This window comes from Dipteris shenzhenensis, chromosome 27, assembly GCF_047967505.1.
Source record: "Dipteris shenzhenensis isolate YYH24624 ecotype China chromosome 27, Dip_SZ_1.0, whole genome shotgun sequence".
NCBI classification, from domain to species: Eukaryota; Viridiplantae; Streptophyta; class Polypodiopsida; order Gleicheniales; family Dipteridaceae; genus Dipteris; species Dipteris shenzhenensis.
This window is the reverse complement of record NC_141622.1, coordinates 43135071-43279249: the sequence shown is the minus strand read 5'-3', so window position 1 is coordinate 43279249 and position 144179 is coordinate 43135071. Positions and strand designations below refer to the sequence as shown.

At 43.0% G+C, this 144179-nt stretch overlaps 3 protein-coding genes across 6 annotated transcripts; 2 read left to right on the top strand and 1 right to left on the bottom strand.

Moving 5' to 3' along the window:
• Positions 1 to 49028: 49028 nt before the first annotated feature.
• Positions 49029 to 102870, top strand: LOC147884338 (alpha/beta-Hydrolases superfamily protein). 4 transcript variants are annotated; one of them, XM_087398682.1, is made up of 7 exons: positions 49029 to 49226; positions 62432 to 62604; positions 62702 to 62751; positions 83454 to 83568; positions 83803 to 83925; positions 84124 to 84337; positions 102352 to 102870. In XM_087398682.1, the coding sequence occupies exons 1-7, from the start codon at positions 49074 to 49076 to the stop codon at positions 102535 to 102537; spliced, it is 1014 nt and encodes a 337-aa protein (XP_087254808.1). In that variant the 5' UTR covers positions 49029 to 49073; the 3' UTR covers positions 102538 to 102870. The 4 variants fall into 4 exon arrangements, with proteins under 4 accessions (XP_087254808.1, XP_087254807.1, XP_087254806.1 ...); XM_087398681.1 differs by having other exon boundaries at positions 62702 to 62754; XM_087398680.1 differs by having other exon boundaries at positions 83451 to 83568; positions 102352 to 102869.
• An 18994-nt stretch (positions 102871 to 121864) lies between these two features.
• Positions 121865 to 124509, top strand: LOC147884337 (uncharacterized). Its single transcript, XM_087399042.1, has 6 exons — positions 121865 to 122610; positions 122771 to 122877; positions 122980 to 123088; positions 123170 to 123331; positions 123420 to 123593; positions 123975 to 124509. Exons 1-6 carry the CDS (start codon positions 122194 to 122196, stop codon positions 124056 to 124058), a joined length of 1053 nt encoding a protein of 350 aa, XP_087255168.1. The 5' UTR covers positions 121865 to 122193; the 3' UTR covers positions 124059 to 124509.
• Positions 124510 to 135238: 10729 nt separating this feature from the next.
• On the bottom strand, positions 135239 to 142392 carry LOC147884336 (uncharacterized). The gene is made up of 5 exons (XM_087399062.1): positions 142054 to 142392; positions 141894 to 141961; positions 141525 to 141715; positions 141286 to 141403; positions 135239 to 135464 (listed from the first exon to the last, which is right to left on the bottom strand). Exons 1-4 carry the CDS (start codon positions 142295 to 142297, stop codon positions 141367 to 141369), a joined length of 540 nt encoding a protein of 179 aa, XP_087255188.1. The 5' UTR covers positions 142298 to 142392; the 3' UTR covers positions 135239 to 135464; positions 141286 to 141366.
• Between the last annotated feature and the right edge of the window lie 1787 nt (positions 142393 to 144179).

The following is a 144179-nucleotide window of genomic DNA, read 5'->3' as shown; positions in this document are numbered from 1 at the left end:
CTACATGGGCATTTCAGATGAAAGTTATCTTTGTGAAATTGTGAACTAGGCGCAGTGAAGTCTAGAGCAGTTGCATTTCAGGGCATAGGTGCTTTGCGGGGCCATCTTATGGAGTTTTGATTATTGAAACAGATGAGACTGCTTCTTTACAAAAAGATTCCAATTTCTTTTGCCCTTGGAGGCAGGGTGGGTTGGACACTTTCAAGTTGTTGATAGAGGCCTCGACCTATGCAAGAATATTTGTCCAACAATAATATGTTAAGAGTGATTGATCACTGCAGCCTAGAAGGAAAAACTAGCTACAGGATGTAAGCTGAAAATATCCATATTGTTGCTTGACAAGACAGTGATTGACTTTATCATAGTGCTCATCAACTACAAGGTGATGTACCTTTGTAAAAGAAGAAAGATTTACCTCTATAAGCTCTAAGAAATGGGTGGGATTCTCTTCATACTATTTTAGGCTAAGCTGAGCCCACCTCTTTATATGACTCACTCTTCCTATTTTCTAAAAACCCATACACAAATAACTCTCACCCCATACCAAGGTATTTATAATTCATACCTATGGTATTTACAATGAGCCATTCCACTCATCCTCTCAATCCCATACAATATCATATAAAATAGAAATAAGTGAGAGCTGCTAGGCTATCACTTGATACTCAAACTCTTATCAAACATAGAGAAAAACAATACCAATGCCAAATTAAAAATATCTTTTTTCGGCGTCACATCTTTCCCCCCCAGCAGATCCTCTCTTGTAATAGAGAGGGTCTGCTGGCCCTCAAGGTGATCGAGCATAGAAGAATGGTGCATCCGGGTATCACCATGCCATCAACATCCTTAAGCTGATAGGTTCCATTCGTGAACTTCTTTCTGACTCGATATGGTCCCTCCCATTGGCCAATAAATTTTTTGTCTAGCCGCTTGTCCAGACGGCTATCAAATCTCATGACCAAATCTCCTTCTGCAATATCTTTCTTCTTGCATAATCTGGTGTCAAAACGGGCCTTGCGCCTTTTTTGAGAAGCTTCCAAGTTTTGTAAGGCCTGTAATCTGCATTCATCCAAGGCTTCTAGCTGGACCAAGCATTGAGCATAGGCATCCTCCTGTCCTTTTGTTCTTGCAACAGTAGTGCGAAGACTATGTATCTCTAATTCAATGGGTAAAATGGCTTCTATTCCATACACTAGTTGGAATGGTTTAAACCCAATAGCTACCTTGTGTGTGGTTCTGTAAGCCCATAAAACTTCTGCCAAGTGCCTATCCCAATGCCTTTTCTTGGTGTTTACAAGCTTTCCCATTGAATTGCATAACAATCCATTTGTTTTCTCAGCCAAGCCATTACATTGGGGATAGTATGGCGTGGACATGCTATGATTTATCTTTAGCTTATGCACCACATCTTCAATTAGTTCATTTCTAAAAGAGGTTCCTCCATCAGTGAGAATTTCCAAAGGACAACCAAAGCGTGAACAAATTTGATCAAAGAGAAATTTTGCAACTGTGCTTGCCTTGCTATTGACTGTGGCCTTGGCCTCTGCCCACCGAGTCGCATAATCTGTGGCCACCAATAAATAATGCTTGTCCTAAGATGAGCGAGGGAGTGATTCCACAAAGTCCAAACCCCACCTCTCAAATGGTCCATATGCTAGAATAGGCTTTAAGGACCCAAGATTCAACTGTCGCCTTCCAAACTTTTGGCATACTTTACAACTTCGACACCATTCATATACATCCTTATGGAGGCGTGGCTAAAAGTAACATGCATTAAGAATTCTCCTAGCTGTGCTCGCTGAAGCAAAATGACCAGAGCATTCATGACACATTTCTAGGATTCTCCTAGTCTCCATGGGATGGACCACCCGACGGAGCACCGTGTCTTTTCCCAATTTATAAAGAATGTCATCAACAATAGTATAGGGACAAGCCTTTCTTACCAATCTTTGCTTCTGTTGTGGAGTTAACCCTCCAGGAAACATGCCTTCTTTCACATATTGCTGAACATCTTGCTGTTCTGGCCATCCAGTGTCTACCAAAGAAACCACCCCCCGGTCTTGTACTACAATGGCTTGAGTAGCTAACTCATCTGCCCTTTGATTTTCTTTTCTATTTATATGAACAAACTTGCAAAAATCAAACTGACTACATAGTGCCATAGCCTTTTGATTAAGCTCCTTCAAATGAGGACTTCTTGTCTTGTAATGCCCTTGCATTTGCTTTATAATAAGCTGAGAATCTCCGCTTACTTCCAATTCTTTAACTTGACTTTGAAGACAACCCTCCAAACCAAGAATCAAAGCATTATACTCAGTTGCATTGTTAGTTGTGATACCTGGAAGCTCTTGTCCTCTTGCCCACACCTCTTGACCTTCAAGATTCATCAAGACTATCCCCCCGGCTCCTTGTTGGCATGAAGGACTAAAAGCCCCATCAAAATACAAAACAAAAGCTGTTGGTGGTGTATCCCTTTCATCTTTAATGTTGTCCTTACATTTCTTTTCTTCTCCTAGTTCCTCCTGTCCTTTGAGCAAATCTGCCATAGTGGACCTAGTGGTATTTTCAGTGACAAAAGAGAAAGAGAACTCTTGAAGCTCTGACAACCATTTTGCAAATCTCCCCCCAGGATTAGGCTTGCAAACTAGATATGCTAATATAGACTGAGAGTTAAGGAAGAAAAATGGTCAAGGTAATAATAGTAGCGAAACTTTCTGCCTGAAAACACCAAAGAGAGGGCTTGCTACTCCATTTCTTCATACCTTGTTTCCACCTCTATAAGCTGTTGGCTGGCATAATAGATGGGTTGCATTCTACCCGCCTCTCCTTTTTGTAGCAATATAGCACCAACTGAATGCAAAGATACACTTGGATTTACATAAAAGTCTTGAGACCAATCAAGGGGCTTCAATATTGGGCCCTTACTCATGGCCTCATTAAGTTGCTGAAAAGACTATTGTTGCTCCACACCCCATTGGAAAAAAACTCCTTTTCTTGTCAACAAGTTCATGGGATGCACCATCTCTGTGAAATCATCACAAAAGCGTTGATAATACTTGCTTTTTCCTAGAATTCTGCGAACACCAGTGACACTCTCAGGACTTGGCAATGCCATGATTGCTTGAACCTTGTCAGGATCCATTTGCAGGCCTTCTTCAGACACAATATGCCCCAACAAGACTACTTTTATTTGAGCCAAATGACACTTGCTAGGATTTAGACACCCTTTTGCTTCATCAATCCTGGCTAAGGCCATCTTTAACTTCTCCATGTGATCTATGCATCGAGAATAAATGCAAAAATCATCCAAAAACACCCTTATGAACTTTCCCAAGTAAGGCTCGAGCACTTGACTCATGAACCTTTGAAATGTAGCTGGTGCATTGGTCAACCCAAAAGGCATCACTCTGTAAGCAAAAACTCCCCAAGGTGTGACAAATGATGTTTTCTTTTGATCTTCCTCCCGAATACGAATTTGAAAGTACCTAGAATACCCATCACATACAGAATACATCTCATGCCCTGCTACTTGGTCTAGTATTTCATCTTTGGAATGGCAAAGGAAAATGATCCCTCTTAGTGCATGCATTCAAAGGACGAAAGTCCACACAAACCCGCCACTTATTTCCTTTCTTTGGTGTGACAACTATAGGAAATATCCATTCTGAATCATCAACAGGAAAGATCAATCATGCCTCAAGTAGTTGTGTTACCTCTTTCTTTAGTGCCTCAGCTTGGATCAGCCCCAATCACCTTAAGCGTTGCACAACTGGCTTGCTTTCTGGCTTCAACTCAATCTTGTGCTCCACAAGAGAGACTGGTTGAACCTGTGAATAGCTTGTTGCAAAGAGACATGGAAAATCATCTAACATATCCAAGTACTGAAGCTTCTCACTACTTGATAGAGAATCACCAAGAAGCTCTTCATTGCGTTGGCGTCGTTTAGTGTGCTCCACATCCTCCACATGAAGTGTCTCTACAGGATCTTCTTGCACCACCACCTTGTTCCTTCCTGACTCATCCCGATCAGCACCAAGACAAAGACCAAAGGCCACTCCTTCCACCTCACCCTCTAAGTTGGACTCCTCGGAGCTACACCCTGTCTCTTCGAATCTTAGTCGCAATGCGAAGTGTCTCCATGTATGTTGTTGGATCTTTACTCATTACTTTTGAGTGAAGACGAGGATCCAAAGCCATAACAAATTTGCTCATCTTTAAGTGCTCCATCCCTGAGAGACTTTGAGGGGCCGATGATGCAGATGCCACAGCTCGCAAAGCTGCCCTTTCATACTTTGTCCATAAAGTTTCATATCGGATTGCCAACGCAGAGACCATCTCACCCTCTCCTTGATAGAACCGGTCCAACTGCAACATCAAAGCATTTGGCGCCTCCACTGTCCCAAATCTCTGCTTTATTGCTGCCACCACTTGGTCCCAGTCCTCCTTGGTAGAGTCTGCTGGCAAGGCCTCATGCCAACTCAAGGCTACACCTTCAAGAAAATCAGGCAAAATCTTCGCCCGATCCTTTATGGACCATCTAGAAAGCCGGCATCCTCGAACAAAATCCTGAAGATAAGACTCCGGGTCTTCCCCTTGGGTCCCTCGAAACACTGGAATCTTCACCATGATGAAACACAAAAAGGAAACACCAAGATCCAAATAATATCCCAAACAAGATCCAAATAAGATCCCACAGAGCCTTAGTATACCAAGATCAACTTATTATGCATACCCACTTGTTGAAAACCCTCCACAATGTGACCCTCAATAAAATCTTCAAAAATAAGTGACCAACCAGCACCATGAAAACATTGTGTATACATGCATTCAAGAATCACCCTTCTCACAATTGGAAGTGCACGTAACAGCTTCAAGATATTGTGCTCTTCATCATTTGCATAGCAAAAGAAGTTGAAAGCATTGAGAATCACCACTCCACTGTTATAGTCAAAAACTACCCAAAGACTTAACTCTTCTTCACACCAAGCTGCCAGTGCATGAAACAATCCCAAATTTATCATTGTGCCTGCTGATGGCGTTGTCGATTCACCAACATATTCAAGAGTGCAAACATAAAGGATATGATCATAATGATCGTACGAATAGCTTGAGCATCACCTTCACAATCTTCAAGTTCTCTTAAACGGGCTGCAATCTCTTCTAACAGAGTTCTTCCCGGCATCTTCTTTATCACATCAGAAACACATGCCTATACTAGGTATAACATGCAATCAAGTACACCCGAGACCATTTAGTAAGGTGGGATGAATCCAATACCAAACGTACCTGGTGTCTCCACCAAAAGATGTGACATGAAGTTGGGGGTAATAAACTTCACGCACCTCTTCACTTCCTGCTGCTTTCGAACTGACTGACAAAAATATTTATCATTGAGAATGGGACATTTAAAAGAAGCTTTTATGCCAAGACACCACACCAGACTTTCCTCCCTCAGATGAGAATGAAGATGGTAACATCCCAAGTGATGTTGTACTCAAGCCTAGGGAGAAGGAAAAGATCAGCAGAGGCCATAATCTCAGCGAGCCGATCTGTGCCAAAGAGAAGAGCGATACGTTGTCTAAAGACGATCTTGTGGCTCAACATGACATGAATTGATATATATCGAGGAGTTTGAAGGGGCTGATTGGGTCAGATGGGTAGATTCCAAGGAGACATTGCACCTCCTTCATAGACACCTTTACACTTAGCTCAAAACACTCTACAAACTATCATTAGACACAGAGGCCCATAACTTTCAATAGAGACATGATATCAGATATTTAAACACACAAAGAGATATGCCTTGAGATGGGCTTCGCGCTGATATAAGTTTCATTGAAAACAGATAGACGGTTGAAGAGATATGGACAGTTTACTGGAAGGGAGTAAAAATTGTCATGAAAACAGACTATCAGACACAGAGACTCATAACATTTTGCAGCAATATATGATTCAAGATCTAGGTACATAGAGACATGTGCCTGACTGTCAGACATAGAGAGTCATAACTTTTTGCATGAGTATTTGATTCAAGATCTGATCGCACTAGCAATTGGAGTTCAAGCTTGGAGATGATTATCTTTTGGGAGTGCATCTCATTCATTTTTTCTTTGTATTGATGGTAGATGGTTGTGTACGCCTCCTTAAGCTTTCTCATTTGCAAGGCGACCTTTGCCTATTATGGAATGTCTTCAATGGTATTGGACCATTGGTTTAAGACTTGTGCTTGTGAAGTGCTGGTCTCTTGAATGGTAGCAAGTTGGTCTTTTAAGATTCTGCATTCCCTTGTAAGGTCATCAATGCTGAAGGCACGTACTGTCAAAGATTATTTCATGTCTTTAAGCTTGTCTTTGCAATCTTGGAGCTCTTCTTCTTTGTGAATTAGAGAGAGTCGAGCTTGTGCCACTACCTCTGTCTGTTGTGCATGTGCGGATGTCAAGGAGTTATAGTAGGTTTGTAGGATTGCCATTGCTTCTACTACCGCAGTCAGCTACGTTTGACTTTGGTGGAGGTTGGAGGTCACATCCCTTACTGCCTTCTCTTGAGCTTGGAGAGCTTGGTTCATGTGCACTTCTTCTACCTCCTTCTCATATATTTGTGCTCGAAGTGCCTTGACCTCTATGGCGATTGGTCTTCAATTTCTGATGTAGTCTGCCTTTCCAATTCTCTTGCATATTCTTCCTTGGCCAAGCTAGTGAATTGTTCTAACATTTGGATCATTTGGCTAGCTTGATGTTGGAGAATGACAGACGATGATGAGGTTTGGCGATATTGCTGATACAAGTGGTGCCCATGTAGCCATCCCGATGATTCTGTAGTACTTGGGGGAGGTTGTTCCAATGGCATTTCAATCCCTTGTGTATAATAGTCATACGGCTTTCATAGGAAGAGCTTGGTATTCTCAGTGTGCAAGGTTCCGAGGCTTTTTGTCACCTACAAATATATTAGGCTTGTTGATTGTAGTATACGTGTAGCTTAGGACCTCGAGTCGTGTTTCGGTGAGAGACGTAGGCTTAAGTGTGGTGACCAAACATAGTGCATGCATGTGTAAAAGGGACATGTATCATCATGGTTGAGGTAATGAAGGCTTTTGCTTTCACTCGGGGTTCTAGGGTTTAGGAGGATTTTAAGGGTTAGGAGGAGGTTCCACAGTTTAGAAGAGGTTCCAAGGTTAGAAAGGGTTCCAGGGTTTAGAAGGAGGTTCCAGGGTTAGAAGGAGTTCCAAGGTTTAGAAGGAGGTTCCAAGGTTAGAAGGAGTTCTAGGGTTAGAAGGGGTTCCAAGGTTTAGAGTAGAGTACATGGTGGAGAACTTGTCTCCCTCATAGATCATGGAGATTAAGGGTTTAGAGGGAGCATAGGAGTGGAAGAGGAAGAAGGTGTAAGAGCATGGGGGAAAGAAGAGAGAGGAGGAAGGAGGAGGAGGAGGAGGAGGAGGAGAAGGGAGGAGGAGAGAGGAGAAGGAGGAGGGAGGAGGAGGAGGAAGAGGGAGGACAAGAAGGGAGGAGGAGGAGGGAGGAGGAGGAGGAGAGGATGGGTTGCAAGGTTGGAGGAGAGGGGAGGAGGAGTTGCAAGGTTAGGACATGCTTTTGGACGTGGTGTGCAAGGAAGCATGGACAGTTGAGACAAATGTTTGGAATACCAAAGTAGACTCAACACAATGCCCCAAAGAGTCTAGGCTTCATTCCATTATGGGGTATTTATACAAGTTGGAGATCTTCTCTCTCTGCATGTAGGAATTGTAACACATTCTCTCTCTACATGTAGAAGTTGTAACACATTCTCTTTCTACATGTAGTTGTATGTAGAAGTTGTAACACATTCTCTTTCTACATGTAGAAGTTGTAACACATTCTCTTTCTACATATAGAAGTTGCATATAGAAGTTGTAACACATTCTCTTTCTACATGTAGAAGTCGTATGTAGAAGTTGTAACACATTCTCTTTCTACACGTAGAAGTTGTATGTAGAAGTTGTAACACATTCTCTTTCTACATGTAGAAGTCGTATGTAGAAGTTGTAACACATTCTCTTTCTACATAAGTCTATGTTAGCACACAGTCAACAACCCTCAACTTTAAGTAGCTCACCATTGTTATGACCTTTGATCACACTTGGGATATCGGTTTGGTCAAAAAACTTCAAAATTGAATGTGACTCTTTCGGCACCTGCAAAAAAAACTCACATGTTATTTCAAAATATTCTAAGTCTTTTTGCATTATTGCATTAAAATACAAATTTCCATCATACCTCAAAGGTAGCCAACCACCAAATCTCGTGTTCTGATTGCACACTGAACTGTCTCGCATCATCAAACCCAATTTCAAGGTCTAGTATTCTATTCATCATTGTCAAACTAACTCTTTCCAATTTTTGACCTTTGACCACCTCACTTTCATCAAGCTTTAGTACAGTCTTCAGAGTACCATTGCATTCTTCCATAGGCATATCATAAAACTTCATCATGGCTTGCAAAACTCTTCGAACATCCATCACAAAGTTATTATTGACTGTCAATTCCAATTCTTTAGTCTCTCCAACCTTTGTTTTCAAAGTTAGTGTACTACATACATGCTAGGGCTCACCGACTAAATCAAGTATGGCCAAATTGAGTGCATGCCTGGCCTTATCAACATCAGTTGGTTTAGGAAGCAGGGCTTTAACTTTTGCTCCCACAGAAAGACATGATGTTTTCAAGCTCTTCAATATGAGCCGATATGCCCTTGTACTTATCCCTGCAGTATCACAAACTCCCTGTGCACTAGTTGCATTAAAATGCTCCACAACTTTGTTCATCAACTCAGATGTTATCTCTGATTTTAGACTTTTGAATTTTGGATGTTGTATAACAGACTCCAACATTTTTTTTGTAAACACTTCACCCATAGCACCGTAGTGTGTATCATGGATAGACATAAGTTCTGAAACACTCCTACAAGCTCTCACTCGACGCTTCCAGTGACCACTTTTCTTAGATATTTCATCCATTGGACGCAATTTCCTCTTATGTAGTCTTGGACCCATTGGAGTATCCTTCATGAATGATAATGTTTTCTCTAACTTCTTGATCTCATCCTTCAGAGCTGTGTTTTGCATCTGTAAGTGAATTGCATTTATAGTGCTCTCTCCCAATTGAGCATCTAATGTTTGAACCTTTACCTGTAATTCTTGATTTTTCTTCTCTATGCCATCATATGCAGACATTTGAACACTTGTAGCTTGCATAGATGATACCAAATGTTGATTCCAAGCCTCCAACATTGTGATCCTTTTGTCTCTTTCATTAAGCAAAGATTGATATTGGCTGTGAAGGCTACTTGCTCCATGACCAATCAACCTTCGACAATATCCTAACAAACCATTCTCACCCTTACATAGGAACTTTATTAAGCTGGTCAATCCATGGAATTGAGGAGTCTGATAAGTTTGTGGATCTATTGGATATATTTTCCCTTCTAGACACAAATCCATATGTGCTTTTCCTTGGTTTCGAACAACTACTAAATCACTTTCACTTGCTAAGGAGGATTCATTCCTCTTTAAAAATGGTGCATTCTCTTTATCTATTTGAAAATGGATATCCACCTTTTTTTAATTCTGAGCAGCTTGCATGATTTCATGCACTTTCCACCTAATATAATATAACATTGACATTAATAAATAATATACAAACATGACATGTTTCAGAAAAGTATCAAACCAAGCAAAAATGAAAACCCCAATTGCATGCAAAATCTAACGATTGAAATCTACAAATTCAAAAAAACATTTACTTATCATCAAATACTATTAAACTATGTGAATGAACAATACCTCACAGGGATCTTTGAAGAAAAAACGTGATCAAACTTGTTCTCCTCAATGGTCCCTCTTGTAATCCAAGATACTGAAATTGATGGATTTTTTTCCAATACTAATTATACGCTTCCAAACAACTCCAAATCTATTTCTAACCATCTTCTATAAAAAAACTCAATAGTAAGAGTGTATCTTTTAAAACAAAAAATCCTTTCTTCCTCTTTAAATCATGCATTAAAAGAAAACAACAAAATTACCAAAACAAACGACAAATTAACTGCTTCTTTAAAGTTGCATCATAAAATCTCATTATTTTCATTGTCTTGCATTGTTCTAAAGGTTTTTTCACCTAAATCTCCATGCAAGTTGCTCTGATAGACCCTGATTTGAGTTGAAAGCTAAAAAACTACATGAATGAACAGTACCTGATTCTTGGAGCAAGATTCTTTGAAAGAAAAATGTGATCAAACTTGTCCCTCCCAGTGGTCCCAAATGTGTTCCAAGATTGATGAAGTTGATGGTTCTTGCTTCAAAACAAATTATATGCTCCCAAACATCTTGAAATCTATTTCAAGCAATATTCTATAGAAAACCATTAATAGTAAGAGTGAAAAAGACGCATTTCTCATGGAATTTCTTACAAAACAAACAAAATTTTCAATGTTTTCAAACCATGAAATAAAACAAAACAAAACAACACAACTACACAAAATGAACTAAGAACTATCTATCTCTTCAAAGTTACATCATTAACAAACAAATCTCGTCATAATCACTGTGTTGCATTGTTCCAAATATCACCTCACTTGAACCTCCATACAAGGTGTCTGGATGGACCTCAAACCTTCACAAATGGTTCGAAATCACGCACCCTTAGAGATTGCAGTAGGGAAAGTAACTAGTATTGAGAGATGGGTAAAAGAAAGATTGATTCTCATGCATCAGCAACTGCAATGCCTGAAAGTCAATCTTCTTTGATCCTTTCTCTAAGATTCTCATCCAGTAGCTCCTTCTAAGCTCCAAACACCTTGCATCATTCATGGCTCACTCAGAACATTGATTGCCTTGTCTTCCTGAATGAAATGATTTCAGATCGTGGGATAATCTCAGATGAGAGAGGAAGTGGCGAGATTTGAAGGACAAGCGCTCAAAATAGAGAAAGAAGAAGGTAGGTTGAATCTCATTCAAAAATCTTGAACGTTTTGAAAGAATGAGAGTGAAATGGGAGGGAAATATAGGTAGAGAAGAGAAGTGACAAGATTTTGGCATGAGAGTCCATCCCATGAGAGGGAGAATAGAGAAAGAAGCCCAACAAGATATTTGAAAAGAGGCCTGAAGCAAAGAAAAATTTGAAATGGTGCTCAGAAATGAGGGGGAAGCAAGAGGAATGAGAGAGAATGAAAGGAGTGTGGTAGTTGGATGGGAGGATTTGGTTTCAAGTCAAATGGTTCAAGTTTGGTTGAGAAACTAGGTTTCTCAATTTGGTTATAGTTAAAAAATGTGATGGGATAGTTGAGGCAGCAAGTGGGTGCTCCACCTCATTGTTTGGGCCATTGAATAAAGAAATAGAGAAGTCAGGCCACTTTCAATATTCTATTTCCCTCCACCAGCCAATATTCTATTGGGTTCTATTCCCGGACTGGATGAATCATCAGAAGAGGACCGTTTAACGATAGCTCGAGCTCGAAAGATAGAACGTTTGTTTTCGAGTAATATTGAACATTTCTGCTAGGTAAGGGAAGAGCCGAAACCAGCCAACCAAGAAGGGGGGTGACCTGCAAGGGCCACCCGAAAGGATCTAAAGCCTCTTCTGCGATCACCTTATTCTTCCATGTCACCAGCCCAAGGGCTCCCTTACAGGACCCTTTTTGAGTCCAAATTTTTTGTAATGTGAGCTTGTTGGAGCTTTCAGCCAATCCATTGGCTTGTGGGTAATATGCTGTGGATTTTTTGTGCAGCATCATGTGCATCTTGGTCATTTTTCTGATGGTTTTGTTAATGAAATGGGTTCCCGTTATCTCTATGCCAACATGGACTTAGGTTGAATAGAATGTGTGTGTAGAGTAGCGGCAAACCTCCACTTGTACTTGCATAAGGCTAGAAATAATCCCTCTTAGAAATCCAACTTGCATGTTCTACATGCAAGTTCTACATACGATTCCTAAATGCAACTTCTACATGCAACTCCTACATGCGAGTTCTACATGCAACTCCTACATGCGAGTTCTACATGCAAGTTCTACATGCGGGTTCTACATGCAACTCCTACATGCGAGTTCTACATGCAACTCCTACATGCAAGTTCTACATGCAACTCCTACATGCGAGTTCTACATGCAACTCCTACATGCAACTCCTACATGCGAGTTCTACATGCAACTTCTATATGCAAGTTCTACATGTAGAGAGAGAATGTGTTACAATTCCTACATGCAGAGAGAGAAGCTCTCCAACTTGTATAAATACCCCATAATGGAATGAAGCCGACACTCTTTGGGGCATTGTGTTGAGTTCTACTTTGGTATTCCAAGCAATTGTCTCAAGTGTCCATGCTTCCTTGCACTCCACATCCAAAAGCATGTCCTAACCTTACAACTCCTCCTCCCCTCTCCTCCAACCTTGTAACCCATCCTCTCCCTCTCCTCCTCCCTCCTCCTCCTCCCTTCTCCTCCACCCTCTTCCTCCTCCTTGTCCCTTCCTCCACCTCTTCCTCCCTTCCTCCTCCTCCTCCCTCCTCCTCCTCCTCCTCTCTCCTTCTCCCTTCTCCTCCTCCCTCCTCCTACTCCTCCTCGTCCTCCTCTCTCCTCTCTCTTCTTTCCCCCATGCTCTTACACCTTCTTCCTCTCCCACTCCTATGCTCCCCCTAAACCCTTAGTTCCTCAACCCTTAATCTTCATGATCTACAAGGGAGATGAGTTCTCCACCATGTACTCTACTCTAGACCTTGGAACCTCTTCTAAACTCTGGAACCTGCTTCTAAACTCTGGAACCTCTCTCTAAACCTTGGAACCTCCTTCTAAACCTTGGACCTCCTTTTAAACCTTGGAACTCCTTCCAACCCTGGAACCTCTTCTAAACCTAGAACCTCCTCCTAACCCTTAAACTCCTCCTAAACCCTGCAACCCCCAATGAAGATGAAAGCCTTCATTACCTCAACCATGATGATACACGTTACTTTTACACATGCATGCACTATATTTTCTTACCACACTTAAGCCTACATCTCTCACCGAAACACGACTCGAGGTCCTAAGCTACACGTATACTACAAAGGACAACCCCAATATATCTGTAGGTGACAAAAAACCTCGGAACCCTGCATACTGAGAATACCTTGCTCTTCCTATGGAAGTCGTGGGAAAGAGCCAACATTTGGCACCACTGCCCGGGAGACTAGCATCTCAAGTAACAAGTAAACATACCAAGGTATGTGTAAAAAATAAACTACTTTGAACTTTCATGAACATATCACTCAAGAGCTAGGAGAGCTAAAATTTTTCCAACTCAAGTAAAAAATAAATTAAAAATTTCCTAGCTGAAACTCTTCATTACCGGTTTAGGAAAATGCATGTTTTCTAGAAAAATATCACCTTAAGGAATAAATTAGACCATGTGATGGTTGTCAGAGTGTAGAGCTTGAAATTCTGAACGTTTCTCCTTTTTGCGGAAGCACATTCTGACACAACCACCAAAAGTTATGGGCAATCAATGATTAAAGGCTCTAAATGCCATAACCCAAAAGAAAAATCAAAACCACCTCCCTAGTCAAACTTGGACAAATTCAAAGGTGAACATGTGTTTGACTAAATCCACAACTCCCCCTCCTTCCCTATAAAAGAGCACCCATCCTTCTCATACTTTTTCTTTCACATCTTGCCTCCATCCTCTTCCCCATTCTGAGCCCTATGCAAGATACTCCTCCCTCTCCATCGACCACCACCCTACTCCCATCCTCACATGGTAAGTTACTTCGAGCCCATCTCGCAGCGATGATAACCTAGCCATCCACCCACCGTCCATTGGTCCTCAACAATCCCGTTACATCGAGAAAGACTTGGAGAGCGTTCAGGTAACCATCTCTTCCTCCCTTTGGATTTCCAACAAAGCTTTCCATTTTCCATCAAAGTTTTCCGTACGTCAAGTTTTTTCTTTTTTCCCCCTCCCTCTCCCCCATCTCCCCCTCCACCCTCCCCTCCATCTCCACCACCCAAATCCCCCCTCCCTCCCTCCATTCCCCCCCCAGCCCCCCTCCATCTCCACCACCCCTTCCCCCCCCCCCCCTCTCCCTCCACCACCACCCTTTCTTCCCCCCCCCCAACCCCCCTCCTCCATCTTCCCTTCCACCCCCCTCCATCTCCACCACCAACCCCGCCTCCTCCATCTCCACCCCCACCCTTTCCCCCCCCTCCACCACCACCCTCTTTCCCCCCCCTCCTCCATCTCCACCTCCCCCCCCACACAACCACCCTTCCCCCCCCCCCTTCCATTTCCACCACCCCCCCCTCCCATCTCCACCCCCACCCTTGCCCCCCCCTCCCTCTCCACCACCACCTCCACCACTCCCTCTCCCCCTTTACCACCCCCCTCCCCCCCCGCCCCCCTCTCTCTCTCTCTCTCTCTCTCTCTCTCTCTCTCTCTCTCTCTCTCTCTCTCCCTCCCCTTCTCTCTCTCTCTACCCTCTGATCATGAGACTCTCCCTAGTCTAAGGGCCTAAGGCCCTTTCTAATTGACAAGGGCTTAAGGCCCTTGAACCTTGGGCCTTGTTGCAAAGGTAGCCTAGCGCGGCCCACGGCAGCACTCGCAGCGCCCACCACCCGCGACGATGCACCAATGATGCCCGTCGGCACCTCACGCTTGCGTCTCTCGCCCGCACCCCACCTCCCCAACGCTCGCACCCTTCACCACCCACTCGCGCTCTCCACCTCCCTGCCACTCTCTGCGCTCCCCCTCCCCTCCACCCTCTGCCTCCGCGCTCCTCCTTCCCCTCCCCTCGACCCTCTGCCTCTGACCCGGCTTCCCCTCCCCTCGACCCTCTACCTCCGCCCCCCCTCCCCCTCCCCTCCACCCTCTCCTTCCCTCTACCCTCCCTACCACCCCCCCCGCCATCGCGTGAAACCACCCCCCCTCCCCACCTCCCCGCCGCCGCACGAACCCCCCCCCCCCCAAATTTTTTTTTAAAATTTTTGTGATCTTTAAAAAAAAAAGATTTATAAAAAAAACCTAACCTAACCTAACCATTGCACTAACTATAGTTAGGTTAGTATTAACCTAGGTTAGGTTAGCTATAACATATGTTAGTTAGATTAACTTTAGGTTAGTTACTTGCAAATAGGTTAGTTTAACTGTTAGTTAGTTCACTAACTGGACCATTAGGCTAGTTGATTGTACTAGGTTAGCTCAACTAAATGTGGTTAGTTAGTTGCAGTCAGCCTAACCAAAACTAGGTTAGGTTAGACTAACTGTTACGCATCTAACTAGATAGTCAGATTAGTTAGACAAATTGGGCTAGTTAGGTCAACTAAACTGGGTCAGTTACTACCCCTCAATTAGACTTAAAGCCCATTCACACCAAACCTTAAGACCAAGCCCCCCCTTCCCAAAAGGCCAATTTTACCCCTACTTCAATGCATCGTATCGTGCCCATTTGGGACCCAAACTTGACCCCATTTGAACCAAGATTTCACACATGGAAACATCACGCTATGGGGTATTTTTCTATCCCATTGCACACTATTTTGGCATCCCTAGAACTCGCTCATTTGCACCCTCGTGTGGGCCTCGTTTCGCACAAATTCATTTGTATCTTTACGTCGTGACCTCCGATTGATGATCCGTCTGTACCGGCACATTTCCCTACACAAGTAGGACAATCTTAGGCACATTATTGACATGACGGTCCCTACACAAACTAACACCACTCTAACCCTCCCAACAAAACATCAACACCCGCACTTGCGGCAGAGACACCCTTTGCAAATCTCGCCCAATCTGCATGTAGCTACGTTCTGGCCAATGCCTCTGACTCCAACACTCGCCAAATCCACATACAACTCCACTGCAATCACCACCCCCGACAATCCTCTACCCCAAATCCCCCCCCGAGATTCAATCGATCCCTTTAACTTCTCCATGCCACAACATGGCTGGATGCCGTTGCGACAATGATGGGGTATCGACCTCAATGCAGAGGCTGACAATTTCTTTAATCGAAGAAATAATAACACTCAAGGCAGGCACCCCTTGGGAAAACTGGAACTTCCCAAATATAATGGTAGGGGAGATCCAGCCCGATTCCTCCAGCATTTTGATGCCACATGCCGAGTAGGTGGAGATCAATCCCATGAAACCAAGGTGGCTTGGTTTCCCATGGCCTTAATTGATGAAGCGTCTGAATGGTACCTAGACCTTCTAGTGGAAGAGTGTGCCACATGGGACCTACTTCAAAAAAAAATTAAATGACGCTTTCAAATGGAGAGGCTACAAGATGATCTCGCTCTCCAACTAAGCAAGATTGAACAAGGCCGTCGAGAAGATGTACGCACGTACCTGGGTAAGATGAAAAGATTAATCGCCAAATGTGACCCACACCCTGATGCAAAGTACCTCACGGCCTGGTTCATTGCAGGACTAAGAAAGAAAATCCGAAAGGATATGAAAAAGATTAGCAGCTATGAAATGTTCAGTGCTGCTCATGCGGTAGCAATTGACATCGAGGATGGCATGACCGACTCAGACACTAGCAGTGATGATGGCAGACCTAGTGCGCAAGATAAGCGCTCGAAAAAGGGCAAATCAAAGTCCACTACCAAAACATCAAATGAAGATTGCCTAGAGGCCATGACCATGAAGCTGAAAGAAGACATGATGCAGGCCATGGAATAAAAACTTCACTTGTCTCAGCCACCAACGTAGACGTATCCATGATGAGAAAATGTCTCGTGTCCACACTACATGGCCAATCATACTGCAAATGAGTGCCCGGTCCTAAGAGCCAGGATCACTGCACAAGCAAATCCACTGCCAAAGTTGTGGTGCCATATTTGCGTCATCGGCGGCCATGATGAAAACAGTTGCATCTTCAACATGCGCAACAGCCCACCTCGACCTCAACAATACCAAGCGGCACCCATGCTAGTGTACAGGCAACTGGCACTTGCACAAGCGCCCCCAGCTCCAAGGCTAAATCCTATTCCCATTCGGACACAAGTCCCACAACTACTCAGGAATCCGAATCCATGACCATATCCAAGAGCACCAAATCTAGCTCCTCAGGCAGTTCCAATACATCAATTACAAGCCGAGGAAGTAGACTCATCATTTGAGTATATAACAGAGTACCTAGTGTACTATGTAGAAGGTGCAGAAGGTCTAATACCAGTTTATGCAAATCAAGTACGTCCCAACACATATCGAGCACAATTTGAGGCTGAGAAACAAGCTCAAGACCCAATCCATGACTTGATACTGTACTTGAGCCTGTGTTCCAACAACAGACTCCACAACATAATGTACCGCCATGTCAACTTGAAGGAGCTGTACTCTCTAGCATCCTGAGTTGCCCTGTGTCAATTCCCATCGGAATCCTCCTACGGAATTGTCCCAATCTCTAGGAGAGTTTCAAAGGATGGATTGAACTCGCAAATCCCTCTCCACCTATGAATGACATTGAAGATATCCCTGTGCAGACGGGTGAGAGAGATGACATATGCAACATTATTGTGCCTTTGATCCATGGCATATAATGAAGTCCAAGCCATAGTGGATGGTGGAGTAGGTGTAAATGCCCTATCAAAGGGGCTCTACGAAGAATGGGGTCTCCCACCAATGGAAAAGGCTAATTTTAACATACGCCTTGCCGATGATTTACGGGCTAAACCCTTGAGAATAGTAAATGGCATGTCCACAAAGATCACGGGAGTCCGCTTTTCCCTTCAATTCACAATCTTGGATCTCCCCAAAAAATCCTATCAAATCTTACTGGGACGTCCTTGGTTACGGGAAGCATCAGTCCTCCATGATTGGGGAACTGATAGACTGACAATCCAGAATCATGACATGGCAGTCAGGGTGAATGTGGGAACAGGAGCTATAAAACCAATTGTGCCTAGAGCATTGGATGACACATCTTCAATGACAATCTCAAGCATATCAGCTCCCTTGCAATAGCATGCCATAGAGGGCGATTCACAAAGCAATGTCAATAACTGGATACAAACATTGGCAACCATCGACAACTGCCATTCATTAGACCCCATCTTCTCACAGATAGATGCTAAGGTGCTACAGGTAGATCCTCCACTCACACATGAAGCACCAACTGATCTAGAGATGCCATTCTTTATGGCTGACCTCGAGTGGGATAATGAACTGGAAGAAGGTACCCATACCAATGATGACTCAGATTTTCCTTGGGACCTTGAAATAGAGGCTGAGAATGCTAAAATTGAAGATCAAACCTTTGATAATGAATTAGCCATTCTGCATGCCCTAATGGCAGTCGAACTTCCAAAAGTTGAACCTCCAAAGTTGAATAACAATAGAAGATCCCGCAAGAAAGCTGGAGGAAATTGCAGAAAAGCCAAGCCCGAACACTTCAATGAATTTGAACGAGTCCAAACAAGGATTGTTGAATTGTACCTTGCAAAGCCAGCTCCCTCAAAATTAGAACCACCGCCTCTTGAATGGTCCCCTGACGGACTGGAAGGAGTATGTGCAGCAAATGAACCCTTACTTGGAAACACCTTACTAGTGGAAAAGTTACCCCACAGTTCCCAACGTAAGAAGTTTTGGAAATATAAGCCACATGTGCGGATGAAGCTCAATCAAGAGACTTCAGAAAAAGAAAGTCAAAAAGAGCCTAACAAATTGGTAAATGCAACTATGCCACCTGGTACACATGGCACATGTCAGGCTAGTTCAACACCATCAGAGGCCAGATCTTCGAGAAGTGCCGGAATACTTCAAGAATTACACAAGTGGCAGTGCGCCAACAGCAATGCCAAGATCACTAAGGGAATCTGAAGTTCAAGAAATCGATAGCATTGGAGAAACTCTAATCTATGAGGGACCGGCAAAAGCATGCACAATAAACCTCACCCTTGAAGGGGAGGAAGAAAAACTGGTTTTCATTGGGAAACAGCTTCAACAAGAAGATGAAACCAAACTAAAGCACTCCTAATGGAATACCATGATTGCCTAGCATGGTCATACAAAGAGATGAAAGGAATTTCACCAGAAGTGGCAGTACACACGATACCTATAAGGGAAGGTGCTCACCCTAAGGTATGTGGGCCTTATCACACAAATCCTAAGTATGGCACCATGGTTTATGATGAGCTGGAAAAACTCCTAGATGCCGGATTCATCTATGAGATAGAGCACATTGATTGGGTTTCACCCATCGTCATTGTGCCGCCACAATTAGGGATCACTATCCCCTACCCTTAACAGAAATAGTGTTGGAAAAGGTGGCAGGCTCCAAAATGTATAGCTTCTTGGATGGCTTCAGTGGGCTATAACCAAGTGCAAATTGCTCCTAAAGACCAATCAAAAATAGCATTTTCTACAGAATGGAGTATTTTGGCATATAGAGTCATGCCATTCGGCCTTTGTAATGCCACGGCCACATTCCAACGAGTCCTGTTCATGGCTTTCAAGTCATTTTTGAATAAGATTTTACAAGTGTTCTTGGATGATTTGTGCATCCATTCAAACAAAAAAGACCACTTCAAAAGTCTTGAAGCAGTACTAATCAAATGCAGGGAGTATGGCATCTCCCTAAATCCAACAAAATGCCAATTCATCGTCACCCATGGAGTTGTTTTGGGACACATCATCTCTCAACATGGGATTGCAACTGACATGGAAAAATTTAAAATCATCATGGAATTGCCTCCTCCTGCAAATTCCAAAGGTGTACAGGTCTTTATGGGACATGGTAGCTATTATAGAAGATTTATATTGTAGTATGCCATGATAGCTGGACGACTTTACAAATTATTAGCGGAATTCTTATGGACAGAATAGTGCGACCAAGCCTTTGAGCTTTTAAAGTGGCGCCTAATCACAGCACCCATCCTTATATCTCCCAATTGGGATATTGATTTTCATCTTCATACTGATGGATCCAAGTATGCAATTGGGAGTGTGCTTTGCCAACCTGGTGAACATAAGAAAGACTACCCATTCTACTTCACCTATTGACAACTCAATGATGCAGAGATCAACTATACCACCATAGAAAGAGAAGCCCTAGCAATGGTGTATAGTGTAAAGAAATTTCGGCACTATCTATTGGCAAATGATTTTGTCCTCTACACCAACCATCAAGCATTGCCTTATCTTGTGAACGGGCTATGTACAACAGGAAGAATAACCAGATGGCTCCTCTTGCTTCAAGAATTCAACTTCAAAATAGTGGTCCGCAAAGGTGCCCAACACTACATTGCCGATCACATGTCTCATGTCAAAGTTGGGAGAAGAAGCCACTGGAGTAGAAGACAACTTACCAGATGCCACACTATTTCAAATAGATGTTGTTCCAGGGTGGTGTGGAAATCATTGGGTACTTAATGACATGAAGACCACCCCCTGAAATGAAAGCAGTAGATGCCAGCAAACTAATTTTAAAGGCTGCACCCTATCAACTCATTACAAGACAATTGTACAAGATGGGCAAGGACCAGATATTAAGAAGATGTGTAATGCCTCATGAGATCATGCCAATCCCGAGTGAAGTCCATGAAGGCATTGCAAGAGGACACTTCCAAGGGAAAGCCACAGGAAGAAAAGTTCTCCTCACAGGCTCCTGGTCGCCAACACTGTGGGCAGATGCCTATGAATATGTAAAAGGTTGTGATGTATGCCAACGGACTACTAAACCACAACACAAAGACTTCATTCCCCTAACAACAGTTGTTGCACAAAAACCATTTGAAAAATGGGGGATTTACTATGTGGGTCCCATACATCCACATGCATGCTACATCATTGTGGCCACTGATTACTTTACAAAATGGGCTGAAGCTAAAGCAGTCAGAAAGGCAGATGCCAAAAGCACATCAAGATTCTTATACGAAAATGTGATCACCCGATTCGGATGCCCCATTGAAATTGTGTCAGAGAGAGGCACACATTTTGTCAATGAGGTAATCCAAGAACTCTTGTCTGGCTTTATGGTAATCCATAGAAAAAGCACACCCTACTACCCCCAAGGGAATGGACACGCCGAATCCACCAACAAAATAATATGCATTATCTCACCAAGGTAGTAGAACCACAGCGTTCTGATTGGGTAGAGAAACTGAATGCAGCCTTATGGGCATATAGAACCACACTCAAGGTCAGTACAGGGAACACACCTTTTCAATTGGTGTATAGCCTTGAAGCTGTGGACCCACTAGAATTTGTAATACCAAGCCTATGCATAGCAGTACAGGAATGCATGGGAGACCATGAATCCTTGAAAGAAAGACTCTATCAGTTGGAGAAGCATACAGGGACAAGATTAGTCACCTATCATGCCATGACAACAGAAAAACGCAAAAGAAAGGCATGGTTTGATAGAAATCTTAAAGCTAAAGACATCAAGGAAGGTGACTTGGTCCTATTATACATTTCCAAAGTACACAAGGGGAAATTGAAGTATCTAGGTCAAGGACCCTACTGAGTACGAAAGATGAATCCCATCAGAGCTGTGCTGCTAGAAACATTGGATGGAGTCCAATTCAACACAACAATAAACGGGAGCCGACTGAAGCACTACTACATCAACACGGAAGCCATCTCCGACAAAAACAAAGATTTGGGAAACCAAGTCTTCCTTAGTTAGGATTAGATTGTATCACGAGCACTCACTTGCATATGTACGTCTTCACCTGTTTTCCAAATTGACAGGCTTCACATACCTTATGCATTTCTGCAACCTTGAATTTAGGCAATCCTGCAACAATATTTTGGGCCTGCATTGATTTAAGTCGCTGTACATTAACATGACCAATGTGTCTATGCCAGATATCAATATCTGCAACTACACCAGTCCCATGTGCAAACATTGTTGCACTCAATTCAGGCATGTCCGCATCCAACGTAAACATCCTACCCTTCTTCTTTCCTTTTGCTATCAAGCGACCGTTATTTTTCATATCCTCAACAAAGCATCCATGAGGATTAAATCTGACATGCAAGCCCTGCTCACAAGCGCTGCTCAACCATTTGACCAACAAAAACCAAGTTCTTGGTGATATTTGGGACATGAAATACATCAGACAGGTATTTCTTTTTCCCATCCTGCATAGACCAAGTAATTTTACCAATCTACACAATAGGATGTGCAGTATCATCACCAGTCTCCACAAATCCTGGTCTTTCCATTTTCCTTGCATCCTGCATCCATTCTGCATGACCTGTCATGTGGTTTGATGCACCTGAGTCAACATACCACACATCATTGCTTTCTTCTGGACTTGTCACAGAATTGGTCATGTGTTGCACCATAAACAGATGCTCATTTCTGTCATCACCCTGTCTACTAGAAGATGCATAATTCCGTTGCTGCAATTTTCCATTCATGATGTCATTCTGCTTTTTATAGCAGTCTTTAGCCATATGACCCATTTTACCACAGTAGTAGCATTCAACATCATCTATATTTCATGTATTTGTAGTAACTTATTTCGATGTGGCCTGACACGTATTGGTACTAACTTAATTCATGTATCCTTTCAACCTGAATTTTTTGTATCTAAAATCTGACTACTTTGTGAGTTCTTTGTATTGCAAGGCTTTGCAGAACCAATCGTGCTGAGGCGTATTGTGTTGGCACGGCTCTTATCCTTTGTCCCTTCACAGTTATTGCTTTGAGTTCCTTGTATTGCATGACCCTACAGATTTGGTGTGCTGAGGCATACACAATAGGTGAATGTGTTGCTTAAGCGGAGATGCTTATAGCAGTGTGTACTAGGGCTCTAAGGCATTCTTAAGCAAGTAGGAGCGATGGCCATAGAGGGCCTCTAGATAGTACAGAGATGCCTTACGCAGAGTAGCACGCCATACCGTGTGTCATGTGACACCTTAGACGGGACTCCCATCACCTTGAGATTCGACATGATGCATGTGGCATACAAAATCGTGGCTCAACAAGTGGTCCATGGTCCCACGATCACGTCAGAATCCAGCCCATCCATCTGCATCTTTGCGAATTGACTAACCTCAGAATCAAGCACTGATGCATAAATCTTGGACATGACATGTCCGATCATAATGGTCCTATAGTTCTCCGGGCTCATGGGATCCCCTGCCTTGTGGATGGGTGAGATAGTGTTAATAGTCTATGTGCATGGGAACAAACAGCTTCATTAAAGAGCTTTGCTAAGATTGGGGCCAGGAGGTTAATCCCATGTGCAATGAATTCAGTGCATAGGCCCTCATGATCTTTTGCTTGGCCATTATGAAGTTTCATCACGACATCCTTCACCCCCCCAATGAAGAGTGTGCAGGATGTGGAGTGGGATATGTGTGAGAGGTCAGGAGCTGGCTGATTTGTGATTTTGTAAAGTGTGTATGCATAAGACCGCCCCTTTAGAATCTCTACCAAAAGTCGTTAGAGTTATTACTAAACAGAATATTCAATAGTTCCTCCTTGTTTTGGCGGAGAAAGTCTAGCGTCTTCCTACGTACCAATCAACGATACTCGAATAGCATCTTTGGTTCGTTCGGGAGGTGGTTGACGAGAGAGAGAGAGAGAGAGAGAGAGAGAGAGAGAGAGAGAGAGAGAGAGAGAGAGAGAGAGAGAGAGAGAGAGAGAGAGAGAGAGATTTATGTGTTCTTTGGCATTGAGAGAGATCTCACGTGATACACAAGCTCTTGCAGTTATTTCTCTTTCTGTCAAAAGGTTTATAATTCCACACATTCGGGCATGCAAGACCTCAAAGGCAGCTTGGGATGTTTTAGAGAGCATGTTTGCAGCAAGAAATGATGCCCGGGTCTCTTTCTTGAAGAGAGAGCTATCTCACACACATATGGATGAGGGTGATTCCATGAATGCTCACCTCACCAAGCTTCAGGATTTGAGGGAACAATTGGTTCCTGATTCAGAGATGATTACACCACTCTGAATTTTGTTCCTGAGTCGTATCTTAGTTTTCATACCTTGCTAAATTTGTCATTGAGGGGGGGTGCCAATCCTCTCTCTTTTCACGAGATGGTAGGACTCTTGTTGTAGGAGGAGCAAACCAAGAAGAACATGGCCACATAGTATGGCGATCATGCCATACTTTCAAAATTCATGCCTAAAGGGAAAGGGCAGCAAAAGCAACATGCTAATCAGCCTACACATCATCATAAAGCTGATTCAGGACAGCCCTCTCATAAGACTAAAGGTGATGCAGAGAAGCCACAGAGGAAGAGTATTTGTCACTACTTCAAGAAGCCCGATTACTCTATTGGTGAATGTAAGAAGTGAATAACAAAGGAAAGGAAAAAGGATTCAGGTATGGCTATCTTGCAATTCAGATTTTCAAGTCGCTGGTTCAAATACTACAGCCACTCTTGAGGATGATTCTTATTCTTTTCTGACTTGCAACTCTGACCCTTTCAAAGGATGCATGCACTTTTAGTGTCAATGAGACATTGAACACATGGTATTTTGATAGTGGTGCATCCAAGCACATCACTTCCAGGAAGAGATTTTTTGCATCTCTGCATGCGCCACCTACTGGAAAGAGGATGACTTGTGCAAAAAATTCTTCTCATTCAGTGTGTACAGTGGGTGATTGTGTGTCGTGGGGTAGTTGAAGATATGCCGATGGAGTCTTCGCTCCTAGCTACTCCTTGTGGGAGCAATGCATAGCACGAGTCATCCACGTGTCATGCAAGTGGCCTCTAGATTGTTGCAATGTGGTTTCAGGCGAGAAAGGGGGAAGAGGACGAGGGGAGGGGAGAGGGAGAAGGAGGGGAGAAGTAGGGAGGAGGAAGGGAAGAAGGAGAAGGGAGTGAAGGGGGACAGGGTGACAACCACAAAGGCACTATGAAGAAACAAGAGAACACCCAAAACACTCTCTTAGAAGAGAAGAGGGAGCTTGTATTCAACTTGGTGCAAACAACAATGGAGACCAAAGTCAACCATTTGGTCTTTTATACATGTCACCTTTTGAAGGGAGGGCCAACCCTTTTCCTTTTTAGCACTCTCCCTCACTTTACAACCAAGGGCTCTTAGGCCCGTAGGGTGCCAAGGCATATTGCTATTCTTACCATCTCTCCCTACTAGCGGAAATAGTGCTTGTGTTAACCATATTAAAACGCTTGGGACAAACTTGGTATTAGGAGGTGGTCCTAACCGGTTCCCAAATAGTACTTGTGTTTGCCTCGCACCTCCTAGGCTTGGGTGATTTGGGGCTCAAACTAAATGAGCACCCTCACACCTTCACCTATTTGGGGTTCGAGAACCCCGTAAGGCTCAAAACCTGGAGTGGCGAGGCTTAACTTCCATAAGACACCCCACGACAACACGTTGCCTGGAATCCATTGCTTCAGAATATTTGGGGAACAAACTCCCTGAGTTTGAGCTATACTCCTTTCATGGCTATTTTCATTGGCGTGGCTATTTTCGTGGATGTGGAGTTGAAAAGTGCAAGGCGCTTGCACTCCTCATGCTTCTTGGACGTGGCCTAGAAGTGTGCATCTCCTTGTTCCAGGCAGTGGTAGCTAGAACATACAACCTATGCCTTGAATCCTTGAATCCTTGGACTTTGCAGTGGACTTTGGGATTTGGGGATCAAACTCCCTAACCTATACTCCTTCCGTGTGCACATTGCTTGTAATCATTGATCTTGGTGTATTTGGGTATCAAACACCCTTGAGTTTGTCTGTTGAAGTAGATCATTCGGCCTGGTCACCTTTACTCACTGATTACCCTACATTTGGCGGCTGTACTCTGTGGATGTTAACCTTTGAAGTAGATCATTTGGCTTGGTCACCTTTACTCACTGATTACCCTTCATTTGGCGGCTGTACTCTATGGATGTTAACATGCCCCCTTTCTTGTTGCTGATCCGTCCTTGGGTCAGTCGTGCTAGAGGAGGTTGGTGGTGTTAGAGGCATTAGATGAGTACTCGGGCAGTGTTCTCCGAGGGAGGGGAGGTTGGGGAGGTTATTGGGTGGGTTGGGCAGGATCTAGGGCAGGCAGTAACTGAATATCTACAGGAGGGGCGGTGGTATTAAAGAGGGTGACTGCATTTTTTGAGAGTGCTCTCAACGGAAGCAAGAACGGAAGAAGGAGAGAGAGAGAGAGAGGGAGACAGAGAGCCACACAAGTTTTGGTGGGTGCAGAACCACCCTAATCCTCTTTTTCATTCATTTATATATGTGTTTAAGTATTGTACATAACTGGGGTAAAGGCACAGTGACCTTTAACCCCCACAACCTCCCACTTAAAGGACAATGTGCCTTTAAGGGAGAACAACCAGTGAGCATACTATCCAATGCCCATCAATGCACGACAATACTCAAACCGCTGACTAGGTAGACTCTTCGTCAGCATATCTACAGGGTTATCATCTGTATGAACCTTGACAAGCTCTATGCGCTTGTCCTCAAGTGCCTCCCTAATGAAATGGTACCTGACCTCAATGTGTTTGGTCTTTGCATGAAAGACCGGATTCCGTGCTAGCTGAATAGCACTCATGGAATCACTATGCAATGTCGGTACACCTGTATGAATCCCCAAATCTCCCACTAGCTGATCAAGCCATATAGCCTCCTTGCAACCCTCTGTGGCTGCAACATACTCAGCTTCTATGGTAGACAAAGCAATGCACTTCTGTGCACTAGACATCCACGACACTGCACCACCTGCAAAGGTGAACACATAACCAGAAGTGGATCTCCTACTATCCACATGCCCTGCATAGTCTGAATCTGTGTACCCAAGTACACGCATGTCTCCTTTACCAAAGCAAATGCACATCTCCTTGGTACCCTTCATGTACCTCATGATGCACTTAACTGCCTCCCAATGCCTCTTTCCTGGATTAGCCATATACCGGCTAACAACTCCCACTGCAAATGCAATGTCTGGTCTAGTAGCTATCATAGCATACATAAGACTCCCAACTGCTGATGCATAAGGAACCTTGGCCATCATGGCCCTTTCCTCATCTGATTTGGGACTATCTGTATGACTCAGTTTCACATATGGAGGCAATGGAGTACTCACTGCCTTCCCCCCCTCCATATTGAAATGCTGCAATACTTTTGTAACATACTCTTTTTGTGAAAGCCAAAGGAGTTTCCTACTCCGATCACGCGTGATGCGCATACCAAGAATATGACCTGAAAGTCCCAAATCCTTCATATCAAAGGCCTCATGCAACTTGGCCTTTAATGCATCTAGCTCATAAGTATTCTTGCTAGCCAATAGCATATCATCCACATATAGTGCCAGGATTATCAAGCTACTATCCTTAGCTCTTTTAGTGTAGAGGTAGTGATCAATTTCACTCCTTCTAAAACCCTGGGACCGAATGAAAGCATCAAACTTCTGATACCATTCTCTAGGCGCTTGCTTAAGACCATAGAGACTCTTCTTTAGCTTGCAAACTAAATGCTCTTTGCCCTTTTCTTCAAAGCCTTCCGGCTGCACCATGTAAATTTCCTCATGCAAATCCCCATGCAAGAAAGCTGTCTTGACATCCATCTGCATCAGCTCCATATCCTCTGATGCCACTAGTCCAAGCATGCATCTAAGTGTGATCATCTTCACAACCGGAGAGAATATCTCATCAAAGTCCACACCCTTCTCTTGCTTGAACCCTTTAGCGACCAAACGGGCCTTGTACCTAGGCATATCATCACCTGTGATCTTCATTTTGTAGACCCATTTACATGGCAATGCTTTCTTTCCATGTGGCAAAGAAACCAAGTCCCAAGTCTTATTCTTCATAAGTGAACTCATCTCTGATTGCATAGCATACTCCCACTTGCGTTGATCCTCACGCATCATAGCCTCTCTGTAGCAAGAAGGCTCCCCGCAATCAGTAAGCATCACATAGTCTACCCCTGGAACAAAGCTATCAGGCGGTCTAGACACTCTAGATGATCTTCTCAAGGGCATTTCAGCTTGCTGTCCCACTTGCATATCAGCCACATTTAGCTCATCATTTCCACCAATAGATGATCCATCATCTACCCTTGATTGTATACCTGTGGGAGTACTTGGTTGTACCATTTCTTGCACATTTGGTGCATGGACAGCTTGCTGTCTATCAACATATGCAGGTGGATTCACATCCTGGAAAGTGATTCTCCTCATTTCCACATCCCTCATGGGTGCCTTATGCATCTTCTTCTCATTGAAGACCACATCATGGCTGCGTATGATCTTCTTTGCTTCTCGATCCCAGAGACAATAGCCCATCTCTCCACTTTCACCATAAACCAGAAAGATGCATTTCCTAGACTTAGGATCTAGCTTCTTTCGAAGCTCTTTTGGCACATGTGCATATGCCTCACACCCAAGTATATGCAAATGAGAGTAAGAGGGCTTCTTGCCACTCCATGCCTCTTCAGGAATACCACCATCCAAACTCTTACTAGGTGATCTATTGATCACATGCACTGCAGTCTTCATTCCCTCAGCCCAAAAACCACCAGAAAGACTTGCATTGGAAAGCATGCATTGCAACCTTTCTTGAATGGTATGGTTCATCTTTTCTGCAACTGGATTTTGCTCTGGAGTATGAGGGGAAGTGAGCTCCCTCTTAATCCCACGTGTATCACAGAAATGCTGAAAGTCATGAGAGAGATACTCTCCACCATTGTCAGTCCGTAGGCATTTAAGCGTTCTACTTGACTGATTCTCAACCAAGGCTAGCCATTTCTGAAATACCTGGAACACATCACTCTTCCGAGCTATAGCATAAGCCCACACTTTCCTAGTTGCATCATCAATGAATGTCACATAGTATTCAGCCCCGCCTAATGACCGTGTAGGCATGGGACCACATACGTCTGAATGCACCAAATCAAGCTTTTGAAACTCTTTCTTTCCCCTTCTTTTATGGGCTGATTTAGTCTGCTTCCCATAGAGACAATGCTCACAAAATTCAAAATCAGAGAAACTCAAATGCGGTACATAACCCAAACGACATAACAGTTTCATTCCATTCTGGCTCATGTGCCCCAACCTGCAATGCCACAAAGAAGTGCTTGGCTGCTCGGTTATTGCAACAACATGATCAAATACCCCTGATACATGTAAGGGATACAAAGTCCCACACTTGGCACCCCTGGCCAAAAGCATAGAGCCCTTCTGAATTTTCCAACTCTGAAAGCCAAAAGTGGTGTGAAAACCAGCATCATCTAGCTGACCCACTGAAATAAGACTCTTGGTTAGCTTAGGCACATGTCTCACATGTTTCAAAACAAATGCAGATCCATTTGCAAAAGAAAACTTTATGTCACCTGCTCCCACTATGTCACATGCATAGTCATTTCCAAGATGCACACAACCTGTCTTTTCACTATCATAAGTGGAGAACCATTCCCTATGGGGAGTAACATGGAATGAAGCACCAGAATCCAAAATCCAATCCTGGGAATATGCATCATCTGAAGTGGTAAGCAACTCTGTAGATAAAGTAGACATGAAGAGAACATCATTGTCACTATCATGTGTGACTGCATTGATCTCCTCGATCTTCACTTTTCCTTTGTCCTCCCTTGGACTCTCTTCCTTTTTATTTGCACCCCAATTCGCATTCTTTTTCTTATCCTTTTGCTCTCTTTTCAGCTTGTAGCAATCCTTTTTCATATGGCCCTTCTTGCCACAGTGGTAACACTCAATGTTTCGTGCCCTGGATTTGCTACGAGACTTCCCTCTTTCTTGGGACTTCCCCCTGAACTGTGATCTGCCCCTTTGCACATTTAAGGCTGCATCCTGCTTGTTGCCATCCATAAACTTTCATCTAATCTCCTCGGCCAACAAGCTACCCACAACATCATCAAATTTCAGTACTCCACCAGGTGCAGAGTTACTGACAGCTGTACGGAAGGTATCCCATGAGGATGGCAATGAACATAAGAGAAATATTGCCTTAGTCTCCGCATCAAAATTCATCTTTTGAGCCTAAAGCTGGCTGAAAATAATATTGAATTCATTCAAGTGAGAAGCAATGGAGACCCCTTCCTTCATCTGCAGCTCAAACAACCTCTTCATGAGGTAAACTTTATTAGAGGCAGTTTCCTTCTCATAAGTGGCACACAGTTTCTTCCACAAATCTTCGGTAGTCTGCTCATTTACTACTGTGAAATAAACTGACTCTGCAAGATGAAGTCTAATAGTAGACTTTGCTAATGCATCCAACTCATTCCAATCATCCTCAGACATATCTGCAGGCTTAGCTTCAATACCTGCCAAGGGTTTAATCTGCTTCTTTTGAATAAGCACATCCCTTATCTGTTCTTTCCACAAAGAAAAGTTTGTCCCATCAAACTTTTTAATGCTGAAAAACTCCTTTTCAGACATGGAAGAGGATGCCATGATGCAAATGAAGCAAAATCCCAAATGCTAGTGCCTGCAAGAGAGAATCACAACAAATACCAGGTGCATCCAAATGTGTATGCCACAATAGACTGAAATATCACCAAAAAAAAAACTCAAAGCTCAAAGCATCAAAAGATGAATCTGACTCATGTGCATATACTATGCATCCATATGAGCAAATCTGACCCAAAAGAAAATGCCAATAAGTGCCAAATGACTCAAGCATAAACACCGTCCACTGGCATATGCATTAATAATATCTCATCCAAGAGAGCATAGCACTATCAATGCATCACCTGCAATGTGTCAAAGCTGTCCCTCAGCTTAAAATAGCATCCATGTGCAAAGCGTCCATAAAAATAGCATCCCACAAGGCAATTTGGGCCTATCAGCGCATCCAATAAGGACCGCAATGCATCCAAATGGCCTATAAATCATCCACTGCAACCCAATGCACACCACGAATGAGCGCACACTACTCAAACTGCAACCAGAGTGATCTGCATAAGGTATGCTCAAGAAATCATAGTCCCACGGTAATGAGCGCTACTGAAAATAGAACCTGAGATGCCTCAAAACATGGGCGCCATTGCATAATCGGAATCAGCAAGAAAATCTGCAAATATCTCTCCTCTGCCAGAACTCCAAAATCCCAACCGATGAGTGAGAAATGGGAGTCAACACTTATCCACTGCCATGTGGCATAAATCTAAGGTTTCAAAACCTTAGTATGAAAAATGCATAACAGAGAGACGAAATCGAATACACAGAGATTTATAACTCTGAAAATCCTTCACCAAATCACGCAAGAACTGATAGGTAGGGGTTTTTGGGCGTCCGAAACGCAATGGGACAGACGGTTTTGGAAACCGTGGTCTCAATCACTGGGTCCAACACACGGACTGAAAAACGTTTTTGGAAACAGAGCTATCTGTAAACTCCACCGGAGTGCGAATGATGAGCAACATAGAAGTTTTAGGACCTCCTGAGTCCACCGAAACTGACAGATCTGCAAATGGTTGCTCCAAACTTGAGTTCCAACACCCGGGCAAAAAACGAGGAACTGACACAGTGAGTCAGAAATCCACTGAAATGATCCCAGATTTAGGAATGAAGGTGTTTCCAGGCTCCTGAAGTAATGTGGACACCAAAAGCAAGCAATAGTTGCCTCTACAAGTCAATACGGAGTCTCTGTCATCGAATGGAATAGGGAAAAGCTCAAAAAACGACTTTTTCTTTGAAAGCTCTTAATAGGCTCTCAAAACCACTTCGCAAAGCCAAAGTGACTTTTCCAAATGTTCCTCCAAGGTCTCTGCACACTCGGATGCAAGTAAAGTCGCCCACAAAGCTTCCCACAGAGCTTCTTCTTCCTACCACAGAGCTGCTGAGCTTCAAGCATTCACGCACGCTCAGCTAGATCACCCAGGCTCTGATACCAGTTGAGAGTGCTCTCAACGGAAGAAGGAGAGAGAGAGAGAGAGGGAGACAGAGAGCCACACAAGTTTTGGTGGGTGCAGAACCACCCTAATCTTCTTTTTCATTCATTTATATATGTGTTTGAGTATTGTACATAACTGGGGTAAAGGCACAGTGACCTTTAACCCCCACATTTTTTCCCTCTTCCTCGATTACTTCCTCAATGTATGCTATGTGAATTGTTTCAAAATTGCTCACCAAGGACTCAAGTGAGTCTTGGAGAGCTTGTAGCACCCTATTAAAGAGGATTATTATTCCGAGGGGTTGGTGGACTGGTAGGCCACAAGGTGTCCTTGAGATTGGACTGCTGAGGCTAGGCCGTAGGTCTGCATCCAATTTATGTCTGCATGTAGACTTTCAGGAGTGTAGACCCATGGCGTGAGTTCCTTGGGCTTTGCGAGTTGCATCACTTCATCGTCCGCAAGATAATTAAGGGACTCAGTGAGATGACATGGCACCAGGCTTGAAAATTAAGAAGAATGGGATGGGTGGATAGGGTTTGGAGATCGGAGGGGCGGAGAAGAGATAGGGAAGTGGGTTGAAGGTCAAGAGAGAAATATGACATGGCTAAGATGGGGCGGGAGTGGTTAGGATTACGGCGAAGTATAGTTTGGATGGCATTAGGAGGAAGTGGAGTAGTGAGGTCTAGATGGAAGATGAGGTTTTGTGTGTGGAGTGCATCAAAGTCCATTTGCAGGGTTTGGGCGATGGTGCATGGTGCAAGTGTGTATGTGGCTAATTGTGCAAACACCTCCCTGTACATCTTGAACTCCCGCTACTCGTGGTCTTGCAAACTTGAATCCTCAGATTGGCTAGTGGCACGCTAGCTTTCTATTGCTTCTTGAAGGGAGACCGTTAGGTTTCTCTCTTGTGCCAGGAGATCTTGTAAGGAGTGGATCTATTGGTCGTGGGACTTCTGTGAGAGGGCATACCACTACTCTACCTGTGCCTGCTACTCTAGTGTTTTGCACAGGGTTGACTCTGCCTTGGCCACCTGGTCCATAAGCATTTGGATGAGGGATTCACTGGTGGTGAGGTCATCCTTGACCTTCATAAGAGCGAGCTCGAGCTCTTCCACCTTGGCCCGGTATTCTTCGGCTCGATGTAGTGCGGCATGGCCCACTGTGACCATTGTCGACTGGCTTTCATGCACAGAGAGTTGGCTTAGATGAGATTGGAGGAGAGTTGTGAGGCTTGCTCCTACCTCCTCTGTAAGATTGTGCAGGCAACTTGGGACAGTGGTGCCATGGCTTCAAAGAGATTCATCTCCATAACGTCTACACATGACAACTGCTCTACCATCATGTGGCTATAGCCTCTCGTTGCCCTATACTGGGGCACGCTGTAAAATTTTATGGCCTTCGTTAGGCCTGCCCATGGTGTGGAAGAGGTGCCAGTGTGGCAAAGGACGTTTTCTCCTGAGGGCTGGTGGAGACTGAGACAAAGGGCATAGTGAGCATTATCGACGTAGTTTTGGCTCTGGTATGGAGGCCGATTTTGATGGTGTCATCGCCTTGGAGGTATTCAATGAGAATTGGCCCTCCTTGCACTTGTTTGCCCTTATCTCGAGGACCTACCTACTATAGGCATAGTTGTTGTTGCATGAATTTGTGCAACTGGCGGTCCTCATATTGGTCAAGCAGCTAACTTGTTTCCGGTTGCACTTGAGTGACCGGAGTGGCACTTGGTGTTGTCCTCGCTCTCTTGGGCCTTATTTGTGTCTCTTCTTGCTCAGTCTGAATGAGACTGGTGGTGGATTTTTTGGCGAGGCCGAAGCCGAAGCCGACTGGTGGATGTTGACTTTCAAATAATAGAGGATTAGCATGTACAACATGGGATTGCCAATGATGTCCCTGTGGGTGCTGAGATCATCTCGCATCTGGCTGTAGTAGTAGTCAGCCCATTTCATCTCTTGGAAGTTCACCATTCTCAGCAAGATATTGGGCACAACGGACTGATGATTCCGTGTACTTCACTTGAGTGAGCCATTGCAAGGCTCTTGCTGGTTGCTCTACTTCGGGCTTGTGGATGGTGGTGAACTAGATGCGGCCCCTGCACTTGGCGGTCATAGTGACAGACCATCTTAAGGGCCTCGAGCTTCTTTTTCTATTTCGAGTATTTCTCCCCGACCACTGGCAGGTTGAACGCTGCCCGCACTGCATTCTAATTAATCTGGTAGTGATGGGGATTGCCTACTACATCATGCAAGACACCAACATTGGTGTTGCTGTCGTATGTCTTGAGGAATTGCGCCAGTAGAGTCATGTCCACGTGGCATGGGAGACAGGCGGCTATCCTACCCAAGCCTACAAAATTGAGTGCCTCCACGACTGTCAGGTCCTGGAGAGCAGCGTATGTTGCTGTAGTGGTGGATGGTGTAGTCGTGGCCCTCGTAGCTAAAGCGCGAGTGGATTACGCAAGCGTCTAGCTCTTGGAGCCACACTTCTCCAAGTGGCGAGTGTGCTTGTGACCGCACGATCTTGTACTCGCCTGTAGTTGGCATCGGGGTGCACTTTCGCGTCTTCAGGGGAGGCGTGCCTGATGTAGCTGGCTCTTCTTGAGTGGCATGCCTAGTGGAAGTTTCTTCGTCCTGTAGGTCTTCCACGGGTATCTTGGTCAGCATGCAAATTGTGGCAGAAGGGGTGCTTTGGGAATCCGATGGGCCAATGGTCTCTAGGTTAGGGCAAGGGCGGAGACCCAGGTCAGCTTCAAAGTCGAAGAAGTCATGTTCGGAATCCATCGCAAACAGGAGTGGAAGTTGAGTGACGAGGGAATCGGTAGATGAAGAAGAGCGAGAGGACATAAACTTGCGGTTGGAATGTAGTGGGAGGGGGAAGGAAACTATCAGATTTTTGGGTAAATTTTGGTAGAGTTCTGGGGCAACAGCTATGGCGACGACCCGATGGGGTAGGCCTACTTTTATAGATTTCCTATCCCCCCGATTGGCGGGATACTGGTATGGCGACGATCAGTGCTGAAACTCTCTGGCGATGGTCGGCACTAAACTTTGATGGCAATAGCCAATGGGATGTGGCCAAGGCTGCAACCGGCATGGTACTCGAATGGTGATGGGGTGGTGAGATTTGGGATGGCAACGAGTGGCAGTGTTTGGCTTTGGCATCGACCGATGGGATATCAGGATTGCAACAATCGACGTCATACTTTTCGGTGACAGTCGACGCTATGCTTGTTTGGAGATGGTCGACAACATACTGGTTTGGCGACGGTCGACGGCGTACTGGTTTAGCGATGGTTGACGGGGTAGTGACTGTGTAAGAGGGAGAAAAGAAAGGAAGAAGTGGGGTGGGGGAATAAGGGTGACGGGTGCCACGTGAAGGTGAGGTCAGCGTGCAAGAGAACGTACACTTGTAAAAATGCAAGAATGGACTCTAATCACTTGGTGCTAATCATGTGTGCATGTGTGGTGTGTTCAGCAAAAACTAGTGGGCTACAGGTGCATCGAGTGAGATGCCTACCGTACTAACTCACCTAGACCTGGACGTGATGATTATGATGCATGTGATGGAGGCAGACGCCGTAATGCAGCATAGTGAGTAAGGAGCCATGTAGACTATGAGTCCATCTTGTTCCTTACCTTGGATGCCAAGGGCACATTTGTGTCAGACTTTGTTGCTGCCGATGGGTTCATCCTCTTGGGGGAAGCGATCCTCGGGACCTACCCTTGCATCCATGAGTAGGACAGCGCCATTACCTTCGAGTTTTCATCCCTAGGGGGAGGTTCTTGTGTAACTCTTCATAGGGTGGAATTTGATTCTTGCAGAGTTTCTCAATTGGTTGTGGCAATACTTGTGTGAAGTCGGACGGCCCGTGGCACCAGTGTGTATTCGGTACCTTGAGGCTGGCCTACTGTGTCTGGTTCATTGGCAAGTTCTTGTGGTGCTGTATCTCAGGAAGACACAGGTTCTTGTGGTGCTACCTTCGATGCCTTCGGGGTTTCCACTGCTGATTTTCTGACCCAGGCGACTTTCTGCCCAAGCAGGGGGTGTTGCTCGAAGTGTTGGCAATGTGTCGCGGTAGATGAGACGGAAGCACTAGGCGCGGCTTTCTCCGGGTAGTAGATGGGTTCGGAGGAAGTTTTCTTGGGGCGACTGGAGCTACCATTGCAGCTTTACCGTTCTCTGGGCGTCGATCGCAATCGAAGTGACATTGAGCATGGTACACTTTGTATTTCGGTATGAATGCCCAGGTTTCTGATCATTTAGCATGTTTTGATGGTTGCTACCAAATATTTGGAATTAGTTTGGAACTTTTAAAAGTGCCACTAGCTAGAGGTTGAAAAGATATTGAGGATTGCGAGAGGAGACTACATTTTATTCCCTTGGAGGCCCTAAAGGTCCCCAAATCTCAAGGTGGACTTTGCCTCCCCAATGTTTGTGTGAGGAGCTTTTCCATGTTGAGCAAGTGGCATCCAAAGATATTTCAATGCCATATGACATTACTAGATGGTTTATTAATAGAGGAAAGGGCTACTAGGTGGGTTCCTAGAAATACTTGAACTGGTATGATAGGTTGACATCGTTGAAGGTTGCAGGTTTTGATCTAGTTTCTACGTTGGTTTCGGCTTGGAAAGCAATCAATTCTCTTTACGTTTGGAAGGGAAAAAAGGGCCTAAGGGGTTATGGTAATTGAAGGGGAATTCGATGGAGTAGAGTGATGACTAAGTTGAGAATATTATCGTGGGTGAGGCAGTCCAAAGGAAGGTGCAATTAGCACATTGCTCTTGGAGCAGTAGGTACTTTTGTGGAAGCTATCCATGCCATTAGGTATCCTGGGTACATCTATGCTGCCTTGGGCTGCTTCCACCTACTGCAAATGTGCAACTGCTGGCTCCTTAGGGTTGCAGTGAGTTGGGAGTGAGGCTTGAAACCTTATTTACACTCTAACTCCTAGCTATAGTAGGCCTCATTGCATGCTATTCACTGCCTAACCATTATTCTCGTCCTTGTCCTGCCTTGTTGCCATTCGACTGCAAAACTGCCATGTGGTAACCCATGGCAATTGGCCAACCATGGTTGTCTGCTGCACAACCACCCTGTTTCTGGGACCTACTAAAACCTTGCCCCTCTGTACACCTTCACATGGGCTGTCTTGATTTGGTGCATGTCCATGCCATCAAATCATTGGTGCCATGTTTTGGCTGCTTGAGAGCTGGTCTATGTTGTCCTCAAAGCTTCCACTTTGGCTAGCCAAATGAAGGTTCTTTGAACCTGTGTCCTAGCTCAGGTTTAGCCCTGTAACAATTTATCCATACATAAGATATTTACAAGCATTTGGGGTTACTTGACATAATGTTGTCCTTTGTTTGGAAATTGGATTTGATATGAGACACATGACCAGCCAATCCTACAATTGCAACAATAATTTAGCAACTAAGAGGTGGAGACCATGGGCTTTTTGTTCACACCTCCTTCGGCATCCAAGTTGCTTGAAAGCTCTCCTACGACAATGGGTATTTGATGGGTGGGTGAAAGATAAAGAGAGAACAAGTGGACCGGCAGGAGCAGGAGCTGTGGTCTTTGAGCAACATTCTTGCCGTTGACCTTTCCATATGTACATTGCGATCACACGCTACCTAATCTTGCTTTGTCGTAGTGGTCATGGTCTGCATTTGTATGACAGGGTGCATTATGTGTTGTCTGCAGTGGCAAGTTACACTTGCATGCGTTGTTTTTGGATAGTTGACTGCCTACATTGGGGTCAGCATGTTCTCTCTAGTGGCCCTTGCATGTTAACGCAAAAGGAGGACAAGCGTAACTTGCCTTGGTCTAGAAGGATGCAGAGGAAAGGGCACTTCTTGAGAACAGTTGAGGGATGGTAGGAAGGCTTACTACAAAGTCCATTGGATACCCTTCTGATTTGATTTTAACTAAATTCGTATAACCTTTTAGTGTTGGCAGAGGTTTTAAGCATTGTAACTAATTCCTAACCCATCAATTATATTGCATGTTCTAACTACAGAGTCAATTAATGGTTAATGGCTGGGGGTAGGGTATTGAGGAAGATTACTAAAGCTTTGTATAGGAGCTTGATTATTGATAAGTCCCTTGTGGTGGCAAGGCTCAATAGAAAATCGAATCTAAGAAGAGGATCCAAATGGTGGAAGAGCAAATTCTATGATATTTGGAGATCTTGTAGTGTTGATAGGGCCAAGTTCTTACTTTGGAACGTGATGCACAATGGCCCCACTTAGAGTGAGTAGGTTAGTGAGACGGACCAATAAAAGCCCTATACATCCATTGTGTAGGTATTCTATAGAGGATGTGAGACATCTGTTCAAAAGAATTTTAGTAAGCTCATCTCCATTAACTTTAAAGGAAAAACCAAATGTGGGAGGAAAGGAAAGTCTTGCTAGTTCCTTATATAGTTTGAAAGATCCCATGAATTCTATTGCTTGGAATACAAAGAGTCTTTTTATATAAAGGTAGTTTATTCTTAGTAATATCATTATTCATTAGAAGTTCAAAAATCCTACTCTTGACCTAAACAGCTTCAATGTATGTGACTTAATTTGCTAGGTGTACAAAGAAATGTAGCACTTTAGAGTGAGTGAAGTTGTTTATGTATGATTTAAGCTCATTTGCAAAAATCTCTTATTGTCCCCATATTTTTTCTCATTGATGCTTGTCTAAAGTTATATTTGTTAAGTATAGTGAGTGATAAGTGAACAAATTTGCAATGTCTCAAATAACCTTATTATGCCCCCTTCTAAAAATAAATATTCAAAAAGCCTTAGGGCCTTCCAAAAAATCTCAGATTTGCTTAAAACTTAACATGGAAAAGTCAACAATATAACATAGTGGGTCTAAAGAGCACGTTTAGGATTTCCATATTTAATATGGACAATGAGTGTGCCATTGTCTTGCAAGAAGCTAAAAGGTAAAGTAGCTCGTAATGAAGTCCAACTAAGAATAAATGAAGGGGGATCTCATAAGATTGTAAATTCTATCTATCTAATCTACGTGGCTTGATCGACATCAAAGATAAAATTTTAATTCTTAAACAATGGTACGGGATGGTCTGTGATTATGATGCAAGAACAAGTCCACACATGTGGGAAAGACATTTAGTGCCTCCATATGAATGACCATTATCCTTAAACTACAAGTTACGAATATCATGTAGACCTAGAGTTCTTAAGCTTCGTGAATATGTAAAGAGGTCATGAAATTGGTCTTAAAGGTTTAAAATGATAAAAGGGTAATGGGAAGGTACAGTATGAGATTTACCAATGCTTGTTCATGAGCATAGCTCACTACATATTGAAAATATGAGAGAAAATTGAAATTTAGAAGACTATGCATATATAACAATTTCTATAGCTGCAAGAACAAATCTCCAATATAGTTTCTTTTATTTCTTCAACGGTCAAACATGCCAAAGAGTGATGTTATTTATGCATGTCTTTTAAGTACCGAAGGTGACAATGGGAAAACCTTTCATGGGAAGCTATGGATGACTTGCAAGTTGGGAGGCACACTCAATTAGTAGTAATCAAGTATGGCTTAATTACCTCTAGTAATCGAGCAATACTCGATTACTAGAGGTAAGCATTTCTCATTAAAGGATATAGACCTCATCTTGGAGTTGGATGAGTATTGGACCCTACGATTCATATGATAAATGGAAATGGGGACAGTAACCCTGCCACAAGACTATTATTTCAAATTTAAGAGTTGTAAGGCTAGTTTGAGAAAGATGTCATATTTCTTATTTGGAATTTACAAAAAATAATAATATTTTCTATGACTTTTCTTTCATCCTTCCATGTAATCATTGCATAATGATGGGTATATATTTCCCTTAGGCAAAGCTCCTTTGTATTCTTTATGTCTCTAAACTACTTACTAAAGATGTCATGTAGACTTCATTCTTTAAGCTTGCTTTCATGCAAGAATAGGTAAAGAGGTCATGAAATTGAGCTTGAAGGTTTAAGATCATGAAAGGGTAATGTGAAGTTACAACATGAAATTTACCATAGCTAGGATTGTTGTTGCAAACATGCAATAATACTTTGTTAGTATCTTCAACATTTGGGGACATTGTCCTATCATGTGAAGAGTTAGCTAGGCCATCCTGTGATAATCATCGTATCACCATAAACATTCATGATTTTGGTAATATTAAAACACTTAATGGAAAAGGAAGTAACTTTTTATTCAAAGTGAGGCATTGCTACCTTATTGATTTAAAAATGCCAATTTTGTCAAAACTAAATGTCACTGAGATGTTATACTAGTTGTGGGGGTTAAAGGTCACTGTGCCTTTACCCCGGTTATGTACAATACTCAAACACATATATAAATGAATGAAAAAGAAGATTAGGGTGGTTCTGCACCCACCAAAACTTGTGTGGCTCTCTGTCTCTCTCTCTGTCTCTCTCCTTCTTCCGTTCTTGCTTCCGTTGAGAGCACTCTCAATTGGTATCAGAGCCCGGGTGATCTAGCTGAGCATGCGTGAATGCTTGAAGCTCAGCAGCTTTGTGGAAGGAAGGAGAAGCTTTGTGGGAAGCTTTGTGGGTGACTTTACTTGCATCCGAGTGTGTAGAGACCTTGGAGGAACCTTTGGAAAAGTCACTTTGGTTTTGCGAAGTGGTTTTGAGAGCCTGTTAAGAGTTTTCAAAGAAAAAGTCGTTTTTTGAGCTTTTCCCTGTTTCGTTCGATGACAGAGACTCCGTATTGACTTGTAGAGGCAACTATTGCTTGCTTTTGGTGTCCACTTCACTTCAGGAGCTTGGAAACACCTTCATTCTTGAATCTGGGATCATTTCATTGGATTTCTGACTCACTGTGTGTCAGTTTCTGCGTTTTTTGCCCGAGTGTTGGAACTCAAGTTTGGAGCAACCATTTGTAGATTTGTCAGTTCCGGTGGACTCAGGAGGTCCTAAAACTTCTATGTTGCTCATCATTCGCACTCCGGTGGAGTTTACAAAACAGCTCTGTTTCCAAAAACGTTTTACAGTCCGTGTGTTGGACCCAGTGATTGAGACCACGGTTTCCAAAACCATCTGTCCCATTGCGTTCCGGATGCCCAAAAACCCCTACCTGTCAGTTCTTATGCAATTCGGTGGAGGATTTTTAGAGTTATAGATCTCTGTTTATTCGATTTCGTCTCTCTGTTATGCATTTTTCATTCTAAGGTTTTGAAACCTTAGATTTATGCCACATGGCAGTGGATAAGTGTTGACTCCCATTTCTCACTCATCGGTTGATTTTGGAGTTATGGCAAAAGAGAGATATTTGCAGAGTTTCTTGCTGATTCCGATTATGCAATGGAGCCCATGTTTTGAGGCATCTCAGGTTCTATTTTCAGTAGCGGTCATTACCATGGGACTATGATTTCTTGAGCATACCTTATGCAGATCACTCTGGTTGCAGTTTGAGCAGTGTGCGCTCATTCGTGGTGTGCATTGGGTTGCAGTGGATGATTTATAGGCCATTTGGATGCATTACGGTCCTTATTAGATGTGCTGATAGGCCCAAATTGCCTTGTGGGATGCTATTTTTTATGGACGCTTTGCACATGGATGCTATTTTATGCTGAGGGACAGCTTTCACACATTGCAGGTGATGCACTGATAGTGCTATGCTCTCTTGGATGAGATATTATTGATGCATATGCCAGTGGACGGTGTTTATGCTTGAGTCATTTGGCACTTATTGGCATTTTCTTTTGGGCCAAATTTGATCATATGGATGCATAGTATATGCACATGAGTCAGATGCATCTTTTGATGCTTTGAGCTTTGAGTTTTGGTGATATTTCACTCTATTGTGGCATACACATTTGGGTGCACCTGGTATTTGGTGTGATTCTCTCTTGCAGGTACTAGCATTTGGGATTTTGTTTCATTTGCATCATGGCATCCTCTTCCATGTCTAAAAATGAGTTTTTCAGCATTAAAAAGTTTGATGGGACAAACTTTTCTTTGAGGAAAGAACAAATAAGGGATGTGCTTATTCAAAAGAAGCAGATTAAACCCTTGGCAGGGATTGAAGCTAAGCCTGCAAATATGTCTGAGGATGATTGGAATGAGTTGGATGCATTAGCAAAGTCTACTATTAGACTTCATCTTGCAGAGTCAGTTTATTTCACAGTAGTAAATGAGCAGACTACAAAAGATTTATGGAAGAAACTGTGTGCCACTTATGAGAAGGAAACTGCCTCTAATAAAGTTTACCTCATGAAGAGGTTGTTTGAGCTGCAGATGAAGGAAGGGGTCTCCATTGCTTCTCACTTGAATGAATTCAATATTATTTTTAGCCAGCTTCAGGCTCAGAAGATGAATTTTGATGTGGAGACTAAGGCAATATTTCTCTTATGTTCATTGCCATCCTCATGGGATACCTTCCGTATAGCTGTTAGTAACTCTGCACCTAGTGGAGTACTGAAATTTGATGATGTTGTGGGTAGCTTGTTGGCCGAGGAGATTAGACGGAAGTCTATGGATGGCAACAAGCAGGATGCAGCCTTAAATGTGCAAAGGGGCAGATCACAGTTCAGGGGGAAGTCCCAAGAAAGAGGGAAGTCACGTAGCAAATCCAGGGCACGGAACATTGAGTGTTACCATTGTGGCAAGAAGGGCCATATGAAAAAGGATTGCTACAAGCTGAAAATTAAGTAAAAGGATAAGAAAAAGTATGCAAATTGGGGTGCAAATCAAAAGGAAGAGAGTCCAAGGGAGGACAAAGGAAAAGTGAAGATCGAGGAGATCAATGCAGTCACACATGATAGTGACAATGACGTTCTCTTCATGTCTAGCTTATCTGCAGAGTTGCTTACCACTTCAGATGATGCATATTCCCATGATTGGATTTTGGATTCTGGTGCTTCATTCCATGTTACTCCCCATAGGGAATGGTTCTCCACTTATGACAGTGGAAAGACAGGTTGTGTGCATCTTGGAAATGACTATGCATGTGACATAGTGGGAGCAGGTGACATAAAGTTTTCTTTTGCAAATGGGTCTACATTTGTTTTGAAACATGTGAGACATGTGCCTAAGCTGACCAAGAGTCTTATTTCAGTGGGTCAGCTAAATGATGCTGGTTTTCACACCACTTTTGGCTTTCAGAGTTGGAAAATTCAGAAGGGCTCTATGCTTTTTTGTCAAGGTTCATACAGATGATAACCCTGCAGATATGCTGACGAAGAGTCTACCTAGTCAGCGGTTTGAGTATTGTCGTGTATTGATGGGCATTGGATAGAAGGCTCATTGGTTGTTCTCCCTTAAAGGCACATTGTCCTTTAAGTGGGAGGTTGTGGGGGTTAAAGGTCACTGTGCCTTTACCCCGGTTATGTACAATACTCAAACACATATATAAATGAATGAAAAAGAAGATTAGGGTGGTTCTGCACCCACCAAAACTTGTGTGGCTCTCTGTCTCTGTCTCTCTCTCTCTCTCTTTCTTCCGTTCTTGCTTCCATTGAGAGCACTCTCACTAGTATACTACAATAGGAATTTGGGTGGAGTCTATAAGGGTTGGTAAATAAGTAAGTGAAAATATAAGTTTTTTCTCTTTTCAATGGCTTTATTGTCCATAATTTTTTCTTGTACTTTTAGTTCAAGAATTCATATCCTTGGTTACGTAAAGGCACTTGATAAAGAGCGGATATGGAGGTCTATGAGGAGATGTCTTGGTAGGGACCCCGTTAAAAAGGGGGATCATATGACCCAAATGATGACACACATTAAAATTGTGTGATAGGGAGTATCCATTTTTAGGATATGGGGAAGTCTTCCATGATCCATCATTCGAATTGAAAAGAGCTTTGCATATTCCTTAAGGTAACTATAGCTACACATGTGAGAGGTATGAGAAACAAGGGATGATTTTCTAGAATTAACTTTTAATACATCAAGCCTTGGGCATATAATTTTTAAACAAAACCAAACATCCATAACAAATATTTTTAAAAATGGAGAAGATGTCCGACCAAACGTCCTTTCCAAGACCAAGGAAAAAGATATGCAAGATGAAATAGACATTGAAAAGATGAAGATAATAGAGTGAATGTCTTCTAGGGATATTGTAGTTGATTTAAGAAGAGCCATTTTGAAATGAATCTTGCAATGGGATATATAAAGCAATATATTTTGAGGCAAACATTGAGAGTTCTACCGACTCTATGTACGTTACTGTCCAATTTAGCAAGCCTTTCCAAGGAGCCAAGGGTGTGTTCTTTCAACATGGTGACTTGTGATGGCCTAAACACATTACATGTCTTTCATAATGATAGACTTGAACTTTTTCATTACATAAATGTCCTTGGGAGCAGTCACAAACCATTCGCATAACTGCATAAAATCATAGGTTGAGGTTTATTAATGCAACTTGCTAACCAAATCAAACCTCTATAAGTGCAAAACAAATTTGCAGATTGAACTGTTCCAGACAATGTGCAATGTTGAAGGAAGCACTAACATGGGCTACAGAACGATAACCAATCTTGGTAGCATAGTCCTATCAGCTTGAAAGCTCCTAAAACCGAAAGAAGACCTTTGTACAAGGTCAAATAAAATAATTGTACATCACATTATTAACGTAACTCATCCTTGTCTTTCTAAACCTGTTATGCTTATACTAAGTCCACAAGGCATAGAAGGGTTTTGTAGGAGTTAGAGGATGAAATGACACAATTGTGGGGGGCCTTGGGTGGAGTTCATCATTAAATATGGTACAAATACATTAAATTTCAAATATAAAGAGGCTATCAAAATGGAGAAGTTTCAAGTAAGGAAGAGAAGAACTTTGGCAAGAGTGCAAGAGTCACTTAAAAATTATACATCTTAATCTTTGTTGTCACATGACATTCAATCACATGATCATTTTCTTTGCCTACTTTAGTCCATATTAAGAAACTATGATATGGACTGTTGTCAGTATTTTCTTTAGTGAAGGACTAGTAGCACTTAAATGTTTATATGTTATTAACAAAATGGATATTTCCATAACACTTTTATTTTTTTTAGTTTATATTCTTCGAAGGACTAAGTGACTTAAATATTTGCAGGTTATTGACAATTCCATGGCTTTTTGTTTATAATCTTTAAAAAAAGGGCTAAATGGTACTAAAATTTTGAACATTATTAACAATAGGAAATTTTCCATAATAGGATGCCACTGCCACTAAAAGATAGAGTGCCTTGGTCAAGGCTGTGATCTAAAAGTCAATTCTCACACTTGAAACTTCATGCAATGAGTTTTTGGCCATACTCATTCTATAACTTGGATGGATTTGCCACGATAGCTGGTCTTGTTTAAAATTGTGTCAAAGAATACAAATCACCTCACCAGAGGATCTATAGCATGTTAGAGCTTTCCACAATGGCGACACCCTGCTCTCACCCTGCTTTGCAAATTGTTTTTCCTCTGGTCTATTTGAAAGGTACAAGAAGAGGTGAGCAAGGACTTTACTCATAGGGAACGAAAAGCAACGACTTGATTTTGTGGGACCTATTCTAAATTTTGATTGACTGACTAACCTTCCTAAACTTCACCTAGGTGAGTGTAAGTGCATGTGGGTGTGGCAATGAGATATTGATCTTACCCTTGTGTTGACTTGGGCTGAGCACCTATGAGCCCTACGAACGAAATGCATGTGGACTTATGGACCTTAATCACCTATTTGGACTGATGCTAAAACTTTATGGACAAATGAATTTCAAATCGACAATGGCAGGGCTATTATTTTCACCTAAGGATGAGCTGGACTTGGTCGCTTCCTATTTTCACCTACAATACCAAATTTCTATTCTTGCCTAGATTGAAATCATGAATGATGGACTCAAGAGTGTTAGGACTTGGAGTACTTGGCTTCTCTCTAGGCTGCTTACTTGCTTAGATCCCTTGTAAAAAATGTGGAGAGCTGCACCCTTGAAGTATGCATGAGTGGCATCATCAGCTCATTGGTGTCGAACTGCTTAGGTTAGGCACCACCATCCTCATCTTAGAAGATTAGTGAGGCAAGGTTGTCCGATGTCTCCTCTCCTATTTGCATTATGTACTATTCCATTCATAAAGCTCCTTAAAAAGGGGATAGCTGAGGGTTCCTTGAAAGGCCTGGTCCTACTTTGGGAAACACTTGTGCATGCAGTTGTTCGCCAATGATATGATTTCTTTCTCAAAAGAAGAGGAAAAGAGTGTCAAGGCTCGAAAGAGTATCTTGGAAGTATTCTGTGTGGCCTCGAGATTGGTATGCATTTGGAAAAAGTCATTTGCCTTGACAGTGAACTAGGGCCCTTGAACTAGGGCCCTCTTCCTACATGGGCACAGGTTATGCCAATCTAGTGGATGGAAAGGGTGTGGTAGTGAGGTATCTAGGTTCCCCTTTGGGGTTGGGGTCCTCTTCCTACATGGATAGAGGTTATGCCAATCCAGTGGATGGAAAGGGGTGTGGTAGTGAGGTATCTAGGCTCCCCATTGGGGATGGGGTTAACCCTTCATTAGCGTTTTGACTAGTTTAAGAATGAATTAAGGCAAAATTGCGCATGTGGTTTGGATGTAGTCTTGGGTGGAATGCCGAGTGTCTAATTGTTAAGCACATCTTAGCCCCAGCTTTGACCTATGTGGCCTCACTATGGAACTTTAAGAAGACCCATTGGCTTGAAGTTTAGAAAATGTTGCATGCATTTCTTTGGATGGAAGAAGGAGGTTGGAGGAGATTACACTTGATTCCTTGGGAAACCATGCAGGACTCCAAGCTGCATGGGGCTGGGCTTGCCTGATGTGCGGTTAAGAAATAACACATTATTAGATACATGGTTTCCTCGTCTGTTTGAATGTCATGCCCCTTGGGTGGAGATTGCTAAGTGGTTCACTGAGAGGGGTTTGGGAAAAGAAGTGGGCACATCGAAACACCTCAGTTGGTACAACAAAATCTATTCTTGGTTCCCTCTTAAGATCAAAGGGTCGAATATTATTGGTGGACTAATTCAGGCCTAGAAAAGGTACAGTTAATTTATTAAATGGAAGGGTAGATCGGGGCTAAGAGGGGATGCATGCTTGCTAGATAATATATGGTAGAGTTGGGCTGTTACGGTGGATAATAAACTCATGGATTTACTTGTGCTTGCCGCCTTCAACGAAAGTTATGCTACTGGAAACAATGATGGAATAGTAGGATTGCCTACTAGCACCAGACCCAGGAACTAGTAGAGGTATTCAAGCTTAGCCAGAATGAACAGTCTCTGATCACTAGGGTGTTGCAATCAATCCCGGAGTCCTGGCCTATGAATTTTTATCACCTCATATCACTGGCAAGTTAATCAATGGGTGTTGGGGATATTGACTTTAGAAAGGCCTCAACTAAGCTCATCTACAAACTGTTGATAGCACAACACTCTCAATTATGGGTATTGAATGCCAAGTGGTAGCTTAGGTTCTTTATAGAAGGTCGCCTGTGCGTGGCTGTATTGCAAAACGAGTGGCTGTTAATCTCCACTGCCCTTTCTGTGCTAAAGCATTTGAGGATTTACAACCTTTGTTGTGAGCATGCCTGATGATGCCAGGCCTTTGGTGTTGCATGCATGATATGACTCAAAGGTCGAGCCTTATGTCCCATTTTTCCCTGGGCTTGAATCGAAAGTGCATGCTCATAGGTGATCCAAGCGGAATGACCTCAACAATGGTAGCGTGCTGGCCCTACCTAAGGGTAACAATTCTACTGGCAGTGTGGACAGGACGTAATCAATAGGTGTTTAACAACAACCCCGGATAGGGTAGAAGTTCCGTGTCATTAGTCAAGGCATTAGAGATGTTGGAAACCTATCTTAGGGTTTTCCTTACTGCTTCGGCAGTGTAGGCTTTGGGTAGTTTGCCCTCTTTCTAGGCCATTTTTGTCTTGTATTTTGGGGGTTTTTGTTTTTGGTTTGCCCCCGCCTCGTCATTAATAAAACTCGGCAATGTTCTCTAAAAAACAAAAAAAACTAACATTGTTACATGTGATAAACTCTCCATTGGTTTGTCCAACTAATAGTGTTACATTTGAAAATTTCCCATTAATTTGTCCAATTTAATCCAAACTAATAGTATTGCATTTCAAATGCTAACACTACATCGAAACAACAAGTAAAAGTCACCTTCTCAAAAGTTTTCCAACAAATATTTAGAAAACAAGCTATTTTGCAAAAGACTCCCTAAAAGACATAGTTTTTTTGCATACGACAATTCAAAAATCCCATTAAAAATCCATATCTTTTACATCTAAATGATTTCCAATTTATCTCTTCTATATCTATAAAAATTATAATTTTAAGCCTACCATTGCATATATCTTGAAATTTTGAATATTTTTCCTTTTTACAGCTCCTCAATCTGAGCTAAGGAGCAAAAGTTATGACCCATTCTTTGTAGGCTCTCCAAGGGTATTCCGCCGGCGGAATAGTGTTGGGGCAAGCTCTTCAAATCATATTCCTCTGTAGAATACACTCAGAGGGTCTATTAAAAAGATGCTATATATTTTTCTTAACTCATCGTGAGAAGCTATAAAGAGGATATTTGCTCAAAATTTCATGATCCAACCAATAGTGAAAGGAAAAGAAAGGATATTTGAAAGTCATGAAATAAGTCGCCATTTGGACATTATATATGTATATTATATAAATGTATTTTTATATCTATCTTTGTTCATCAATATTTCATATTTAGTTACATATTCCTTGAAATAATTGGGAATTTGTTGCTCCCCAAAAATGACTTGAGCCTACATATTTTGACCCCTCCCACCTTTTGTCCACTTGTCGCTCAGGGGTTTTCACTCGAAAATGGAAACCCCCTGTTCAGGGCCAAGTTGCAAGACAGCACGATTTGGAATCGGGGGCAGGCCGTAGGATTTGAACGCAGGCAGTGCTGATTCTGGCAGGCAGGCGCCCTATTGCAAGAGCTGCTCGTGTGCCGCACGTGTTGTGAAGGACCGGGTGAATGTGGGTGAATGCGACGCGGCGAAGGACGACAACGGGCGGTGAACAATATCCGATGAAGCTCCATGGTAGAGTCATCATCCACCAAGTCACCATTGTGGCTTAGCTTGCTGTGGATGTGAAGCAGACGTCGTATCCCATGAGTTGCTCGTGTGCAAGCAGCATGTGTGGTGAAGGACTGGGTGCATGCGAAGCGGCGAAGGACGACGGACCGCGGTGAACAATGTATGATGAAGAGCCCCATGGTAGAGTCATAGTCCACCAAGTCATCCATCCATTGTGGGTTAGCTTGCTCTGTGGCTGTGAAGCAGAGCAGGCAGCCATGATGCTGTGCTGCTCTTCTTCATCTTCTTCATCATCATCTTGTTTCATGGCCAGCTTCCCTGCTTCCCCATTTACATTTCATACAACACGTTCACGGTCCATGCAACCTGCCTTCGCTTCCGTTTCTCCTCGCCCTGTCGTCATCCTCCCGGTTAGTCCCCCAACTTTGCACATTGCATTCTGCTCGCCTCGCAGCATTTCGCATTGCACGCTTTGATTGTCATGCTCTACGTCTTACGCCTTTGTTGCTTTGATTGTCATGCTTGCGATTTGTAACGAAAATAACGAACGACGCACTAGCTTCAGCTCCGCAACCATGGCTTCCTGAAGGGGGCCTCGTGCTTAGAGTATGTTTTCGGCGTTTAGATTGGAACTGTAAATATATTATCCGGTCTCGCATTTCTATAACAAATCACATTCTTCATGCAGCTCCACCTTCTATTTCTATCCACCGTCAGCATTGAGAGTGTGGTCTAGCTGCACGAGCGTACGCTGTTAGCGCGCCTATTTTTCTTGACGATCCACACGGGGAGGGTGGGCAGGATCGCAATTTTAAAGCCGCATGGGCGTAGACGATATTTCCAACAAATTAAAGCGAACAGCAGTAAACGATATTTCCAACAATTTCACATTTCTAGCTATTGTTAGGAAATTCTCATCAAGCGACACCTGGAATTGCTCGGAAGAGCTGTTGGCAGCTGAGATTTCTTATATAAGGCAGCTGAGATTTTTTATATAAGGCCTTGCATGCCCTTGCATGTAGTACGCACGGTGGGCTTGTTAATGCAAGACTGTTCCTATGGACTCAAGGCTGATATTTGGTAGTTTCATGCTGCATGCACTTGCATGCCCATTCATGCTGGCTTAGTACGTGCTTGAAGCACACTATTCTTGTATACTGCAGACTACATTGTTTTTGTGCTTGTAGGACAGGAAGGCTTCTGGAAGTCACCAGAGGCCCTGAGGATGTTATGAGTGTGATGCAAAATCTTGATGGTTGTGTTGGTAGATCTTACAAACGGCTTGGGGGCCTTCATTTGTAACTTAATCTCAGCAGGACGGCATCTTCAACGGGGTAAAATGACTGTGCGAAGTGAACACAGATTGTCTCGCTTGTGGGAGAATCCTCATTTCTAGACTAATTGCTTTGGTTGGTTTAGTTGAGAGATGTGGAGGGAAGTGCTTTGCTGGGTGTTTTTGAACGTGTAGAAAGGACAGAAAGGTATTGTTGGGAGGATTTGCTGTCATATAAAGCTCTAGAGCTTGAGCATTATGGTAGCCTAAGGCAATGGCCGTAGAGGTCTTGCTTGTGGGAGAATCCAAGAATTCTCATTGCTAGACCAATTGCTTTGCTTGGTTTGGTGTGAGAGATGTTGCTTTGTTGGGAGGAAAAGTTTGTGAGCCTCATTCTATCCCCTATTATTGAAAACTTTTGTTTGTGGGCTTATCACTGGCATCACAATATGCTAAGTTTAGACATGGTATGTCATTTGCAATGATTGTTCTTATTTGTTTTGGACTATGCATTAAAGGGATTCACTATTAAAAAACCCTAGTTTGCATTCAATTTAAATACCGTTATAGTCCTTCACAAAATTTCCTTAAATTTATTAAACAGCTCTTTCTGTAAGTACAATTGTGGTAAAGAGAGTAAATTTTCCCATTAAAACCCCTTCTTATGAATGTATGGGCTGCATGAGCTATCTTATATGTTTCTTAGTGATCTCCTCTGTTGGACGATACTGTACTGTGGGGCCAGCTTAAGGTCATGCTGTATCAGACATATAAGCTAACATCTCTCACAAGCTTGTCTGTGCGAACTGATTTAGTGCAAAAGCCTGAAGACTACCCAGCATAAGTGAGAAATTCAATGTGACTTGATCATGTACCTACTATTGAACACACACACATAGACCATTCAGAGTGAACGATTGAGTATGCTAACTACTAGTTTATTGCTTATGGCCCTGGCAATAGGTAGGGGCATAATAGCATACAAGTATGACACCTCATGCTTGAAAACCCAAAAGAAAACTAAAAAAAACTTGAAATCCACTACAATCATAAGCTTTAATTACTGTCTCCACATTGTGTACACATTAAGAGTTGAATGTTGAGCAAACCCTTTGGAATGGAGGGCTTGTTAGAGTAGGAAGACAATGCCCAGATGTCATGTGCATGGATTGGTATCTGACGTGTACTAGGGTACACAAGACTAGCTCAAGTAGCCTGGGGAGGCTTAGGGCTAGGCAGGCTTGATTCTCGGGTTGAGTGGTAAGGGTATGAACTAGTTAAAGGTCTTCGCTATTTTTGGTGCATCGGGCCCGAGGTTCAATTCTCAATGAGCCGATGGGAGCAAGTCTCAGAGCCTATATAAGGGGCTCAGAGGTTCAATTCTCAATGAGCCGATGGGAGCAAGTCTCGTTCTCAGGTGCTAGGTCTCTGATCTTGGATTGAGTCGCGGATGCGCGCCTGCATCTTAGCGTAGCCCAAGGCCCAACATCAGATCCCAGGCCTCTAGGCGCCACCTGGTGGTATGGGACACCAGGCTGGTTAGGATCTGGTTGGGAGTTCGTGCGAGTAGCTCAACTCGTGGCTTGGAGGGGACATCTCTTGATTTGGGATCGCATCCCGTAGATGTCATGGTTGGGTGGTGAGCAACCTGCTCAAATTCCTCACATTTGGCGTGTTATTGTGTTTGCTTGCAGATCAGAGGTTTCAGGAGTGCTGGGGACGTGTTAATTGGTATCATTGCTAACTCCTAAGGTAGGAATCTTTGTTACGAGTAAATTTGGACGTGATTTTCTCCAGGTATGCCTCAATTTCGAAATTCATGTTCATGCCCTGCAAGTGCTTGTTGGTTCACTGTCTAAGGGTTGTGGTTGCCTAGATTGGGAAAGAAGGAAGGAGAGAGAGAGAGAACGGTGAATTCGAGGGAAGCAGGGTGGAGTGGAAGAGAGGCTGAAAGAAGGGTCGCTTGGTAGGGGCGAGCTTTGGAGAGGATCGTTAGTTTGAGAGGATGGCGCAAGGGATGAAGGAGGAGTAGGCTACCAGAGGGAAAGCCAGGAGCTGGGACGGGATGGAAGGCTGCATGCATCCTTCGGGATGAGCACTAGGGAGCGGGTGTTGATGGCGGAAGCAGAAAGATGTGCGCAGCAGATGCCAGTCTCTCGGGACTGGGTTGGACGCAATTTGGGTTGGGAAGGCTTAAAAAAAGCAAAAGCCCTACTAAAGGTAGGGGTGTGCTTTTTGGGAGTGTAGGCTACTATAAGCCACGGATTATGGCGCTCTTGTCTTGGCGGCCATCTCTCACACTCCAGTTGGAAGCCCTGTACGTGCGCGCAGCTAGCTCTTCACCCGCCATCTCCGAGTAGAACCCGTCAGCCTGGGCTGGTTCGCTGCAGTTGTGAGTACGGAACAGCCCCCCTCTCATTGCCTTCCGGCTCGTCAGCTCACTACCCCTCTGCTTCGCCGTTTTTTTCCCTCCTGACGCAATCCCGTGGCAATTCGCTGCTTGCCGCCTACTCTTGGATTCCGTCTCCACTGCTGTCTACCCTTTCCTCACGTTACCCTTTCCTTTTCCTTTGGCCTTCAGAGCTTCCCTTACTCCATTTTCGTCATGGCTGATTCAGTTGACCCCGGGCTCGCTATGGGTGATCAAGATATGAATTACTAGGCAGATGATGACCAGAGCCTCTACGATGATTTGATTACGAAGATTGCCTTCAGTGAATTCACCACTAGTCTCGATGAAAAGTTTGAGCGGGTTAATGCGAATCAAACGGGGTTGACACAGCAACTCCAAGTGATTCAGACTTCACTCTCGCTTTTGACTAGCACTGTTCAAGTGCTTACGCAAGTGGATGCTGTGGCTTCAGTGTTAGGTCCAAATCACTCCGGATCCTTATCCCAGAGATCAGAAATCCAGAACCAAGGAGGTGGTTGACACTTGGTTGCACATGTGGCTGGTACACTTCCAGTTTCACCCTTATCCTGATGAAAAGAAGATGCAGCTTGCAGCAGGGTATATGTCAGGGAAGGCAACTCCGACCAAAGCCTACAACATGGATTGAATTTGAAGAGGTCTTTAGGAAAGAGTTTTTGAAGAGGGAGGAAGATTATGATATCGTAGGCAAGCTCAAGGCCCTCGATATGTCCAAGCTGAATTTGACTTTTGAGGTCTATCTTCAGAGGTTTCGTGATTTGCAGACCAGAGCTACAAAGATGGATCTGTTAAAGTGCGAGGAAGCTTGCTGAAAAAAATGAGATCAAAGAGAGAGAGAAGGAGAGGAGCGAAGAGACACGTTGAGAAGCCAAAAGAGTAACTTACGCTAAAACTGAAAACTGCATACATACATAGGGCGCCTAATGTTAGGGCCTCATTTATTCATACCACTCTTTGTACCTTAACAATTGGTACACATTTATTGTACTACCCTTCATTTATTTGCTGCCCCCTTGCACATTAGATTGACATCATTATTTTAACTCTCACACCCCCCCTTAATGATCAATCTGTTCTCTTTTACATTCATCATGTTTCTGAATTTTTCCAACTTATCTCGAGACAATGCTTTAGTAAGCATGTCTGCTGCTTGATCTTCAGTAGAGCAATAAACCAGCTCTATCTCCTTTGCTTGCACCTTCTCACGAACATAATGATAATGAATTTCAATATGCTTCGTCCTTGCATGGAATACTGGATTTTTAGCAATCTGAATACAGCTTTGATTGTCACAATAAATCACTGTTGCACCTGCCTGTACTTCATGTATTTCAGCCAATAAGCACCTCAGCCACACTGCTTCACAAACGGCACTTTTTGCTGCAATATACTCAGCTTCAGTAGAGGATAAAGCAACCGTGGGCTGCTTCTTACTCTTCCATGAAATAACTCCAGAGCCAAGTGAGAAACAATATCCTGAGGTAGATCTTCTGTCATCAACACTGCTGGCCCAATCAGAATCACAATAACCAGCCAGCAATAAATCACAAGATGCAACAAATTCGAGACCATAATTATAAGTGCCCTTCATGTATCTCAACAACCGCTTTGCTGCCTTCATGTGGCTTTCCTTTGGATCTGCCATATACTGACTTAGAGCACTCACTGCATATGAAATATCCGGCCTCGTGATAGTAGCATAAATGAGACTGCCAACCAGTTTCCTATAACCTGTGCCATCCACTTTCTTTTCATCTACACGTGAGGTTAGCTTCTCATTCAATTCCATGGGGGTGTGCATTATTTTTGAATCAGTCATTTCAAATCTTTCAAGTACATCTTTCACATACTTGGATTGGGTAAGAAACATATTGTTTTCCTGCCTCCAAACTTCAATACCAAGACAGTGATGAAGCTGTCCCAAATCCTTCATGTCAAATTCAATTGACAAGCTCTTCTTTATGCGCTTAATCAATGAGGTGCTGCTTCCTGTGATTACCAAATCATCCACATAGACAATGATCAACAATAAATCTGCATTTTCATGAAAGACATAAAGGTTGGAGTCATTCTTACTCCTCATGAAGCCATTCTTTGTGAGATACTCATCAATCCTTGAGTACCATGCCCTGGGAGCTTGTTTCAAGCCATACAACGCCTTCTTAAGCTTGCACACAAGCCTCTCCTTGCCTTTGATTTCAAAGCCTTGGGGTTGTTGCACATATACCTCCTCTTCAAGAATGCCATTGAGAAAGGCAGACTTGACATCCATTTGTGCGACAGACCACCCATGATGAGTGGCCACTGCCAAAACCAATCGTATGGTTGTCATTTTTGCAACTGGAGCAAATGTCTCCTCATAATCAATCCCTTCTTTTTGCACATAACCTTTAGCAACCAGCCTTGCCTTGTACTTGTCCAAGGTGCCATCTGCCTTGTACTTGATCCTGAAAACCCACTTAGTACCAATGGCCTGCTTCCCATGAGGTAACTCAACAAGTGTCCAAGTGTTATTCTTCATGATAGAAGAGTATTCTTCTTCCATTGCTTCTTTCCATTTGCTGTTTTTGATTGCTTCAGAAAATGAAGTGGGTTCATCATTAGAAAGAACTTTTGCCATCAAAGCAAAGTTCACATGTGACGTACCTTTGTCCTTGATTCTTTGTGATCTTCTCAGCCCATCATTGCCACTTTCAGCCTGCTCCAAAGTACTACTATCTTCAATAGTTTTAATATACCATCTGGGCAATTTCTTCACACTTTGTGGATTGTCTGCATCAACACCATCCATGGGAACCACATTTGGAATATTTGGGACTGGTTCATGCACATCTTGAGGCGGAATGCCTTCATTGATACTTGCTGGCCTGTTTTGAGCTGCCTTGAATCCTTCATCTTTCTTGTCGCCCGTCTCTTCATCAACCTCAAAGAAAATGAGGGGATCTTCATCTTCTTCCACCAAATGAAAATCAGCGCTGTTCTTTGTCTCATCAAACAACACATCACGTGTGATTATAACTTTCTGACTCACAGGGTCATAAAGTTTGTAAGCCTTTGAACATGTTGCATATCCAATAAAGATACACTTAATTGATTTATCATCCAATTTTTGCCTGTTTTGCTTGTGCACATGAGCATATGCCAAGCATCCAAACACACGAAGATGAGACACATTTGGTTTCTTACCATAATAGACTTCCTCAGGAGTCATACCATCAAGCGCTTTTGTTGGAGATCTATTCTGCAAATATATGGCTGTGTGGACAGCCTCTGCCCAAAACTTACGTCCCAATCTTGAATCTTTGAGCATGCATCGTGCTCCTTGCACCCCAGTGCGATTCTTTCTTTGCGCTACTCCATTTTGTTGAGAGCTATAAGCTGTAGTAAGTTGATGAAACATACCACTTTCATTGCATAACAAATCAAACTCATTTGACATGAACTCACCTCCTGTGTTTGTGTGGAGAGTCTTCACTTTCATACTTGTTTCATTTTCCACATAAGATTTCCATTGCTTGAACACATCAAGAGTTTCACCCTTACTTTTGAGAAAATACAGCCAGCACTTGCGTGAATAATCATCAATAAGGGACATAAAATAACGTGATCCACCAAGTGAATTCACTTGAGCCGGTCCCCACAAATCACAGTGTATCAATTCAAGTTTTTGCGTTGCTCTCCATGAGCTTGCTTTTGGAAATGGAGTCCTTGGATGCTTGCCCAAGGCACAAGGCTCACATACACCCGGTATCTCACCAATCTTTGGGATTCCTGTGACCATGCCATTGTCAAATAAATACTTAAGTGCTTTCATATTTAAATGACCATACCTCCTATGCTAAAGCTGAGAGGTTTGCTCCGTTTGAGACATCAATACTTGCTGGTCACTCATAGTAATTAGCTTGTACAACCTGTCATTGCTGCGTATGCCACGAGCAACTTCTTTTCCCTCATTCTTGAGGTCTTTTATGATGAAGTACTCCTTGAAAAACTCAACACTCATGTGCTGATCTGTTATGCAGCCCACAGAAAGCAAATTTCTTGCCAAATTAGGAATCCACAATACATTTTTAAGAGTACCAATCTCACCATTTTTAAGCTTGATAGGTATGTCGCCATATCCGTGAATGTTTTGTGTGGAATCATCACCCAAAAACACTTTGTTACTGCCTTCTTCATCAACATACTGAGAAAACCAATCACCATTGCCGGTCATGTGCGCTGTGGCACCCGAATCGACATACCATTCCCCACGATAGTGGGACTGTTTTGTATGATCAGCCATCAACAAAAACTCATCCTTGCTATTTCTTTCATTATTCTGATTTCCTTCTCCCGCAAAGTTGTTGCTATTTTGCCTTTGCCAATTTGAGAAGCCTCTGCCTCTCCCTCTTGATTGTTGTGCATGCTGTTTTATGCGACATTCACTCTCCACATGACCATCCTTCCCACAATAGTAACACGGGCCTCTTCTTGAAGTGTAGGAGCTGCGTCCTCTTCCACGAAAGTTGCCTCTATATCCTCCTCTTCCTCGAGGGGTAAATTGCCTTCTTTCTTGATAGGAGGAGTTCGAATCTCCCCCTTCTTCATGCCTGCCCTGATTTTGCCTTTCATTGTTTCGATTCCATCCACCTCTTCCACGGCCACGCCATGGTCTTCCTCTCACGGTGAATGCTTCATCTTTGTTCTTGGAACTCTTCGTCCCGCTTCCTTGTCTTCTTAACTCTTCTTGTAGCAAGAGAGCACTCAACTCCTCAAAGTTAGGAGTGGTCTCCCTCACCATTAGGGAAGTCACCAAATGTTGCCATGGTGAATTGCTTTCATTCATAGTAAGCCCATTCATGGTTATGCTTACCATATCCACATCTGTTACAACCTCATCCACTGAGAGCAATTGGTCAGTGATATCTTTCAAACGAGTCAAATAGGCAGTGATTTGCTCATTTGGTTCCTTCTTAAAAGCATGCAACTTTTGTTTAAGGAACAACAACCTTGTTGTGTTTACTGATTCAAATAGAGTTTGAAGAGTTGTCCATGCTTCATCTGGAGCTGTAGCACCACTTATTTGAGGAATGATGCTGTCCTTCACATTCATGTTGATGTAACAAAGAGCTTTTTGAGCTTTTTTATCAAATTTTGCTTGAACTTCAAGTTCTTCTTCATACCTTTTATCCTCAGCCCTCTTTTCTTGAGGTGTCATATTGGGCACCATTACTGGCTTCATCACATCAGGCCTTTCATCTTTGCCTTCTACAATCTCCCACAAGTCTTTCAACTTTAAGAGATTCTTCATCCTAAACTTCCAAATTGGATAGTTTTTGCCATCAAGCTTCCCACTTTCTGGGAGCACAAAATCAACCTTGCTGTCTGCCATTTTGACTGAATTACAGCAAGCAACAAATTAGAATAATCACCCCAAAATATACTTCAAACACGCAGCGGATACCTTATTGTTTTGGGGTCTTTAAATCCTCAATTTTAGAGGTCTTTGGCTGGTCTTTTGGGCTGCAAATCTTCTTCACTTTCATGCCTTCATGGCACTCAATCTTGGGCTGTTCTTGGCTGGTCTTTTTCTTCATTCATTGACACGTGTTGCAAACACATATGGGCTGCCCTCTCTTCGTGGCTTCACCTACCATAGGGCTGCCCCTTTTCTTATGTACTTGTTTCTTGCTTGATCTTCAATCAAGCCATGCGGGCTGTTGCATCTCTTCCCTGGAGTCAAGGGCTTCATTCTTCGTCACTTGTGTGGCGTTTCTACCCATCAAACTTGGGCACTTTCTCGCCATAACAGGGCTGATTGCTTTCTCACCTTCTTGGGGCTGATTCGCACTTCGTTCATGGGCTGGAAATTCAATCCAACATGCCCACGCTGTTCCACAAAACTTGTGGCTTCAAAATTCTTCACAAACAGGGCTGATTTCATCACAAAAGCAGGGCATATCTTTTCTCCATCATCTCGGGGCTATTTGCTTCCATTTTGGGGGTCAAAACCAGGGCTGAAACCCTAATTTCGAGATAGTTCAGATCCATTTACTGATTTCTTCCACTTGGGGCCTGATTTTTCATCACTTTTAGGGTTGGAAACTGCGCAAAACCCTAATTTCGGGATCTTTTACCTCCTTGGGCTGATTCTCTCCACTTTTAGGGTTGATTTCAAATCTATTTCATAGCAAGGACCTTCTCCTTTGTTGCTGAAGCAAAAACCCTCTGATTTGGGGCTTATTTTCATCAATTTTATTGCAGAAACCCTAATTTCGAGATTTTCTTCAAAGCAAAAACCCTCTGATTTGGGGCTTATTTTCATCAATTTTATTGCAGAAACCCTAATTTCGAGATTTTCTTCAAAGTTTTTGAAACTTTTTTTCAGAATTTCTTCTTCAATGTTGGTCGTTTTGCCTCATAGACTGCTGCTGAACAAGGGCGATCTAAAAACGCCTCCATTTTTAAGGTCAAAATGACAAAAAACCCTAATTTCGAGATTTTTCAGATTTCGCCCAAATTTTTTTTCTGACTTTTTCATACTGTTTTTGGTGAATGCTGATGCTGAAGACCTCTCCTACAGGGCAGCTACAATGCGATTTCAAAACGCTTGGTTTTAGGGCTCGAAACCCTAATTTTCGTCACTTTTTGGGTGCAAAATTTCTGCACGTGTTCTTCCCTTGCATCGCTTCACTTGGGCTCCTCCTTTCCTTACTTGTAAACTGAATTTTCTGATCAAATAACAGGCTGAACACGCAAAATCTTCATATCTTCGCTTTCTGGAATCCTCTTTCAACTTTCTTCGCGTCAAACCGTGCGCAATCGCGAGGGGATCGCTTCTATCCAACTCTCATGCACTCTTCCTGCTCTGATACCATGTTAAAGTGCGAGGAAGCTTGCTGAAAAAAATGAGATCAAAGAGAGAGAGAGAAGGAGAGGAGCGAAGAGACACGTTGAGAAGCCAAAAGAGTAACTTACGTTAAAACTGAAAACTGCATACATACATAGGGCGCCTAATGTTAGGGCCTCATTTATTCATACCACTCTTTGTACCTTAACAATTGGTACACATTTATTGTACTACCCTTCATTTATTTGCTGCCCCCTTGCACATTAGATTGACATCATTATTTTAACTCTCACAGGATCCAGTCACCTTGTTAGGTTTCTTTGTGGATGGTTTGCCTGACTCGTACAAGCTACAGATCAAGAATAACAAGTATACTACTTTGCAAGAGGCCATGAACTATGCATGCATCTATGATGATACGATGGCCAGCGTAAAGGAAACCACTATTGACACGAGTGGGAAGAACAAGAGGAAGTTCTTCGAGTCAACAACTGGTACCGGGGAGTCGAAGTCAATCGACAATGCCTCCAAGAAGAACTCGGCTCAGCCGAAGAATGGTTGAGCCCGTTTCCTACGCGATCATGCAAATTGTGCGTCAGAGTTCGCTAGAGTTTGTGTTGTGACAGAAGAAACTGCAACCTTGGATGACGACTATACTTCTTAAGGTTTGGCCTCTGTCATTATTCAGCTATGAAGCCTCTTTTGTAAGTCCCCTCTTGGTTGTGAGGAAACTTTTTGTGAGGGCTCAGACTCTTGGTGGGCCTGTATTTTGACTGATTTGGTGGAGCTATTTTCTTGAGAGGCAAACTCTCTTTTGTTGTTGAGGCTCACTGTTTTGTTAGGGTTAATCCAGGCAGACAGAATGGCATATTGTGTCTACCCCTATCTCCAATTTGAAGGGGGTTTGTTGGGGTGGAAAACCTTTGATAGGTTAGTTCAAGGACAACACGGACATAGTCAAATGGATGTGCAGCAGGTGATGGAGTTGCTTGGATGTCACAGTAGTGGATTTGAGCAAGGAGGCGAATGGTGATTGGATGCACGCAAGAGAGGGAGACTAGTGGCAATGCTAGGGTTTGGGCTTCAAAGAGAGAAAGAAGAAAGAAAGAAAGAAACTATTATTATCGTCCTCTGGGGGCCTGAAATCGACCCATGGGACCCAATGGATCTCCTTCTTTGAAGAGAGAGAGAGAGAGAAGAAGAAGAAGAAGAAGAATATATTATCGTCCTCTGAAGACCAAAACCGGCCTATGGGACCTGAGCAATACAATATCACAAGTACATGAAAGCTCCTCCCGAAGATGGGAGGGTGGAAAGAGAAACCACCTTCTAGGATTCAGGTGGATTCCTATGCTTGAAGAGCTTATACACAAATGTTCCTAAAGCTGAAGGTGACCCTTTATGCAGCAAATCAGCCAGTTTGTTATGTCCCTCAAGGAGGTGATTGAACTCTTCCCTAATGTGTGCATAGTGAGGGCATATCATTACCATGTGTTCTTCTGTTTCAACCATACCTTGATCACATAGTTGGCATATTCTACTCTCCCTTGGCATCTTTTTCCATCCCCCTGTTTCTATTTGCAGCTGGTGTGATCGGGTGCGAAGTGAGGCTAAAGCCCTCCGTTTATGCACTGCTATAGGTGTACATATGTACTTCTGCGTTGTTGTCTCCCTTCCTGTATAAATTGACCAATATTCGGGGTTGATATATGTGCGATAGTACTCAAATTTATCTTTGTTTTCTGCTGTTTGCCATTTCCTGTGTAGTGCATTCAGCAGGTCATAATGAAAAGCCTCTTCATCAATCTCCTCTGAAGAGTAGTTTAAATACTCTTCTACTTCCCACTTCTTGAACCATTTTTTTAGGTCCTGTGCCCATCCGGATGTCAAAATCTTGCCCTTGTTTGTCTTTTGAAGCTTCTGACTTTCTTTCCATGCTCTCTTTGGTAGCCTTTCATTATCCATGCACTTGACCTTTGTGATGTATCTGAGTACTCTCTTCAGAGCATGTAGCTCTATGGGTATACATCCTGTGAGTACCAAAGAGTATGGTGTAGTAGCCTTGATGCCCAAGTGCCTCCTAATGAAAGACTTTTGCATTTTCTCTATCTCATTCCACGTTGATGGAGATATACTCCCACCCCATACCTCTACTCCGTAGAGTACTGTCTGTATCACATATGCCCCAAAGATCATATTTCGTACTTGCCACCTTCTCGTATTGCTATTGTTGCACTCATTTTCAAATTGGAAGTATTTTGCCCATCCTGCATCAAGTCTCCGTTGCACAGAGAGAGAGAGAGAGAGAGAGAGAGAGATTAACGTCCTCGGAAGGCCTCACGGGCCTATGGGACAAAGTACATCAAAAGAAGAAACTCACACAAGCCTCTATGGTGGGCTGAAGCAAAGGGCGTGCTAGGGCCCTTGCTGACTGCTATCCTAAGCTAAAGAGCTCAAGAGCTCAAACTCAAAACTCAAAATTGAAACTCAAAATCCAAAAACCTAGTGCCATGGTGGCTCTCCGGTGGGCTACAAAGATGTCCCGGATCTGTGTCTGTTGAGCTGTCTCTCGCTGTGGTGGAGGGAGCATGGTCTCCTTGACCTCTAAATCCGATGGGCTATGTCAAGAGTGACACCTCATCTCTGGCGGTCTCCTCTGAGAGAGCTGAGATAGACCTCTGAGGAGAGAGACGGCAGGGAGGTCGGAAGTGGAGGGGCTAGATTAGTGAGGAGGTTTAAGTTAGATTAGTCTATGTTAGTTTATGTTAATCAAGTGTTGCTGCTAACCACCTTAAGCAAGGTAACAATTTAATGTGAAATAATGTCAATTTTGAAGTTCTACGATTGATTTGGTATTTTAGCATCTGAATTTTATACGCAGTTCTTAAAAAATGTTGGCTTGGGTACTATTGTCATCGGAGTTGTAGATTGTAAGTTAGGAATTTTAGAAGAAACGGTACGCATTATGATTATGAGCAAGGGCTATACACTGCAAAGTTTTGCAGATGGCAACACTAATGAAATGATTTGGTACAATCAACACTCTGAATAATCTCCAACATCATTATTTCTATTGCAGGGTCTAGGGAATAACTCAACCGATTATGCTGCACTAATATGTTCTCTCAAGGAGAAAGGTTTTGTCACCATGGTTGCCGAAGTATCTCGGCCAGACTGGCTTCGAAATGCTCTGGGATTATTAGATAAAAATTACTGGGCAGGAAGCCTTTCTCCTAGGCCTGTATTGGACTGGTATGTGATGTTTTTTTGACACTATGCTGTGTGATGCACTCTCCTCTTAAAACAATTTCAAGGTGTGGACTTTTCTTACAGCTTTGGTCTGTTGCAGGTATTTTGAGAGGATGAAGAAAGCCATCAGTGCAGCTAAAGAATCAGCAGGTGGTGCGTTATTTGGTCCTTTATAGATTTGCACATCAGATTTCTTGTAGCTTTTGAAGCATACATGTGTGAAATTACATAATTATCCTTCACTAATGAGATACACTGAGAACCTATTAAATCTTCCTGCTGATCATCTGCTGGAGCTGTGTACTTATGCATTGTATTTTGGTTTTTAGTAGTGCAGATTCTCTTTTATTCAATGTATTTTGCAACACTTCAAATTGCTATTGAATGACTTACAGTCCCCCATTTCAATGTATTTGCAACTCTTCAAAGTGCTATTGAATGACTTACAGGCTGACCCCCATTCTTCTAGTTCAAGGAAGCTCTAGGATGCTTGGTGGCCCACTGGCTATCTCTTCATGTGGACTGAAATGGACTATGGGTCCTAATGTGCTTTCTTATACTTACCTCCCCAGGGCCATTTTCTGGAACGGCTTAGATGACGGATAGTGGAAGGACACGTAGCAGCTTGGCCAAGAGAAGGCCACGTGTCTGAAGCTCAACGTTTGACGATTGATTCGATTCTACTATTGACCAGTGATTGACAATGACGATTGACAATTGACATTTTAATCTAAATCTTTTGCAATCCCAAGCCCAAGCCTAAGCATTGGATCTTCACAATTCGTTCATTCCCTGGAAATGGCATCTAATCAGTGAACGTAGCTGCCTCCAGCACTCTATCACAGGTTTTATGCCACCACAGCCTCTTACACCACGGGGCTCCCCCTTGGGCTTGACCCCTCTGCCAGCTTCTGGAGGATTGTTGCAGTGATGCCGTGGCACAGATTCCATCCTCTCCATGGGCTCAGAACTTTGTGTATTAGTGTTTCTATGATTAAGTTGTATTTGTCTTGGGTATTGATGCCTGCTTATTAGGCTCCACCCAGTCAGCCCATTGTATGTAGTTCTTTCTCTCTCATAGACCTTTTGGTCTTTCGAAGACTTTTAACAGACTCTCTAGTAATGTGCTGAATAATTCGAGCTAAGATGCCTTGTGCACTCCTCGACTCTCTGACTCTCAGAGATTAAGTGTTTCCTCTTGGATGTGTACTTTGTCTCATAGTCCCATGAGGGATTCTGTAGACGTTAATACATCTTTCTTTCTTTCTCTCTCTCTCTCTATACATACATACATACATATATGTATGTATATGAGCACGCGTGCGGTGTGTGGTGTGTAAGTGCATGTGCTTGCATGCACGCGTGCGACGCCTCCATGTCACCCAAAAATTGCTCAAGGTGAGCTTGCCACACTGAACGAGGTGTTGCATTAATGTTGGAAACTCTATGGATGTTTCAACTCTATGCCATTGATTTATCTTTTAGGCTGCTTTTCTTGTGTAAACTTTAATCATAAATAGGATCACCCTCATGATATAACAAAAAGAATTTACTCATAGATCTTAATATAAATCTTGATTTTTACCACCTTGAAAAAAGGTGAGCTTGCCACATTGAACTAGGTATTGCATCAATGTTGGACATTCTATGGATGTTTTTACTCTATGCCATTGATCTGCTTTTTACGATGCTTTACTTATGTAAACTTTACTCATCAATATGATCACCTTCATGATTTAAAAAAGGAACTTACTCATAAGCCTTAATATAAATCTTTATTTTCGCCACCTTTGATGCTGAAAATCAATTTGAAAATGTTGTGTCTTCAATCTTGCTAGTGAAGCTTGTGCTTTGGTCAATCATCACGAGGCTATCTCCTAGTAAACTTTGGTCGTGTGAAATGCACCTCAAGTAAGCAAGATTTGACAATCTCAATATGCTCTTGAGCAAGAGTGAATGACTCCTTTTCTCGTTGATGTTGAAGACCTTCACCTTGGTTTTACCATGGTTGAACGGCCAATCGAAAATGTATATAGAGCTGCTAGGTGTTGCTCCAAACCCTCCACTATGTTTGAAATCAGCACTATATACTTGGCATAGAGAAAGATGGGGACAAGTGTCTATGAATGGTGGTTCCTGTCCTCCCAATGTCCCCAAAGAAGCTAGCCCAAAGATGGTGGGAGATAGAGGGCATCATTGTTCGCCTTTCCAAACATAATCTATGTCATGTATATTCTCAGTTCTGCCTATGACATTCTCCTCATATAGGGCCATGATTGCCCAAATGATGTCTTTGCAATGCCAAGATCCCAAACTTTTTGAGATGAGACGAGGCCTTGGCAAATCCTTCTAGAATCATGTGTGAAACTGATTTGGCTAGATGTTCTCATACCTGCGCGCTTAAGATGCTCATTGATGTATATCTCTAACACAGATTTACCTTGGCTATCAAGTGGCCTATCATGATGGCCTGATAATTGCTTGTGTATATAGAGTCGCTTGTCCTGTGAATTGGAATAATTGTTTTGATGCTAGAAAGTGTAAGAAATCCTTTATGGAAGTCTGATTAAAGAGCTTGTTGTAAGTATTTGCCATCCATGAGTAAGGGCTCTGCTGAAGAACTTTGCAATTCTTCTCTTCTTTCTGTAGTTTTGTGATTGCCTCTTTCAAGTGTAGTGTAGTGGAGTGAGTAGTGTTAGTGGGCAAAGGAGGTCAACCATTGATGTCAAGTATGAGGACATCATAGATGGTGTCCCCCCCCCCCCCCCCCAAAAAGAAACAAAAACAAAAAAATACAATTATACATACATATAGAGAGATAGAGAGAGAGAGAGAGAGAGAGAGAGAGAGATTCATGTCCTCGAGAGGCTTCACGGGCCTATGAGATCGTAAGAGTAACTTATGCAAGCCACTGTGGTGTGAGGCAAGAGCTTGCTAGGGCCCTTTCTGAGTGCTATACTATGAAACTCAAGTACTAGAACTAGAACTCAGAAATCCTGAAAGAGTAGGAGATGTGGTCGACCATGTGATCGGGGAGATACATACATACATACAAAGAGAGAGAGAGAGAGATTCATGTCTTCGAGAGGCTTCATGGGCCTATGAGACAAAAGTACAATGTAAGAGTAACTTATGCAAGCCACTGTGGTGTGAGGCAAGGGCTTGCTAGGGCCCTTGCTGAGTGCTATACTATGAAACTCAAGTACTAGAACTAGAACTCAGAAATCCTAAGAGAGTAGGAGATGTGGTCGACCATGTGATCGGGGAGATGCAATCAACTATCAGCTATGATTATGGGGCCATGGCAGCCCTCCTATGGGATATGAATGTCTCGTATTTGTCTCTGTTGGGTCATCTCTGGTTGTGGGGGAGCGTGGCGTTCATGATCTTTGTATTTGATACAGTATCAAGAGTGACACCTCAACTCTGATGATCCCTCTGAGTAAAATGGGGATAGGCTAGACCTCCATTGTACGTGCTGGGGATGAGCATTTTCCGAGCAAAATCTTTCGAGCATCCGAGCAAAGGGAAAAAAAAGCTTCCAACTATATAAAAATATGGCAAAAATAGATCCGAATAAAACATAGTTTTCCTTAGAAATATGCAAAGTATTATAGCAATGCCCATTTTATACAAAAATATTTACATGAATCTTTGAGAATGGTGAGTAACATAATGGGATGACTGTTGAAGAAACCCACATGTAGAGTAGACTTCTTTATGAAAATTCCCTTATGATCCTTCTTACAACTTTTACTTAATAGGAGGTGACATTGAAAACCCTTTCATGAAAGGGTTTATCCAAAGAAACCTCATTGAAGCAAGCCATAAAGGTAGTTTCGCTAGCGAAACCCCTTTGAAGTAGGTCTTCCAAGGTAGTTTCACTAGCGAAACTACCATGGACAACACTTTTAAAAGTGGCATTACTTTCACATCGAATGTCCAAATATAGTCATTCAGCCACTCAAATTGATCGGAAAACCCCATTTGAGAACATCTATGGGGTTATATTTTGGAAAATATTGCATATATAGTATTAAATATTAAATCTATTTTATAAGAGTGATATATAAGCCCAAGTTAATACTTATTTATAGTAATTTAAACTTCTTTAGAAACATATCCATAAATATCTTGTTATTTATGCTATTAAAACACTAGAAAGCTCTTATCATATTGATATAAATGTGTTTAATAAGTGATTATATATATATAATATTACTACATTGAGAGTGATTATGAGGGATGTTCCTTAAAGGAATTATTTTTCAACACTTTTTAAAGGTAATAACAGGGGTACAAAGGATGTCTATGAAGAAGAAAATTTATGTTATGTAAAATTGAATGAGTGACAATTCCGTTAATTTTATGATAAAGGGATCTAGTTCTAGTGAAAATAAAACTATAAAAACCATGTTTCCTAAGGAAATACAAATTTTTAAATCTCTTGAAAAACACGCTCGGATAAACCTGCTCATAGGTTTTTGCTCGTAAAATTGACGCACCCGTACGTGCTTTGGTCAACCTCTAGTCTCCGTGTCTCTGGCTCCACAACTGTGCATCATCTCTTCCCACCAATCCATTTGGCCCTCGTATCAGCTAGCTCATTCTGCTCTACTCCATTATATCCTGGGGCTGACTCGAATGTGTAGAAGTCCGTGACATCACTCTGTGTCTGGTCTAGCTTTGTCCTTTGTGCCATTGTCGCCTCTTGTTGTCTGATTTGTCTTCATCATGGTCTTTGTGTTGTCGCATCTCAATTAGGTAGACGCCAATGCAAACTTGATCATGAAAGTGTATCAACTAAGGGCATATACATAAGAAGTACTCCTCTGTCTCCACCTCCTCCAATGTGCAAAGCATGCAGATCCACTACTCTCTAGGTGTGCTTGTGCCTCTCCCTGTCTCGATCTCTCAACTGGTGGGACGAGACCTCGGTAGTTGCCCAATGGAAATCCTCAATGCATGTGAGACTCGTCTGTCCTCTAGGTATTGGAGTTTGATAATCACTCCATCCTTTGATACTCTCAAGAAGTGATCATGATAGAACTGGTCTTCGTGGAAGCTCTTGGTCTCCCCCCAAGTCCGTGACGCATAGAGTTTGAGTAGATCCAACCGTATGATACTGTTGATCTCATCTTGTGAGATTAGGGGGGACGGGGCATCCCAACTATAATTAAAAGGGGGGAGGCAGTCCATTTGAGAACCCTGACTAGAAGACCTTGTGGAAATTCGTACACACTAGGCTGTGTTAACTCCTCTTTTGGAGCTTCATCACAAGTGGCCTTGTGGGTGCATCGGGCTTGCCAACTCTCCAAGCTGTCTCACATGTCAGGCTCACACCCATTTTGGTGAACAAGGCTTTTGCATCTGCCATAGGAGTGTCTCCTACTGTGAGACCTCAGACTAAAACATTTAGGGCTTTACTATTTCTCCTTTTATCCTCCTCTAGAGCATCTGAAATGAACTCTTTCTTGGGGACAGCCGTACCTTTCTTGACCACATCTCTCCATTCCAAGATTGCACCCTCTCCTTTCTTGATCTTCTGGGTGAATTCAGCATGTTTACCCTGCATAGTGTCTTGCAAAAATGCCAAGTCTTTTCTGAGTTTTTCATTCTCAGATTTCAGTTTGTCTATAATCTTGCATCCTTCTTCTGAAGTTCCCTTTGCCCCCTTGAGCTGCTTCATTTGATGTTCAGCTCCTCGTGTAGGGATGGCTGAAGCTCCCCTTCATCTCCGTGTTAATTGCCTTCAGTTTTACATTCTCATCTTGGAGATTAAGCACCTGAGCTCCCAGGCCCTCAATCTTGGATGTAAGAAGACTGTTCTTCACGTCCATATCTCGCATCATATCCATCTGCATTTTACCAATTTGTTTTGCCCATTTTGCATGCATTTCTTCTTGCCATCCTTGTTGGAAATAGAGGATAGAATCACTCACACCTCACTCCCGTTGGAAATAGAGGATAGAATCACTCACACCTCACTCCCTGACTAGCTCATACAACACTCAGAAAAACTGAAAGAGAGATAGGACAGAAACTCAGATATATTCCTTCACAAAAGTGAGCAAACAAAAGCTCAAGGATGAGCGTGTACAAACAGCCCGAGATGCTGTCAATGGCTGAGACTCTTCCTCTCCCTCTGCGCACTTGCCTGTGTGCAAGGCTGTCTGTGCAGGTGATGAGGAATGAGGGGGGAATGGGGGCTTTTTATAGGAGGGGCTAGGCCCCCTCAAACTGGCCGACCAGGGAGTCTGCTCCCTGCCCTATGCACCGACCTGCCAGCCCACCAACCGACCAGGCTGGTCGGCCTTTGCTGGCTGATCTGGCCAGCTTAGGCCAGGCCTATATAAGGGCTCATGAGCCCTGCTCATGGGCTGCTGTTGCAGTCCCCAACTCCGCCCGTGTGCTGGTCCAGGAGGCGCATTGGATGCGGCGCCATCAACATGCTGCTGCGCGGGTTCCCTGCCAGGTAGGTATGCTGCCTTTTTCCTTCCCCTACCCCCTATGGTCTTCTACCCCCTTGTCCCCTCAAAACGGGGGCTCACAGGTGGGGCAGTGACCTTCTAACACCCCCTCTCAATGACACAACTGTGGGCCGATCCCCATTCGTCGAATGAGGTGTTCCATCTACTCCTTGGGAAGCGCCTTCGTGAAGACATCTGAGATGTTGTCGTTGGTAGGGCAGTATATCAACTCTATGACTTCTTCGTCAATGAGTTCTCGAACAAAGTGGTAATGGACCTCGATGTGCTTGGTCCGTGCATGAAACACGGGGTTGTTGGCGATTGCTATGCAACTCTAGTTGTCGCACATAACCGCAATCGCATCTTCTCGGGCCACATTCATGTCCTCCAAGATCCACTTGAGCCACAATGCTTCACATGCCGCTGTATGCAGCCCTGTACTCCGTCTTTGTAGATGAAAGGGCGACAGTAGGTTGTTTCTTACTCAGCCATGACATAGCTCTTGATGAGAGTAAGAAACAATATCCAGAGGTCTATCTCCGGGTATCAATGTCACTTGCCCAATCACTATCACAGAAACCTCCCAACTCAATGCCTCTGGTATAAGTGATGCCGTAGGTGCAGGTATCTTTCAAGTACCTTAGCACCCTCATACCTGCGTCCCAATGAGCCTTCTTGGGTGTGGCGGAGAACTGACAGAGCAATCCAATTGCGAAGGAAATGTCTGGTCGGGTATTGGTGAGGTTAAGTAAACTCCCCACCAAGCGTCAATATAGTGATGAGTCAACCGGCTGAGATGGATCATGCACACTCAGCTTCAGACCAGTTTCCATGGGAGTCACTGCTGCTTTGCAATTTTCCATCTTAAAGTGTTTGAGCAGTTCCCTGCAATACTTCCTGTGAAATAAAGATATTGCTCTTTCCTTGCTTCACCTCAATCCCAAGAAAGTAGTGAAGTATGCCTAAGTCAGTCATCTCGAACTCCTCCATAAGAAGTCTCTTGACCTGGGCAATCTTCTTCGTATGATCCCCATTAATGATGAGGTCATCCACATATAGAATCAATACGAGCCGCAAATCCCCCTCTGTGTCGAGATAGAGATTTGCCTCTGATGGACTCCGCTGAAGCCCGATCTTCTGAAACAAAACATCTATCCGCTGGTACCAAGCTCTGGGGGCCTATTTTAGCCCGTATAAGGCCTTCTTCAGTTTGCAGACTTTTGATGGGGATCCTGGAATCTGAAATCTTGGTGGCTGTGCCACATATACCTCCTCTAGGTTACCATTCAAAAATGCAGACTTGACGTCCATCTGAAAAATAGGCCAACTGTGATGAGCAGCCAAGGCAATGACTATCCGAATAGTCACCATCCTAGCTGTGGGGCCGAAGGTCTCGTTGAAGTTAAGTCCTTCTGATTGTGCATAGCCTTTCACCACCAATCTTGCTTTGTACTTGTCCAAGCTCCCATCTGACTTGAACTTAAGCTTCTACACCCATTTAGTCCCGATGACCTTCCGCCTGGTTGGTTTGGATACTGAATCCCAAGTGTCATTTTTCAAAATGGCATCCATCTCTGCCTTCATGGCTTCTTGCCATTCTGGTATATCCTTCACTTCCTAGAAGGAATGGGGCTCCTCAAGTTGAGCTACCAAAGCGAAGTTCACGGAGGGAGTCTTCGTGTTTCTTTGAGACCGCCGCGCTCCGGAACCTGCTCTTGGGAATGTCCGTGACCTGTGAGTCTGCTAATGTCTTCAAATACCATTGAGGTAGCTTCTTCTCGGATGGAGGTGCTTTTGATGGAGTTGACTTGGGAGCTGGCTCTGGAATGGCATGCTCCTCCTCCTCCTCCTCGGGGTCTTCAGTCGGCTCCACCTCTTGGATGCTGACTTTGGGTGGGGGTAACGCTGAAAGTTCTGGAACCTCTTTTGCAGACTGTGGCTCGGTCTCTTCAAAGATCACATCCTTGCTGATAAGGATCTTCTTCTTGTCCGGGTCGAATAGGCGGTAGGCCTTGGATTCTTCGCTGTATCCCACAAAGATACAGCTCCGGCTATGGGGATCCAACTCTGTCCACTCATCTTTATGTACATGCACAAATGCTTTAGAACCGAAAACTCTAAGATGAGATATGATGAGCTTCTTACCATAATAAGCTTCATATGGAGTCTTGCCATCAATAGCCTTGGTCTTGGTTCTGTTGAGGATGTGAATGGCAGTGTTCACGGCTTTATCCCAGTAGGCTTTCGAGAGATTCCTCCCTCGCAACATGGTCAACTCTGTCTCTGTGATGGTCCTGTGCTTCCTCTCAGCAACTCCATTCTGCTGAGATGTGCGACCTGTCTCTTAATCATGTGCTTCTTGCAGAATCCATTGAACTCGGTAGAAGTGAACTCTCCCCCTCTGTCGATGCGGAAGACTTTGATTACCTCCCTGCTCTCCTTCTCTACTTGGGCCTTCCAGTCATTGAATTTCTCGAAAGCCTGAGATTTCTTGGCCAGGCAGAATACCCATGTCATGTGACTGAAATCATCAACAAGTAAGAGAGAATACCGCGAACATGCGAATGAATTTGTCGACATTGGGCGGCAGATGTCGGCGTGAACCAACTTGAGCGGCTTCTTGGCCCATGATGAGGCCTCTTGTGGGAACTTGTCCCTGTGTTGCTTGCCTTCCTTGCAAGCCATGCAAACACGATCACTACCTGCGATTGGTGGAAGTCCATCCACCATCTTTGTCTTTTGCATCTCGGAGAGAGTGTCATAGTTGACGTGACCAAACTGCTCAGGCCATAATCTGGATCTTCCATGGTCCTCATGCACCAACAAAGTGTTGAGCCGATATAGCCCATGCTCCTCAACACCTTGAGCCACCACCTGTCCGTTTGCCTTGGATGTGACAGTGACCTTGCCATCGTCGAATAAGACCGACATATTGTGCTTGTCCATTTGACTGACAAACAATAGGTTCTTGCACAAATTCGGTACATACAGTACACCAGAAATCAACTCGCAGTCGTAATGAACGGAATACTACCGACACCCTTCACAGGGCATGACCGGTTATCCCCAGCAGTGACCTTGGAATCAGGATGCGTACCTTCCATGGTTTTAAACCACTCCTTTTTGTTGGACATGTGCTTTGAATCCACTGTCCACATACCAACCTTCCTCTCCTTCACTGACTGCATAAGCGGAGCAGTACTTAGTGATGATGAAGAGAGTGCCGGTCGTGACATTTCCCGATTCGGTCTTTGGCTCCTCCTTGGACTTGGACTCCTTCTTGAGGTCCGCCTTCTTCTTGCGGCACTCTTTAGTAGAATGACCAAGCTTCTCACAGTAGAAGCACTTCATCTGCCTCTTTTTCTCTGCATCCTTGGTCTTGCTTTTGTTCTTGGAGTCTTTGAACTTACCCTTGCCGGGCTTGTCCCTTGCCACCAGAGCGTTCTCGTCCGATTGCGTAAACAATTTTTCCCGAGCCGCTTCCTGCAATAGTAAAGGCCCAAGCTCCTCGAAGGTGAGAGGCTTGGTCCTCTGTCCTGCAATGACCGTAGTCATGAAACTCTTAAAGCTTCGAGGTAGCTTGTGTAAGATCAACAGTGCCAGTTGACTTGAAACTACCTTCTGACCAACTGCCACGAGCTGGTCCCTTACCATCTTGACTTTTGTCATATGGTCATGAACATTGCAGATTGTACAGTTGGTGTTGGAGCATCAGAATTTGAGATGCATTGTCCGTTTCATACAAATCCTTCAGGATAGCCCACGCCTCTACAGACGTCTCGGCTATCTGGATGTGCGGAAGAACAGAGTCCGCCGTGGTCCCAATGATTAATGCTAGGGAGTGGGCATCTCTCTCTTCCCAATTCTCAAGCTCTTCACCATCCACTGGAATGAGAATCTTCCCCTTGTTGTTTAACAAGTCTTCCGGTTTTACCTCCACCCTTGTTGTTATCTTCCACAACTTCCGGGCCAAAAGATGGCTCCGGATTTTCATCTTCCAGATTGGGTAGTTCAACCCGTCTAGCTTCCCTAACTCTCCGAAGTTCGGGATTGTGAATGAGAGGAATCTGGAGGAGGAAGGAAGAGAAGGGGCTGAAGAGGCAACAGTGGAATCTTTGTCCTCCATCCTTGCTGTAATAAAGAACAGTAAACTGAATTTACAGCGGAGAACTTTGACCATGCAGCAAGCCTGAGTGTCGATTGGAGTCGCCTTCTTGCAGAGGTACTCCGATCTAGAGCTGTGAACCCTCAAACTGGCCGACCAGGGAGTCGGCTCCCTGCCCTATGAACCGACCTGCCAGCCCACCAACCGACTAGGCTGGGTCGGCCTTTGCTGGCTGATCTGGCCGGCTTGGGCCAGGCCTATATAAGGGCCCATGAGCCCTGCTCATGGGCTGCTGTTGCAGTCCCCAATGCCGCCCGTGTGCTGGTCCAGGAGGCGCATTGGATGCCGCACCATCAACATGCTGCTGCGCGGGTTCCCTGCTAGGTAGGTATGCTGCCTTTTTCCTTCCCCTACCCCCTATTGTCTTCTGCCCCCTTGTCCCCTCAAATCGGGGGCTCACAGGTGGGGCAGTGACCTTCTAACAATCCCTTCATGTCGTCATTCATTTGAGCACGTAGGTTTGAAAACTCATCCTTATTGTATTCTTCCAATTTCTTTTGTAAGCATTCAATTTCAGCATCTTGTAGCTTACATACCTCTTTGATAGTGGATAGGCATGCTTTGGCATTCCCATCCTCTACTTTCTGCCCTTTGGTCCAAATTATGCTGTAGTTCTTGTCTTTTTCCCCTCTGGTTTTCTGATCGGGTGAGCTTTCCATGGCCCCTTTCTCTGAAAAATTCGAAGATGGGATATCCCACTGATATCACATATTTATATTGCCTCAGGGTGAATGAATGTCGGTCATGTTGGTGCAATATATCCTCTTCCCTTGCTTGCCTCAGGATTTCATTGTAGTGGATGGCTGTTTGGAGGGACTTTTCTTGAAGTTCTTGATTTTCTTGATTTCTGCAGGTCAGGAGCAAGTGTCGAGGTTGGATGAGGTGCTCTTTTGGTGCTGTGGGGGAGGTTCGTGGCTAAGAGAAGCAGCCAATGAGCTGCTGCTGGTGTTGCCATAGGAGAGAGAGAGAGAGAGAGAGGCAGCGTAGGTGAGCAGAGAGGCTAGCAGGAGAGGCAACGTAGGCTAGTGGGTAGAGCAACGTAGGTTAGCGAGAAGGCAGCGTAGACTTGGAAGACCAAAGGGACCCAATACAATGAGCTAAGGGTGGAGTCGCTAAGCATGCATCAACACCTATGACGAATACAAAGGGAAACCCAAAGCCTTGAATATAACGGCGTCGATGCAGAGAGAGAGAGAGAGAGAGAGAGAGAGAGAGAGAGAGAGTTTATTAAAATCTATGAGAGACCGAAGGGTCTATGAGATTGGAAAAACCCAGATACAATGAAAGCTAAGGCATGGGGCGACTAAAAACATGCACCCTTACCTAAGGATGGTGTCTGAGCCAAGAAAATAAATACATTGTGTTGTTGCTTTGCGAGAGAATGTAGCGAACAACGAGGGGACGTCCCTGGCCATTAGCCAACTAATTACTATCCATGAGAGACTGGACATGTGTATGTTGTCGATGGAACCAACTCCACCAATTGGCTGAGGATAGACTAGAGGAGGTCGTGCGACAATGGCGCTGGATCTGGTGATGGCATCGTCGAGGAGAAAATCATTGATGGATCGCTGATGTTGCTCAGTAGCATGATCAGACTGTCGAGGTCCCTCCCTCCTCTATAGTCTCCAAGTGGTAGCTTGGCGTCTAACAAGTGCTACCATCACTCTAGTGGTCTAGCTCCCCACGTCAAAGAGTAGAAAGGAGATGCTTGTAGTCCTCATATCAGTGTCCATCTGAGGTCAAGTGTATCGAGTTGTGCACTCTGGGTCCCTACTATTTCTAGTCCTTTGCTTGTCTTGGCTTGGGTCACCAAAAAAAGTTCGTGATAGGGATTTGACAGTCCCTCTTGTGCTCTCCTCTAGGCTTTCATGAGCTGATCTTTATGTTTTTGGGCCTCAAGGGGAGAAACAGCCACACACTCGCTGATTGAGATCAAGGTGTGCCAAGAACTCTTTGAGTGGGCCCAAACCGCTCCTAAATAGACATTGATGCTGTCTTGCTCACTTTTTCTTCCTATGGGCAGCATCCTACTGCTTAGGAGGGCTCGCCTCTCCTCTACCTACAGAGGAGTACAGAGTATGATGGATTTGGAATTATCTTGGCGTTCAAATAATACCATCTTCACTTAGACCAAGATAATGGTGCATGTAGAATGCCATTTTGGTGGCACGTGGCTGCATTGCCAACTCTATTGATCTTATGTCTCTGATGATACAATGGATCGCCTCTTGTGTCAGGTGTAGATTGGGTGCATCACGGAATACTGATACGAGGGGAGATGATCAATGGGCATGCCGCCTCGACTGTGAAACCATTTGGCAACCCATGCGTACCAACATCGCTCCATCATCCTTTGTCGTTAGCTGCATGGATGATGGGAGACCTTGCTACGGCATTCTTCGCCTACCTACGTCAGCCCCGCCATGCTTCCCAAATCTGTTAAGGGATGAATGTGCGGGTTCTCATTGTGAACTTAGCAAGCATGGTATCGTGGGGAGTACATATCTTTACTCGTGATAGTATCATGATGTGCAAACTCTTTGAATCCGATCCACTTGTCTTTCTATCTAAGATCTACCGCAAAATGTACAATGCTGCTAGTTTGATGAGAAAATCGTAGAGGGGTTTCATGCTGAGATGTTGAAAGTGAGCCTAGAAGAATTGTGTCTAATCTGGCCAATGATGCATTTCCTCTAGTCAGATGGGTTGAGGCTGCTGGTTTCATGCTGAATTTGGGTCCCATGGAAACGCATCCAAAGTACATAGGATGCGGCAACATCACCTGCTCCTATCAGCAGAGTGAAAGACTCATGTTGGAGGTGGGCATTACTAGTATTGATCATCACTTTGGTTTGTCAAGGTTAACCTTCGTGTCCTGATGTCTGTAGAGAGCTGATAGGTGTGTCTGCAAGCAATTTGTTGTATAAAGATCAACATCAAATCATCGGCATAGAGTAGAATGAGAGTGAGGGTCTCTGCTAGCTGAGACATCCTCCGAGGTGTCTAGGATGCTAACTCATCGATATAAAGTCCGAATGTGGTGGGATGTAGAAGACATCCTTGTTTCACCCAATCGTGCTACTCACCTCCCTTGACATCCCTTGTGGAATTTGGGTGGACTCGAGCTACTACCCTCTCATATAATGCCATGACTGCCCCAAGGACATCTTTTACAATGCCAGTCTATAGATTTGTTGTTTCTAATAGAGTCCTACCAATTGCTTCGGTATGCACCAGGGGCTCTTTAGACCTTAGTTTACTGTGGAAGGTTTCCCAGTAGACATTGATTTATTTTTGGAATGAGCTCAAGTTGAGATCTTATCCAGAGCCATCCAAAGAGATTCAGTGAATACTTTTTCCAGGCTTTTGTGAAGGTTTTACGTTCCTTTTATGTTCTTCAGAGAACTGCCAATAGTGAGTTTGCCTTGATCCATACCATAAACATGCATTTGGTTTTACTGAAAGAAAATTTAACCAAAGGGAAAGAGTATGCCATGCACCTATGGTTATGAGCAAATGATCCCAATTCCTACTATATGTTGAAGCTTTTTGTTACGCTCTAGCCGAGGTAGCATGACCTCGGAAGAATCAGTCGACATTTCCCTTAAAGGATCTATATTTGTAATATATATATTTGTTTGCGCTTCATGTAAATGATCGGGAGGGAATTAATGTCAAGGTCCTAGGTGAGGGTTGATAGCACCAGACTAGGTGGATCTAAGGCTAAGGGCCTAATGCAAGGAATGTGCCTAGGGGCAAAGAATTTTAAAGCATCCCAAGAGAGGGGTGAAATGTTGCATTAGGAAGGAGCTATGATGATGACATGTGGCATCTAGATCCATCTAGGGAGATGGGGCTTGTTGAAGCTAGAGATAGAAGAGAATGTGGGATTCACGTATGTTTTTTTAATCTGAATTTCTCTGTCAGCTCTCACACTTCAGCAAGGTTGGCTGGGTGGAACAATAGGTGCTGCTCCCGTGATTTGCAGTAGGAGTTAGATGTAGTGTTTGACATTTGGTATCAGAGCTCAAGGGAAGAGACCAAGGGAAGGTACTAGGAGTGTGGAGCTGAGATCAGAGAACGTAGGCCAGGATAAGAGGCCACGCAAACAGAGATTATGAAAGACTTTGACGGAACGCACTTGTGAAAGGAAGCGTGACAGAGATACGTATCGAGGGATCCCAAGGCTAGGAGTTAGAGAGGGGACGGATTTCGAGCTAACAGACGTGTCTGTTCGGTGGTCATTCCGCACTGCCTCCAGGAGGTTGTTAGGTGAGAAAGACGATCTGGGTGACGGAGAGTCCATGCGGGGATCGGTGATAGCAGACAGCAGGCGTGGAGTGTAGGTGTGGCGACTCGACTACTTGTGACCTGCGATGGACGGACGGGATCGACGTGGTCTACAACGGAACCAGTGATCGTGGTCTACGACGGAACCAGTGATTGTTGACGGGAGGCCTTCGATGGATGAGTGACGCGCGGGCATGATTACGGAGGTTATGCGGAGCCTGTAAAAATATGCTTCGTCATATCTCCCGTTATTTGGCTACGGGTCTGGCTGGCCTGTAATAGTTCTTGATCTGCTTCCCTGGCGCACTTACGGTCAAAGCTCTCCAACGCCACGCAGCCAGCTCGTAAGCTGTGACTGGAGCGACGCTCAAGCAAAGCTCTTGGTTGCAGACTTATCGCAGGAGCGTAGGGGCTTGAACAAAGTGGAGCTGAGACAGATTCCCTCGGACAGAATTAGACCAGGGAGCTTTCTTTGACCTCCATGAATTCCGTGTTTTTTTTTTCTTGATTTAGTCGGTTGATGCTCTGCTTTCATAAACATGATCTCGTAAGTGATTAGTCTGCATGAAGCTTTGATGCTATAGCAGGGACAGATTATGCTTGAGATTATGCCTATGTGCTTCAGGCAGAGTTAGTTTGCAGGAGCTTCCCTAGGATAGGGAAAAGCGCTATCTGAGATATATGCCTGTGTCAAATGCTTAATTAGTGTGAATTTGGGATTGCAGGAATTCCCTAGTATAGGGAATTGTGTCAGAGTGTCGGTACACTGAATTGCGTCAGTTTGTAAATACAGTTTTCTAGCGGTGTTAAAAAAAAAAAACAAAAAAAAACAAAACAAAACACCCATTGAATTGAATGGAAGCAGAAGAAGGGGCTTCCAGGAGGGACCCTGGTGAGTCAGGAGTCCCGACCGACCCAGCAGGTGTCGCGCCCAGTAGCTCACACTTTATCTGGCAGGATTGCATTGCTTGAGGATGCCTTGCAACAGTTATTAGGGCAGCAGTTGTAGGCCAATGCAGGGCAGTCTGAACTTAGGAGAGCGATACACAGTATGTCTGCCAGACCTTCTCAAGAGGAGAAGGGAAAGGCTCCAATGGAATCGGAGTCTAGTGTCCATACGGTCGAGCCTAGGAAGGCTAAAGTGCCAAATATTGCCAATTACAAGCCAGAAAAGTATTTTGGTCGGATGAACGACCGTAGTTCCGATGTCATTGACACCTGGTTACACAAATGGGACGAGGCGTTCGCCATTTGTGAAATCAGAAATGACATCAAGAAGATGCACGAGGCCACCCACATGTTTAGTGAGGCAGCGGATAGGTGGTGGATTAAGCAACAAAAAGATGGTATAGCATCCACTACTTGGGAGGGGTTTAAAAGAGAATTGAGGAAACACTTCTTACCTCCTGACGAAGCATCCCGAGCTTGGGATCAATATAGGAACCTTCGTCAGAGAAATTTGTCAGTGGCTGAATACACTGATAAGTTTCGAGAGAGTGTAATGAAGGTTGATGAACCCCTGCCTCAATCAATCCAAGTGAAAGATTTCATATTTGGATTGAATGATCGGATAAAAATGGAAGTTCGGGCTAAGTACGCGAACACATTAGATGATGCAATAGCCATAGCCCTGAACTATGAAGATGCCAAGGGCAGCAGGCCAAGTGGGTTTGCACAGGTCGGAACCCAGTATGGGTATCCGAAGAAATCTAGGTTTAAGAAGAAATGGATTAGTAGAGGGAGTGGTTCTCAGCCGAGTGGTCAAGCCAAGCAGGCGAAACCAGCTGAAACTCCCAAATCAAGTACCACCATTGGAGTGAAAAGGAAAGTAACCCCAATGGCAGCCCGGGCTTGGTCTAAGTCTCCCTTAAACCCATAACAAAGAGAAAAGGCGAGGAGAGAAGGCTTGTGTTTTGGATGCCTTCAGCCTCATCAGTGGAAGGATTGTCCACGTAACAAAGATCATCGGATGGCTGAGATGGTGATCTCAAAATGTGACGTGGAAATGGAGGGGAAGTCCCAGAGCGGAAGAGATGCAGATTCAGCTAGCGGGATCTTCTTAGAGGTTAGTACCTTGTTTGTTATGTGTGTCTGTTGCTAAGTTAGTAACGAGTGCACCTAATAACATCCTATCTAAGCCCGCAGCAACGGGATATACAGCCTTTAATGATACGGAGTTAATTAAAATGAAAGGGCAAGTGGCCAATCATGATGTCATTGTGTTATTTGACTCGGCGTCAACTCACAATGTGATTAACTCCAAGCTCGTGAAGAGGCTGAAATTAAAGACAAGTCCATCTGACTATGCGTATACAGTCAGGATGGCAGATGGAAGTTCAACTGAAGTATGGGACCAAAGGGTTACCCAGTTGGAGCTTCGTATTCAGGACTATGCTGAGAAGCTTGATTTTGAAATGACCAAGCTTGCTCATGCAGATGTAGCCCTGGGTATGGCGTGGCATTCTAGGAAGAATCCAGCCATTGATTGGAAAAAGCACGTATATCAATTCAAGATGAATGATGTGCTTTATGTCTTGCGAGGTGAAAAAGATATACCTCAGGGACCGTTGGTTCCCGTGATGGAAATCCGAAAAGCTCAAGAAGAGTTTTTATTCCTTTGCACAGCATCGGTAGAGCCGGTTGATGATTCTTCGGCTAACACTGATGTTACGCAAAGTGGTGAGATGGCTAAGCTGGCTAATCTTGTAATAGAGGAGTTCTCTGAATGTTTTAGGGATGAACTACCTTATGGGTTACCTCCAGTGCGGAATGTTCAGCATAAAATTGAACTGATTCCGGGGGCAGAACCTACCTGTAAATAGACCTCCCTATAGAATGAGTTTTACTGAAGAGGCGGAGGTGCGTAGACAACTGGAAGAATACCTCAAGTTGGGGCAGATTCAACCAAGTTTCTCACCTTTTGCTTCACCAGTGGTATTAAAGAAGAAAAAGGATGATACGTTTCGCCTCTATATAGATTACAGAGCATTGAATAATATCACTGCTAAGCACAGGTATCCGATGGCTTGGATTGATGATTTGCTAGATGCATTACATGGAGCCGTGATTTTCAGCAAGATAGATCTTAAGTGTGGCTACGATTAGATCCGGATTAGAGCCGAGGATGTGCATAAAACCACTTTTAGAAGCAGGTTTGGTCATTATGAGTTTTTGGTAATGCCCTTCGGACTTACCAATGCTCCGGCTACATTCGTCATGCTTATGAACGATTTACTACGTCCGTATATCGAAAAGTTTATAGTACATTATATTGACGATATTCTAGTGTTTAGTAAAAGTATTACTGAGCATCGTGAACACCTAAGAATAGTGTTCAGTACTTTAAGGAAAGCCAGTCTTTATGTAAACAAAAAGAAAACTATACTATGTATGGTTAGGCTTGAATATTTAGGATTCATAATTACTCCTGAGGGGGTAGAAATGGATCCGAAGAAAGTGGCTGCGATACTAACTTGGCCAATCCCTCAGAGTCTGACCGCGTTGCGATCATTCTTGGGGTTTGTCCAGTTTTATAGAAGGCATATCAAAGGATATTCCGAAATAGTATCGCCATTGATTGATCTAACCTCAGATAAAGTACCTTTTGTATGGGGACAGAATCAACAAGAAAGTTTTAACACCATAAAACAAGCTATGGTCACAGGACCGGTGTTAAAAATAGTTGATCCCCAGAAACCGTTGTTCCTGGAAACCGATGCAAGTGGCATTGCGGTGGGAGCAGTCCTCCTTCAAGAGGGAAGGCCAGTAGCCTTTGAAAGCAAGAAGCTTTCTCCCTCTCAAAGGAATTGGCCAACTCATGAATTGGAGTTGTATGCTGTTATCCATGCTTTGAAAACATGGCGAGGCATTATTTGTATGGTTCATAGTTTTATGTGAATGTGGATCATGACACTCTGAAACATTTTTGTAAACAGCCTGACTTGAGGGGCCGCCAAGCTAGGTGGGCAGAGCTCATGCAGGAGTTTAATTTAACGATTCGGTACCGAAGAGGAAAAGATAACAAGGTTGCTGATGCGTTGTCTTGCATTATGCACAACTTGAGTTTCACGGTATTAGAGAGTGCTCTAATGACCGAAATTAGAGAAACTCAAAAGGTGGACGAGTTTGTCCAGAGCTTATGGCCTAAAGCTCATGTGTTAAAAACCAGGGAAAATGAAAAGGATGACGTGGCATCCAGAAAAGGCCAAACTTATGCAAGATATACCATAAGGGATGGTATGCTGAAAAGAAATGGCAAGGTTGTAGTACCTAGTCAGAATGATCTCAGGTAGAGAGTCATTCGACAGTGGCATGATAGCCCATGTGCGGGACACCCAGGGGTCGAGAAGACATATGATCTCGTGAAGCGAGATTTCTTTTGGCCAAAGATGAAAAAGCATATTCATGAATATGTGACACGGTGTTTCTCGTGTCAAGTAAGTAAGGTCGAGCGGGTGAAGCCACCCGGACTTTTACAGCCCTTGGAAGTACCACTAAGTAGGTGGGAGAGTATTTCCATGGACTTTATTGTAGGGCTGCCTACAACACAAGGAGGGTATGATTCTATCCTTGTGGTGGTTGATCGTCTAACCAAGATGGCTCACTTCATTCCGACTAGAGAGTCTGTTAGTGCCCCGCAAGTGGCGGATTTGTTCATTAGACATATACTTCGTCTGCATGGATTGCCTAGATCCATAGTGTCAGACGGAGATGTCAGATTTACCGGTCATTTTTGGACAGTGGTATTTGAGACACTAAGGACTGAGTTGGGAATGAGTAGTGGGGATCATCCTGAGACGGATGGTCAGACGGAGAGAGTCAACCAGACTTTAGAGGATATGTTGAGAGCATATGTGTCATTGAGGCAACATACATGGGACAAGTGGTTGCCATTGTTGGAGTTTGCCTACAATGATAGAAAACATTCCTCTACAGGGTTCAGTCCGTTTGAGCTGAACTATGGTTATAGACCAGCAAATCCAACTATAGTTGGAGTACCTCAGAAAGTGCATAGTGCCGCGAACTTTGTGGTTCAGATGCGGGAGATGCTAGCACTTGCGAGAGCTAATATCCGCCAGGCTATGGATAGAGCCAAGGTGTATGCGGATGAAAACCGGTCTATAAGAGTATTTAAGGAAGGAGAAAAAGTTTTTCTCAGAGTTCTTCGCACTCGAAGTCGTTGACTTCAGGAGAGTGTGCTAAGTTATTACCTCGATACTGTGGGCCGTGGTTAATTCTAAAGAGAATAGGCAAGGTAGCCTATAAATTAGAATTACCACAAGGGTGTAAGGTGCACCCGGTTTTTCATGTTTCGCGCTTAAAGAAATTTTTACATACAAGTGACTCACTAATTGAAGGTGTGGTTTTAGAAACTACAGGAAATGTAATTGAAGGGATGCCTTCAACTTAGAAAATGAAGTCATCAACAAGGATACTTAAGTCTAAACATAAAATAAAATTGCGGTATGATGCTCACAGTGTTAATTGCTTCAACCCTTGAAGACGCATGCTAAAGTACATTCACATCTTTATTGCACACGAAGTTGCTTTTTTACCAGAAAATCCTAAGACTTACTGCATTCATCTGTTTATTCGGACTTCGTTTCATCTTATTTTTCAAAATGTCTAGAGCGCTTACATTTTTATGATTCAGATGGCTATCTTTGTGTTTGCTCCCTGGACCTAAGTGCTACAAAATAAGCCCCTAATTGATATTGTTTCTTATTTCCTTTGAATTCAAGTGTAATTCTTCATCGTTGCAAATCTAAAACATCCTGAAGCTATCCAACCATAACACTAGTTGAATCATTTTTGTACGTATTGTAGTGGGTAGATCACCCTTCCTGTCAGAGTGGAATGCATGATGTAAACATTGTGTTTGTACGCACTGCTCTCTGCTAATACTGGAGCGCTGGATGCAGAAGATGTCACAGTGTCTTTGGTTGGCCATTCTGCTGGAGGTTGGCTAGCTCGGGTATACATGTCAGAGTTTGGCATTGATGATATTGCTCTGCTGTTGTCTCTTGGGACTCCGCATTTGTAAGAACGTTGGTTACTCTGTTTTTGTTTTCTGCTTTTGTCTTTTGGAACCACCTTACAGAAACATATTAGCACAAGTTACAGTTTTACAGTGTGATTTTTTGCTTTGAAGCTTGGCTTGGAATTGTGAAGACAACTTTCCTGTTGTATGATGTCTGGATTGACTCACAGTTGACCATTGTCTTATTATTTTCTCACTTGGATTGTTTGCTGAGATTTTGCATCTCTCCACAGACCACCTCCCAAAGGAGTCCCCGGAGTTGTGGATCAGACAAGAGGCCTCCTTGATTATGTCAATGAAAAGTGCCCTGGCACACACTTTGCACCACATGTCAGATATGTTTGTGTAGCAGGCAGGTACTTTCTTTTGCGGATTACTTTAGCCTTGGAATTCATCAATTAGCACCAGATTATCTCACCTTGTTAAATGATATTTAATGGAGAAAACCATACGCAAAGGTATTTCTATTGAGTGAACAAATGGTAATCACACATGCAAAAAGAGTTAGAGTCTTCCTAGACGTGCATTGACTTGAATTTTACTGTGATGCACAGGTATTTGAAAGGTGACCGCTTTCTTCCTGCTCGGGTACCAATGGTCGCTTCAACAGGGATTGGTTCTGTTGTTGCTGCAGATGATAAAAAACTGATGACTGCTTCTGAAAGATGGAATTCAGAGGACACCAATAGGGATCTTACAAATAGTGGCAAAATGAATCCAGGGGTGCCAACTCTCCAAGCGCGTATAGTGGGGCAGGGTTACAAACAGGTATGGTCTGTTGATTTCAATGCCAAATTATTCAAGTGTGAAGGCAGCGGCCTAGGAGTCAACAACATTTTCAAAGCTTTTGGTGGAGGTAAAATCATTTTTTAAAATGAGATTTACATTTTCTGGTCTGAAAAATGAAGGTGATGTTCTGAGTTGTACCTGGGCATTAGAGCGGGCACTAGAGCAAATGAAAAATCCAGTAATTAGCTTCTTTGTGTGCTTTTAGAATCTAGATGCACATACATAGTGAAGCAAAAAAAGCTACTAATATAGTTAGGACCTGTGTTGTTGTGATAATTGCTCTGTTATCACGGCCCTCGGTAATTGCAGACATGGTTCCTTTAAAGCTTGCAGTGTACCTCTTGATGATGAGATCAATTCCAATTATTGATGCAAACTGTTTCGTTCAATGCATTGTTACCTAGTGGTCTTGTCTTCCTATACCCTTCTAATTACTTGAAGCATTGAAATTTTGATGGGGCTAGAAAGAGATTCCGAGATAAAAGACATGTATTAGAAACTGGACGAAACAATAGAAGGATCAGCTATCCGTGAGGCATGACCAAAGGAAAAGCAGACTGCTATGCAGCCCTCTTAGGGACCCAGCTCACTACCCCAGGTGTCCCAAAAGCAGGTGCCAACAGCCAAATTGGAGGGTTTTACAACCAACAGATTCCTCAATTTGTGAAATATAAAAGGAACCCATAGGCCGTGCCTTTCAGAATATCTCCGGCCTTTCAGCGATCAGTCTGGACCCTTCCATGCCCTGCTCCCAAATGGCTTGCAAAATGTAGATGATATCATGCCAGGTGTTGTCAAAGGTGGCTTGAGGACAGATCTGCTGCCCCCCCGCACCAAACTGCAGTGTGCTACCCATATATTCCAGGCCATAATACTAGTGACCATATGCTAAACACAATCCTGATGTGGGAGCTCCAAAGATTATGAGGAAGGCAGAGGGAAGTCCTGAATGTCCTGACTAATGACACTCACACTATCAATCGGGTAAATTGAGGAGATCATCTCAATGGGGAAAGCATGTCCTCCCTCAGTCAACTACACCGCCATGCCCCAAGTGAAGGCCTACTGAATCCTTCGTCTGTTGGCAACAATCATAAGAGGACATTGGCAAATCCTTTGAGCTGCAAGGCAACTCCACAAGAAATGGGCAATCGTCTCGATGACATTCCTTACCTCAACGGGAAGTTCCATCTCTCCCCGTGTGTACCAACCACAGCCTGAACGCTAGTCTAGAGACAGGGCCAATATCTCATGAGGCACTTGCTGCCCCAACCAATGGTACTCCTGTGACTTGCTGCAAGGCAACACATTCAGCTGTAAATGCATGCCAATGCAGGATGTAGAGGAGAAGAAGGGCACCTCCACTATCCTCTCTGCTCTGCCCAACCAAGACAACTTGAACTACTCTCTTGGGTCCCACTGCACCTTTCTCAATGGTTTGCCCTTTAAATGCCACTGTGTGTACCGTCCCCTTATGGTCTACCACCCCAGACGACCAATCACCCTGATCCTCCACCAATTAAGAGACTTTAGGAGGCGATCCTCCACCGGACTCTATTTCAAGGCTCTAACTACAACTGAAGGGATCCTCCTGGCCTATGGTGCACAAAACCGGGTAGGGCAAGTCAACGTCAACATTGTAATCCACGAAGAAGACTCTGAGAGGGACTCTCATCCTAGAAAAGTAGCCAAGCCATTGGGGTGGGTCGATGGTATCCAATGAGAGCGCCTTTGTGAAAATCCATTTGTGAGAATTCTGCCTCTGCCCTCGTGTGAGGCATGTTCCTTAGAAGCCCCTACTCTCTCTCTAGCATGTTACCTACTTGTAGGTGTGGAAACATGTACTGAAATGAGAGAGACACAAAACTTGTGTCCTTTCTGTTGTCAGTGTGTGAAAATGAATGTGGGATTGGGTTGCAACCCCCTCCTGCGCTCCCAACTAACCTTCCCCTTCTCTCTATAAAAAGTATTTGCTCTTACTATTATTGTTTTCCAATAGGTCGAGATACAATTGTTGCCAAAAGGCTGAAGTTACAGCTGCAAATGAGGGGATGTCCCTTCCTATAGGATAGAGATGGAGAGAGGTGGGCTGCTTCTCTTCTCCTTCTCTAACGGATGCCCAAGGCTCTGTGGATTCTTTTGGATATATCGGAGACTGAGGGTTTCTCTGGCTGAAGGCTGGAGCTAAAGGCTACAGGGGCTGGTAAGAGTGAGGGAGGGAGTCATCCATTATATATAGCTTTTGGAATCCCCTCGTGCTCAGCTGGCTGGAGCCCTAATCTTGGCTGACAAGACTGCTGCCTGACCCCTCTGCTAGGATGCGATTTGCTCTGCTCTACTGCTAACCAACTTGACCTTCCACGTGGTAGGTGGGTGCTACTGTAGCTACTTTGCAGGCCCCTGCCTACTGTATGACTGCGTAGCAGCCAATCAATGCTCTGCCGCCTGTACTGCTGTTGTTGACCTGCACTATTTACGTCAGCCACCATATATGCTGACATCATCCATGTGCATTGCACTGCCTTCTGTGCAGCTGTTCTGCCTTACCCTGGAGTTTGTGCTGGCTGCTCTTGGGCTGTGGTGCTGGCATGTGGATAGTCATGGCCATGGGCTAGGAGATGCCCATGACATCCCCTCCTGCTGAAGCTGAAACTAGGGGAGATGCAAATCCTCCTTGTATGCTGCAAAAATCAGTGAAGAAGTCCTTGTTGACACATCGTGCTTCATCGGTGTCAGTTTGAACTTGACTGTATATAAGCATTGGCGGTTGCCTGTATAGCTCTTGAACATATGAAGTAAAATCTGCTCTAGCTAAACCACTTTAATCTTGAGCTCCTCCACTTCTAGTACTGCTGTGAATGCCAGACTACATAAGGCATGAGCCAAGACACATGGTGGAATATTGGATGCATGGTCCATGCATGGGTAACTATAACTTCATGGACAAATCATTGATTACCAAGATTATTGAAAAGGGCCCAAATGTTTGATGTTAGAGCTTTGGACACTCTTTCTGATTTGCTTTAGTCTTTCCTAATTGATGTGGGGATAGAGCCATTGCCCTTCCTTGTATCCACTTGTCGTCTGTGCTTGTTAGCATGGGTCTTGTAAGATTCTTGGGCTTTGGCAATGCGATATTTGACTTTCTCCATGATTCACTCATAAGACTTGTTGATGTGACATCTTCTTGGAGGTCTTGGTGAGAAGGGTCTTGAACTTCTTTCTGAAGGCAGCTTCATAGGGAGTCCTACCCACATTGGTTGAATGGGCATTTTGAGCAGCCCTTATACCAATGGAAGGAACTACTGGGACTGTGTATCTACAAATAACATTCTTCAATACATCGAAGCCCAACTGATTGTAAATCTTTGTTGAACCATTGGACCAAGTATGAGAGTTGCTGGAAAAATTAAGCTTTGTACCAAAGCTATTAAACAAATCCCTCCAAAATGGACTAGTAACCTTTGAGTCTCTGTCGGAATTGCTCTTTTACATGGAATTAACATGAGGAACTTGCGAAATGTGTCCACAATGTGAGAGCCTTCTCACACCTAGAGAGGATAGACGCCACCATCCCTGAAACCTAGAGGAATGGTTTGCACAAAGCTTCAAATCCCCCGAGTTGGTATGGATAGTTCTGTAGGACACAATTTCATTTTCATGTATCGAGCCTGCTTGTGCTTCCCACCCCATGATTCATTTTCATGTATCGAGCCTGCTTGTGCTTCCCACCCCATGAACTACAAAGGGGGGCCAAATGGATCAGAGATAGGAGGAGGATGGGGCGCTGGATATGCTTGAGTGGCAACGAATTAGGGTTGTTGGTAGGCTTGGTAGGGGATGGATCATTGACTGACCCAACCACTCACCTTGAGCTAGGACCAATTGCAGTGATGGCTTTGGGGGATGTCCCCTTCAACAGGTCCTATGGGACCCGGGTAAGTGTTTTTGGCCTTCTAGAGTAGGGAATTAAAAGGTTCCCTTTTCTCATACACAACATGCATCTCTGACATCCACGGCTACGTCCATGTGGACCCCTTTGAGAGTGCAGCATTCGGCAGAGCAAGAAGTGCCGAAGGAGGTCATTACCAGATTCTAGTCTCGTCAATGGACTAGCCTTTGTCCACAAAATATTTACATATTTCTTTGGACGGTGGCCCAATGGGACTAACATGTTTCGAGCAATCGCGACTGGATGGGAGTACCAACATTGTGCAAAGAGAGACTTCAAGATGATACCGCAGTGTCTTTGGAGCTGTCCCGTAACACAAAGGATCTACTAGGGGGTGTCACCGATCGGTACTTCTCCCAAGAAATAAAGAGGTATCTTTTTTAAATTGACTTCGGTCAAAGAAAGTTGACTTCGGTTAACTAGAACAAGTTTTATTTACTTCAACCGTGGGGACGTCCACAAGGGACTAGGATTAGTCCAAGAACTAGAATGCATGCATTTGACTAACCTCTAATGGGCTAAAGTGTTGGAAAATGCTTTTTGAATATGTAGGACCAAGAAGAGTGCAAAAAGGCCCAAAATTTAAAGGGCAAGTGCCAAAAAGTAGGTCCCACAAGAGCCAAAGCACAAGAATAAGTGGCACCCTACTTTATGGAGGGCCCACTAGAGTTCAAAGCTAATAAAAGGCGCCTCACCTGGAGAAAAGTGTTTTCTTTATGGAGAAATGAAGTAAAGGCTAGCTTTTGTAAAAAGTAGCCTATTCTAGACTAAAACGCAGGGTTAGCTTTGGGAAAAGCAGGAAGCTAGGCCTAGTCTATAAAAGAACCCCTGAGCTCTAAGAGAATTGTACTCAATGTCATGCTCCCTCCATGAGCCAGCTGTACAAAGTTATTCTACTGCAATAAAGACCTTCAAGGGGCAGTGACACGTCCCCAACTAGCAGTCGTGAAACCTCTGATCTGCAAGCAAACACAAGAACACACCAAACGTGAGGAATCTGAGCAAGTTGCTCACCATCCAACCATGACATCTATAGGATGTGATCACGAATTAGGAGATGTCCCCTCCGAGCCACGAGTTGAGCTACTGGCACGAACTCCCAACTAGATCCTAACCAACCTGGTGTCCCATACCACCAGGTAGAGCCTAGAGGCCTGGGATCTGCTGTTGGGTGTACGCTAACATCAAGCGCACATCTGCAACTCAATCCGGGATGAGGCCTAGCACCTGGGAATGAGACTTGCTCCCATCAGCTCCCCGAGAACTGAACCTATGGGCCCCTTATATAGACTTGGGTCCAATTAACCAAAATAGCGAAGACCTCTAACTGGTTCGTACCCTTACCACTCAACCCGAGAATCAAGCCAGCCTAGCCCTAAGCCTCCCTAGGCTACCTGAGCTAGTCTTGTCTACCCCATTACACGTCAGATACCAATCCGTGCACATGACATACTTCCCCTCCTTTAAGAAATCACTCCTCAGTTCGCTAAAAAACCTGGGAATGTCCTCTGGAGATTCGGTAATGTCTCCCATGTTGCATCCTCCTCAACACGATCCTCCCACTTGATCTTGTATTCCATGATAGTTCTATTACGAATCTGTCTTTCACGAATTCAAGAATACTCTCAAGCTCGTGTGGAATAAAAATCAAATCTGTAACTTCTACCATTTCTTGAGGAGAAACAAGTTGATCATTTGCACCCAGTAACTCTTTCAGTCTATTGACATGAAACACTGGATGTACTTTAACATCAGGAGGCAATTATAGTTTATATGCAATTGGTCCAATTCATTTAATAATCTTGAAAGGACCACAGTATCTGGGGGATAATTTCGGAACCAATCCAGTACTTAGTCTCTTGGATTCCTTGGGAATACGTAAATATACCATCGTCCCTTCAGAGTACTCTCTAGGTGAACGATGTCTATTAGCATAAAATCTATCCCGATCTTGGGCACTTCTAATAGACTCCTTGGCAAACTGCAACATTTCTTGCATATCTTGCAAGAATGTCCTTGCAGTATCATTTTGAATTCCCTTGAACCCAACCATAACTGGTGACTTAGGTTGAAACCCGTACATAAGCATAAAAGGACTGTAGCCAATACTTGAATGCTTTGCACTGTTATAAGCAAATTCTATCATGGGGAGATAATCTTCCCATGAAGACTGTCTCTTAGAAACATATGCCCAAAGCATATCTTCAACCAATTGGTTGACCTTCTCTGTACTGCCATCAGATTGTGCATGATCTGAGGAACTCATACTTAGAGTAGTTTCAAACTTCTCAAAAACAAGTGTCCAGAAGTTACTTGTAAACTTTGAGTCCCTGTCATTGACTATGTCGGAAGGCAAACCATATAGCTTAAACTAGTGGTCCACAAACTCATGAGCTAATTGAACAGCTAATATGGTCGATCTAGTAGGTAAGAATCTAGCCATCTTTGTGAGATGGTCAACTATGACCCAAATGAAGTCATGACCCTTGTGCATTCTAGGCAAACCGGTAATAAAATCCATGGAAATGCTTTTCCATTTATTACCCGGGATTTGCAATGGCTGTAATAAACCCGCGCTTCCAAGGCGTTTTGCCTAAGTAACCTGACAAATCCAGCAACCTACCACATAGTTTTCAATAAATGCACGCATCTTAGGCCAATAAAAGGTATGTTTTACAAGAGAGAGAGTCTAATGTATACCTGGATGTCCAGCACTAGGAGCATCATCACACTCCCTGAGAATCTTGGATCGAAGATCCGAAACATCTGACACACATATCTTTCCATTCCGGAACAACAAGCCGTTCCTAATCATCCACTGACCTCTCGCCGCCTGTACCGTAGGTGGCACAATCCCTAAGTCCTGGTTAACCATGGATCTCCCATCCTGGATTTCTGCCAATAAGAACTGAAATGACTATCAGTTGCGCAAAGCCCCCTCAAGGATTGAAATAGGTCTGAGGATCTTTCTGTAAATGACATTGCATTTACAAACTTGACTCGACTTAAGGCATCCACCACACTATTCATGGAACCCTTTTGATAACGTATTTCATAATCAAAATCGTGCATTAACTTTGCCCATCTAGCCTTTCGTCCCCTCAATTCAAACCCGTCACACACATACTTGATTGACTAATGATCTGTCAATACAAGAAACTTCGAACCATACAAGTAGTGTCTCCAAACCTTTAGGGCATACACAACTGCATATAGTTCTTTTTCTAGTGTGGGCCAACGATATTGGGTGTCGTCTAGCTTTTTTACTCTCAAAAGCTACAGGTCTGTCCTCTTGGAATAAAGCTGCTCCAATCGCAAAATCACTCGCATTGGCCTCTAGAACATAAGGCCGGGTAGGATCGGGTAATGCAAGAACATAAGACCTTGATAGTTAGCTTGAAGGTTTCAAAAGCATTGAACAGGAGCTTCCTTGATAGTTAGCTTCAAGGTTTCAAAAGCCTTGTTCAATGCATCATTCCAAGAGATTGGCTGGGTAGACGTGCGTCCATGACCTTTTAATATGTTGGTCAAGGGTGCTGTGATGTTCGAATAATCACGCACAGACTTCCGTAGAAAAAGCGTGAATCCTAGGAAAGAACAAAGTTGTTTCATTGTTTGAGGGATGGGCCATTCCAAAACCTTTTGGATACGATCGAGATCAATGCTAATACCTTCAGAAGAAATCTTGTCACCTAAGTAAATGATATTTTTCATAAAGAAGTCACATTTACTCATCTTGGCATAGAGCTTATGCTATCTTAGAATAACTAAGACAATCCGGAGGTGTCCAATGTGATCCTCTAGTGTTCGGCCATATACCAAGATGTCATCTAAGAACACGACAACGAATTGCCCAAAAAATCTCGAAACAAATCGTTCATCATTTGCTAGAAGGTAGCAGGAGCATTGGTCAAACCAAAAGGTAATACGAGAAACTCGTAGTGACCATACCTAGTTTGGAATGCGGTTCTATCTATGTGTTGAGCATAGATACGGATTTGGTGATAACCCGTACACAAATCAATCTTAGTAAAGTACTTTGCTCCAGCCAAACGGTCTATCAAATCATTGGAACAAGTAAGAGGGTATCAATTCTTAATTGTCACTTTATTTAGTCATTTATAATCTACCCACATCCTCCACGATGTTGGAACACTGAAAGGAAAGAGTAGAGTTGACACAAATTCAGAATACTTGCTTATAGAATGAAGAAGAAAGAGGTCCTTAAGTAGGCACCTCATACAAGGTCACTGACATCACTGATGACCTCAAAGCTCCACAATCATCTCCTCAATCTGCTCCTAGATTCACTCAATCATCCTATGTGGCTTTTCCACCACCTAACTGTGCTTGTGGGCACCTAACTGTGCCTCTAGCACTCACACATAGAAACATAAGGTGTGCTTGAGGCATACACCTTGAGATATCCCAACAAACCCCCCCTCAAGGAAATGCCTCAGGCTATGTCAAGGATACATCTAGTCTCATAGTTTCTCATGCCATCTCATGGTGGTCAAGGATAAATCTATGGCTAGGTTCTCATGCTAGCAAGGGTTCCCTTGGGTGTAAGGTAAACAGAAAGGGATACAAACAGACCTTCCAATGGTTATCTCCCTTGCATGTACATGCACACAATGTCTGCAGAGGTACCATGGAACAAAACATACACATGGCCTACATCATAAGGTGACCAGAGGTGTTTACAAAACACACACAACACAATAGTTTATTTTCATTCATCTTGGAGGACTATCCAGGCTGAGTACCTTGACATAAAAAGAAAAGAGATCTGGAGCATACATAGAGATGATTTAAAATGCATAATCTTCATGGGATGCCTCATCTTGTGGAGGCAAATTCACTGTAAGTAGATTTGCATTTTCTGTCTTTGCTTTGTCTCTACAAAACTTCTCACTATGGTTGTTTTTGCCACAGTGCTTGCATGGATTTACTTTGAAGCAGTCCTTTGAAAGGTGATTTGTCTTTCCACAGTGATTGCAAGGAGAATACTTGCCCTTCTGGAATTTCATAACATAAGCAGTGTCATTGCCTTTCCTTAACTCCATATGTCTTTCTTCTTCTTGGAGAGCTGAGATAATGCCTTCAAGGTTTGGATTGGGAAGATTCTTCAAAGTGCTCACAATGTGATCAAAACTTTCAGGCATACTCTTAAGTAGCACTGCCATAGCATCATCAGGGGTGATAGGAGAGTTGATAGAAGCTAACTGAGTCATAAGACTCCGCATATAGTTGACATGAGCAGCTAAAGTAGTATCACTTGCCATCTTTAATTCAAAGAAAGAGATTTTAAGTGATAGTTTAGATATGTGAGAGCTTGCACCAAAAATCAAGTCTAGCTTCTGCCATGCTTCCGATGGAGACTCCAAGTCAGATATATGATGTATGTAATCATCACCCAAAGCTAAAGCAATTATACCATATGCTTTTTCTTCTCTTGCTGGATCCCTTGCCGGTCGTGTCAGAGTTGAAGATTCTCCAGCATTTGAGGCCGTAGAAGAAGCGGTAGGAGTAGGTTTGACAAGTCCCCATAAGTTCTCCCGCATCAATGCAAATTTTACCTTCATTTGCCATGTATGGAAGCCCTTTCCATTGAACTTCTCAAGATTATATAAGGTAGCCATGAGAGGGTCTAACCCAGATATTGGGCAGTGTCTATCTCTCTTACAAGGCAAAAATAACTGAAATGCTTCCAAAGTATAGGCACTTGATGTAGCAAATAGTAGTGACTAGTTTTCAAACAATGATGCTACTTTTTGCACGCTTCATAGGAGTGGATGAAATAAACACTTTCCAATCACAACCAGGTCTAGCAAGTCAAAACAAAACTGAAGCAACACTTGTAGTGAAGTTATTGAAAACTTCAAAAGCTCAGAAATGCTAGAGTAGCATTTTATGTAGCATCATCTTCAAAACTTGTCCAAAACTGTCAAAAATGAAAAGCTTAACTTGGAGGACTTGTAGCTCACTCTTCAAAGCAAGGAAAAGAGGGCTTTCTAAAGCAAAAGAAAGCTCATATACCAGAGAAGGTCCAGCACAGAGGTTGGACGAAATGGTGCGCACTTTTGCCCGGGAGAGTTGCTACAGGCTGAAACTGAGTTTTGACGATTTCTCCCTCGTTACTGAACCAAATGACTTGAAAAATAGCTCAAAATCTTCGTCTTGAGGTCGCCCATCTACTCCTAAGAGGGCTCAGGCAATGGCGGAGCAGGCAGGGAGTATTGAGCAACAGAAGAAATTCGCTGTTTGGAGAATGGCAGCCACCACAGACGTTTTTTCTTCAATTGCTTGCAGGTGGAAGTTCGCCCATACTAGAGGAGTTTCCAGCTCAGAGGGTTTGGGCAATGGTCGTTTGTAGGTGGAGAACCAAGCTCTCAAAGATTTTGGGAAGAAAGAGGAAAATGGAGAAGAAGAAGATGAAGAAGAAGATGATGATGTGGCAAAAATGGGCTCAAGGGGGATCAAATGGCTCTGATACCATGTTGGAACACTGAAAGGAAAGAGTAGAGTTGACACAAATTCAGAATACTTGCTTATAGAATGAAGAAGAAAGAGGTCCTTAAGTAGGCACCTCATACAAGGTCACTGACATCACTGATGACCTCAAAGCTCCACAATCATCTCCTCAATCTGCTCCTAGATTCACTCAATCATCCTATGTGGCTTTTCCACCACCTAACTGTGCTTGTGGGCACCTAACTGTGCCTCTAGCACTCACACATAGAAACATAAGGTGTGCCTGAGGCATACACCTTGAGATATCCCAACACACGAACCATCTATCTTCTTTCTTAAGAGGACAGGTGCACCCCATGGTAATTTACTTGGGCGAATATAGTCCATATTCAGATAATCTTGTAGCTGTGAAGCTAACTCATCCTCCTCAAGCTGGCTCATCCTATAGGGTGGAATACTAATAGGTTGAGCCCCAGGTACTAAATCTATGCGATGATCTACTGTCCGTTCTGGAGGTAAACCCTCTGGGAGTTGAGCAGGGAATACATCCATGAAATCATCTAACAACGTTCTCAATTCACGGTGTTCAAACATGCTTGAATCATTTTTTAAATTAACAGAGACAACAAATGAAGAAAGCGGAATCAAAACACATTGATACACATCATAATGAGAAGTGTTTATTATATTCCGAAGCTGCATCGCAGATACAATAGGTCCTTGAGAAGAGGGAATATTATCACATTGAATACAAAAATGGGCGTCCTTGTCCAAAAAAGAGAGTGTATGCTCTTTCCATCCAATCCGAATATTGTGGGCTTTAAACCACTCTATTGCGATTAACAAGTCCACATGTTCCAAGTGCATGACATAGCACGTAAGAGTAGTTGTGTAGTCTTGAATCGGATAGAAAGTGTGTCGACCTTACGATCCCAAAACTGCTTCCCAGTTGGAAGCTGCATCTCTTAGGTGTGATCGCTAGGTGTCGTGGACAGCCCCATCCTCTACACGAGTTTGTAATTAACCAAATTGTGAGAGCTGTCTGGGTCAAAGAGAATGTGGTCTCTTTGGTCCCTTACTTCTCCATAAACTCGAAAAAGGTCATGGGGGCCAAATAACGAATTATTAAAAGTTACAATTATAAGAAAGTGGGCAGGTAATGACATTTACAGAAATACCTGTCATCGAGACTTGGTTAGCTCCCTTAGCTTTGGTACCTTGTCCCGCATGGAGCTTTGGTCCCAATGCTTGCAATTGGTTCTTGCGCTTGGACAATCACTTCAAGTGTGGCCCCGCTCCTCGCATATAAAGCAACGTCCTTTCTTCAACTTCAAGGTGCGTAGGAAACGGGCTCAACCATTCTTCGTCTGAGTCGAGTTCTTCTTGGAGGCGTTGTCAATTGACTTCAACTCCCCGGTACCAGTTGTTGACTGGAAGAACTTTCTCTTGTTCTTCCGACTCGTGTCGGCAATAGTGGTTCCCTTTGCGCTGGCCATGGTATCATCATAGATGCGCGCATAGTTCATGGCCTCTTGCAAAGTAGTACACTTATTCTCGATCTGTAGCTTGTACGAGTCATGCAAGCCATCCACAAAGAAACCTAACGAGGTGACGGGATCCATCTTTGTAGCTCTGGTCTGCAAATTACGAAACCTCTGAAGATAGGCCTCAAAAGTCAAATTCAGCTTGGACATATCGAGGGCTTTGAGCTTGCCTGCGATATCATAATCTTCCTCCTTCTTCAGAAACTCTTTCCTGAAGACCTCTTCAAATTCAATCCATGTTGCAGGCTTCAGTTGAAGTTCCTTTCACCACAATAAAGCCTTCCCTGACATATACCCTGTTGCAAGCTGCATCTTCTTTTCATCGGGGAAGTGTACTTGCCACTTGTGCAACCAAGTGTCAACCACCTCCTTGGTTTTGGATTTCTGATCTCCGGGGTAAGGATCTGGAGTGATATTTGGACCTAACACTGAAGCCAAAGCATCCACATGAATGAGCGCTTGAATTGTGCTAATCAAAAGCGAGAGCGAAGTCTGAATCCCTTGGAGTTGCTGTGTCAACCCCGCTTGATTGGCATTAACCCTCTCAAACTTTTCATCGAGAGTAGTGGTGAATTCACTGAAGGCAGTCTTCGTAATCAAATCATCGTAGAGGCTCTGGTCATTATTTGCTTGGTAATTCATATCTTGATCACCCATCGCAAGCCCGGGGTCTACGGAATCAGCCATAACTGAAATCGGATCTCTTGAAGAGAGTAGACTAGAGGAGAGAAGCAACATGTGGGCTTGGAGCTAGGAGACTGGAATAGAGTGCAAGCTGGCCACGAGGAGAGGAGATGACGGAAGAAGAGCAAGGCTAGCTGAGGGCAAGAAAGGTTGATCCCGAACTGACGATCAGCCAACCTGATGAACCACAGAACCTCCCCCCCGAATTCTAGCTGACGAAGCTCACGGTGATGGTGTTGTTCCGTACAGTCGTCTGCAGCAAGCTTTACTACGTGACAGGCTCCGATCCGGATAGGGTGGAGGGGTTTCACACTTGCGCAGTGCGCAGTCCACGGGTTGGAGTAATGAAGCGAACCGGCCAGCTTTAAAGTGGGTAAGCCAGGCTTTTGGAAAGCCCTGCTTTTGAAAAGCCCACCCTCCGATTTTGGAGGGGATGGTGCTTTTCTTAGCCTCCAGACCCCCCCAAAAATAGCTCAATCCTAATCGCATCCCTGCTCTAGTCCATCGCGCACCTCTCCGTGCTCTCCATCTTCGTGCCCTTACGTCGACTACGCAACCATCCCGTGCACGGGGTCTTCTAGGGTTCCGCCTCAGCCCTGTGCCTAACTAGCAACTCCTTTCGCACCTCTCCACCCAGACCTCACTGCTCCCTCCTAACTACACCTTTCTCTCCTACTTTCCCAATCCAGAACCACAATCCTTAAACGATGAACCAACAAGCGCTTGCAGGGCATGAACACAAATTTTGAATTTGAGGCATACCTGGAGGAAATCTCGTCCAAATTTACTCGTAACAGAGATTCCTACCTCAGGAGTTGGCTCTGATACCAACTGACACGTCCCCAGCACTCCTGAAACCTTCGATCTACAAGCAAACACAAGAACACACCAAACATGAGGAATCTGAGCAGGCTGCTCACCACTCAACCATGACATCTACAGGATGCAATCCCGAATCAGGAGATGTTCCCTCCAAGCCACGAGCTGAGCTACTGGCACGAACTCCCAACCAGATCCTAACCAGCTTGGTGTCCCATACGGTGCCTAGAGGCTTGGGATCTGCTACTGGACCTTGGGCTACGCTAAGATGCAGGCGCGTCCACGACTCAATCCAAGATTAGACCTAGCACCTGGGAACGAGACTTGCTCCCATCGGCTCCTCAAGAACCGAACCTCTGGGCCCCTTATGTAGACTCGGGCCCAATGTGCCAAAAATAGCGAAGACCTCTAACTAGTTCGTACCCTTGCCACTCAACCTGAGAATCAAGCCTGCCTAGGCCTAAGCCTCCCCAGGCTACCTGAGCTAGTCTTGTGTACCCCAGTACACATCATATACCAATCCGTGCACATGACAGGGAGGAAAGGGCGGGGGGGGGGTGGGGGGGGGGGGGCAGCCCTTCTTTCTGGCGCCTAGTGCGGTGTTCTTTCTCCCTTCTCCTCAACTCCCATCTTCCATCTTGCACTCAGATTGCTGTGAATTGCTCTTCCCTGCTGCGATTCAGATTCCAGCCCGCTTCAGGCACTCTTTCCCACATGTAAATTCACCCAAGTGCTGCGATTTAACCACAAGAGATGAGTTGAAGGTCGTGTCTAAGGTTTCAATGGTATCCGAGCTCAGGTTTGCCACTTTTCTTGGTGGCCATGATCCAAGAAATACTCAGATTCAGTGATTCAGAGATATTCATATCGGAAGAGAGATTTTCGATAGCAAGGTCCAGACAAAGAGTCCCTATTTGATTGTGATCCAGCCCCACATGTTTTGCTAGGCCTTTGGAGCTGCGATTCAATATGTGTTTACTATTTTTGAGTCCCGATTCCTTGGACAATTGATTCAACCATACAACCAAAAGCCACTCCTATCCTTGGTTCATCACCCATCAGGTTGGCTTCCGTTTCAACTGTGACGTGTTTACCTCCTTCTGAGGAGTTGGGCTTTGCAATTGTCTATGGCACATCATGGTTTCGGAACATGGCAGTTCAGCCATAGATGGCCCAGTCAGAGGCGTCCCATAGGACCCAATGATGATCTAGATGAAGAATTTGTTAAGGCCGAAATCAAGGAGTACCAGTCGTTGAAGCAGACACCTCGATTTCAGCACTTGCTGAGATTATGTCCAAGCAAGCTACTTCTTCACCCAAAGAAGCTAACCAAAGGCATTCTCCTACTTCTCTTGCCTCAAAAGAATCCCCTAGACAACACCATTCTTCAAGAAGGCGTTTCCAAAGTTCTTCACCATCAGAAAAGTATTATGCTTCAAGAGAAAGAAGGAATCACAGAAGAGGGAGTAAGAAGCATGGGCAAAGATCCCGAAGTTCTAGCCCACTCTTGTCCAGCAGTTCTGCTCCTTTTTCTTCTTCCTCTTCCTCTTTTCACCACCTCTTTTGAGGACCAAGGCTGATATATTTGCAGCTGATCAAGCATGTTCGAGGCCCCGATACAGCCTTCCCTCAGGTTTAGATAGCAATCGAAAGGTCACAGCAAAAGTAGCTGTAGATAAGCATAGGAGGGAGATGAACCTCCAAGAAGGAGATTGCGTGCATCTCAAGTTTGAGAAAGCCAGGCTTAGAAAGATGAAAGGGAGGGGGGGAAAGGGGGGCGAGATGTAGGGTACCACCCTACATCACTCAATAGTATTGGCCCTAATGGGCCTAATGTGTCGAAGTGCATGATAGTCAATTTCATATGCATGGGGGTTGATTGGATGTGCTGCCTATAAGAGGCTATAGGCTCTCTTTCCTCGATCCATTATGGCTCCATATATTCTCAACCACTCATTGTAGACAGCTGACTAAGAGTTCACATAGAGGTTAGATGACATAAGGACTGGACATCTAGTTCACCTCTTCCTGGAAATTGCCAGTCACCCAATCTGAAAGTCCAAGGCCACCTCGTGAGCAACCACCAAGAAAAGATGGTATCCCATACCACCATGAAACACCTTGAGGATGTGGGGATGAAGCCTAATTGCAAGGGTCATCATTGAGGAATCTGGGCTCCACAATGAGTGATACCCAAAAGGTGAGGGCCAAACCACTTGCATGGCCACAACCCCTACAACTACATCTAGCAGGGATTGTAAATCTGAGCCCAAAGACGCCAATTACATTGGGCCTTAGTGTAAGAAAACAATACAACGTCTGTGCTCAACAGATAACAGGATCTCGTACGCAAGAGAGAAAAACAGATAGTATGGAGAATCAAAAATTTGATTACTGTAAAACTGATACAATAGATGCGCTGCCTCCCAGCCATGCGCTCCTGTGAGAGAAGCTTTGATGGCGTGCTGGAAACAGTAGAGGACGGAGACTGGATGCTAAGGAATCAGGGTTGCTGTAGCCAGTGATGAAATGGGCTTCACGGGCTTGCTCTTATATAGCCACTAGTCGTAGTCAGTTAGACCCAATTGGGAGACCGACCCAGTCCGCCCAAACCGGCCAACTGGAGGTCGGTCCCGAAATAGGCCACCGACCACACGATAGAACCGTGGCACAAAATAGAGCAACTAACCTACGGTATCCGTTTGGCCCACAGCCATCCGGGATCATCTGGGGCTCCAAACGGGCCCCGCAAGTGGGCTGCCCCGAGAAATGCTCTGCCTACCCTCAGTGCGATCAGTCATGGGATGCCTTCCTGCACTTGCATGTAGCCTAGTTGGCAGTGTGCCAACTCCGTCCAGCCATCAGGCCACACATGGCCCCCATCTGGTGTCCAAACCAGGACCTACCGGATAACCGAGCTATTCCAATGCCTTCTCCTCATATGGGGGGCTTACAAGTAGAGTTAGCTGGTTCCCGCGTGATTACATGAGAGTGGAGCATTGATATCTAACACTTAGCACTGATTACCCCTAGTGAATATGCTATCTACATTCTATACCAACTAAAAATCGTACCGGACTTGGTCCCAAAAGCACAGACGCGATGTTGGTTACAACTTACAAGGAAGGACAATGTGTCTATCTCTGCATCATAAAGATAAGACTCAAGTAGATTGGGAAGAAATCTCCAAAGCTCTCGCATAAAAGCTTTCGACTCTTTCCAATATTACTGGTCATCAACGATGTGTCCATGAAGGTGTAGCTACCCATGACATGGACTTTCATCTATATTCCATATGAGTTGGCTCAAGCCTTTTGTAGTTCCGGAAGTGACAGGAGTGCCAGATTTGGAGCAGCCCGAGATTGTCGACAAGGCATAGCTTCATCAGTTCAAGAAAGGTATAAATAGCTGCCAATGCTTGTACGCCATCAAGTTCAAGCATCAAGGCTCCCATGAGCACCATGAGTTGACAAGGAACCCTTTAAATGGGTGATATGCTAGGACCTAACCTCATTTTAGTGCCAGCTCATAGTATGTCCTGAAGGGGACATCACATCCTTCCACCTTAAAAACACCTTACAGTAGGACGAATCACACGATAACGCCCACAAAAATGAGCGGATAGTTTTTAAACTACTCTAGTTCCTCATGGCTGAGAATCTTTGAGAATTCTCAAATAAACAAACTGCCAACCATGAACATGCGAGGCAAACGCTTCTGATTAGCATGGAATTTAGCTCTATCTTGAGCTGTGTGTAAGTTCTCTCTAGCAAACAACAACATCTCATGTTCTTCTTGCAGAAACTCAGAAGCAGCTTGAACCTTGATGTTCTAGAGCCCAATGGTCGTTGAAAACCATACATCATGAATGGACTCAGCTTAGTGGCTCTGAATTCAGGCATTAGGAGATACTCGTTGCAATCAGATTGCTTACAAGAAACATAAGCATGAAGCACGTCTTTGAGTATCTAATGCACTCACTCTGTTTGACCATCTGATTCTGGATGATCAGCTGCTAGTTTTGTGTCCAACTTCTGAATGCTTCACGCCAAAGTGACCCATAAATTTCGGATTGCAATCACTGATGGTGTCTGCTGGCAGCCCATAAAGACTAACTAATTTTTTCCACAACAACTGGGCTAGTCATGGCGCAGTTATTGTAGTCGTCGTTGGAATAAATGTGCCATCTTGGACAGGCAATCTATAACTACCAGACAGCAATTTTAATGATTTAATCATCTCCAATGTTCTTGACATCAAATTAAATCTCATGTCAGGGACACCTATATTTTTAATATGATGGGATCCAGTAGGTGTGTTCTCTAATTTTCGACTGTCAGTAAGATCACAGAGGTATGGAAGTGTAGCATTTGGCTTACATTATATTGGTTCTGGGATGCTATCACAGAGAAACGGAGAACTTCCGGTGATTGATTTGTGAAGTATAAGCCATAAAATTGCCGGGATGTTTCTTGTTATAAAGGCATACGTCCAGTTTCTAAAACGGCTTTATTTGACAGGTTTGTGGACAGGCAGATGTATGGGGCGATGGAGTTGTGCCTGAAATTTCAGCTCACCTTGAAGCTGCAATAAACATTACTTTAGATGGTGTTTATCATTCCCCTGTTGGAGCCAAAGATCCTGAGAGGCCCTGGTATGGTTCTCCTGGAGTTTTGGAGCAGTGGGTACATTACCTCCTGCATTGAGGAGTCATAAATGGTGCATAAGTTTGTACAGAACACAGTCTTATAGATGCTTATATGTAACCATGGTTTGCATCAATGATCATATGGTTGAGGCCGTCACTACTACTATCTGAAGGACTGCGATATGTGCCCTGAGTGGGATCTGTAGGCATCCATTGGTTACTTCATTCATGGGCAATTATCGTTTCTCAATTTAAAAAAAGGAAGCATTCCTTTTTAATATGATGAAGAAATAAATGTTAGTTTCACTTTCAATATATGAAAGACAATGTAAATTCTCTTTATCCTCAAATTTGTTTCCGATATATGAAAAAGAATATGCCTCATTCATGTGCACTTAGAGAGAGAGACATTCTCAATACATGAGAATGAATATCCATCATTCACATGCACTAAGAGAGATATCCATTCTCAATATTATTGATAAGTACTAACTTTCACTATTTATATTGCTCCCGTTTTAGATTATTTATCATTTCATTAAGAAAGAATAAGATTCTTCATCTAATTATTCATTCTCATATATTGGAAATGAATGAGAATGAAGTCTTCTTATTTCTTATAATATTGCAAATGATTAATGAGACTACTTCATCCCTTTTCTTTCTCACCATATGAGGAAGATTTTCTCAGAGAATGATGGTTTTTTATTTTTCAAAGATTTCACTTTTATTGGTAAGTACTAACTTACACTATTTTTATTGCTCCCATTTTTTGTAACATGCTTTTTTTTCCTAGTTATGGTGTAGAATTCTAATGCTACAACTCAACACACACCATTCAGCCATGCAAATGTGGTAGAATGCAGACAAACACAACAAAATTCCAATTTTTTTTGTTTTCATTCAAACCTCTAATGTTGTGGAGGCCTTGCTATGTTTGACAAGGCTCAACAAGAGAATGGAAAAATTGCTTGGACGCACTATATAGAAATGCTTATTCTTACCAATAAAATTGGATGTGACCAACATTGTATTGTGGCTTTGCTAATGATACGGTAGGACGATTGAGCACACCTTGACAACCAACAACCAACAACCAATAGAGAATCATTGCTTAATTTTCTACACTACAAAGATCTTTTAGATAGCATGCCAACGAAAGAAAGACGCACTATGAAAAGTCAAAGTCACCCCACATCTATCATGCACATGAAGAATATCACAATTCAAAGAAGCTAATGAGGAATCCAAAATTTTGCAAGGTGATGGAGCAAAGTAATAGACAGTGATTTCACCTTCATGAATCACAAATTAAGAAGGAGTTGCTTCATAAAGTAATTGCATGCCCCTTGTATTTTCTCGCCTCTTGGAATGCATGTATGCATGCTCACCTTGCTCACATGCCCATGAAACTAACACACAAGTGAAAGTTGCCCTCTAGGTGATAACACCTTTCGTTGGGCCCCCTTATTAAAAGAGGGATAAACGAGGAGAAGAGAGGGCATAGCTAGAGTGAAAATGAAGCAAATGCGCACATGGGACTAGTTGAAGAGAATGAATATATACATGTACCCTTTAGGGTTGAGTTTCCATCCCCTATTCATGCTTTCTACTTTTTAACACTGTACGATTAGTGTGGTATTCATACAATTCATATATTGTGCACAGGATTTGCTATTGAGGTTGTACATTTAACATTTTTCCTCAAGATCAACCACTATGAAGTAGGCCTTCCCTTGAGATGATTCTAGGGTGTGAAGGAGTAAACAATACTCTCTATCACTCTTCCTTAATGGGAATGACGTTCTCTATGTCAATCCAAGATTTTTTTAATATTTGAAAAAAATCCATTTTCAAAGTGGTTTCATAATTATATATGTACCATTGTTTTTGCAATCGTAGTCTTGCCATATAGTATTGCAATTTAATGTCACCAAATAGCACTCTTCCCCTAATGAATTACTCTTTGTGCTTTGTCCTTGAATGGTACACCATTGATTTCTCACACTAATGGCACAATATACTGCTATCATCACTGATGTTTACAATATATTTGATTGTACTCACTGATGTCATAATATATTGCTATAGACTTGGTCTAAAAAATACTTTCTCTTTGCCAGTATTCTTCTTAAGCATAATGCTTCATGATCCCTTCTAGCAAAGCTCTATAATTTCAAATCTTTTGATGTGATAAAGAAATAGTTGGTTGCTTTTTAAAGCCATGAAATTTCCCCTTCGATAAGAAAAACACTTAGCCTTATGTTGATCTTTTTTTATCATAATCTCCACAATAGTCAGTGTCACTTAAGTACTGTATTTGCTACATTTCAATGTGACTACTTAGGCTTCGACATGTATTAAGATAATGTACTAACGACATAACATATATTTACTCTAATGATTATTAGATATATTAATGAATCAATAAGCTATCTATAGCACCTTTCATTAGCTATTGGATTATCTTTATTTTTTCTTACCTTCAAATTTTGTTCGATAGCTACAACTTCACAATCTTTCATTTAAAAATTTCTTAGTAAGTTACCCACATACTAGTGTTGTCTTTGGAACGTTGATTTTGTATCCCTTCAAAATTCTATTCCTATATAATGATATATCATACTAAGATTTTTCAAATCAAATTCTACACATAGATCTTCCCAATTCGGTTACAAAATCTTCATTGCTAAGTCCAACTATTAGATTATCCATACAAAAGTGCAATAGTAATGCCTTCTCCCTACATTAAAGAATGTATGATTTGCTTAGGATTGTGTATATCCTAGATTAGTAAAATACAAATCTATTATATCAACTTCTAGGTGCTCGTTACTTTTAACCATATAGACTATCCTCGAAGACACTAGCCAACATTTGGCTAGACTTTATACTCTCAGAGGTAGATGGGATAGACTCTAGGGAGACTCATATTACACAAGACAAAAGAGGGAGGCTTTTTATCAATATATGGTAGCCATTTCCTTTCCTTCATTTCACAAATAGCAGTATGATATGGCATTATGAGCCACTAAAATGGCTATTTGTTTATCCTCTTGTAGTGGTAATTTCCCATAGAGTGGCTAGCCTAGGGAGATATCCTTGTATTTTTACATTGCATCCTTCCTTGGGGAGTTGTTTTTCCTTAGTGTCCATGTCGCTAAGGAGTTTATTATTAGAATGTTCTTTTCTCTTTTAAAAAAATGCTTTATTTAGGCTACAATTTCTTTTCTTTTTCTTTTAGAACATACCTTATGTTTGATGCATGTATACTTCTTCCTCTAGATATTCATGTAGGAATGAATTTCCCCCTCTTTTTTATACACACTCCATTTGTTAATGGTTGCATGTGGTACCAAAAATTGATTGCATCCAATTTTTCTATTTGAGCATATGTTTTGTCAAATTCGTATCCATACAAAGGTGTAAATCCTTTTGCAATCTAAAATCCCAATAGGGCTCTTCATTGGGAGAATTTCTAGATTTTGGTAGTCTTGCATTGATCTTTATGGAGAAGAGTCTAGAAGTCCCCCCAGGAATAGAAATATCACTATTTTCTTTTGGCTTTCTATTCATGGAGGGATTGGAGTGAACCTATGGAGGTCCAGGTCCCCACTTGCCCTAGATACTTTTTTGATGAGGAGTCCATTCAACATTGTTTATCGGATTACAAATAGGAAAAGATAACCTTGAAGGGATTGCTAGACTTCTAAGTACTTTTGTCCCCTCCCCCTTCTTCATTACCTGGGAATTGGTAGCTTGGGTCTCTTTTTCAAGGCCTCAAATTTTTAATGAAAGGAATGGCTCCTCTTAGAGTCTTTTAGTTTGACAACACTTAGTTGAGACATCCTTTATGGATGATGGTTGCCATTCTCCTCAAAGACTTGCACACGCCATGGTGGAGACTTTTTGGGCGATATTAGTGAGCAATTTAGGATGGCACATATGGAGATCTGGATACATGGTTCCCAGATCCAACCTTCTTACACATTGGCCAGTACTTGGACAGTCGTCGTCACTATACACACTTTGATGGCCATTTGGTTGAACATGTAGGGGTCTTTCCGATGGATTTTGCTAAGATGATTATCTTCCTTAGGGAGTGAAGTGGCTCTCCTTTTTCCTCAAAGTCCACCACAAGTTGAGGTGACATTTTTAGCCCCAAACTTGGTGTTTTGCTAGCTCTTCTTGATGATTAGGTTATTTATCCACTAAGTGTATCATTATATGCATAATGTACTTTTGACATGAGCATTGCTCTTCGCGCTTTATCATGGTTTATAGAAGCCTTTTAATTGAAAAAAGTCCTTGTGCAACATGGTAAGTCACATAATTCCCATGTGCTACCTTTGTACAATGCATTCATTTGTTTGTTCATAGGTTCTTGCCATTTTGTCTTTAATTACATCTTTAATTTAAATCTTTCATTGCATCTTTAATTTGTTGTCATAGTTGGCATGATTTTTGTCATTAAAGAAAAATTTAGAATTTTGACTTCAATTTCTTTACCCTTTTGAATAGATATCAATCGAGGTGATGTTTTACTTTCTATTATTGAACTTATTTGGTTCTTGATCTTGTTCTTGTACTCATATAGGTTCTTCCATCTATAGTCAATTCTCAACATCTCCTTTGTTTCTTCCTAACTTGAAACAATGATCTCCTATGATATCGATGGTGTAATCGTTTTTGCTTCTATGAATGGCATGAATATGGGGATATGCTATGCAATGAAACATTTTCAAGTGTCTAATGTTTGTCTTGTATCTAGCACCAAATCATGGTTTTATAACTACCATTTCAACAAATGATTTTAGTGTTGATTGATTTTTTTGAAAATTAGGACATATTTTGTGCAATTGTCTCCTTATGCCATGATCTCCACAAGAATTCAAAAACTTTTATCATATATATTCACCAAATTTGTATGATCTGTAGTCTTTGATATGTCTTCCTATTTAGCATGGCCTTGAATTCTTCGAGTTTATCAAATATATTTGATAAAGTACATCAAGCAATACTTGATGTAGTCAACTCTAAATGTGAAATAGCATAATGAAGTGCTTATCAATGCTTTTGGTATGTGCCAAACCCCATAGATTATAGTGTTTCAATATAGAGTTCATTTGGCTCTTGTTTCACTCTTTATAAATTTGGTGGTGTTAATTTTCCAAAATAACATGCTTCACGTCTTGAAATATGTATGCTTATATTGTTGTTTTTGAGTTGTGTTAAACTTATGAAGTTGACATGAGCATCTCTTGTGTCAAATTTTTAAAAGCTATGTCAGTTAAGAATTTGTTAAGATTGCATAAATTCTTGGTACCAAACCAATCAATTTAAATAGCCATCCTTCTTTAACTAATTATCAAACAACTTGACCAACTTTTGATTTATTTTATATAGATTTTTAAAAAAATCAAAGATTACTATGTAGTTCTTCTCTCATTTGTCTGGTTAATATTCACTTTCTACTAAATTTAGGAACATTTAAAGCATCATCAATCTATCCTTTCTGTTGCCACTATCCCACAACATTTGCACATTTGCAAGATGTGCAAGGGTATGTAGGGTACCTAGGCTTTTGTCACCTACAGATATCTGGGTATCATCATTGTTGTCATGTAGCTAAGGACCTCGATCATATTCCAGTGAGAGACGTAGGATCAAGTGTGGCAGTAAACATCGCGCATGCTTGCATGAAAGGAACATTCATCAACATGGTTGGGGGAATGAAGGGTTTCACCTCCATTGGGGGTTTTAAGGTTTAGAAGGAGGCTCTAGGGTTCAGAAGGAGGTTGAAGGTTAGAAGGGGGATCAAGTTTAGAAGGGGGATCCAAGGTTCAGAATAGAGTACATGGTGGAGAACTCATCTCCCCCATAGATCTTGGAAGACAAGGGTTAAGGAACTAATCTAAGAGGGTAAGGGTTAAGGGGTAGCGTAGAGAGTGGGTGAGAAAGAAGGTGTAAGAGCAAAGGGGTTGGGAGAGAGAGAGGAGAAGGGAGGAGGAGAGGGGGAGGAGGAGTTGCAAGGTTGGAGGAGGGGGGTGTAACAGATGCAGGTAGGACATGCTTTTGGATGTGAGAGTGCAAGGGAGAATGGACTTGGAGACAATTGCATAGAACACCAAAATAGAATTCAACACATGCCGTGTGTGCTTCATTCCATCATGAGATATTTATACAAGTTGTAGGACTTTCTCTCTCTACATGTAGAACTTGCATCTAGGATGCACATGTAGAAGTTGCATCTAGAACATGCATGTAAAACTTGCATGTAGGATGCACATGTAGATGTTACATCTAGAATATGCATGTAGGAATAACATGTAGAATTTGCTATAGGATGTGCACGTAGAACTTGCATGTAGGGTGCGCATGTAGAAGTTTCTTCTAGAACATGCATGTAGGATACCTAAGAGAGATTATTCCTAGCCTTATGAAAGTACAAGCGGAGCTTTGCCACTACTCTATACACACATTCTGTGCTACTTGAGTCCATGTTGACACATAGTTAACATACCCCTAGATCCATTTTATTACCAGTCCTTGGGTTGTGGTCTATTGTGATCATGGAGTTGGGATGCCATGCGTGTAACCCAACCAGTGGTTGTGGAACTTGTGGCATGCCAGTCTCGATCATGTTGTAATGTCTTCGCACCATACAATGTATGCTCTCGCTTCCATTGGATTATTGCACATCCTCTGAGATGGTCTGCTGCTTGTAGAGCAGCCACAAGTTCTTGGTAAGGCATAGTCGTGCACTATAGTGGGGCATCATCTATTGTGTCATCCATTGCCTCATTGGTCTGCACTAGCAATTGGAGTTCAAGATTTGAGATTGTAGCCTTGTGGAAATGTAGCTCATCATACTTTTCCTTATATTTATGGTAGATCAATGTATATGCACCCTTAAGCTTTTTCATCAGTAAGGTGATCTATTCTTGTTGAGTAATGGATTCATTGGCACTTGACCATTGCTCTAAGACTTGGTCTTGAGTAGTGCTTGCTTGTAAAATGGTGGCAAGTTGTTCTTTGAGTAGAATGCATTCCCTTATGAGCTCCTCAATGCGAAAAGTGTGCCGCTAAAGAACGTTGCATATCTACAAGCTTTTCCTAGAAATCCTGGAGTTCTTATTCTTTTTGGACTAGTGTGAGCCTAGCTTGTACAAGTTTCTCCATCTGCTGAGCATGGATGGAGGTGAAGTGGTGACAGCTATATTTGGCTCTATTGGAGGGTGGAAGTTGTGCCAAGAACTACTCTCTCTTGAGTTTGGAGAGCTTGGTTCGTCCACACTTCTTCAACTTATTTCTAGTTTATTTAGGCCCAAATTGCTGTGACCTCTATCGCAATTCCATAGAATTCATCTTGGATATCTGCTACAATTTGTCGTTCCAATTCTTGAGCATGCTCCTCCTTGGCCAAGCTAGTGAATATTTCTGACATTTGGACTTCCTGGTGGCTTGATGTTGGAGTGGCAAATGGTGATGAGCTTTGTCAAAATTGTTGATACATGAGAAGAAAGTCCTAGTCTCTCATGCCCCATACAAGTGTCCCATAGAGTGGCAAAATTACTATTCTTGCCTTGCTTGCGATGATGAAGGCTCACACTCTAAAAAAGCCTATGCGAAAATTGAACAAGTTTGGCAAGAGGAAGAGCTTCCAAGATCTTATGATGGAGATGTGATATTTAAGCTTCCCTACATAAAATTATCTAGTTCAGTAGTGGCAATAATGGAGCACAAGCTAAATGGTCATATGTGGACAAAGTTAGCCACTTTAAATGTTTCCCTTCAAGGTGTTCGTAGGATTAGCCACTGTATGGGACACTTGGAGTGTGATAATTTAACATGTTCATGGTATGAAAATAATGGCATTTGCAATGACTATCGTTTCAAGGATCCATGAAGAGGATGTGCTCAATGTGCATCTTTGAGATAGGCCCAAGGCAAGGTCCAACAAGGCAAGGCCTAGGAAGATTCGTTTCACAGATGATGAGACAATCATTGGAAATGAAGCCACATTATCAAGAGAAGTAGGGGGTTTGTGCATAGATTGCACACTCGTTAGTGTGGAGGAAGTACCAATACATCAAACCTTGTGGGGGATTAGGAGGACTCATGAATAGAGCTAGGCTTGCCAGGAAGGAATAAAAAATGGTGGAACACTATTGTGGGCTATGCAAAAAGGGCACTTGCATCTTGTTTTTTTCCATGACGGTCCCATGTGGCTAGGACAACAAACCATATTATGTGGTTTTGCAACATGGATGTAATGCACACATGGTCCATAGACAAGAACATTAATCATTGCCCACAAGATGTCACTTATGCTTGGCCAACGGTATAAATTTAGAGAGGGGATACACATGAGGTATGGGTTTTTAACATCTCTAAGCCAGCAACAAAAGGAATCAAATCAAACTGGAAATGAAAGCAAGGGTGACTTAAGAAATGGTCCTTCAATCCAAAGAACATGAGGTTTTCACCATTGAAACTTTTGGATAGGCCCTGAAGTACATGTCTAGATTTCATGGAATTATTGAGAACAAGAAGACATATTTTGCATGCAAGCACCTATACTTTATTGAGGGTTCTTGGCCTCAACCAAAATGAGAACATGTTGATTCACCAATTGATGATAACAGAAAGACATACTTGGGGCTCTAAATCGACAATACATACTTGGGGTTTCCCTAGACTTAAAGCAAGTAACATGGTTGTGGTGAGCTGAGACTTCCACTTGTGGTATTTTGAACAAGCCCTTCAATGGATAGTGTCATTGTCCACTTGGCATATAATGTTTTGTATATATTGACCATATTATCTAGTAGAATGTTCCTCTGTGTCTTGTGCTTCTAATCCTAGCATATCCTCAAAATTGCAATGCTTATGCACACCACTTTTCTTTCGAAGGGCCATATTTTAACTTTGCATGGCCTTAATAGTGCATGCTTGTTTCATTCATTTCAAAAAAATGTGGCTGTTATCTTGATTTATGCACTATTTAAATAGTCCTTGAATGGCAAGCTACATGCAATTTGTATGTTGCGATCATTTTTTAAGGGTGGTGGACAGTTCCTCAACATTATGTCAAATAAAAGTTTCCTACTTGTCAGGGCATGTGGTTGTTCCTATTGTGAGAGTTGTATAGATGGGTTGTATATGGCCCTTGCCCCTAAGCAGACCCATCAAGGGCTATTTTGACAAGGACCATGGTGACCCATCAAGGGCTATTTTGACAAGGACCATGGTGGTATGCTTTTGTGTTGATCAAGTGCACCAATGAAAAATACCACATACATAGAGGGGTCTATTGAAGGAAAGCATCATGAATGCAAGAGTTAAAGCGATGTTTCAATCAAGAGATTGGGAGAGGAGTTTGGGTAATGACCATGCTCCCTTTGCATTATCACATGGAAAGTGTAATTATTATATGGTTTTCTGGAGCATTATAATGATTTAATCCATTGGGGGGTGGGGGAGAGAGAGAGAGAGAGAGAGAGAGAGAGAGAGAGAGAGAGAGAGAGAGAGAGTGTGGGAGAGAATGTGGCTGGGACGACAAACAAGTGGAGAGAGAAGACAGTGGAGAGATAATGTGGCTAGGATGACAAACAATATGATTTTTTGCAAGCAGAGGGAGGGGGGTGGGGTGGGATTAAAAGAGGAGAGATGAGAGAGGAGATAGAGATACAAACAAAAAATTGCTCACCTGTTTAGAAAATTTGGTGGCCATTTTGGGAAATCCACTTCCCAATAGGCAATCTATCCACTAAAATCTACTCAGTCTCGCCATTTGAGCACACTCTTTGCATCTATGCATCATTCAAAGAAACACAAGAAGATAAAAATTCACTCATTTTCATCCATGAATTAATAAATGAGGAATTACACATCAATCAATGAGGGATAACATATTATAAATTTCAATTATAATGCAGCTTCATCAATGCATCACAGAAAAGCATTCAAACAAATATTATACGTTTTGCATCATTGCAATTTTTAAAATGACATTCAACTAAGCATGACACAATTGCATTACTATTAAAAATTTAAAACATAGATTTAGTCAAATATAGTGCTTGACTTAACACGAACCTTAAAAAATAAAACAAGTTGCTTGTGCAGTACATGTGAATAATTTGCACAAGATGAAGTCACAAGGTGATGGAGATGCACACAGGCGCATGTGCATGTGCATGCATGTATGTGAACACACATGCCCAGATGCACACGCACACACAAACACACACACACAGAGGTTACAATCCAACCTCTTAAGATATTGCTAGCACCTTACTCATAGAGTTTGTGCAAATATCAAATGCATAGTGATGCAATTGAATCTGTTGCACAGACCATTGCATCATCAAAACAAGTAAAAGAAACCAATCTAACTTTCCTATAAATCTCACTCATTGGATTGTGGTTGTGGTAAACCCTTACCCCAACTTGCAAATATTCAATTAGTTGACCACTTTAGCAAGCACAATGAACACTAAATCTCTCACCACCTTCCTTAGACTCTTACGACTCGGTTGTAATCCAACTTACCCCAACACACTAGCCTATAGGAGTTATGGACTACAATCTTGCCAAAAGAAACCAATTTATCTTTTTAAAACCAACCCGGGGGATTCACAAGAGGAAACTTATGATATCACGTGAGTGTACAATAGGGGGGTTTTTTTTAATGAGGCATAAGCTTATACATTAGGGGTGGGGGGCCTTTTATTTTTTCCCAATATTAAATTTAAGTTAGGGGGGCCATGCCATATTTAAGAGGGGGGACATAGTATAGGCTACCTTGGATAACTAGTCCAAATAAGTTTGGTTTTGTGTATGGTTTCAAATAGTCATAGGGAAAGTAATCTAAATTTTCTTATTGTGTGATCTAAATGCTTGAGAAAGAACGTAGATTTAAGGAAAGGGGGGACATAATAGAATTTTGGTGGTATCTTATAAGCTTAAATAGGGGTGTTTTATCATCCTACATGGATCTTAAATAGGGGGTTTTCTTGAAGTTCATGCACGCAGGTGACGTCCCCCTTTCATGAAGAGTGAATCCCCCAGGAAAACCAACTATTGGCCACCTCATCCATCACTCCATGTTCACAATTGCATTCATTGGCTTGTAATTTGGTAAACCCTTACCCTAACATGCAAAATGTTGCATAGATATGGGAGCACTCAACCACTTCCACAAGCACAATGAACTCTCTCTCTCTCTCTCTCTCTCTCTCTCTCTCTCTCTCTCTCTCTCTCTCTCTCTCTCTCTCTCTGTGAGATTCTCATCCTTGCCTCCTCACTCCTCCCTCCCCCTCCCATCTTTCCATCCTCTCCTACATTCTCCTCACTCCTCACTCCCTCTCCCATCTTTCCATCCTCTCCTACATTCTCCCTCTGCACCTACAGGACTTGCTACAGCTCCCTCTTCACCTCAAGGTAACAATTCCTCTCTTCCACTTCTATTTCAAGTTTGTTTGGTTTCTTTGTCTTTCTTTCTACCTCTCCACTTGTTTCCCTTCCTCTACTTTCCCTTCCTTTCTCTAAATTCTCTCTTCTCCTTTCCTTTTCTTTCTCTCAAGGAAGAAACGTTACATGAAAAACAATTATGAAAGAGAAGAGTATGAAATCTCTACCTATTGTTTTCGTGCTTTCTCCTTGTTTTTAGGCTTCTCTTTGTCTCCTCAATTCGTTCCTTTGGAATGTTGCTTCTCCAAACTCCTCCTTTCACTAATTAATTTTCTTAAAAATGGTATGTTTCCTCTCTTTTATAGGGCAATAAATGCGAAACACCTTCTCTTCCGAGTGGGATCATTCGGTGCTAGGACACATACTTTCCAAGTAAGAATGTGGTTCCTCTCTTTCCTGTTTTTCTTTTCGTGAATACATTGGCTTGGAGCTAGCGCCTTAAGTGTTAGGTGCAATGATGGGCATAAGAACTCTCCTCTCTTAAACCTCTTTTTTCCATCTCTCTTTTGGTGTCCACCTTACCCTATACGCTATGTACAAGAGCGTCTTGCCGATTGAAAAGCACTTGCGGCTCTCACAAGCTTTTTGTATGTAAAAATTGAGCTGAAAACAAGAATACTATCACCGATGGTGGCCATATTACCACTAATAAATAAGTTGGATACTATTGTTAGTAGTAGGCCTTCCATCACTAGTAATAGGCCTACTACTTCTCGAAACATGCCTTTTATCATTGGTAATAGATCTAGTAATACTAGTAGTATGCCTTTTACCATTAGTAATAGGCATATTACTGCCTGTTATAGGGCCACTATTGATGATAATATTACTCGATTTATCGGATATTTTCGAAATTACCAATGTGACAAGTCATTACATAAATCTTTTGCCATTTGGGACCAAAAATGATGTTTACATCAACTCAAACATGAAAACATTAACGAAATCCATGTTCATGATTGTTCTTTTTTCCATTGATATATGTAGTTCCTTGCCTTCATTTTCCATTTTGAGTGTACGATTTCCCCAATTGTGTACCATTTTTGCACCTTTCAATTAGGGCCTAGCCAAGAACATGGGGTATCCTACTCACTTTTCATCTTGACTACAATGAATGTCACCATGAAGCAAGCCTCACGTACCTTAATACATACATCCTTGAGAATACCCTCTAGTATCTCCCATCTTATTGATCCACCATATCAGTCTTGGAGGGTGATAGTTTCACGTTCTCCAACTTGAGCCATTTTTTGATGATGCTGCTTCTGGAGCCTCCATCAATGAGGACTCCCTTTATCATATGGCTCCTACTCTTGACATAAAAAACTGGAACTTTTGCCTTAGATATGATCTTAGTCACTTCCAAAAAAATTCTCAAAGTGTATGCCATTGATTGCTTGCTTGTTGAGTGATCTTGGAAGAGCTTAGTGTCATGGGAGCAAGTTTCAACACAACCTATTGAAATCAGTACATAATTCACAAAAAATTTATCATGCAAAGACATAACCTATGGTCCTTTGCTTTTGTTAAACTAGTACTCTGGTCATGTGACCCAAATGATTGCGTACGTTACATCATCATGATTAATATTTGTCATGATTGATACTTGTTGTTCCACTGCACTTGGTGCACCAACCTTGTCCCTTTTTTGAGCTCCTCTTATTCCCATCTCTTTGAGAAGCTTTTTTAGCTTCTCTTTTTCTATCTTCATTGTGTCTTTTTTTACAACCAATTCATCTTCTTCTTCTTCATAGTCCACATCTATAAAGACCACCTTTTCCTTTCATTTGGGAATATACATACATATACATACATACATACATACATATGTATGTATGTATACATACATATGTATGTATACATACATATGTATGTATACATACATATACATATACATATACATATGCATATACATATACATATACATATACATATACACATGCAAATACATATGCATATGCATATGCATATCCATATGCATAAGCATATCCATATGCATATGCATATGCATATGATATGCATATACATATACATATACATACGCGTACATACATACATACATACATGCATGCATGTATGCATGCATACATACCTACCTACTTGCCTACACACACACACACACATAGAGAGAGAGATGTATATGTATGTATGTATGTATGTATGGTGAGTCCTAGTCAGTTTTGTGATTTCCATGTTTCTCAGAGACTTTGCACCATTGTTGAGGTTGCTCAACAACCACCACCATGAACAAAGCGTTTTTTTGCTTTTGGCTAGTAGTAGCCAACTAATCAGTGAGCACCCTACTTTTTGTTTCAAAGTCACAAACAAACTCCCTAGCTTTTTACTTAATTCTACTAAGGTTCAATAAACGCATGGTGGTGAAGGCTTTTAAGAAAGCTTTCCTCAATACAGTTAATATCATGAAATAACCATTTGCACATGGTCAAACCACTAAATGGCTTTGTCTCTACGAACATCGTGGAATGTTCAACAAATACTTCTCTATATTGCATTGCAATATTACAATCGTTTGTAGAGAGCTTTGCAAATGAGAACAAGGATTTTCACCCTCTTGTCTCATTAGTTTAAAACCTTTTGATCGTTTCCTTTGGCCTTACCATTACTTGTGGAATTGCTCTTGCATCTGCTCATGGGCACTTTAATGAATCTCCCATTCTCACCTAGTACTCGGATCCCTCCATTTCCTTTGTGGATCAGATGGGGTACTGCTTCTTGGTCCTTTCCATCATGATATGCATGTATTCCCTTTAAAAGGTGGATCCTTATATCTCTTACCTTTTTGCACAGCTTCCTTTTTGTTATCCTCAGAAACATATTCGGTTTTGGACTACTCAAATTGCACACATTCTTCTATGGCTTGGAATTCCTTGTTGTTCAATGACACGCTTCTAATATTTTTGCTATTCACTCCCACCATCCACTCTTCTCTTCCCTATGCCATTGCAGAGTTCTTGCATCCTTCTTTGTGTTTGATATTCATTTTGCATTGGTTTGCATTGCTTGCTATTTGGCCTTTGCCAAGGCATACGGTTTATGTATTCGACCCATAGGTCACCACATTGCATGATTGCCAAATCAATGAATTCATGCATCTAGTTGCCCTTCCACACTTTGATGTAGGCTCAAAACTCAAGCTTAAATCCAGGGTGAAAGGCATAGTGAAAGAGTAACATGGTAGCTTTTCTAGTTGAGGAGCTACCTGACTTTTGATGCCTATTTGCTCATGAAACTTCTACACTAGCAATTTCACTTCTTGCATACTAGCATTGAGTCGAAATTGCTTATCTTTTGGAGGTGTTTGATAACATCACCTTACTTCCTCCTATCTTGCTCCTTCATTAATATTGGGGTTTCTTTGCCATTCTTGTAGACTCTATCCCACCATCTTCCTTCATTGGCACATCTAGTGTAGAGCTTCCCCAATTATAAGATCACCAAAAATGTTGCCAAAAGTATGGTGCTAACATGTAGATTCATTCAATTAGATGTGCATTTGAATTGCTTATGCTTTGAGATCTGTGAAAGATAGTATGCATGTTTCTAGATTGCCTAAGAGCTCTTGCTATTTAAAGAGTGCATTCAACATGCATCACAAACCCTCATATGGCATAATATCATTCGTATTTTAGACACTATAGTATAAGCCTATATGAACTCAAAGAAGCGATAGAAAGTGCATCAACTACTTAGAGGCTTCACTAATATTTGGCCAAAAGAGGTGTTCCATTCATTACTTGATCATTTTGAAAAGGAAATACAACCAGCATTGTCATACGCAACACACTCGTATCCTTGTTTGTACTCACATTATCGATAGCTATTCACACAATCGCACGCTAAGTATAATGCCTATGCCCCAACACTTATACAATCATCAACAGTCTCCCAATCATCCGAACCCATAGAACTACTAGAACTAGGAGACGAATACAAATTTGAACCAGCAAAACCCTTTACAAAGGGGTAACAATGACCACTCATCCTTTTTTAATTCTCTCTTTGAATTGCTTGGTAGGGACTCCCAAAATTGGAATTCCACCTTTGATTAAGTCCAACCAGAGTTGAAGATTCCTTCTGATAGGAATTCATCTCAAAACTATCGGTGTGTACTCCACACTAGGCATTCTACCTTTCCTTAAGTCCAACCACACTTGAAGATTCCTTTTGAGAGGAATTCTTGTTGACACTATTGGTATGACTTTCGGTCGCCTCCCACTTGCTGCATTATCTTCATCGCTTTTAGATCTTCATTATTATTCCATTCACATGACTTGGAATTCAGCCTATGGCTCATTTTTCCCAATCCCTTGCTGCATTATTAAGTGCCTTTAGTTTGGGGGGTCAAGAGGAATTTAGGTTGGCTACACTTTAGCCTCCGCAAAGGAAACATATATATTGCCCGATGGCCTAATGAAAGTGTTTGCTCATGGATTCTTTGTGCCACAAAAGACATAATGTAGACAGATGTGAATTCATTTGTGAGTACAAAAAACACATTGTCAATAGACTTAGAATACATTAAGAAAAGAAGAGAACTTGATTATAGCTTGCACACAAAACACCAACAATCTCCTCTTCCTCCTACACACAATCTATCCTACCTTCACACTTTGCATATATCTACCCATACTTGCTCCGAAACAATACTACACATAATAGGATTACCACTATTGCTCCTGCAACACTCTTACAATCTTCTCTCCACCATCCACTCTACTACACAACAACTCTCTCTCCCTTCAATAACTATTGACTAGCTTAAATATTTTCCCTCCATAAGGTTTAGGGTATTCCCTATGCAGGGTATCTCTCCTTAATGTGCTTTGTCGGTGATGCCAATACCGCTACTAGGAGATGATGTCGAGATGTTGCTTTCAGTTTGTAGTTTTCCATATTTCTAAAGGTTCCCTTTATTGGTTTTCGGTGATTTTCTCTTGTGAGAAGTTTATGGGGTTGAAGCCATAGAATGATGCTAGAGTAAAGGAGCTTCATGGAGAAATTTGGATTTGTGAACATTGATGATGACAGACCTCACACATATTGCTGTATAAAAAAGGAATTCCAACATAGCTGTATAAAGCATGGATTCCAACATAGCAAAACCTCGTATAGGTTAGCATTTTGTTGTTTGTGAAAGATACATGTTGATCAAGTATGTTGATTGGCTAGGGTGAGTGTCACAACCTGACCAAACTTTGCTAGTTGAACTTGATTCTTACTTATATGTTAAAAATTTTAAGAGGCCTTCCTATTATGTGATTGTATCATGCTCTTGATTATAAGTTGCAAGCTTAGAGGCCATGACCACTGTATTGAGGAAAGAGCTACTTCTCACGAAGATTAATTCCTCTTATCTTACCATCCAAAAGAGATCATCTCCAACATTCTTGTAATTCCTCCTTACTAATAGTAGCTCCTACCCCTATGGCGAGGACATATACAACTTTATAAAGATAGGAAACCCGATTTCAATCAACAAATTATAAATCTGTCGGTGCTTCAAGAAGGCTATTGGCATAGCTTTCACGTTTTAAGACTAAACTGCATATTTGTTGCTTTCATAAGCAAGTCATAGTTATATCCAACATTGGGATCTTTGTAATAGAATTTGATGTAAGAAGGAAGTTGCCCAAGCCATTTCAAATGCTACATCTAGAGGTTCACTTGAGCTAATCAAGTAAATTTTGAACACTCTTAGAACGAATAGAGGCTTCTCTTGGTATCATTTAGAGCTTGAGACCTAAGTAATTGTTGCTTTAAGGAAAGGTCATTAGTGTGTCATTTCTTAGCACTACCTTATTGTGATCAAACTACCCATTCAATGTGGGGAGTTAAGATGTTCCTAATTTAGAATCATGTGCCAGATGGGAGATGCTTATTGGATGCTTTGTTTTGTATTTTGGTCTTGAAGATTTTATGGTTGTCTCCCTTCACTAATGAGATAGGGAAGGGACTTGGGTATCCATGTCACCCTCTAATGAGATTTTATTGAACAGTTTAGAATTTCTTCCATTCACTAATGAGATAGGGAAGGGACATGGGGATCCATGTCACCCTCAAATGGTGACTTTTGCTATCAGGGAGCGAGTTGATAGTGTCTTGCAATAGTAGGAGCCATTTTCCCACATCCCTTCCCTCACGTGAAAGTCCTAGGGAGTGGGGGGCTTTTTGGAATCTGCATACATATGGAAAGGTGCCCGGGATTATCTAGGTTTCTAGTCAAAAGTGACCTGCTAAATTAAGAATGCTTGCGACTTCAATGATCCCAAGGAGGACATTCTTGGGAGGAAATTCCATGAATGTGTTTGAATCCTCATTCTAGTAATGTGTTGATTTGGTGCTCAACGAGGTTCTTTCCCCCATGCGAAGGCCCTAGGAGGCCATAATTCGACGTGGGTGACGTGGGTTCAATTAGGCACACATTCATTTCAACTAGGTGGGTTGATTTTGATGGGGTTTAGATTTTGGAAGTTGAGTGGGTTTGAGCCCAGAATTCGACGTGGGTGACGTGGGTTCAATTAGGCACACTTTCATTTCAACTAGGTGGGTTGATTTTGATGAGGTGTAGACTTTGGAGGTTGAGTGGGTTTTCATTCAGCTTTGGAGGTTGAGTGGGGTTTCATTCACCCTTGGACTAGTTTTTTATGAGAGTGTAGAGAGTTTTCTTTTTTGTATGTACATGTGTACGTGTGTACGTGCACATGACTATGAGGGGCACATTTGCCTGTTGCCTATGTAGAGGGTAGCTTGAGCTACTACTACTCCGTGTGAGGCGCGGCTGAGATTAAACCAAGGGTGGGTTCAGATGAGGCAAACAAAAGCAATGCTTGTAGGGGCTTGGATTGATGTGTGGGATGACCATTCAACCACAAACATGTTCGTGGACAAAGATTTCATCTGACACGGCCCTCTGCCCAAGGCATGGGTCGGTGAAGAAACCGAAAAACCAATTGCAACCTCTACCTTGTTTGGGGACCACAGAAAAGCTACAGGAATTGGTCGTGTTTGAACGTCACGCACGATGGTGGAGGTCCCCGCGTCTGGGTAAACCTGCTCTTGGATCTAACTAGAATGCTTGGCCAACTGCTAGTATATGGGCACGTTGCTAAGTATAAGGCTATTGTAAGTAGCCAATAATAAGCGAGTTATGTAAAGGCTTAGAATGTGCCACATGGCTTAGTAGGATTTTAGAGTTTCATAAAAAGCTATAATGCTGGCCAAGTAAAGAATCTAAAGGATTTTGAATCCGTTAGATTCCCCCATCCCTTAGGCCCTTTACACACCAAAGGGCACCCAACGTTGAGCGGTCGTTTGGACCAATAGAAAGCCACCATTTGAGGTTTGGGCGGGCACCTCTTTACACATACAGTGCCCAAGCTTAGTTCTTTTAATCCGACGTGGAGTCCACGTCATGCCTTGAGAAAGGCCTTCCTTAGGTGGCTGCCCACCAATGGGCAAGGCTGGATTCAACCAATCACCATCACGATTTGGGTCCCCCAGCTCCACACCCATCCGGGCCCTCATTTTTACAAAAGGGGTTTGTACTTGGGCAGTGTGTAAAAGGGGTGTCCATCGGTGGGCACCCATTTTGCAATGATCTCACAACGGGCAGTCGGTGTGTAACGGGGGGTGCCCATTCCAAGAGGTCCATGAATGTTTTTGGGTACCCAGACGTTGGGCACGCTTTGACGGTGTGTAAATAAGCTTAGATTCCCGGAAGCCACCTAGAATCGCCTGGTTACAAATTCCAAAGGCAAGTAAGTAGGATGGCCATATACGGAGATGGTGGTAAGAGCACCCACAAAACCAGTTGCCGGAGGTGGTATCGCCCGCAGTTTTGCAAGCTTCCTGTCAATCGATCAACGGCTTGCATCCAATGTCCCATCACCTTCTCCTCCCGCTGCACAATCCGCCTTCACAGCTCCTACTCGCTTGCAGCTGTCACCGATCAGCAGTGATGAAATCACTGCGCGACGATACATTTGTAGAATTGCTGTGGCTCTCGTATAAGGAGATCAGTGGACTCACACAGTCACACCGAGATGTTTGCTCCAGTGTCATGAAATTTGGTCCTCTGCACGAGTGCTCAGAGGACGAGAAGAACAAGAGAGATTGAGAGACAGAACGACGAACGATCCCCTGTATCTTCGAACTTCCACTTCGATCATACCGGGTCCTTCGTTTTTGGCAGCACCGGTTTTCCAAAGTACCAGCAATGTTGGCCTCCTGTTGTAGGCGCGTGCTCGGAGCTCTCCAATCTGGCGATGAGCTTCCAGCGTATGCTTTTGCAGAGTACAAACTCCTTAAGCCGTCTGCAGTCAAGCCTGCCTTCTTAAAGGGTTTAATTCCCGTCATCCCATTGACAACCACTCCCTTTACTTCAAAAAGATCCTGCCACTGTCTTGCACAATCGGATGGAGAACTTCCTTGTTCAAAGACGTTCTGCCCGAATTCAGGGGGGGATGAGTCGTTTGTTTGCCCTCTTGCGGACGCAGGTCTGCCAGAGCCACGCTTGAATCATTTGCTCGATGATCCCGTTGTAAAGCAACCCCTCAAGGGTGCACAAGCTTACAAAGCATTACTGGTGGATGCTGCTGGTACTTTGATAGTGCCTTCACAGTCAACTGCACAGGTTCATAAATCGTAACCCTTCGACACATGCGATTTGTCCCGGATTTATGATATTAGCCTTCGCATTGACAATACACGAGACTATTCCGACATTAAGATCTCGGTTGATGGATCATGGGTATTACTAGCTCATGTGGAAGATTTGCATTATGGTTTTCCAGGTCTATCACGAGATCGGCCAGAAATATGGCGTTAAGTACACAATGAAGGAAATCGCAGCTAAATATCGTTTGGCTTATGGGCATCCCTGGTGTCGGTATCGGTTGAGGTGAGTCTCTTCAAAATTCGAACTGCCAATGTCTCAGTATAAGATATCTCTGCCAGCTTCTCCCATTTTGCATCGCCCATAAGAATGGTGTTGTCTACTTAGGTACGAGGAGGACGGCCGCTTGTACTGGCAAAACGTAGTGGAGCAAGCCACTGGCTGCAAAGATCCAGCTTTCCTGGATGCCCTGTACGAATACTACAACACAGACAAGGTAGATACATCCCTGCACTGTTATGCTATGCGATCGACTGAGCTTGCTTTTGTCAATAAGAAAGTTTGCTGTTGCCTACAGGCATGGCATATTGGGGACCCGGAGGCGGAGAAAACCCTTAAGGCTATAAGGGCAGCAGGGATCAAGCTAGCAGTTGTGTCAAATTTCGATACCCGACTGCGCCCCTTAATGCGGGCTCTCTATTGTTACGATTGGTTCGATAAGATTGTGGTATCCGCTGAGGTAGCAAATGCAAACAAGTAATTCTGTGTAAAAGAGCATTCAGGTTGGTAATAGGGAATGGTGAACGCATGCATTGAATATGTTGCAGGTGGGAGTAGAGAAACCCAATCCAGATATATTCCGGGTTGCATGCGAGGCATTGGGTGTGAAGCCAGAGGAGGTGCTGCATGTGGGCGACGACAAGACGAATGATATTGTGGGTGCTTCTGCAGCTGGATGTGATTCATTGCTATGGGGAGAAGAAGTAGCTTGTTTTGGAGAGGTACGTAACACGTATTTGGAGTCTGCAAGTCGAGCCATAACACTGCCTTTGGTTTCTTACGTATCCATGTCAGGAGCTCATTTTTTTTCGTCTTGGACTGCATGAAGCAAAGCAAACAACTGATAAGGTTTTGGCCAAGTGCTTGATCAATCCCACAATTCTTAGTTGTTCATAGCCATTCCATTGACTTAACAGAGCTTCTCTGGCTGATCTACTGTATTTTTTTAGAGACTCATTTTCTGCTCTACTGCATCAGGTTCTGAGGCACATTTATTATGGTTGTGATGTTGGGCTGGGGGATTAACTTGATAAATCCCACAATCTTAGTTGTTCCTAGGCTTTGCATCTGATCTTACTCATGTTCTGCGACTGATTTACCAGGTTGCTGAGAAGCTTGGAGTTCCATTAAGTGCTGCGAAGGAAGATTCCCGAGAAAGACTCTGTTACAGCAACTGCTCCTACTGAGGATCCAAAATTAAAGAACACAGGCAGTATTTTGTGTATGTACGCCTTAAAATTATAGCTTGCCATGTCCATGCCATGCATAAGCGCATGTAATGGATAACCCGATAACTAAACGATAAAGCCTATTACACCGCAGAGAGTGGTGTCAAAGACATTTCTAGTGTCTTTCTTCTTGGACTACCTCTAGAGAGGTGAAAGTTCGAGATAGAGGTTTCATACCCATGTTATGCCATGAAAAGTAGTCCTTGCTACTACTTATTTGGTACGCCTCCAGTTTTGTACCGTCCTCAACATGAAGAAGATGGATGAAGATGATTTGGCACTTCAGCTACCATTTACTCCCCACGCCCCCCCAAACTTTCACACCCCCACCCCCTTTCTTCTTCCTTGTCGATTTTTTTAATCGATTTTTTCTATTTTGTAAAAAGACAGCTATGTTAACGACTTAAAGAAAAGAGTTTTATCTAAAGGTGGTTGTGTCGATACCTTTCTTTGCAGCCTTTAATGCTTTCGAAAAGATCGAAATATACTCGTAAGAGTCTTATTTTATATTATTGTTTAAACATGATAAGAGCATAGATTGGCTCAAATAATCCCTCCTCTTTAATAAAAAAGATATTCTTTGATATTAAGCCCCGAGTGCAATGGCATCCGTAAGATGATGGAGCAAGAGAAGACGAGTGACCATAATCCTCCTGCAACTACAATTAATTGATGTCAATATGGAACGTCAATATGGAACATGGAGACAACTGACGTTCAGGATCCAGAGTGAGTGGAGCGATGACCTCTTCTAGCGATGGCTGAGCTAGGGCTGTTGCCACTGTTGCCGCCGCCAAATCTACCTCTCCTACAGATCTGAACAATGACATGATGGATGTATCCTGAGTGCTTCTGAGATATCTGAAGACTCTCTTCACTGCCTGCCAATGTTGTGAACTGGGCATATGCATGAACCTATTGAGCTAAGATACTGCATATTGTAAGTCAAGTCTGGTGTGACATAAGTAAATGAGACATCCAACAGCCTGCTGGTAAAGAGTGATATCACATGGTGGGCTCCCATCATGAGCTGAAAATTTGAAGCCAGGGTCCACTGGTGTAGAGATTGGCTTCCAATCCTCAAAGTGAAAACGATCAAGGAGCTATCCAATATACTTGGACTGTGACATCAAGATACCCCCCTCAACATGAGCAAACTAAATGCCCAAATAATAGTGTAGCTGTCCCATGTCTAACATTTCAAAAGCCTGCTGCAAATCAGCCTTGAAAGCTGCAATATGCTAAGTATCTGGGCCTGTGATTAGCATATCATCCACATATAAAATCAGCATTAAAAATTTAGATCCACTCCCACGGACATAAAGAGTGGACTTTGTGGGACTATTCTGAAAACCAAGGGATAGTAAGTGTCCCATGTCTAACATTTCAAAAGCCTGCTGCAAATCAGCCTTGAAAGCTGCAATATGCTAAGTATCTGGGCCTGTGATTAGCATATCATCCACATATAAAATCAGCATTAAAAAATTAGATCCACTCCCACGGACATAAAGAGTGGACTTTGTGGGACTATTCTGAAAACCAAGGGATAGTAAGTGTACATGAATTTTGGCATACCATGCCCTGGGTGCCTGCTTCAAACCATAAAGGGCTTTTCTAAGACGGCATACCTTGTTTTCATAATTAACAACCTCAAAGCTAGGAGGTTGTGTCACATAAACCTCTCCTGCACATCCCCATGAAGAAAAGCAGCTTGATGTCAATGCACTTGCCAATGGTGATGGGTTGCAATGGCAATGACACATCTAATAGTAGTAATACTGGATGTGGGAGCAAAGGTCTCCTCAAAGTCAATGCCTTATTGTTGGGCATACCCTTTTGCAACAAGACGGGCTTTGTCTCGATCTATACTACCATCAGATTTCTTTTTTAATTTGCAGACCCACCGGGTACCAATGGCATGCTTGCCGGGAGGGAGATCTACTAATTTCCATGTATCATTTTTTGCAATGGATTGTAACTCAGCTCTCATTGTATCCATCCACTCTTTGCTGTCAAAAGCATCTTTATGGCACAAAGGCTCTTCATTACAAGCTGTAGCAAGGAGTGCAAACTCAAGAAAGTGACCATGCATCTATCTATTCCCTAATCTTGTCCAGGCAGCAAAAGGTTTGTCTTGTTTGCTGTCCCTCAATGTATCAAGAAGCCATCTAGGAACTTGCCTTTGCTGTCTATTGACTCTTTCTTCAATCATTGCATCATGAATAGTGGGATCATTTTGTGCTAGAAGAGAAACCTACAAATCAGCATGGGGTACTGGCTGATCATTGCTTGTTGGAGGGCCTACAGGAGGCTCATATTGCTGGTTAAGGTCCGCCTCTAAGGAAGGTAGAGGTAACCAAGAGTCAAAAGCATCAAACATGTCAACTTCTAGCTTAGCTTTGCAGTCCACAAGAGGAGAAGCCAAATGTTCAGCAAAGATTACATCTCTACTAACAATAATCTTTCCAGTATTTGGCTGGTATAACCTATACCCTCTGCTCTCCTAGCTATAACCAATAAATATGCATTTGATTGCCTTGTCATCAAGCTTATGTCTCACCTAAGATGGTACATGAACATATGCAAGAGACCCAAAAACTCTCATGTGTGAAAGTGAAGGCTTCTTGCCTTTTCGTGCTTCATAAGGTGTAACAGTCTTCAATGCCCTTGTAGGTGATCTATTCAGCACATAGTTGGCACACATCACTGCATCAAGCCAAAATTTATTGGGCAAGGACTTGGCCTTAAGCATGCATCTGGCCATCTCCATAGTGGACCTGTTCTTCCTTTCAGGAACAGGATTATGCTAAGGAGTGTAAGCAGTAGTGCATGAGTGAACAATTCCCCGTGAAGACAAAAATGCATCAAACTCCTTTGACATATACTCTCCCCCCCTATTTGTGTTGAGGGTGACAAGCTTGCATCCTGATTCATTCTCAACCATATTCAGCCACCTCTGAAAGCATGAGAACACTTCAGATTTGGCTTTTAAATCATATACCCAGCAATATCTTGTGAAGTCATCAATGAGAGTCATGAAATATTTGTACCCCCCAATGGCATTTGTCCTCATTGGGCCACAGACATCACTGGGCACTAGCTGCAATTTCCTTTGTGAGAGTTTTGGACAATTCTTTTGAAAAGGAAACCGATGCATCTTACCCAAAAGACAACCCTCACATACATGTTTGGAAACTGTGTGAGTTTGAGGTCCATCATTTGCCATGTCCTATGAATGTAACTTAGCAAGAGCTCTATAATTGAGATGACCCATTCTCTCATGCCAAAGATGAGTTTTAGCAAGCTGTGAATCTGTAATAGCAAATGCTTCAATAGAGAGTGCAGCTGAGTGATCATTAAGGTGATAAAGCCCCTTTTTCAAAGTGCCAGTGAGAACTATGGCATTGTCATCACAAAGATCATATACTAGGCATCTGTATCCATCAAAAATCACTCTAAAACCTGAAGTGGCAATTGCTGAAATTGAAATCAAGTTGACTTCTATTCCAGGCACGAAAAGAACATTAGTTAGAGTGACAAGATGGCTTCTAATGGATGTGAGCTGCACATCTCCAATTCCTTTTACAACATAGGAGGCATTGTTAGCACATGTGACAGTTCCCCCATGAGGTGCATTAGCTAAGGAATGAAACAACTATCTGCAAGATGTAACATGCTTGGAAGCACCACTATCAAAATACCAAGACTGAGCATCATTGGCAATAAAGAATGCATCAACTTGGGAGGGATCAAAGGAGCAATGGACAACCCATGCCCAATCATCCTAGAGAGCATGTGCATGTGAGGCATTCGCTGGCTCGTGGGATTCAATTGCATGTGAGGCATTAACTGTCAATCCTGCTTTCTTTTTCTCCGAAGCAATGTGCTTCATGCATTCTGAAATTTCATGCCCAGGCTTGCGACAATAGTTGCATCTTTTCTTCTTTGACTTATCTGTTGTATTTTTAGATGCATTGGAGGAATTGCCACTGTTAGGCCCATATTTAGGCTTGCCCATAGGCTTGGAAGCCTTGCCTCTACCTATCTGCTGTGAAGCAAAAGCATGATCAGGAATAATACCTTGTCTATTAGCACGACTTTGCTCTTCCTGCAAAAGCAAAGTGACTAGCTGATCAAAAGAGTAGTGGTCTGGATTACCCATGGCCACTAATCAAAGAGTTGTAGTAAACCCTTGATATGTATCTGGCAGTCCATTCAATGTGGTACTGGCAAGTTGAGAATTTGGCACCACCCCATCAATATTGGCAAGTTGTTCCATGAGGTCCTTGACCTTTGTCAGGTATGCATCCATAGAGTCACCTTCATTCATACTGACTTCCTGCAATTGCCTTCTTAAATATGCAACGCGTGCCTCATTGCGAATATGATAAAGAGAAGCCAATTTGTCCCAAGCATCCTTTGCTATCCTGTAAGATCGGATGTGTGGAATAATGATTCTCTTGCATGATAAAGCAATACAGGAATGTGCATTTGCATCTCTTGCATCCCATGTTGATTGTTCCTGAGTTGGAGGAGCAGTAGCAGGGGTGCTAGAGGATAAGGCATCAGGAGGAGTATCCTCTGCAGAGGGACCAACAGTAGGGGTAGTCACTGTAGCATTGGCTGGCCTCAGATCAATCCCATAGACAATATTCCAAAAATGCCTTGCAACAAGAATATGTTTCATGAGATAAGACCACATCGGATAGTTGGTGCCATCCAACTTATCATCTTCATGAAGAATGCCAAATAGATCATGATTGTTGCCAGCCATTGCAAATGGGATACCCTGAAAAGAAGAGACCTATAAACACAAAAGCCTCAAGGCTATCACTGCAAAGAGCTGGCTGTCCAAAAAATGACAGCAAATGTTTGCAAGTAAATGTTCTGCAAATTTCCAGCCCAAATCAAAGGGCAAATGCAAATTTGACCCAACTGTGACTGTGTCAGGCAATGTTCACTGTAAAAAATAGCAAATCTGGCAAAAGCCCCAAATTTAATGAGGGTAAATAGGCCAAAAAGAGGGCAAATACAAAAAAGCCCCAAAGTTTGCTGAGATCTTTGCAAATGTGACCCAATGTATTGCAATCTGACCCAATGACTTACAAATGTGACTCCTGCAATCAAACAAGAAATTGCAGAACAAAACTCCAATGTTCTTGTAAGAAATTGTAACCAAATGAGGTGAAAAGAACTGAAAACCCCAAATTTGCCAATGTCCTGCAAAAGCCCCAACACTGAAGACAGTTTCGCACGTGCGAAACTGTATGGAACATGTGTACGAAATATCACTATACGAAATATTACAGATTGTATGGAAGATAATGCAGGCACAACATGATCGCATGTGTGGCGTAGGGCTTCTGTTGTACAAAAAGCATAGAGCGTGTGTTGTACGAAAGCCTGGTGTACGAAAGAACAGGTCGTCTCCAACGTTGTACGGTAGGTCTTCATGCAGCTATAGGTGGGTCTTGACACATGGCTGTACGGTAGCAGAACTATGTAGGTACGTACAGCTGCAAGTACTATCTTGTGCATGTGGTAGCTCCACGTGCATGGGAACGAATAGTCAGCACATGTACGTGAGTACAAGACACAATGTACGGCAGGTGTACCACATTGGTAGCGTAGAAACATCTGTATAGTCGTACGGACTATACGGATGGGAGTACAGGGAGTAGGTGCAAATCCGGCGGTAGGAGGCAGGTCAAACAAGGCTCTAATACCACTATAGGGGCAATGTGCAAGAAAGAGCAAGTACAGGAGTCGATGGGGATAAGCCGTCACGTCAACTAGATTTAGATGAAATGAAAACTACATAGTACTTGAAGGTAGACCCTAGGACTAAGTGTCCTAGGTGTCACATAGGACTAAATGTCCTATGTGGCATAAAAGGCACAAAAACACTAAGTGCCTATAACTATGCCTACAAGGCACATACCATGGCCCATAGGGCATCACTAGATCTGGGAGTAGATGGCCTACAAAAACAATGTTTAAATATTAGAAAATGGAATTTATTTATCATGTCAATTATCGTGCACATCAAATATTCTAATCAAAGTAATAGAGGTCAGTAAGTTTACATACCACTCACGGTTGATGGAATCATACCTATATGATTTCCTCTCATCACTAAAGACATCCATGATGCATTTATCTAAATTCACATTAGTTTTCTATACTGGTCATCATGTATATCTGAATTGTTTCAATCAAAAGATTTATGTAAATAAGTTGTCGACGTTGTGGATTGCTTTTGTTCAATACTAATTTGGAAGATGCTTCTCACTGAGCATTGCTCTAGCATTATCTATAAATTCTTCCTTTCAATTTATTATTCCTTTTAGCTATTGCATTTTGTACTTGAGGGGTCATGTAGTTAAAGTAATTCTATCACATGCATTCAACAGAAGGATATTTTCAAACCATGTTTTTAATAGAAATATATTTATAGAGGGGTAGCATGAAAAACTTTCTGAAAAAAAGTTATAGATTTGCACATGAAATGGTTGTCTCTTAATCATACAATACTTATAAATAAGGGATTTCAAAAATAGTCCATGAAAGCATGTGATATATAGGGTTTACATATGAGACTCCCTTAAGGTTTTGTTGAGGAGTATCTATACATGTGAACTACCTTTGGATTCCATTAGCTACAATCAAGTTTGACTCCAAAAGAGAAATTCAAAAGTAAAGGGCCAACTAGTAGCCAAAGGGTGAGAGGCCAATGACTATTAGAAACATTTACACCTTAATATATATAACAAAGTACAATGTGCCCACATTCTTTGTTCTACTAGGGTATGGAACATTTCCTTTCCAAAGTTTCTACCCATTAAACAAAGCCAAAATTCTCTTTCTTCACATGGAATTCAGAACTCTACAAGTCATCCTCTCTCTGTCAAACTGGGCGACCATTGCAAATACATAGCCACCTCCAATACTGCTCTGAAGTGGGCCTTGATGCAAGACATGATGCATTAGATTAGAGTACAAGAACCATAGAGGAAGCTAGTGTAAAGCCATGGGAAAGGCATAAGGTATGGTGGCCTAAAAGTCATTAGAAGTACAGATGGTGAGGATGAGACAAAAAGTAATAAAAAAGACATGTACAGTGCAAGAATGACAAATGACTCAAAAGATGTCGAAAATAAAACAAAAAGAAGCAAAGTAATCGACATGGATGGTGTCAACTTGTGAGTGACAAGAACTTCTTGTTGTCATCTTGCATCAACTACCCAATCAAGGGATTAAAGGCATGTTTCTTTTAGAGAAGCTATCGAGAGCATGCAACACCAAGATTTCATGGCCATTATAAAGAACAAAGCATGGGATTTGTGTGGGCTATAAGAAAGTGAAAATGTATTAGTATCAATTCAACTCCAAAGACAAATACAAAAGTAGAGGGCCAAACTAGTAGCCAAAGAGTGAGAGGCCAATAATTATTAGAAAGATTACACCTTAACATATACAATGTGCCCAATTTCTTTGTTCTACTAAGGTAGAAAATATCACCCATCTCCTTTCCGAAATTCTTACCCATTAAACACACTCAAAATTCTCCTTCTTCACATGGACGCTACAACTCCAGAAGTCATCCTCTCTCTGTCAAACTAAGGGCAACCATTGCAAATACATAGCCACCTCCAAGACCGCTCTCTACTAAAGTGGGGCTTGATGCAAGATGTGACGCATTAGATTGGAGTACAAGAGCCACAGAAGAAGCTAGTGCAAATGCCATGGAAAGACATAAGGGTATGGAAGTGATTGTTGACCTAAAAGTCATTAGAAGGACAGATGGTGAGGAAGAGACATATGAATGAAAAAGACATGTATGGTGCAAGAATGCAAATGCCTCGAAAGATTTTGAAAATAATACAAAAAGAAGCAAAGGAATGGAGTGTCAACACTGTGAATGACAAGAACTGCTTGTCATCTTGCAACTATCCAATCAAGTCTTTTGTGCCCTTAATAATTATTCAAAATTCAATTAATTAGTCCCCCCTTGAATAAATTTTGTGTTTTAAGCAAGTCAAAAGCCCCAAAAAATAAAAAGTTAACCTAAGTCAATGGCATAAGTGTCCCCCCCCCCCCCGCATAGCCCCCCTGCCCTCCTCCCCTCTCTTGCCCACCTCCCACCCCCTCTCTTGCCTCTTGCCCTAGGTGTTGCTTCTTGCCTCCCCCCCCCCCCAATGTCACCTCCCCTTTTAAAACTCCTGCCTTCCCTAGTCTCTCAACCCCATACTATTCATCCCCCTTCTCCCCTACCACCTCATCTTCCCTCCACATCATCTTGTACCTCTTTTGCTCAACCCTCTCCTTGCCTCTCCCTTCCCTTGCCGTTCCCCTCACAACCTCCTCCTCGCCTCTCCAATCCTCCTCCTCGCCTCTTCTTCTCACCTCAACCCTCTCCATCACCCTCCCCTTCTTCTCGACTCAATCGTCTCCTCACCTCTCCCTTCACCCCCCTCCTCGTGTCTCTTCTCCCCCTTCTTCTCCTAGTCTCAACCCTCCCTTCTCTGTCACTTCTCATCACCTCTCTCAACCAACTCTTCCCGTCATCCCCCCCCGTCCCTCTCAATGCTTACTTTCCCTTGTAACATTACCCCCCCTCCTCCCCCTCCCTCTCCTCCCCTCTTCTTCTCACCTCAGTCCTCTCCATCACCCTCCCCTTCTTCACACGTCCACCCTCTGCCCGCTTCTCTTCCCCTCACCCCGCTCTTCTTCCTTCTCTTTCCTATCACCTTCTCATTGCATCTCTCGACCGTGCCTTCCATTCGCCCCTCTCAACGCTCCCTTTCCATCATTGCATTAAGTTAGCTAGTTAAGTTGTGTAAGGTCTAGTTTAGCATGTATCTATGCACCTTATATTAATTTTTGAAATTTAATGCAAATTGTTCTTCTAGCATGGCATTTTTATATGCATTCTTTGGGGGGGGGGGGGGATGACAGCTCTGGAATCATGCTCATCAAACTTCAAAATAATAGATCAAATGGCATTAAAGAGTATACTTCTCAATGCTAGAATATGTATTCTCTGCATCATATAGGCCTTCCAAGATATTCCAAGTTGCACTAGCATCCACCTCTTTCATTCATCCAATAACATTGCTCATACAGAAGGATGATGATAGTGATGATTGTAGTCCATACCTCACGCCAAATTTCCCAATTTCTTTTGTATTCAATGTGGGCCTCTACTATGTGCCATCAACAAGGTCTCGCAAAACAAGGAGCATGAGAATAATCCTTGCCTTACTACTAGGTTATGTGCATTTGTGAAGCCTTCAACCTCATAAGCATCACACCCACACCCCAAATTTAGAAAATTTCCAAGTTTCTTAAGCATAAAAGTCAAAGTTATCAATAAGCTAATATTCCATCACCGACTACAAAAATTACAAGTACACAAATACAACATAGAAATTTCCTTTGCATTTAAAATTAGCTTCTTTCATGTGCCACCCACTCAAGGGGCATGCAAATAAATAATCCTTGCCATACTACTAAGTTATGTGCATTAACGAAGTCTTCAAGGTCATAAGCATCATAGCCCCGAACTTTGAAATTTACCAATTTTTAATCTCTCTTTAAAGCATAAAAGTCAAAGTTTTCACTATGGTGTGTCTAAACGGTGCTCATTACCTACTACATAAATCACAAATCTCCAAATCATATTATTCACTCATATTCACACCTTTTATTATCCATCACTCATTAACAAATCTTTGCCATACATTGAAGCAACTGTAAGCCAAAGGCTTTTTAAATCTGAAATTATAATGGAAACATTTTCATCGCAATCGGTCACATGAGACTAAGACATAAACAGTCTATATAACACAAACCATGCCATGTTTTATGGACACTTGTTCCAATTCAAGAAACTTGAGCGAAACGTTGAAGTCGTATGTTTTTCAAACCTAAGGTCTACATCTACTGCAATTTCCACTCGTGGTCTCCATTTCCCATTCATGTTCGTTGCTGCCTTTTTACTTGCTACAAACAACTGAGTGCAGGAAACTAACAATCACCCAATACACGTGTTGTGGTGATGCAAACATACCTCCTTTGCAAACGTATCCATTCCAAGTTTAAAAACCAACTAGTATCCTTCACACTTGAAGCTCCACAAATGTCCCTTTTTTAGCTTTGACATATAGTTCGAGTGAATTGAGGAGCAAGTATATGGAAAAAAGAAGAAACCAATCAACCTCCTTGATGCTCTTATCACAACAAAGACGGACATGCACAAATGTGAAATAATGCTAAACCTAAATTAGCAAGTTTTTTATAAAGTCTTATTACAAAGTTTAAAAATAATTGCTAGTTGGTCCACAGATGTCATTTGAAGAGCTTTGAAAGGTAACTTCCCAATTGACACTTAAATCCATGCTTTAATGCATCATGTGATCTGCTTTTTATTTTGCATATGCACCGCCTTTTGCAAAGGTGCTATGCTTCCATCATCATGCCATGAAATCTTCTGGCAAAGCTTGCAATTCTTTTCTTAAGAATCCCCTTGACATTGACACACTTGTTGGTAACGTCCTTGTCCTTCGCCTTAATCCTGGAGTGACTACAAAATCTAATTCACCTAATTAATTCATTTCTTGCTATCCACCATTGATTCATATTCTCGCAACAAAATAGAGGAGAATGCACATTCACAACATCTACAAACAAAAAGTCTTAAAAATAGGATAGCATTAAGACACACGATACAAGGCCCAATTGGTCCCCTATTGACAAGAAGTTACTTAGCCAAAAACTCCTAATCCTTGACATAGAAAACGTAAATGTAAGCTTTGCTCACTAGACTATTATTGAATGACATCATTTGCAACTAGACTATTATTGAATGACGTCGTTTGCATAAATGGATTAATTCATTTCTTGCTCTCTAAACATCATAACATGTTCCTAGAGTAGAACACATGCACATCCACCCACAAGGAAAGAGTCCCAAATGGCTGCAAGTTCGAAGAGTTGCACACATGATCTCAACATATCTATGGTTCACAAATTCTTAAAACCTTAGCCCAATGATAAAATCACAAATGCGTTTACACTTCCCCAACACGCATAGGGCCATCAACGAGTTAAGACTATTAGACACGCATATGCTCCCACATGCAAACATATCCTTATCAAGCATCGATTTTTAACAAAGTCTTTATAATATATTTCCTATCAAAATCTTCATACCATATTTCTATTGAAGTTTTCCTTCATAAGGTCCATCATTCTCGTCCCAAAAGTTATGAACCCAAAGTGCCTTCACATCTCTTTCTTTAAACATGAATGAGCTGAAATTTATAGTCATCAACCATGAAGAGTCCAAGTGGAGGAGCTCACCTGCAATAAGCAGAAAATTACAGGATTATGGGTTGGATAGAAACCTGCAAGAGTTACAACACTTCCACATGGTGCTCTGAAAACCTACAAGAAGTTATCCTTCCAAACGTTGTACGGGTAGCCTCAAACGGCTTCCAAAGGTTGTAGGCTAGCCCATGGTTGTCAAGTCTTTAGGTGCGTTCGAAGTGCATTAGATGCGAGCTTTGGAAGAAATTTATTTTTGAAATTTTATGGTGCAAGCACCTTAAAAAATATGTTTTTTAAAGTTGAAGAAAGGGGGGAAGGGGAGGAAAACTAATCACATGCATGCCATGTAGAAAAGGATGAGGGGGCTGAGAAAGGGGATGAAGGGTGGCTGACTCGAAAGGGAGGCTGAGAATGAAAGGGGGCTGAGTCTTGAAAGAGGGCAGGAGCAAAGGGAATGTTAGAGCATAGAGGGCTAAGAAGTTCTGAGAAAGGAGGGCTGAGAGGCAAAGAGGGTGAGAGGGGACAGAGACGGATGTGGGGAGGGCTGAGAATGAAGGAGCAGCCAGGGCTGAGAGAGAGCTGGGAGAGGAAAAGGATGAGGGCTGAGAAAGGGGATGATGGGGGGCTGACTCGAAAGGGAGACTGAGAATGAAAGGGGGCTGAGTCTTGAAAGAGGGCAGGAGCAGAGGGAATGTTAGAGCATAGAGGGCTAAGGAGGAGGGCTGACTCCGAGAAAGGAGGAGAGCTGAGAAGCAAAGAGGGTGAGAGGGGACAGAGAGGGATGTGGGGAGGGCTGAGAATGAAGGGGCGGCCAGGGCTGAGAGAGGGCTGAGAGAGGGATGTGGAGAGGGCTGAGAATGAAGGGGCGGCCAGGGCTGAGAGAGAGCTGAGAGAGGCTGAGAATGAAGGGGAGGGGATGAGAGAGGATGAGAAGGATTCAGGGATGAGAAGAGCTGAGAGATGGCTGGGGGTGAGAACTGAGAGAAGGCTGACTAAGGGCTGAAAGACGCAAGGGCCTGACAGTTGTGAGAGAGCCCAGACTCCAGAGCCCTACCAGAGCCGAGAGCAGCATGAATGCCAAGGCCTCTGCAAAGGAGTTGTGCGTGGTGAGTCATTGACGGTGTTGTCCAGGTGAGAAGGGAGCACACCTCATGATTTGAAGCGCTTCAAACAGTTCGAACGGCACCTTACCATAAGGTACACGCACTGAACCAACCATGGGCTAGCCTTGAACAGCAATTCATAACTGTCCATGGAGCATATCTGCTCTGAATGCAGCTGCATAGCTCTAGATCACGTTGGAAGGTCACTAATAAGGTGGCCTGGTAGCAGCCACAACAGCACAGTAAGAACTGTACTCTCAGCTGGGAACCAAGAACAGCCCCTGATCTGCACCAATAGATGCAGGACAATAAGGTGGTGTCGCTCTGCTTGCTACCATGGGCATACTGTCCAACAACAATGATCACCAAAAGAGACCAGCAAGCAGTAGTGGGAGACAGCTCAGTCAGAGATGTGCAAATGAGCAGCCAGCTCACACAAAGCAAACCGAGCCATTGCTCACAGCTGTCAAGCACCTGATAGTACTCAAGGTGGCAATCACTAGAGAAGGCTGCTCTTAGAGTAACATGAAGAAACCGCCAGCAGCCTCTAGTTTTTAAAAAAAGGCCCTTGAAGGATGCCTGGCCACTTGCCAGCAACTGTGTCAACTTGAGACCAATCAGATAACAGCATCTGAGCGTAGAAAGGTCGCAGTTACTAAGACCTACAAATCAGGAGTCTACCAGATAAGAGTGTACCAAAAGGGCAAATCTCCTCTTAAATAGGACAGAGGTCAAGTAAGACCTCGAGCAGTGACATGCAAGGGCCACTAGAGAGAACAGGCTGACCCCAATGTAGGCAGTCAACTAGCCAAAAACAATGCCCGCAAGTGTAAGTTGCCGCTGCAGACAACACAGAATGCACCCTATCATACAAATGCAGACCATGACCACTGCGACAAAGCAAGCTTAGGTAGCATGTGATTGCAACGTACATATGGAAAGGTCAACGGCAAGAATGTTGCTCAAAGACCAGCTCCTGCTCCTGCTGGTCCACCTGTTCTCTCTTTATCTTTCACCCACCCATCAAATGCCCATTGACGTAGGAGAGCTTTCAACCATGGTCACCACCTCTCAGTTGCTAAATTACTGTTGCAAGTGTAGGATTGGCTGGTAATGTGTCTCCGATCAGATCTAATTTCCAAACAAAGGTCAACATTATGGCAAGTAACCCCAAATCCTTGTAAATATCATATGTATGGACAAACTGAGACAGGGCTAAACCTGAGCTGGGAGACAGGTTCAAAGCAACTTCATTTGGGCAGCCAAAGTGGAATCTTTGAGGACAGCATACACCAGCTCTCAAGCAGCCAAAACATGGCAGCAAACAGCCATGATCTGATGGCATGGACATGCAGCAAATCAAGACAGCCCACGTGAAGGTGTACAGAGCGGCAAGGTTTCAGCAAGTCCCAGAAACAGGGTGGTCGTGGCAGCAGACAACCATGCTTGGCCAGTTGCCATGGGTTGCCACATGGCAGATCTGCAGCCGGATGGCAGCAAGGCAGGATAAGGACGGGAATAACAGCCTGGCAGTGAACAGCGTGCAATGAGGCCTACTACAGCTAGGGGTTGGAGCGTAAATAAGGTTTCAGGCCTCACTCCTCCATCACCAACTCACTGCAGCCCCAAGAAGCCAGCAGTTGCACATTTGCAGCAGGTGGAAGCAGCCCAAGGCAGCATAGATGTACCCAGGATACCGAACGGCACGGATAGCTTCCACAAAAGTACCTGCAGCTCCAATAGCAGTGTGCCAATTGCACCTTCCTTTGGACTGCCTCACCCACAAGAATATTCCTAACTTGTGCCCAATTCCTTTTACCAAACGCCCCACTCAAGAAATAAACAATCAAAGCAATCTAATGATGTCTCCAATCATCTACACATTCACCCTCTTTCCCAAGGGCGATGCTAGTCCAGCCATCTTTCCCATCATCCAATGCTTTCTTATGCACATTCTATAATTAGACCAAAAAACAGAGGGTCAAGGAGAACCCCTGCGTCTTAACCTGTTTTAACTCAAAGTACCCCATGACACCTTCATTCAAGCATACTACAAAAGAACATTTGTAAACGCATTACAATTGCTCCAAACCCCAAATGGCCAAGCACATTCAGAACATCGTAGGCCTTGTCACTATTATTACAAGTCTCGTAACCTGCATTCAATAAGCGCCAAACTAAGCTCTCAATACATCCTTGCCTTGAACGAAGCAATGATGCTTCCTTCCTACTAGCCTAGTGACCAAGTCTCGTTCTTAGAAATATCGCCTTGGCTACACACAAGGGGTGTTAAGCATTGAGATCGGCCTCTAATTCCCCTTTTGATCATGTCATGCATATTACACCCCAAAGGATGTAGATGAGATCTAACAAACAGTTACTCTCCCATTATGGTTCATATTGATCTTTGGTATGTATTTATCTTGAAATTTATCTTACCTGAGGATGACAATAGGCCTATGACTAAGGTCAATTATGAACCCTAGCCTATAGAGTTTGTTGGAGATGTTATTGGGGCAAATTTCCCAATAATTGAGATTGATTTGCAAGCTTTAATTTAATCTGCAAGTTGGTTTTTTTTTTTTAAATTATGGAGGCAATTCAAAAGCCTTTCAAGCTATAATTTCCTTCATAACTTTCATATAGAATGTGTATGTGAAATGCTTGGATAAAATTGAGGACTTGTGGAAAACTTCATAGAAAAGCAAAGAATGCTGCTGAAATGCTGATATGGAAAGACAGCAACAGCATCTGATGCTTACCAAAGCTGTATGCTTGACCCTTAGAATATGACCTCAGATATGCTTCACAATTTACTTTTTCAGCCAAGAGAAGAGTAGGCATTTTAAATTGTCAATTGTGTTTGAATGTGGCTACTCTGCTAGTTGTAGGTTACCAGCAAATAACACCACATCATTTGTATTTGAGTGTGGCTAGTCTGCTAGTTGTAGATTACTAGCCCGTGGGACCACATCGCATAAACGTAACCTTATTGCAAATTACAGAGCAATTGATGGTCACAAGGAACCAAATCGACTGTGAACAAGAATAGCAATTTGAAGTGGGTTGTTGTAAAATATGGTGTGGTAGTGCATGCGTGCGTGTGTGTGTGTGTGTGTGAGAGAGAGAGAGAGAGAGAGTGTGTTTATACTATATCCTACACTCATTGTTTGGGTTTTGATGATGTCGATGGGGATGTAATAGTAGCTAGCCCTTGCATGCATGATAGAGTTTATGAGTTTAGGGTTTTCAACCTTCGAAGTGAATGTCATGAGATTGAAGCTGCTGCACTGTTTGTTGTGTTTTTAGAGGATGAGAATTGTGCATTTTCAACTAGATTGTGCATAGTAGCTAGCCCTTGCATGCATGATAGAGTTCATGGTTTTCAACCTTGTGAGTGAATGTCATGACATTGAAGCTGCTGCACTATTTCTTGCGTTTTTAGAGGACGAGATTGTATACCTTTGTAAGACTAGAATATATCCAATCGTACAAATTCAGATTTTTGTTGTTCTAAAGTCTAGAGGATGAGATTGTGCATTTTCATGTAGATATATGAGATCTTCCTAAGGACGAATGTAGAGGCTGTACAGTAGCAAGTCCCTCCATAGAAAGTGGACTCGGTTTTTGTGGGCCATGGGGGTTTCTTGCTGAAATTTGGTGGGCTAGATGGACACTTTGTCCATCACATGGCATGTGGATGCCATGTGCCATGAGTAGCCCTGCCACTTGTAAAAGGGGGAGGGGAGGCGCAGCCACAGGTCTAGATCCAAGAGCGTTTGTGGCATCTTGCCCCTTGTACCATTCCATGTCATATGGCTGCCACATGTACACTGCCATGGCATATGGCTGCCATGTGTATTCATGCCACTTGTTGCAGCCGTTCATGTGACACGAGTGCCATGTGTCAGTTTACTGATGTGGTAGTCCATGCACAAGTCAATTTGCAATTTGCTGATGTGTCAGTCCATGCAGTTTGCTGATGTGGCAGGCTGTGCTATGTATAATGTGACATATTTCTTGGAGATTTATGCCATGTGTTCAACAAATACATGGAAGAAGGTTTTCTGCCCCTGTAATTTATCAGAAAATAAACAGACTTAGAACAGTATTTGATTGTTCAATACGTCTGTTCTGACATGGTTTCCTCATCATTAAACCCATTTAAAGGTGCTAGTTAGAGACTAGTTTTCTTAAATTTGTCTAGTTTTGGTTCTAAATGGGGACACAAACTGCGCAGTTTGACATCGCTGGGAAGACTCACTAGAAATATACATCAAATTCAGGGAACTTTCCCTGGGGTGGTTGTGGCTGCAGCCAGTTGCAGCACACACCATGGCCATGTGGCAGGCCTCCATTCTACAGGCCCCCTGTTGGTTGAAGTGTATGGGAGCACCTGCCTGTGAGTCCCCTTGGTGGGGACACTAGGGATTTTTGTATGGTGTTACAAGTATGAAAGGCCAAAACAAAGGCCGATTTAAACGTTTGTATGACTTTGCCATTTGATGCTAGTGTGGAAAGGAATGGGGTGTCATGATCTGTTGCAACTTCGTCTAGAGACAAGAAAGAGCGCGGTTAAATAACAAATAATAAACTCTATAGAACCCATTTGCGTAACTAAATATAAGTATTGCATACCAAACAGTCCTCTCAGCTCACCTTCAGGCACAAAGAACCACAGAAGCGTGAGCAGAAGACACATTCACATAGCAGTTAACAGATATATATTCGTTCCCACGTTTGGAAAATACCAACAATGCCTGGAATGGCAGAAGAATAAATGCCCATCGAAAACATCTTCACCCGATGTCACCCTGGAGCCGATCCCTCCATCACTGGCCTTGACCTGCCACCTTTCCACCTGATACTCTGCATTCTCAATGAAATGGAGCGTCTTAATGACAAGAAAATGGGAAATAGGATGCCTTTGGCATACCAGGAAAAAAAATGAGCTAATCAATGTAAAGGAACCCAAAAACATTTTCAGGACCTGGTAAGTTCCTTCTCTGAGACCTCGCCTTCCGCCTTTTTGTCCGCCACCGGGGGCTTGTCTAATGGCAGAGGCTTAAAATGTGTCATAAGTGACAGCTCAACTCTTACCCAGGGCGGGTTCCACTTCGTATTGATCCACAGTCCCTCTTTCGTAAACCTGTGCTTGAAGTCCGCATACTTCGGGGCTATCTGGAAAACAAAACGTTAAGACACAGCTTATTTAAGGACCGGTCATTCTCAACCCATGACATGATTTCGTTGACGATATGATGTCGCTCAACGCTGTCCGTTATACCAACATGACCGTTATGATGAGCGATCGCACTGACGAAGCATTCTCTTACTCCTTAAAGAAGTAGCCACTCACCTTCCTCCACCTATTGTCAAACCAATTCGTTGGGTTGGTGAAAAAATCCCTCCATAGCTTCTCCGTATCTGCAAAAACAAGCAAGGGTACACAGTTCAATGTTCGTGATGTAAGGGACACCGACGGAGATTGCAGGAAAGGCGCAGCAGAATCGACTAACATTGCTCCACTACAGCGACTGCAGTGGTAGGCTTGGGGCGCTTTTCTGGGACGGCAGGCATTCGTCCGGGGATATCAGGCTTCTCGTCGTTAGAGGCCACAGAAGGGCTGGCGAAGAAGCGAGAAAAAGGTGGAGGATGGATGGCTAGCGAGGAGGGAAGAGGGTGGAGCTTTAAGGAAGGGGAGAGGAGCCTGGAGAGGAGGCCATGGCTGCCGACGTAGCGAGCTGCTGCAGTGGTCGCCATAGCTGCCGATTCTGAGCTCTGCTCTGAATCAAAACCTTAAACCCTCGCAAAATGAGAATCACCCACAATAAGGGTCTGTTTCTTAAACCCTCATATATAGAGAGCATCATCATCTATTATGTATGCATGCACTAGTTCCTTGGAAACATCCCTCTCTCAAGTGCTTGATTTCTCCTAACCTTCTCCAAGAAACAAGAATCGTGGGCACGGGTGTTTCATCCATTCCCCGAGCGAGGCCACGTGTATGGCTTTTCCAACCACTCTCGAGAGTATAGTTTTGTTCACTTGGGAGAGCAATTTCCATGTCAGTTCGAATCCAACATTCTCCATCTCAAGGTCTTATGTTTGTCTCGACATTCTCCATGGATCACCTTTAGAGGAAACAAAGGGGACAAATAGGGACGATGATCAATAGGGGTGGTACCAAACATTCAAGTTCCCATATGGCTACACCGTGGAACCTCTATGCATCGATTAGCCCTCTAAACCTCATTGTGTTGCCTTTAGGTTTCCCTGTTTAGCATGAGGACCTACCTGGGTGATTATAGGGCATTCGCATTATGAGATATCATCATGCCTTGCCCAAGAGGACCTCTTCCTCAGTGGTTCGAGTGGGCATGATGAAGAACATAATATCAACCGCATGATTTCACATATAGTGTAATGGTCATATAACCCATAACTTGCATCGTTTGTCTGCTTACAGATCTAATGGTAGTAGGTTGAGGGGTACCTCTAGTAGCTGCTCCCATACGTCCTAAGCGAGGATGTTGTGACTAGCCCCCAAATCTACTAACAGGTGTGTCGTGATGCTCAATGGGTTAGAGCCATGTAGCTGCACACACAACTTGGCCAACTCTATTGTTAACTCATTAAAAGTATTATAAGCTTTGAGGGTGGCCTTATAAACGGTCATGACCGGCTTGGGGTGAAGCTTGGCATTTTTAGCCTTAACCTCTTCTTGGGCTCATTTCTTCATGAGCGCAAGCTGCTTCTTCTGTTCCTTTTCGCAATGGATGGCTTGGAGGGTTTGTTGAGTTAGGAAACCATAGTAGTGTACCGTGTTTAAGCGTACTACCATTGATATACCCATCCAATTTGATTCCATTGAGTGTCACAATTTGGCATGTGCCTTGTGGAGTGCTTTCTGCAACCCGATATGGACCAATACCACAATACTTCAATTTTCGTTTAGTGTTCCTTACACTATATAATAATGCAAGGTCTCTTTTTTCTAAGATCTTTATTTTTAAGGTTGTGATCAAACTAGCACTTCCTTCATACTTTATCAACCTTCATGCCATATGCGGCGCTTAGCCTAGTCTCGTCAAGCTTTTCAAGCTTTATTAACCTTCCGAGAATGGCTGCTTTAGGAGTCTTTCTTTAACTACCACTCATAGGCTAGGCACTAGAAACGCCATGGGCATCTCTGCTGCATCTCTCCTTCTACCTCAAAAGCAAGACTAAATAGGGAGCAATTAGTTGCAATCTTATAAGCAGTATAATATGCCCATAATGCAGCAGTGAGCTTGTTCTCCCAAGCATTTCGGCTGGCCTCTTTCATGGTGTTGCATAGGGTCTTATTGGAGCTCTTGGCTTGGCCATTTGCTCTAGGGTAATAGGGAGTTGATTTTCTATGAACAATCTAGAAGTCACTTATAAGGATTTTGTATAGTTTTATTGATGAAGTGAGTCCCTTGATCATTTTTCTATCTCCAGGGGTAGGCCAAAGTGTGACATCATGCTCTTGTACATGACTTTAGCTGTTGCCCTAGCGTTAGCTTTACTATTTGCCATGGCTTCTGCCCATAAGGATTTTGTATTGTTTCATTGATGAAGTGAGTCCCTTTATCATTTTCTATCTCCAAGGTGAGGCCAAAGC

Bases quoted from the DNA above. Each gene is read 5' to 3' on its own strand.
- LOC147884338 (XM_087398679.1), top strand. From the start codon at position 49,074: ATGATGCTGTGCTGCTCTTCTTCATCTTCTTCATCATCATCTTGTTTC. The intron at 62,605-62,701 runs GTATGTGATGTT...GGTCTGTTGCAG, and splicing joins CCTAGGCCTGTATTGGACTG to GTATTTTGAGAGGATGAAGA. The intron at 62,755-83,450 runs GTGCGTTATTTG...CGCTGGATGCAG, and splicing joins AGCTAAAGAATCAGCAGGTG to AAGATGTCACAGTGTCTTTG.
- LOC147884337 (XM_087399042.1), top strand. From the start codon at position 122,194: ATGTTGGCCTCCTGTTGTAGGCGCGTGCTCGGAGCTCTCCAATCTGGC. The intron at 122,611-122,770 runs GTTCATAAATCG...ATGGTTTTCCAG, and splicing joins CTTCACAGTCAACTGCACAG to GTCTATCACGAGATCGGCCA. The intron at 123,332-123,419 runs GTAGCAAATGCA...AATATGTTGCAG, and splicing joins AGATTGTGGTATCCGCTGAG to GTGGGAGTAGAGAAACCCAA.
- LOC147884336 (XM_087399062.1), bottom strand. From the start codon at position 142,297: ATGGCGACCACTGCAGCAGCTCGCTACGTCGGCAGCCATGGCCTCCTC. The intron at 141,962-142,053 runs GTTAGTCGATTC...TTGTTTTTGCAG, and splicing joins AGTCGCTGTAGTGGAGCAAT to ATACGGAGAAGCTATGGAGG. The intron at 141,716-141,893 runs GTGAGTGGCTAC...TTTGTTTTCCAG, and splicing joins TTGACAATAGGTGGAGGAAG to ATAGCCCCGAAGTATGCGGA.